The sequence below is a fragment of the Castor canadensis genome, chromosome 6 (genome assembly GCF_047511655.1).
Source record: "Castor canadensis chromosome 6, mCasCan1.hap1v2, whole genome shotgun sequence".
Taxonomy (NCBI): Eukaryota; Metazoa; Chordata; class Mammalia; order Rodentia; family Castoridae; genus Castor; species Castor canadensis.
Window position 1 is genome coordinate 91,633,710 of NC_133391.1, and position 144,179 is coordinate 91,777,888.

General features: G+C 35.0%; 1 long non-coding RNA gene and 1 pseudogene across 1 annotated transcript; one reads left to right on the forward strand and one right to left on the reverse strand.

Annotated features, from left to right (window-relative positions):
- Window positions 1–71,301: 71,301 nt before the first annotated feature.
- Window positions 71,302–71,651, reverse strand: LOC109678118 (large ribosomal subunit protein P1 pseudogene; annotated as a pseudogene).
- A 70-nt stretch (window positions 71,652–71,721) lies between these two features.
- On the forward strand, window positions 71,722–107,186 carry LOC141423902 (uncharacterized). Its single transcript, XR_012448665.1, has 3 exons — window positions 71,722–71,838; window positions 103,028–103,096; window positions 106,727–107,186. It is a non-coding gene; the product is annotated as an uncharacterized lncRNA (long non-coding RNA).
- Window positions 107,187–144,179: the final 36,993 nt, after the last annotated feature.

Consider the following 144,179-nt stretch of genomic DNA (forward strand, 5'->3'; position numbering starts at 1 on the left):
GGCTGGCCTCAAACTTGTGATTCTCTTACCTCCACCTCCAGAGTAGTTGGGATTACAGATATGTACTACTACACTCAGTGATTTATATATATTTTAAATTAGTAAAAGTAAAATTGAAAAATGTTAATTAGAGGATATTAGTGTGAAGTGAACTTTATAAAACAATAAAAATGGTGTGGTGTAGATATAAGTTGCCAGCTTTTAATTTTTTTTCTAAGAACTAATTTTTTTTAAACTATTTCCTCCTGCTACATTTCAGTATTTTCTAAAATAACTGGCACTTAAAATAATTAATACATTGCAGTGATATAAACAAAATAATTTTTAATAAATTTGTACAATATCTTCCTTTTCTCCTCTTTTTCTGCTGAGTCAATAACAACTTTATGGGGACTTGCATTAGTCTGAGGACAGATGCTGAGGATGACTGAGACATACATATGGTCTAAAATATAAACGTTTTACAGCCCAGGAGTTCCTAATCAGAGACCATTATGAGAAAGGAACAGTCAAGTTATTGAAAGTGGGACTAATACTCTCACTTCGTGACTAGCTGTACATTTATTTTCTGTACTTAAGTGTCTGGTTTATAGAATGTCCTGGTTTTACCATAACCTATTGTGGAAATAGCTTTGGTTTTCCACCCACAATGTTTCTTTCATAGTCTACTTTCTCTTATATCCTCCAATTCCTCTTGCCAATGTCTCAAGAATCATTATCTCATGCACTTCAATGAGGTAATGATTTTTTAGCAGTTAGAACAGTCATGAACTATCAGAACGGATTCATCATTAAAATATTCTTCAACCAATTCATATCTCCTTTTGTTCAGTTCCTAACATATTTAGAAATTAATGGTGTGTAGTTTCTTTGTTCTCTGTCTCCTCACTGTCTTACTCTTGCTGTTTTTGACTTCTCCATGTGTAGGGAACAAGAAAGTATATTAGAGAGGATGGGTAAAATATTTCTTCTGTAGGGTTTATTGAACCTGATTACCACTGAGTCTTATATGAAAGATAGTCAAAATATGAAGCTTTTAGGTAGGTTCTTAAGAACCTTCCTTTGGAGGTTTGTAGTATGCCATTCTTTTTTACAAATGGTGTTTTAGATAACCTCTTACTTTTCCACCTAAGCTCTTGCCCTCTTTGCCTCCATTCTTGATACTAAAGTACTTACTTAGATATGGACGGCAACTATCCTGGGCAGAATCTGTGGCCCACTACTCCACCCAAACTTGGAAGTACAGGTCCCTCTCATTGCTCTCCGCTTTCATCATGCTATGATATGACACGCTCCAGTCAGCTATTTTCCTTCAGAGTTCAACAGAGAGTTCAGCTGTAGTCTCTATTTTCTTCAGAATTACAGCTGATGTTGATAAGTTTTCCCAGCTTTTTCTGGTGATCAACTCTGGTGTCAGAGTTAGGCCTCTTATTCTGGCTCCGTAAGCATTCAAGTTGGAGGACAATACCCATCTGTTCTTTAGAAAAGCTGCTTTGCCCCGTCACTCTGAGGTCTCTGAATGCCCACCCTATTTGGTCACAGTATTCTCTACTACAAAATAACCCTTCGGAGCACAGTCTGTCCTAGTCCTAATAGACTCTCTTATTTAGTGTAGATGGGGTGAAAATCACCGAATCATTTTGAACACCTTTAATTAAAACTTGCAGAATGTGTGGAACTTAGTATACAATACACAAAGTTTCAGGGCTAAAATCTCTGAAAGACAGATAAAGACTTTTAAAAACCCATTTTATTCATTTATATTCTTAGAAGTTTTTGTTTGAATGGTGATAACATAGGACTTAAGCAGATATAATATTGTCACTGGTTCTAGAGAATTATTGGAAAGTTGTCAATAAATTGTCAAATTTACACAATCAAAAGAAAATTTAGTAAATAGTGCAGTTATGCTTATTTTAAAAAGGTATTATATAACAGCAATTTTCTCTGTCAACAGTTTGAAAATTTTAATGTTTAAAGTCCCTGGTTAGTGTTTCTCTGTGGTACTTTAAGATAGAAATCTTTATGCGACTATGGTTCCTAATAAAGACGTATAAGATCTTTTTACCAAATTCAGAATGGCAAACCATTTTAAGCCCTTCTTAACACTGCCTTTGTGTAAGCTCTTCAACACATATCTCTGATTAGCTGAAAGATTTATAACCTCCTTGTAGAATTTAAATTAACATTCTAATACTATGTGAGATTGATGTGTATTTGTGTTTGTGTGTTTTCCCAGCTTTGGGGACAAACTAACATATGTTTATTGCCACATTGAATACTACTCTGGAACCAAACTCAATGTAAACATAAGTATAAGGAAAAGTAGACCATCATAAAACAAAATAATGGCTACAACCTTCACCTCAGGTTCCACTTTTCAGATTCACCTGGCTGGCTCATCATCCCCACCTAAGGCATGTTGTTGGTGATGTCAGTGATTATGATATATCAACATCTGTCCTCTGGATATTACACAGAGACCAGAAAACTAATGCTACATGGCTTTAGATGTTTCTGTTTTAAGCTGATATGTCTGCAATAGTCTTTCAGATAAGGAGACATAAAAGAAAATAATGAGCTTCAGTTTTATAGTGCCGGTTTAATGTCTGAGAATGTTCAAATGAAAAACAATGCAAGAATAGAAGCCACCATATTTTTTCTACAACCATAAAAATTTCTTGTAACCTTAGGATAGCAATGTTTTCTATAACTATAGATAATTTGGAGTGATTGGAAATAAATTACTGTTAAACTAGATAGAGCTATAGTGTATTATTAGTTTCAAATGTGGATAAAGTAAAAAACCAGAAAAAAGAAACATTCTTTAATGTTCAGAACATCAGTGTAAACAACTGTAGAGTTATTTCTCATATTGTTATAAGAACATAACTTTTAATCAAGATTTGACATGATATAATGCAAAAATAATGGATTCATGCTAATAACGCGCCAAATTTTCAGCACAACTCCTTTTCCTATAATTTGTAAACTAATGGTATACAATGGAGAAATAAAATATTCAAACATTGAAAGGCAATGCTATTGTTGTGATTATTACTTTAGATTTTGACTCTCAACCAGTTCAAAAATGGTCTTGACTGATGAGTAGGCCAATATTTCTTAAGAGATTAATTTTTCTCAATACAATCTTTGGAAACAAATTTCCTGTGAGAAGCATCATAGAAATGACATTGCCTAATGAAAAACAATAGGGACTTACATGAGTTTATAAGAAATGTAAAAATAATTCTCTGATTATTTTTTGCAATTAATATTAATAGAAGCCTATATCATCAGATTCAAAGTTTTCTTACAGTTGTAATTATCTTCTTGAGGGTTAGTTTTTTCACTGATGTAGAGAAGTGTTAGGTTAGCAGCAAAATGGACAATGCAAAGAGTTTCCATATAACCCCTGCCCTCAGACATGCATAACTTCCTTCATTATCAATATCCTGCGCCAGAGTGGCATGCTTGTTGCAATTGATGAGAGGACTTAGCATTGAATGTTCCTCATTTCGTTAAGGTTCAATCTTGGAGTTGTACATTTTATGAATTTAGATAGACATAATGACATATATTCAGTACGGTGATATCATAGAGAATTAAGTTGCTGCCCTAAGAATTCTCTGCACTCTGCCTATTCACTTTTTCCTCCTTATGTTCCTAGTCCCTGATCTTTTTAATATCTTATAGTCTTGCCTTTTGCAAATGCAAGATAGTAGGAATTACCATCATGCATTAAACATATACATTAACTTGGAAAGAACTGACATCTTGACAACACTAAGATGGAATTTTCCACTAACATGGAATTTTTTCCGTTTATTTAGTTTTTAAATTTTTTATCAGAGTTTTGTATCTGTTCTCATATGAATCTTGTACATATTTTGTATCCATTTTGAAGGGTATTTATGTAAATAGTATATATAATTTAAAATTATACTTGTTCATTGAAGGCATAAAAAAGAGATCTTTGTATGTTAATCTTGTATAATGAAAATTTGATATCACTTTGTAGTTTTAGAGGGTTTTTGTAGATTATTTGAGATTTTCTGTACAATCAATTTATCTAGAAAGATGTATTCTTTCTTCCTTTCTAATCTGTACTTTTTACTTTCATTATATTAGCTAGAAATGCTAATACAATGTTGAAATGAGTGGTGAGAGAGAATATTGTTGCTTTGTTCCTGAGATAGACAGGTTCTTTTCAAAGCAGGTTTGTAGTATCTTCATAGACACTTAGATTAAGGACTTACTTTTTACAGTGATTATGTAGAAATGGTATTCATAACTTTTTTCACTGAAGTCTGTGTTTGAGGTTAGTGCTTAAGGAGCAGTAGTCACTTACTCCAAATAACTGTTGATCTGATTGTAGAGATTATATTTATTCAGGTGTTTAACTCTCAAGAAATTCTAGAAAATAGAATATTAAGTGTTTTTATGTATAGTGATAATAATTGGTTTAAAGAGTGCTGGTGTTTTGATCTTCTAACTTAATGCAAAGTCAAGGCTTGGCTGAAGATTTGTGAATAAAATCTGCTACAATGAATAAAACATAGAGATAATTTCATTTTATCTCCATAAGGTTTAGTTTAAATAAATGTACTATGGACTGGTTCATAATACCTTTCATGTGTTAAAGAACTGAACAAAATATAGAGTGGAATCATTAGAATTACTCTATCCAGATTCTAAAGAGAGTATACTCTTTATATGAGTCTTTAAAAGTAGATTAGTTGGGATTTTAGAGTTACAGATGATATAATGTTAATCAAATTGCTTAGCTGATTTGAAAGAAAATATTTTGGCTCATGAAATGAAGTTCAAAGGAGTCAATCTCATTAACTTATGGTATGACTGTACTCCAAATTTCAAATGACAGCATCTTCTAAAATGCTACAAACATTTTTCTCCATTACTTTCCTCTGTCCTCCTTTGTTGTTATTTTTATGTTCATGTAGAATCTTGGTATGGATATTTGATTAGGTCACCCAAAGTCTCATGAATATATTCTACTAGCTAACTATGCCATAATTGAAGTAAAAAACTAAGTTTTACTGTTATCAGGCCAATTTGTGTTCCAGGCTCATCAAGAGAATTGAAGACAGTGATTGGTCAAATCTGTGTTGTGAACTCTGTGCTGGATAAGGTGGGAGTATGTGCATTCTACTCCTAACTTAACCAAATGAAATAAGAATGAAAGGTGTGATTCCCTCTTCATAGAGTGGGAAAGATGCATTGTCAGAAAAAAGAAGGACTTGTTCTTTGAACCATATAGAATAAAACAAATAAAATACAAAAAGAAAAAAATCACAAACCCAAAATAAAACAAACACAGCAAACAGCTGATCAATGTCAAAATATCAGTTTATCTTTCTAACTTGTTGTGTAGATGAAGTGACTAAGATTAAAGTAGCCAAAGATTTTTAGGTAAGGTGTAGTCTACTATAATAATGATAGATCTTAGATGTCATTATGTTTCATCTCTGGGTGAACTTTGCATTCTGAGAATTTAAAAACATTCATTCATACATACCCACATGATCAGTAGTGGCAAGGAATATGTATGACTCCCTCATACGAGGAGACCAGAATCATCTGGTGACTGTAGATTTGTACAAGTGAAAGTGTACACATTGATTTTAGCCCCAGGTGAACGGCAGCCATAATTTTCATGTTTTATCACATCCCAAGTAGATAGAATTATTATCTCATCTTATAATTTTTCAATTTGTAGCTTATGGCACTTTAAAATATGTTTAGTAATTATGTAAAATAGTATTCTTCTTTTCCTTTGTTGGTATCAGTACAGAAAATTGTACATAAATAACTCATAAATTTGTAGCCACTATTATACTAAAAATAGTAGAATTTCCTGCACACATTCTATTTTCTTAATTATTTTGGGAACTGGATGAGATCATCATATTTATCAGTGATTCAGAGGGTGACTATATTTCTTATTGCTTAGTGGAAAATGCAATCATACACTAGGAACAAAGTTCTCAAGTAGGAAGTTTGTTCACATTGCAATTAGTTAAAGTTATAATGATATTTGGGTGATGTAGCCCAATGCAGGGTTAACAGCACCTATAGCCTTCTTGCAGTTTCTCATACATATTCTTAGCAACAGCAGACACTAATATTCCAGTCTATGTAGCATATAAATTCTGAAAGTGATCGTGTTTAATGTTACAGTTGCTGCTTTTCCTTCCTTCAAAGTTATCCCTATTTGTACTCAAAGAGGGGAGTTTTGATATCTTCTTTTTCCTTATTATATTTTAGATATGTTTGTTTTATGAAACAAGTTTTTTTGGGAACTGAATTCCAAAAGTTGTTTATCCTGCAGCCTTCTGAACATCCTCAATGTCTTATTGTTGTTTTTCATGCCATATCCAGGCACAATTAGAAGCCTTTCTAATTATCATAGACACCCTTGCAGTAACCCCTAAAAACTCTTCATTTTAATGTTAACTCAAGACACCACTAGGAAGTAGCATCCATATTCTTTTCATTTTGATTGTGAAATGTTCTAAGTGTTTTTGTCAACTAAGTGTTCCTTCACTTTGTTCTAGTTTACTTCTTTATGATCTGGAATTCCTTTGCACTGACTCTGTAAGATTGTTGAAGGATGGAAGTCAGCTGTGTTAGGTTAAAGCATAATTAAACAGCAAACTATTCTACAGTTCAATTTAATCATTTATTTACCCTTTTTCTGAATTTTTCTGCCTCAGATTACCACACATGCTTGGTTGGAATTTCTAAATGGTATCTTCCTATTTGTCTTCAACCATAATACACTGAGCATTTCCTGAAACACAGTGTGAGATGATAGGAAGCAGATGCAATTCCTATCCTTGGGATTTATGATGGGCAATGCTGTTCAAGAGAGGGAGAGCCTGGTTCCATTCTCTCATGTCTGATTTGTCAATGCAAAATAAATTTTAGCCACTGTTTGCTGCCTATGGACTTTTCGCCAGGGACAAGTGCCATAACTATCCAAGGCTTCTGATAACTGTCAAAAGTAACAGTAAATAAGGACTTACTAACTATAAGACAGAAAACCATGCAGTAGTAATATATAGCTTAGGTATAGCACAATTATTTTTATTATCCTAATTCTTCAGATACAGAATGGAGAATAAGCCTTTTATTACTACCCTATAGTACTACAATTTATTTACATCAATATTTCCTATTGCTACAAATTAATCTTTGCCATCTCCATAAAATTGTTTTTTTTTTTTTTTGATAGGTGAATGTTCTATTTTAATAGAATGGCCACAGAAAATGACCCTTCTCTCTACATTTTATTGTGGAAATTTCCAAACACACAGAAAAGTTTAAAGAACTTTACAATGAATACCCCTTTCCCTACCTATGATACTTATGAGAGATTCTATCATTAAAATTTTATTGAGTGGCCAGGCATGGTGGCTCAAGCTGGATGTGATAGTGCATGCCTGTCATCTCAGCTAGGTAGGGAAGCACAAATAGGATCACAATTCAGGTTGGCTTGGGCGTAAAGTGAGACCCTACCTCAAAAATAACCAAGGAACGTTTGCTGCTGGCTCACACCTATAATCCTAATGACTGGGGAGGCTGAGATCAGAAGTTTTAAAGTTCAAGGCCAACTTAAGCAAATAGTTCATAAGACCCTGTCTCCAAAATAACCAGAGTAAAAAATGGACTGGAAATGTATATGTGCTCATGATGTGAACACATAATTATTATGTTTTCTTTATAAAATTTCATAACAAAATCCAATTATCTCACACCTAGTATTGTGTCATATTTTTACTGGCCTGCTTCCATTTTTCTTAAGAAAAAAAAAAAGCCTTTTTTTGGTGATACTGGGGTCTGGACTGAGGTACTCTACTACTAGAGCCATGCCCCAGCCTCCCCAATTTTTTTTTAGACCATGTCTTGCTATGTTGTTCAAAATGATACTAGCTTGTGATCCTTCTGCCTCAGCCTTATGAACCCAAGTAGCTAGGATTGTAGGCATTGTGTTACTGTGCCTGGTAATTTAAAATTTTTCTTTTTTTTTTTTTTTCATTTTTCTTTTATTAGTCATATGTGCATACAAGGCTTGGTTCATTTCTCCCCCCTGCCCCCACCCCCTCCCTTACCACCCACTCCACCCCCTCCCGCTCCCCCCCTCAATACCCAGCAGAAACTATTTTGCCCTTATCTCTAATTTTGTTGTAGAGAGAGTATAAGCAATAATAGGAAGGAACAAGGGGTTTTGCTGGTTGAGATAAGGATAGCTATACAGGGCATTGACTCACATTGATTTCCTGTGCGTGGGTGTTACCTTCTAGGTTAATTCTTTTTGATCTAACCTTTTCTCTAGTTCCTGGTCCCCTTCTCCTATTGGCCTCAGTTGAGATAATTTCAACCTATTTTTCTGGAGTAATGGATAGAGACTATTTTTTATTTGAGAAACAGTGGCCACAGTTGTTATTATATTATAAATAAATACACTTAACAGAGGTTGTCTGTGAAACTGGAAAGGAGAAATAAGTTTTCAACTTAGGGAACTTGATACTTTCATGCCCTCAGAAGAGATATAACATCACAGAACCTCTAAGGAGGGAAGCCATCTTCAAAGATTGATGCAATCACTCAAGGAATGTGATGGTAAAGCAATGCCTCTCCCTCTGAGTGGAGAGAGGCTCTAAAGGGGAGGAATGATCTGGTTTCCAACAGAAATAAATTAAGACTATTATTTCAGATAAGTTGCTATTAAAGAATAAGCCTTTGATTTTGTGTGATGACTAACACCTATAATACTAGCTCATTGGGAGGTAGAGATCAGCCTGGGTAAAATGTTCATGAGACCCCATCTCAATCAATAAAAATTTGGGCATGGTGCAACATATCTATAATCCCAGCTTAAATAGAAGGATCACAGTCCATGCTGGCCAGTACATAAATGCAAAACTAACCATACCAAAAAGTGACTGATGGTGTGGCTCAAGTGGTACAGTGCCTGCCTAGCAAATGAAAGGCCTCAAGTTCAACCCCAGCACTGCCTAAAATAAATAATAAAGAAACAAATAAGTCTCTAATATTTGTCTTGGTTATTAAGCAGTCATTTTAGGGATAGCCTTGAAATGATCTTTACCAGGGAGATAGACTTTATTTTCTTACTAACTGAAAATTCCAAGCTCTACTTCCTTCCAGAGCTTAAGAGAAACTACTCTAAACTGGTACAGATAACCGTGAGGTTTTCTTTAAATTGTCTTCAGGCTGTGTGTGTGTGTGTGTGTGTGTGTGTGTGTGTGGTAATAATAACAAAATCATTGGAAACACTGAATACATGAATGTAAGTGGCTAAAACCAGAAAAACAGAAAGCCTGGCTGGGTATGGTGACTCAAGCCTGTAATCCCAGCACTTAGGAAGCTGAGGTTGGAGGATCACAAGTTTAAGGCCAGCCCAGTGTAAATTGCAAGATCCTGGCTCAAAACAAAGGGGGAGCTCTATTTTTCAGGAACTAAACAAATAGAATCGATAAAATTAGAGACTGAGGTTGGAGAACCCTATATTCTGTATTCATTTTACTATTTCATTAGTACATAACCAACTTCTCCCTCCGAGCTTATTGAAGATGTGTGTTGAAATGTGAAGACTAAATAACAGCAAATAATCTGTCCCAAATTTAAAGTAAAATTAATGTGTCAGTCATCTTCTTAGGTGGGGTTTACAGACAAAGCTTCCTAGGTGCCAGGTCTGGAAATTATCTTAGCACTCTCACATATCATTTTCTTTTTTTTTTTAAATTGTTTTATTATTCATATGTGCATACAAGGCTTGGGTCATTTCTCCCCCCTTGCCCCCACCCCCTCCCTTACCACCCACTCCGCCCCCTCCTCTTCCCCCCACCCCCTCAATACCTGGCAGAAACTATTTTGCCTTTATCTCTAATTTTGTTGAAGAGAGAATATAAGCAATAATAGGAAGGAACAAGTGTTTTTGCTGGTTGAGATAAGGATAGCTATACAGGGAGTTGAATCACATTAATTTCCTGTGCGTCACACATCATTTTCTAAGTATTCATTTAAATATAATTAAACACCTATCTTAGTAAAACTATATTGTATGCATGAAGGCAGTTGAGATTTTTTGCCAGCTTTTTTTTTTCAAACAAGAGAAATGAATAAGCTAATTTGTGTGTGTGTGTGTGTGTGTGTGTGTGTGTGTGTGTGTGTAAAATGAGGTATGGAGTAGAGTAAGTAAAGGGGACTGACCAGGCATATCAGGACAACTTGCAAAGTTCCAATGCTATCTTATGTCTGGATTGAACACAGAGGTTCCTCACAGAGCAGGGACCAACAACAACATCTAAAACAAATAATGTTTATTCATTTATGTTTTTGAGATAGGGTCTCCTTATGTAGCCTAGGCTGGCCTCAAACTAACCATCCTCTTGTCTCTGTCCAAGTGCTGGTATTACAGGCATGTATCACCACTCTTGGCTATGAATAAGTTCTATTTAGATACTAATTTAAAAATCATTTTTGAGGCTATAAATGAATCTAATTCTTGATATCAGTTGGATAGTAGCTATTGTATGAAACCAGATTCTTTCAGCTGCATTTAAAATGTAATTGTGTGCACTAGGCATTGGCTCACACCTGTGGCTCCCTAACTACTTTGGAGGCTGAGATAGGGAGGATTACAGTGTGAGACCAGCCTGAGGGATAGCTTGCAAGGATCCCATCTCCAAAAAATACCAGATCAAAAATGGACTGAAGGTGTGGCTCAAGTGGTGGAGTGTCTGCTTTGCAAGCATAAAGCCCTGGTTCAAACCCCAGTCCACTCCCCCAAAACAATTATACGCATATTTAAAGAAAAAAATGACAACTTTTCTAACCCATAATAGAGAAGTCTTGGTTAGGTGCTAACACAATAAACAGAACACATGAACAAGCAGGAAAATAAAATGTCTAAGATGTTATTTAGTCTGTCTTTTAGTTTAGCTTTGAGACAAAAGTCTCATGTAATGTAAGAAAATGTGAAAGCCCTAAAGCATGGAAAATATATCTTTGAATAAAAAAATACAGTGAAGCCATAAATGCTGCTTTATTTCTACAAAAATATGAAAGAATGCATTTTTTGCTGAGAAAGTAACCTTAAAAATCTAGTTAAAAATCCAAGGTCAATCCAGATAGTTTCTATGTTCTATTTTCTTGTATAAAAGAACAAATATTAAGAAAACAGTCGAATTATCTTTTTGTAGCCTTACTAACTACAATGTCTATGGATACTTTTTAATTTTCAAAGTATGCCATGATAAATTTCCTGAGAAAATAAATGTATGTTTGTATATAGGTCCACATTGGTTGGGAAAAAAGTATAAACAGCCAGGATACCTGGCTTACCTCAAGGTCATTAGGCACCTCAATGAGTTCCCTAGTTCCAAATACTTATCAGCACTATGAACCAAAGAGTTTCAACTTGATTTTTTGAATTTTTTTTAAACAGCGATTGTAGTTTTATTGTGTCCAACACATCAATAAATGAATTTTGAACCTGACCTGTGGTTGCCTGGACTCTCCTTGCTCAACCCTGGGCACCAGTCCCTGCTCACCTGATCTGGGGAGAAGAGATGGGTGTTGGGAGGTTGCCATAATGTCCTACCCATGCCATGTGTGCACATTAGAGCGTAGAATAGGCACCAGAAGTTGTGGGTTGTAAGCTCACTTGATAGTAAGTCTGCATGTGTAGCCATTCTTCTGAGCACCAAAAGGCATATTGGATCCTCATAGGCTGCTCCTGGTTTGCCTAATTCTGTTCAGGCATCTGAGATATGAAGGAAGAAACACCTTGGACAGTCTTCACCATGGCACCAGGCATATAAATACAGGTAACATAAAACAAGTCTAGCTTACTAGCTGAAAACCAGAGGGAGGGATGGGATCCTCAGACCTACATGGGTAGGTCTGAAGACTGGGCACCAGGCGGCCACTGGCCACTGGAAGTAGAGTGCATCCCTGGCCCCTGATGGTTAGAGGACAGATATCTAGCATCTGGGCTGTTAGGCATATAATTTTAAGAGGGAAAAGCAGAGAAGACAGCCACAGGTGGCCCAAGCCACTGCCTTTAGAAAATCAGAGTTAGAAAGGATTCAGGAGATCACCTAATGAACTCCTGTCAGCTTACAATGAGAAAACTGATATCCAGAGGGGAAGGACATTTCTGGGTCACAAAGTCACTTGGTGACTAACATCCTACTTGTCACTCCATGTAGATGTCCTCCTGGGTCTCCATCATTTCAAAATCTACTACATGGTTCCTGCACAGGAGCTACTCCATAATTAAGTTTTCTCCATAAAGGCCTAGCCACACATGACCACCTGGCAGCTATTCCTCAGGCTTAGCAACTTAAAGCTACCCAGGGGCAGAGCTGATCCTGCATCCTGATGCTGGATGGGCCTGCCTTCCAGCTCCTGCTTCTGAGAGCACAGGAACCAGGGAAGGGTAGCATGATGGTCAAGACTCCTCTCTTTCTCCTGGAGGAAAACCATTTTTTTGAATTCTTATGAGTAGTAAAATGTTATGTTAAATTTTGAAATGTTATTTTTTATAGACTATTAAGGAAACAATAGGTGTTTTTGTATGCTTGTTTTATTAAATAGGTATATTTGGGCATAGATTGGATAATTGCTTTTCACAATTTTATTAGTTGAATAAAAGTTGTTTTTTCTTTTTAAATATACATCAACATAGAATGATTCTATGACAAACTGAGAAGTTTATAGTGGTACGTGAGGTCCTAAATTCTCTTACTGATAAAGAATGACCATGAAATGACTTAATAATCAGGTGTATTCTCAAGGCTGAACACACTCAAGAATCAACTCTAAAGAAAGGCTGAATGGTTTATTGTCTCACTACAAGATTTCTTTATAGAAATAAAACCTAAGGATTATATAAAGGAGTGAAGATTTATGAATATATCTTTTGAGATATTTAGATCATTCACATTATGAAAATCATACTCTTTTAAAAATGGAAACCAATTTCAGATAGCTGTTTCATAAAATTCTTCAAGATTCATATAAAACTGATATGCAGATCAACATCAGTCCCCATGTGACATGAAATACATTGATCTCTCAACATAAATATACACAATTCAAAATTCCCACAAATGGTAATATGGGAATTCTGTATTAAAAATTCCTTTGATGGTGTTTTCTGGCCTTCCTTTCAGTGTTTACTTAGAAATAGCTCATGCATAAAGATGAGTATGTAGAGAATCATGGTACAGGTACATTTGCTCTCTGTGTTCACAATTCTGTGTGAGGCCGTTTGTGAATACATGTGTCACCAAGGAATAATGATATATTGACCCAAGCAAATATGTTTGTGGCCCTTCAATTCAGCACAGATTTTAGAAACTGAGACACCAATATAATATATAACGAACATTATATGATCACAAATAACATTGCATTTTAGAATACAATGTAAAATTCCATAGAATTTTAAAAACAAATACTAGGTACTAAAAAAAATTGAACCTCAGAAAAGACACTTGGGATAACGTATTCAGGTGGAAAGGTGTGCATGTGATCTTTCTTCTGTTGCTAAGTTTCCTAGGAAGTCAGAGAAAGACATTTAAGAGTCAAGTGATCTATGTCTTTAGCAGCTCATTCTTAATTTTTTTCTAGCCTTATGGAGATATGTTGAACAAATAATCATATATATTTAAGATACACAAGGAAATGATTTACAAATATGGTGAAATAATTGGTACAGTCAAGCTAATTTGGAAATCCATCACCCTACTTATTTTTTATGCATGTGTTGAGAACATTTAAGATTTACTTTCTTTGAAAATTTCCAGTACACCATACAGCATTATTAACTGCATTCCCCACACCATATATTAGAGCTATAGAAATTACTCATCCTATATAACTGGAAGTTTGGCCTATAATTCCTAATTTCCTCCTTCCTCAAGCCCTGGTAATCACCACTTACTATGTCTTTTGCTGTCTGGCTTATTTGACTTAGTGTAATGTCTCCCAGATCCCTTCATGCTATTGTACAAAAAAGGCAGCTCTTCCTTCATTCTTCCTCCCTCCCTTTCTTCCTTTTTCTCACTTTCTCTTTTTTCTCTCCTTCTTTCCTTCCCTCCCTCCCTTCTTTTCTTTCTCTCACTCTCACTTTCTCTTCTTTATTTCCTTTTTTTCTCTTTCTCTCTCTTTTTTCAAATTGACAGTACTGGGGTTTGAACTCAGAGCCTCATACTTGGTAAGAAAATGCTTGAACAATACTCCCAGTCCTTTTTCTCTTTTGGTTTGTTTTTTAGGTAGGGTCTTACACTTTTGCCCAGGCTGACCTCAGGCTGGGATCCTCCTACCTCTGCCTCCTAAATTGCTAGGATTATGGACATGTACCACTGTGCCTGACTCTCTTTCTTTTTTTAAGGATGAAAAATAGACTAATTCAACACTGTGCATATATATGGAATATAATAGTCCTCATTTTCTTTGTCCATTCATTTGTTGATGGGTTCTTTGTTTTTATATCTTAGCTGTTTTGAATAATGTTGCAAAGTTCAGTATATCACATCAGATATCTCCTCAACCGACTATTCTTATTTCCTTTGGATATGTATCAAGAAATGGGTAACCTCCATCTACTTACTTTTCTATATGGCCTTACCAATTTACATTCCCATCAACAATGTCCTTGTTCAACACATCCTGGCCAATACTTGTACCTTGTCTTTTTAATAACATCCATCCTAACACATGGAGGTGAGATCTCATTGTGGTTTTAAAACATTTTGCTGATAATTAGCTATTCAGTAGGTAGAAATAGGATGATTGTGGCTGAGGCCTGTCAGGCAAAAGTACGAGATCCCATCTGAAAAGAAAACTAATGGGAGCATGTTTCAAGTGGTAGAGCAGTTTTCTAGCAAGTATAAGACCTTAAATTCAAACTACAGTGCCAAAAAGAAAAGAAATTATACAGAGAAATAGGGAGCTCATTTTCAGTTCAATCTAATGAAATTAAAGTTTCTTTTCAACTTCTATATTTCATAAAACTAGTGGTCTTTTGTTACTCCTTTAAAGAAATGAAAATTTACATGCATTTTAGTACTTTGATTCTGTTTTTAAAATTCATTTCCTACATGACACCTAAAGTTTTCAAAACTTTAGTTCTTTTCCCACATTGCTATAATCAAAATCTAGTACAAAAATGTAATCCTTGTTTTTATCAAGAGATTATTAAACTACATTAGTACTGGCATTTATTTCTTTGTACAATATATTTTGAAAAATGCTAATAGTTTTCATAAGACATTAACTTGTAGCTATAATTTCTGCCATATTACACACTATTTTGTCTCTAACACAAAATGTATCAAATTAATTTTTTGCCTTCTAATGTATCTAACAGATATAGTAGATTTTTCCTTTTCCTCTTCATAGATTCAGTAAAGAAGGACTTTGACACCTAAGTATGGTATAAACTACTGAACTGTTAATAGTATATGGATGTTCATATATATTCCCATGTAACACCTGGGATGTGCTATTAAGTGTTTATGTTTAAAGTTTCCTTTAAAATACTTTGCATGGGTTGAGAATGTAGCTCAGTGGTAGACTGCTTTCCTAGCATACCTAAGGCTCAGAGTTCAATCCCTAGCACTGCAGAAAGATAAATACTTTGTGCTTTTTGATGGACTAGAAATTAATTACTAATAGCTCACTTGTCTTTTAACAAAGGTTTTCAAAAGCTGAGAATAAACAGAAACAGAAACAGAAATGATGATTTCTGTCTTTGGGTGCTGGACAATCATGAATCATTTAGAATCTTTTTGTCTCATTCTCCTGCTGTGCAGAACATTTTTACTATGAAAGCAGGAACTTGTATGACTCAGTGTGAAACCAAGCATAACAGGATTCTAGAGTCCAAAGCATTATAAAATTTCCCCATATGCTAATTTAAGAATGCTAACGCTTTCACTTTATATCATTGTGTGTGTGTGTGTGTGTGTGTGTGTGTGCGTGTATGTGGCTTCTGATGACGAATATTGCTTTAAATGTTTGAGGAATCTGATTCATAATAATTATACTCATAATAATGACTATGACCATGTAGACTATGATGATGATGCCAGAAATTATATAACTTTTGCTCTATAGACTTTGAAGTGCAGTGGTTTTCAACTCATTGATTAGAGTTGAAGGAATGCTAACTACTTCATAACAACTTCATGTTAATAAAGTTTTTTTCTACAAAATATAATTTATACAATGAGATCAGACTGAGCCCTGTATCTTAAATTTTTTAAATTTAGAAATCATTGTGAAGTTCATTTCGACTCTAGTATTTTCTGACCTTAAATAGAAAATATTTTCACATTATCTTATGTGAAACATTCACATTGAGTTCTTGTTTCATTAATACTTGTTTTCCTATATAGAATTAAATAGTAAATGTAGGCACATTCGTTGTTTTGGATGTTTCAGACAATGACTGTGCCTATATGTGCTAACATACATGCAATTAAATGACAAATGAGATAGAAAAATGAACAAAAGCATAAACTCTGCATCATTAAAACATTTCTGATAAATATAAAACAAAGTACCTGAGTACTTTAAACAGCATCAAATAGCATATTATTGCTGCTAGAATAACAATTTATCTAATATTCCCTAGAATCCAGTTTGTGTTAAGCATTCCATTTTAAACATTTTACATTTATGAACATATTTGTTTTCTATGGAACACATGAGAAAGAACATTTTATCCCCATTGTATAGGAAAAGAAACAAACACAAGCAGTTAAGTAATTTGTACATTGTTTCACAGTCAGAATATGACAGAACCATCAGTGATGTATGAATGAAAAACAATAAGAAAAGGAGAATCATCCAGAATGATTTTTCCTTTCTTTCTTGATTAACCTGTTGCTCCACTGAATTTATAAGTCAGTGTTTGCTCCATCTAACTAGTCACAATAGTCACACTGAACATTCATTGGTTTTACTGTTGACTTAGCAAGAAAAAAGAGATAAATAATGAAAACCGATATAGAAACATGGAAATAATTGATAATCTTAATAAAAAAAGAGTTTTAGAGGCTGGGGATCAAGTTCAGTGTTAGAACACTTGCTGAGTATACACAAGGCTCTGTGTTCAATGCCCAGTACCTTAAAAAATAGAAATAAAGGAAAAATATTTGAATGGTGGAATGGTAGAGGCAAAAGACTGGATGCAACCTGGAGACCCTAAATGTCTAACAACAAGGGGTATGGGTAGAAAAATTGCTGTATGACTATATGATAGAATTGCTCAGTAATAAAAGCAATGAACTCTTCATATACATAGTAATATGAATGCATTTCAAAATAATATACTAAGTAAAAGAAGCCTGACACAAAAGAATATTAAATCAGAATAAATGTACTGTATGATTCCATTTGTATAAAATTCTAGCAAATGTAAAATCTATACCTGGTGACAGAAAGCAAATGGATGTTTTTTTCTGGGCGTGATAGGGCAGAAGAAAATCTTTGGTAATGATTGATATATTCACTATATTGATGTGATAATGGCTTCATGGGTGCATACAAATGTAAAAACCCATCAAAATGTATATTTCCTGGGAAGTTCTTTGTACATCAATTTTTCCTTAATAAAGCTATACAAATAGACAAATAGATTATAATAAAAATGAAGGTATGGGGGAAGGGGAGACATAGAGATGTGGTTAATGGATATACAAGAACAGTTGGATGGGAAGAATGACTTCTAATATTCTAAACAGCAAGATAACTGTGGTTGACAATAAATAATTAATTGTATACTCAAAATAGCAAGTAAAGAGGATTTTTTTCTTTTTTGCCATTCCAGAACTCAAACCCAGGGCTTTGCACATGCTAGGCAAGTGCTCTTCCACTGAGCTATATCCTCAACCCTAACAGAGAAGATTTTGAGTGTTCACAACACAAAGAAATGATAAATGTCTGAGCAGATGGTTGTGTCAATTACCTTGATCTCATTATTACGTATTATATATATTGAAATGTCACACTGTGATCTAATCCTGCTCTAATCATTACACACTGTACCCCATAAATATGTGCAATTACTATATGTTGCCTAAAAATGAAGAAAAAATTTACTTCTGACAAGGAAAAATTACCTTTGATTTTTTTTTATTCATTTATTCACATGTGCATACATTGTTTGGGTCATTTCTCCACCCTGCCCCCCTCCCCTCCCCTTGCCCTCCTCCCCCAGTTCCAGGCAGGTCCTGTTCTGCTCTTATCACTAATTTTGCGAAGAAAAGACATAAGCATAATAAGGAAGACAAAGTGTTTTTGCTACTTGAGTAAGGATAGCTATACAGAGAAATTACTAACATTGCTTTTGTGCACCCATGTGTTATAACCCATGTTCATTCATCTCTAACTGATCTTTACACTGGTTTCTGATCCCCTTCTCATGTTAACCTCTGTTGCTTTAAGGTTTCTGTATTAGTTCCTCTGGAGTGCGGACATCAAATGCTTTCATGTTTTGGGTTTTCTACTTATTCCTATATCTCCCATATGTGCTCTCCCCTTGTCAAAATCTCCAAGTCCAACCACATTGCTGCATTTGCCCTAGATCTAAAGTCTGCATATGAGGGAGAACATATGATTTTTGGTCTTCTGAGCCTGGCTGATCTCCCTCAGAATGATGCTTTCCAGTTCCATCCATTTACCTGCAAATGATAAGATTTCATTCTTCTTCAAGGCTAAGTAAAATTCCATTGTGTAAAAGTACCACATTTTCTTGATCCATTCATCAATAATGGGGCACTTGGTTGTCTCCATAACTTGGCTATTGTGAATACACTGAAATAAACATGGGTGTGCAGGTGCCTCTGGAGTAACCTGTGTTGCATTACTTTGGGTATATCCCCTGGAGTGGGATTGCTGGATCATATGGCAGGTCTATGTTTAGATTTTTAAAAATCCTCTAAATTTTATTCCAGTAAGTGGTTGCGCCAGCTTGCATTACTACCAGCAGTGGACTAGGGTCCGTTTTCCCCACATTGTCACCAACACATGTTGTTGGTGGTGTTTTTGACAATGGTTATTCTAACAGGAGTGAGGTGGAATCTTTGGGATGTTTTGATTTGCATTTCCTGTATAGCTAGAGATGGTGAGCATTTTTCATGTATTTTTTGGCCATTTGAATTTCTTCTTTTGAGAAAGCTCCATCTAACCAGTCACAATAGTCACACTGAACATTCATTGGTTTTACTGTTGACTTAGCAAGAAAAAAGAGATAAATAATGAAAACCGATATAGAAACATGGAAATAATTGATAATCTTAATAAAAAAAGAGTTTTAGAGGCTGGGGATCAAGTTGGTTTGAATAGAAATAAAAATCTTTCTACCAATGAATAAATGCTAGAGTTAGGATCTTGTGTCCCCAAAAGCTATAGGTTAAAAACTTTGTCTACCTTTGCTTTAATTTAAAACATAGATTCTATAGCTTTCCTGTGAAGCCAAGGAAAATAAAAGCATTTGATTTTACTTTGATGTTGTTGCAGGAGGGCTCAGATAGAGACTAAGAGGGCACCAAAGCTTTCAGGGACAACAATTCAAAGGACTCCTGTCCAAAGGCTGAGCACTGAAAACATTATATACCATTTAAAGCAGTTTACAGAAATGGAGGGGGGGTCAGCTTGTCCCATACATAATCACATGTTATTTCTTTGGCTGTTTTAATCTCTTGGGCAAGGTGAGCCTCCTCTGGTTTCCAGGAAATATTCCCCAACTCTGGTTTTCCTTTGTTTTATTGTAGCACTCATTAATCTCTCTTCCCCCTCCCTGACTTCCTATCATGTTATGATTATAACCATGACACATTAACTTTTGAGGAAATATATCAGTTTTACTAAGTAAGTTTTTTTTGTAGGCTGAACAATTATGAATTTAAGAGGTTATGAGGCTTCATTATGATCTCCTGTCTGTATTGCTTTCTATCTTTCCACACCTCATATGTACTTTCTCTCCCTTTTTCTCTCTCTCTCCTGTCTGTCTCTGCCTTTCTTATGTTTTTTTCAGATACTGAGCTTGTGTTATTTTTATACAATGGTTTGCTATTTTAAGTCCAATTACCTAATATTTAGGTAATTATTTTATTTGTATGATCACAAATAAAAGGTTCTATTTTCTCCACATGATTTGCTTTTATTATTTTCAAACTACCTGTGATGAGGAATCACTCTACTTTTCTTATTTCCAATTTATTCCACATTCTTGTTTTATAAAATATATCAAAATATACATGGTATAATAAGAAGTGATTTCAACAGAAGTTTTTCATTTTAAAATACTCCATTATGTTGATTCAAGTATTTACTCTGACGAATGAAAAGACATTTCTAACATTTGTTATTTAAATTAGCAAAGCAACCAGTTAAAGGAGGTGGAGCTGATTACGTGTAGCAGCCTGTAAACAACTGTTTCTGCTGAAGTGAAAATAAGGAAAGCTAACTTTTGCTTCTAATTACTAATTGATCCTCAGACCAATAGCATCAAAATGCTGCTTTAGTTTAGTGTCTGGTATCCAGTTGAAGGTACATACCTATATTTATTACACTATTAATATTGAATAGTATTATTATACTATTCAGTATAGCCAAGTTGTGGAATTAGCCTAGGTACCTATTAACAGATGCATGGATAAAGAAAATGTATTTATGCACTATGCAGTATTATTTAACCATAAAGAAGAATGAAATTATGTCATTTGCAGGAAAATGGATGAAACTCGAGATCATAATGTTAAGTGAAATAAGCTAGACTCAGAAAGACAAATGCCACATATTTTCTTTCATGTGGAAAGCTAGATCTAAAGAAAAACTGGGCATGAACATAAATCAAGTACAATACAGGGGGAACCAGGAAAGATGGGAGGGACAAAAGAGAGGCTGTGTGTGGAGGGAGGGAAATAAGATTGAAAAACATCATATGCTTGCATGAAAAGATTGCAATGAAACCCATTTAAGTTACAAGAGAAAGATAGAGGGAGATCCAACATGGCAGTTAGGGTAGGGAATCAAAAATACTAACCCCATAACTACAGAAACCTTGGGATGTCAGAGCTACACTTGAGTAATTCTGATTGCTTCTAACCAAAATAATAACCCCACCAACACATTAGATGCACATAAAATACAAGTACTGATCCTTAAAACAGCTTTTAATTATACCTAATAGCCAGGAAACTCCCACGTGGCACAGCCAGCAAGGCAAGTCCTGCCCTGGGAAAAAAAGCCTGATGGACATCTCTTTTTTTTTTTTTTTCTCAACAATCAAAAGATAGAGCATCAATCAGAATCAAACTCTGTGACATCCTGGACCCCTAACCCATAGAAAGCCTCCCTAAGCTGTGCTGTGCTTGGAGAAGCAGCACACCATTTCTCCCTGCCAGCTGGCTCCAAAACTGCTTGCATGAATCTGCAGAGTGAACAGGTGAGCATTGTGCACCAAGCATGACTCCCCTACCCACCCCCAGGGAACATAATCCCTGGTAAGATTGAATCTCCCCCAACAAAACTGAAAAGCATAAACAACAAATTGTAATTTAACATCAACAGCAGAGGTTGGGATAGAATGCTGAACAAGAGTGGGGCAAGGAGACAAACTCTCAGTGCCTAACTCTCAGTGAATGAATGTGGGAAAGGCAACAAAGGCTGAGAGTGGGGGGTGGAGCAACAAGCCAACATCCCAGAAGAGCTAGCACTGAGCAGATGTTGGGTGAGGCACAAAAGCTGAGAACAAGGGTGGGGTGATAAGCCAACCTCCCAAAGTGGGGCTGATAGTGTATCCCAGAGGTAGTCTCCTGGGACAGAGGGGAGTACTCAAAACTGAATTGCCCCACCTTGCTGGGAGAAGGGATGACCAAACAGAGTTGCAGCTGTAGGGCAACACAGCTGCTGTCTGGCAAAAACAACAACAGCTCTGACCACCTTGCATGAACAGGCAGTGAGTTACCTCAGTTTGTAAATGCAACTTGTCCTGTGGACAGAAGGAGCCAAATACTACTCACAAACCAGTCACATGGTGAGACCATATCAGAGCTCCCACTTGAATAACAACACCAGGATTGGATGCCAAAGGAATAACTCCAGAAACTTTTACCAAACAGACAGAACTTTTAGTTGTTGGCTGTATTTTTTTTCTCTTCTGTATTAACTTTATTATCACTATTTTCTTATCTCGACTGTTACCCACTTTACTTTCTTTCCTTTACTGTGCTACAATACATTGTTCTCCCTCCTAACTACTCTTTCTGCCCCTTCTTATCCCTAACTACTCTTTCTCCCCCTTTCTTCACCTCCCCCACTTATCCTTCCTCAACCTGTTACCACACTATCCCTCCCTCCCACACACTCAACCACCTGCTGACTAGCCTACTGTACCAACTATACACACCCCTAGCTCCCTGCAATCCCTGACATAAGCACCCGGCATGACAACAAAAATATACCCAAACACACACAAGGGCCACAAAACCCAGAAGCTGCCCTCCCTTTTCTCCCACCCTCCATTTTGTACACCTTACTAGTGCTTTTTACCAATTAACCAAGTTTCTATATCTAGCCTAATAATCATTACTCTCCCCAACTCCCAATGTTTATAGATATTATCACCAAGGGGTTTTCTATATAATATGTAAACACTGGTCTGGCATTGAACCTGTGAATTTGTTATTGCTAAATTACACCTCCAGGCCAGGGACAGAATGAGCACATTAAGCAAGGTAACAACCAAGCTAGTCACAACACAAAATTTAAATAATGGGAAAGAAAACAGGCAATTAAAACCAACAACTAGCCTATCAAGAACATAGTTGCACAGGACCAAGTAGAGTGATGGGAAGAGAAGAAGGGATGGAAACTACACTCCTCAAGCAAATAATTCATACACTGCTGGTAGGAAAGTAAGATAGTACAACTACTTTGGAAAGCAATATCAAGGCTTCTTAAAAAACTAAAAATAGATCTGCCAAATGATCCAGCAATACCACTCCTAGGGATATACTCAAAAGAATGTGACTCAAGTTATTACAAAGATACCTGCACACCCATGTTTATTGCAGTTCTATTTACAATACTCAAGCTATGGAAACATCCAAGATGCCTCACTTTCACTGAATAGATTAAGAAAATGTGATATTTATAAACAATGAAATTTTACTCAGCCATAAAGAAGAATGAAGTTTTGTCAATTGCAAGTAAATGTATGGAACTGGAGAACATCATCTTAAGTGAAGTTAGCCATGCTCAGAGGCCAAAAATCACATGTTCTCCCTCATATGTGGATTATAGACTTACACACACTAAGGGGAGAGCATGCATGCAAGGAATGGGGCAAGGGAAGGAAACCAAAAACTTGAATGTGGTTGATGTACTTACTGTAGAGGAGTAAATAAAGTAATCTGAAACTGGAAGAGGTCACTATGGGAAGGGGACCAGGAAGTAGTGAAGAGGTCTATCAGAGATGAACCAATGTGGGTTGCAATACACAAATGCATGGAAGCAACACTAGGAATCTCTCTGTAGAGTTATCTTTATCTCAAATTAGCAAAACCACTCTGTTTTCTCTTTAACAAAATTGGAGAAGAAGAGGGTAGAAGAGTTTCTGCCCAAAAGTGGGAGGGTACGGAGGAGGGGGAGCAGGAGCATGAGGCAGGGGGGAGGTGGCCCAAACAATGTATACACATGTAAGTAAATATAAAAAATGATAAAATAAAAGAAAGAAAAAAAAAGAAGAAAAAATTATACAGAAAGGGGGGATAAGAAAGGGATATATGGGGTGAATTTGATCAGTGTTCATTAATATACACTAATAATGAGAAAAATAATTAAATAGAGGATTCAGTGGGAAGTGACAAAAAAGGATATCTAGTTCTTGACCCCAAAGAGGAAATCTTGAAAGAAATCACAGAGAATCTCATGGAGAAGATACTAGACATGGTTAACCAGCATGTACAAGATGCACTTGAGAAATTTCAAGATACCAAAAGTAAAGAACATGAGAAGACACAGAAACAAATTAACTCAGAGAGGACTTCAACAAACACTAAAGTGAAACAAAGGACACTATAAAAAAAGATATATATGAATTAAAAGAGATAACACAAAATATAAAAAAAAGAGTTGAACAAAGATATGGAAGACCTCAGAAAAAAACCATCAAACAGAAATCCTGGAAATAAAAAGCCTTTTTAGTCAAACAAAAAAAAACACAGTGGAAGGCTACTCCAGCAGAGTAAAACAAGTGGAAGACAGATCTCAGAGCTCAAAGATAAAATAGAAATTAAAGAAAAAAAAAAAACCCAGAAGAAATCTTAGTTAAACAACTCAAGAGCTGAGAAAGGAATATGCAAGAACTCAGTGATTCCATCAAATGACCATACCTGAGAATCATGGGCATTGAAAAAGGAGTAAAGGTGCAAGCCAAAGAAATGCTTAATATAGTCAATAAAATAATACAGAAAAATCTCCCAAATCTCAAGAAAAATTTGCCCATTCAGGGACAGGAAGCCTCCAGGATACCAATCAGACCTGACCAAAATAGAGCCTTTCCATGGCATATTATCATTAAAACAGCAAGCACAGAAAACAGAGAAAGAATACTGTAGGCTGCAAGAGAGAAAAAAATCCCAAATAATGTATAAAGGTAAACCCACCAAATAAGAGCAGATTTATCAACAGAAACCTTTAAAGCAAGAAGGGCATGGAGTGAGGTATTTCAGGGACTGAAAGAATGAAAATAATTTCAGCCCTAGGATACTCTACCCAGGAAAACTATCATTCAAAATTGACAGAAGAATAAAAGTCTTCCACAATAAGCAGAAAGGAAAACAATATGTGACCACCAAGTCACTGCAGAAAATTCTGCAAGGAATTCTATACACAGAAGATAATAACAAAACCACAAGAGGATATTAAGAGTTAGACTGCAGGAGAAGAAAAGAGAAATAATAAGAGAGTAGCAGTGATTTGCTTGCCCACAAATCCTTAAACAATCAAATAGCAGGTATCACTACATACCTATCAATATTAATGCTGAATGTCAAGGGACTCAACACCCCCATCAGAAGACACAGTTTGGCAAACTGGATTAAAAAGGAAGATCCAATAATCTGTTATTTACAGGAAACCCTCCTTATTGACAGAAAGAAACACTATCTTAGGGTGAAAGGTTGGAAGAGGATTTTCCAAGCTAATAGCCCCTGAAAACAGGCAGGAGGGTAGCAATACTTCTAACAGACAAAGTAGATTTCAAACTTACCTTGGTCAAACAAGACAAAGGTATTTCATGCTAATAAAAGAGGCCATTCATCAAAAGGAAATAACAATTATCAACCTATATTTACCAAAAGTCAGTGCACCCAATTTTATCAAATATACACTAAAGACTTAAAAGCACATGTAAACTCCAACACTGTGGTAGTGGGAGGTTTTATTACCCTTATATCACCAATAGATAGGTCATCCAAACAAGAAAATTGACAAAGAAATCTTAGAACTAAGTGACACCATGGATCAAATGGACCTAACTGATTTCTATAGAATATTTCATCCAAAAACAGCACAAGATACATTCTTCTCAGCAGTCCATGGCACTGTCTCCAAAATAGATCATATCTTCAGCAGAAAAGAAGCCTCAGCAAATATAAGAAAATAGAAATAATTACCATGCATTCTATCTGATCACAATGCATTAAAACTAGAACTCAACAACAAAAACAACAGCAGAAAACATGGAAATAATTGGAAGCTAAATAACACATTTTTCAACAATCAATGGGTGATAGAAAAAATAAGAAAGGAAATCAAAAGGTTCCTGGAAGTTAACGAAAATGAAAGCATGACCTACCAGAACCTATGGGACACAGCAAAGGCAGTCCTAAGAGAAAGTTTATAGCCATGAATGCATACACTAAAAACACAGAAAGATATCAAAAATACAACCTAATGATACATCTCAAACTCCTAGAAAACAAGAATCAGCAATACCCAAAACAAGCAGAAGGAGACAAGTAATAAAAATAAGGGCTACAATTAATGAAATAGAGGCCAAACAAACAATACAAAAGATCAACAAAACAAAAAGCTGGTTCTTTGAAAAAAAAAATAAACAAGATCAAAAAGCCCCTGGCAAATCTGACTAAAATGAGGAGGGAAAAGATCCAAATTAGTAAAATCAGAAAAAAAAAGGGGAGATAACAAACACCAGGGAAATACAGGGAATCATCAGAGACTATTTTTAGAACATATATTCTAATAAATTAGAAACTCTTGAAGAAATGGACAAATTTGTAGATACATATGACCATCCAAAACTGAACCAAGTGGATGGTAACCACTTAAAGAGATCAGTAATATGTAATGAAATTGAAGCAGCAAGAGTCTCTTATAAAAGAAAAGTCCAGGACCTGACAGATTCGCCACTGAATTCTACCAGGCCCTTAAAGAAGAACTAATACCAACAGTCCTTAAACTTTTCCACAAAATAGAAAGGGAAGGAACACTACCTAACTCATTTGATGAATCCACTATTACACTCATCCCAAAACGAGACAAGGACATATCCAGAAAGTGGAACTACAAGGACACATCCACAAATAAACATTGATGCAAAAATCCTCAATAAAATAATCGCAAACAGAATCCAAAAACTTATCAGAAAATATCATTCCCCATAACCACGTTGGCTCCATCCCAGGGATGCTTCAATACACACTAAAATAAGGCAAAAAGCATTTGATCATTTCAATATATGCAGAACCCTTACACACTGCTGATGTAAATGTAAGCTCATATAAACACTCTGGAAAACAATATGGAGGTTTCTTAAGATGCTAATAATGGACCTACCATATGACCCAGGAAATCCCACTCCTAGGAATATACCTGAAGGAATGTGACTCATGTTACTCCAGAGGCACCTGCACACCCATGTTTATTGCAGCGTTATTCACAATAGCCAAGCTATGAAAACAGCCAAGATGTCCCACTACCAACAAATGGATTAAGAAATTGTGGTATTTATATACCTTGGAATTTTACTCAGCCACAAAGAAGAATGAAATTTTTCCATTCACAGGTAAATGGATAGAACTGGATAACATCATCTTAATTGAAGGTAAGCCAGGCTCAGAAGGCCAAAAATCATGTTCTCTCTCATTTGTGGAATATAGACCTAACACAAATGCAGTAATATTATGAAACACTGGTAGCACTAAGGGGAAGTCATGCATGGTAGGGGTAGGGAAACTAAGAAGTTGAATAGAGTTGATATAGGGTTGATATACTCTCTATATAAGGATGAATATAGAAATCATAAACTGACTGAAACTACCATAAGAAAGGGAATAAGATAGAATGAAGAAAATTAGAGAAGATAAACCAATTGGGGTCTTAAGACATATAAACATAGAACTATCACAGGGAAACTCCCTGTGTAAATGTAGATACCTTTATCTCAAACAAGCTAAAATGTCATATTTGTCATTTTGTTCTTTCTCTTTTTTCTTTTACAAAATCAGAGAACAGAAGGATGGAACCATTCCTTACCAGGGGGGAGGTCTGGCATCAGTGTGGGGAGGAGGTGGCGGGAAAGGGGGTAAGAGGGTGAATATGGTACAAAAAATGTGTATGAATGTATGTGAATGCAAAGATGACATCTGTTGTAACTATTCCATAAGTTGGGGGTGGGGATAAAGGAAAGTGGTGGAAGAGGTGGATTCATGTATTATTTGATGCATTGCAAGGAACCTGTATAAATGTCACAATGTATCCCTACCCATCACAACAACAAAGGAAAAAAAAAAGAAATCTTTCAAGTGAAATTTAAAAATATTGGAAAACTTGAATCTACCACCCTAAACTAAATAGGTTCATGTGACTTAAGAGACTTTTCTGATGATATTAGTGGTGACATTGAAAAACTCTTTTTTGTGATACTGGGGTTTGAATTCTGGGCCTCATGCTTGCTAGTCAAGGGCTCTACCACTTGTTACTTTAAGATTACTATTTTTCCAATAGGGTTTCAAGTTTTTTCTGGACTGGTCTTGAATGTTTATCCTCCTAATCTTTGCCTCCTGAGTACCTGAGATTATAGGCGTATGCCGCTATGAGTGGCCCCATATGTGAGTTTTTCACATTACCAAGATCATTAACAATTCACTATCATTATAAATATTAATTATGGAATACTTTACATTAATTGTTAGAAGACAATATTCTCTTTGGTTTATAAAAAATATGTATGCAAATATGTACTTATTTAGATATATTAAAAAAAATTGAGAATGTTATAAAAAGTATTACTGAACATAAAAGTATTATTGTCACAAAGTATTTATTTATTTATTTAATATTTTGGGTGGTAGTGGTAGATGAACTCTGGGCTTCATGCTTGCTTGGCTGATGCTTTACAATTTGTACCTTTCTACCACCCTTTTTTTGTTGTTTTACTTTTTAGATAGAGTCTTGCTTTGTGCACAGGCCATTCGGGACCACAATCCTCCTATTTGTGCTTTCTTACATGGCTGCCATGTCAGGCACACATCACTGCTCTCAGCTATTGGTTGAGATGGGATCTTGTAAAGTTTGCAATCCTCCCTACCTCTGCCTTCTATGTAGCTAGGACTACAGGTTTGAGCCACAGTTCCTAGCACAGAGTATTCTTTAAATAACATATTTTCATATGAGAAATATATTTCCAAATAAATCTATAACAACAACCATTTTTTAAAGCAATATACAATTCAGTTAGTTCTTTTGTCTTCTTTTGGGGAAAACAGAATAGAGGTTATTGATGAGAAATGAAAGAGTCAGTCTATCAAGGATGACATTATAATTACAGCAAATGTCTGAGTTGTAAACGCAATTGATTCTTATGCTTGAGACCTATTTTCCCTTTAGTCTCATTCATCAATTTGGTGACTGAAAAATCTTCATGGTTTTCTATTCTTGTTACCACTTTAAGAACAAATTTTATATTTTGATTTTCCATGTAAGACATTTTAATGGTCTATTGCAAGCAGGCAAAGAAGAAGGCAGCAAATGGAAGGTAAATTTGATGCATTTAAGCTATCTTTCTAAAGAATGTCACACTTATTAGCTAAATTTCCCTAGTAACAGGATGACTGTACAATCAAATCTTTTCATGCTCATACTTGTCTCTTAATAGTTTCAGGTGAAATATATAGCTAGATAAACTAATGTTTTATTTGAATTTCACACCTACTTTCTGCTAGATGTATAGATGTTTTCAAAATAGGCAATTTTGTTCATTTGACATGTGTAAACATGTAATTAAGTCTAGGATTCTCAAGTTTCAAACTCAGGTAACTGTGGGCGATCCAGGCATGAAAGGAATATGCTGCTTCATTCCTAGGGGAAAAATTCTAAATATTTTCTAAAATAATTTTTTTTCAGAATGCCCAATAGGTAGGATAGTATATAACACAAATTGAATGCATATATACACAGCTGTACAAGAGAAAGCAAAATCAATATGACCTAGCATTCAATATTCATTATAGAAAGTTGTTAATGGGAAGCTGTGAAAGATACGAAACACATGTTTGACATGGTTCATGGCCTCTAATTCTGTAGCCCTCTGATAAAAGAAGACACTACTCCTAAGACCTATGTATAGTTATGATATGTCAATCCAAGCATTACAAGGAAAGAATCCAGTGGGCATTTGAAGAAAATGCTAAAAGGTTCTTCTCAAAAGAAATATTACTCTTAAATGAGTTGTACTCTGAATAAAAGACTTTACCAAATACTGCTGTGTATTTTCATAAAGGGAATATGAGAGATCTTTTTGTATAATTATTATCATAAGTCTTTACTAAAGCCATCCTTTTCCATTTGTCTTCTTCATAAGACAAAAATAGTCTGAATAATAATGTGTTATAGGTTTCCTTCTACTAGCCACCAGAAGGTATATTGCATATGCTAAATTTATTGACAGCTGATAGGATCCTAACATCTACTCTCATGGTAAAAACATACTATAATTGCTTGTTCAGTGAAAATAGCTATGTTGTTTATTTTATACAATGATGTATAAATGGTAAAACATCCCCCCAAAGTATTTGTATGCATGATGGTTGTGACAGGCAGAAAAATTATGCCCACTCTCTTTTCCCACAAGCTATCCCTGTCCTAATCTCCAGAATTCATGAGTATGTTACCTTACACAGAAAAGGAGATTCTGCAGTGTGATTAAGGGTGTGGATCTTGAGATGGGGAGAGTATCCTGGATTATCCAGATGGGTTTGGTGTATTTATGTGAGTCCTTAAAGCAGAGAAGCTTTTCTGACTGGGCAAAGATTATATGAAAGAAGAAAGAGAAGAAATTCAAGCCATTACAGAGACTTTACCTGGTAAAGAGAATCATGAGCTGAGGAATACCAGAAGATTCTGGAATCTAGGAAGATCATCAGCTGATAACTATCAAGGAAACAGGGACTGAGTTCTGTTAACCCAAGTGAGCAGGAAATGACCCCGGCATTGTGGACTGTACAGAAAAGAACATCATCCTGCCAACACTCTTATTTCAGCTCCCTAAGACACATGTTAGATTTCTGACCTACAGAAATGGTCCACTTGAGGGTTTGAGATTCTTGCATCAGTCATCTTTTGACAAAGAAATTCTGTATTCAGTTGTATATATTGAAGCTTTCAATTTTTCCAGCTAAGCAGATATATATGTGAATTTCTGATGCATACAATATACCACTTTAATTAATCATGATATTTAATATGGATATTCATTTAACTAGATTTGTTATTCCTATGATGACAATCATGTTTAATGGCTCAACCAAGGTCACAATGCTGCTTGCATTCATGCCATTAAGTGACACCGTGTAGCTTATGACTATGGTCATTGCTTTTGGTCCCTCTTCTAACACCAGAAAAAAATGAGTTCTTGAGGATTTGGTATTTAGTTTTTCTCCCAAGAGATTTCATATAATGTGCTGAACTTTATATTAAAAGATTTGTTTGTCTTGTCAAGAAGAAATGTCCTTATTGCATTAAGGACTATGGAAGCTTGAACAGTTTCCCTTTTACATAAAATATGAATTCACATTTCAGACATATCAAAATTCCAAACATAACACTTTAAAAGAACACTTTGTGATAATAAATCTTTGAAGTCTTTCTTAACCCATAATTTTGAATAGCATAATAATCAGAACTATTGTAAAGAATAATTCATTGTTATTCATATGAATAAGGGATATAGAGAATAGATTTTTTAATTCATCTAGTATTCTAGCAATATATTTGTTATTATAATAAGTTGAAATAAAGACACAAAATAGATGAACTTACTTGAGAAATATGAAATCTTGTATTTTAAATTAAATACTGATTTTAAAACTACAGTCTTCTTTTCCCATTGGGAAGATCATGAAGGTCTATCTTTAGTATTAGACAGTACATTGTTACAGATAATACGAACTTTTTAATTTAACAGGAACTCATTTGTAAGGAGTATTTTCAATGACCCAGCATGAATTCTAAATATTAATTTGTCATTTCAATGTTTTGTTAAGAGTACATGACAAGTCGATGTGCTAAGGTACACAGATTACTTTTTACTCTGTAGTTTATTGGCCTCAAGAATTTACACAGTAAAACATCTGTGGTCAACGGTTTGGATCTTTGGTTTACTTACCATCAAGATTGTGCAAGTCTTCTTGTTCCTTGTGAATGATAGCACTGGTATGCTTTAGTTAGAGCTTAGTACGATGTATTGAAGTCATACGATAATTGTTTACTAACATTGTGTGACGAGCAGAGTGCTGTGCAGGCAGGGTGTGGGTCAGTGTGAACTTTGAAGATGAGTAAGGCTCTAACCTTCACACTATGTGTTAAGAAGTGTCCTATGTAATACCTAGCATTGGTGGTGGGGGCAGTGAATATTTTGGGTATTTTTTTTTTCTTGAAGAAAGGTTATTGTAAAAATTTCATTGTATTAAATACATTGTTTTGATGGTTTTTTTGGGGGGGAAACTTGCTTTATTTAAACACAATATTAAGTATTATTAAATTATGAAAAATTTCAAAATGAAGTATTAGTGATTCTTCTTTTAAAAATTTTTTATTTTATTGCTTTTACACTTACTTACATGTGTATACATTATTTGGGCCACCTCCCTCCACACCCCTGCCTCTGGGCAGAACCTGCTTCACCCTCTTATTCTCCAATTTTGTTGAAGAAAAAACACACATAAAACAAAAAGAAAAACAGCGTTTTTGCTAGTTCGAGATGAACATAACTATATAGGGAGATTCTTTGTGTTCTTTCCATGCATATGTGTATTACAAACCAAATTTGTTCATCTCTACCAGACCTCTTCACTGTTTCCTAGTCTCCTTCCCACAGTGGCCTCTGCCAGTTCAAGATTACTATATTCTCTCTTATACAATGAGAACATCAACCACATTCAAGTTTTTGGTTTTCTTCCCTTTCCCTATCCATCCTGTGTATAGTCTCCCCTTAGTGTGCCACCCTTGTCCAATAATATTCCTGCATTTGTTTTAGGTCTATAATCCTCATATGAGGCTGAACATGTTATTTTTGGCCTTCTGACCCTGACTAACTTTGCTTAAGATGATGTCTTCCAGTTCCATCCATTTTCCTGTGAATGACAAAATTTCATTCTTCTTTGTAGCTGAATAAAATATCATTATGTATAAATACCACATTTTCTTAATCCATTCATTTGTAGTGGGGCATTTTGGCTGTTTCCATAGCTTTGTTATCATGAATAGTGCTGAAATAAATAATGATTTGTAAATTTTGAACCATCCCTGCATTCCCGGGATAAAGCCAACTTGGTCTAGCTGAATGATATTTCTGATATGTTATTGGATTCAGTTTGCAATTATTTTACTGGGGATTTTGCACCAATGTTCATTAAGATGACTGGCATACAGTTCTCCTTTTTGGATGTGTACTTGTCTGGTTTTGGGATGAGTACAATACTGGCTTCATAGAATGAGTTAAGAGTGTTTTTTCACTTTCTGTTTTTTGGAAAAGTTTAAGGATTGTTGATATTCTTTCTTTTTTAATGATCTGGAGAATTCAGCAGAGAATCTGTCAGGTCCTAGTCCTTTCTCTTTGGGACACTCTTTATTACTGTTCCAATTTCATTATATATTATAGATCTCGTTAAGTGCTATTCTCTTGGTTCAGTTTTGGATGGTCATAAGTATCTACAAATTTGTCCATTTCTTCAAGAGTTTCCAATTTATTGGAATATAGGTCTCAAAGTAGTCTCTGATGAGTCCCTGCATTTCCCTGGTGTTTGTTGTTATCTCCACTTTTTTGTTTCTGATTTTACTAATTCGGGTTTTTTCCCTTCTCATTTTAGTCAGATTTGCCAGGGGCTTGTCAATCTTATATTTATTTTTTTGAAAGAATCAGCTTTTTGTTTTGTTGATCCTTTGTATAGTTTTTTTTTTTTTTTTGGTCTCTGTTTCATTAATTGCAGCCTTATTTTTATTACTTTTCTGCTTCTGCTTGTTTTGGGTTTTGCTTGTTCTTGTTTTTCTAGGAGTTTGAGATGTAGCATTAGGTTGTTTACTTGAGATCTTTCTGTCCTTTTAGTATTTCATGGCTATAAACTTTCTCTTAGGGCTGCCTTTGCTGTGACTCATATGTTCTTATAGATTGTGTTTCATTTTTATAAAATTCAAAAAACTTTTTGATTTCCTTTCTTATTTCTTCTATAACTCACTGATCTCTGAGCAATGTGTTGTGCAGCCTATAATTATTTGTGTATTTTCTGCTCCTGCTTTTGTTATTGAGTTCTAGTTTGTTGAATTGTGATTAGATAGAATGAAAAGGGTTATTTCAATTGTCTTAAGTTTGTTTGCTTTGTTTGCTTTGTGCCCTAAGATATGATCTATTTTGGAGAAAGTTTAATGGGCTGCTGAGAAGAATGTATGGATTAAATATTATTGGATGAAATATTCTGCATATATTACTTAGGTCCATTTGATCTGTGATGTCATTTAGGTCTAGGATTTCTTTGTTGATTTTTTGTCTGGATGACCTATATATTGGTGATAGAGGTTTACTAAAGTCTCTCACTACCACGTGTTGGAGTCTATATGTGCTTTTAAGTACTTTAGTGTATGTTTGATGAAGTTGAGTACACTAACATTGGGTACATATAAATTGATAATTTTTATTTCCTTTTAATATGTTGCTCCTTTTATTAGTATGAAGTGATCTTCTTTGTCTCATTTGAACAATGTAAGTTTGAAGTCTACTTTTTCTGACATAAATATTGCTACTCCTGTCTGTTTTCAGGGGCCATTAGCTTGTTAAATCTTCCAGCCTTTCATTTGTAAACAACAGACTGTCAGATCTTCCTTTTTAATCCAGTTTACCACAGGTGTCTTTTGATGGGGGAGTTGAGTTCTTTGATATTCAGTGTTAATATTGACAGGTATGTGGTAAATCCTGCAATTTAGTTGAGTGTGTGTTGAAAGTATGTTTGTAACCTTTCAGAACTAAGACAGTTGCAGAAATAACAATCTGTAAGAGGAGGATATAGTTACATTTTTTTACATGTTTTTCAATCTATTCATTGGAGCTCTGCTGCCTCTTTTTCGTCAGTAACTCAAATACTTTATAAGGCACAACCTTCACAAAAATCAACAAACATACTACATTTTTGCTGGGGTTGTCCTTGAACCATGATCTTCCATAGCTCCCCATCTCAAGTAGTTTGAATTATAGGCTTGACCCACCAGGCCTAACCTCTTTTGAATTATAGAAAAATGACTAATTGACTAGGTTTTATCTATGGGTTAAAATATAGCTTGATGTAATCTTTTGATTAACTGTTCATTCTTAACTGTACTTTTAGTACAAGTCTGGAATATTACACTGTGCTTTCACTCCACTGGGCTTTGTGGCAGAATGCTCAGTATAGTGTTGGGCAACCATCGTTGTGCAGAACCCATGTTTGGGTAGCAACTCCTAAAAATGTCTGGCTAGAGGGATTCTTCTTCAAGTCATATTGAGTAGTTGATTTTTTTCCAAATTGTAATATGAACAAGGGAATTCAATATACATTTTTTTAAAAGAAGGATATTGGTAGAGTAAAAGAAAGTTTGTAGCAGACGGAGATTCCAAGATGGTGGCTAGAGGTAGGAAGCAGAAAGTGACCCTCCTATAGTGAAATCTTGGAGAGACGCTGGAGACACACTTTGCAGGCATAATCACCGAGAAAAGGCATAACTTTGACCCCTCCACATCTCCAGCCGGTGCAGAGAATCTCCACTTCACGTTAAACGGAGAAACGAGGAGGGCCCCTGGGGCCGCCAGTGGCTGGCACCCATATGGTTTGGGAAGACGCGGACCAGGTGAGCTTCACGGTACTGCGGTAGCCCCACAGACAAGCCTGGGCCAGAGCAGCATAGCCCCCTGGACAGACTGACCTCCACCTGGGAAAAAAAAAAAGAGAAACTGAGTAATAAGCAATAAGAACAGTTAAGACACGCTGGAAAGAGGGTGGGGCGCCCTGAGCGCTGAAGATTGGGGGAAGGGAATCCTTCCCGGGACTGTAAATAAACAAGCCGGGCGGGCCGGAGAGGCTCTGGCGGGAGCGGGGCGCGGGCCCAGCAACCAGGAGCGGGGAAGCTTGTGAGAGGAGGAAAGACCCACTTCCCACGTGAACTGTAAACAAACATGGCAGCCGGCAGGAGCAGCAGCACCGCCCAGTAAGCAGGAGCAGGAAAGCTGCTGAAAGTGGCAGTGGGAGGAAAACTTCAGAGGAGAGGGGCTCCCACATGAACTGTAAATAAACATGCAGGCCTGACAACGAGGGGCAGTGTCACCTTTCCCAGTGCTTGGAAAGGGGAAAGCCTGTAGCAGAGGCTCCCGCACAGGAGAACTCTGAGCAAACAAAGCCTGTGGGACCAGGTGAGTGCTAGCTCACCCCAGAGATCTGCATAAATAATGCCGCCAGCTACAGGCTGAGAGCAGCAGGCAGGCAAGCCACAGTTGCAGATACCACTCTCAGAACTGTCTCCAGATGCTTTTTTTTTCTTTTTCTCCCTACCTTTGATGAGAGAACAACTGAATTACACCTGCAAGCCGAAAAACTTACTGAAACTGTATTGCATTTGAACTGGGGACACTTGGTGGGGCTTTTTTTTTTTTTTGTGTGTGTGTGTGTGTGTGAGTGTGTAGTTTTGTTCTACTTTATGCATACCCTTTGATGAGACAACTACAGAACAACATCTGAGGCACCAACTCCAGGACTGGAGATTGAGACAGACACCCAAATTATTAAGACTGAAACTGCATTGCATATAAACTTGGAAGTTTTTTTTTTTTTTTAAATTTTCTATTTTCCATTTTATTTTAATTCATTTTTATATATAGATATTACTTTCATTTACTTATTTTTTTTTTATCTTTGATTTTCAATCCTCTCTCTGTCTCTCTAATGTCTGTTCAGCTTACTGTCGATTAGTACACTAACACTCCCTGTTTATACCTTTGAAACTCTCTTGTCTGATACCTTGTTCTGCTTTCTCCCTCTTGTCTGTATATTTGTTTTCCCCTTTTCTTTAACTTCTTGCTTTCCATCTCAGCTCACTCTTCCATTCTAAATATTACCATTGTTATTATTACAAGCTAGAAAATACTTAATTACACACAGTACAGGGACAGTAACAACACCAACGACAATGACGGAAGACAGAAAAAACAGGGAAACCAGTTTCCCCACAGCAAAAAATTAGTACAGGAACCAGAGGGGAATGAAGAGAACAGAAACTCAGATCCAGACTCCAACAAAATGAAGATAAACTATGCCAAAGGACCCAATAAAGCCCACAAGGATAAATTAAAAGAAGACATACTACAAGAACTCAATGAGAATTTTATAGAGATGATACTGGATAGGGTCAACCAAAATGTACAGGAGACACTCAAGAAATTCCAAGACAATAAAAATAGAAAATTTGAAAAAGCAAAAGAAGAAATAAAGGAAACCATAGAAGCACTGTATAAACACCAAAGTGAAAGAGAGAACACAATGAATAAATGGATAAGTGAACTCAGGACAAAAATAGACAACAATAAAGAAGAAAACTGCCAGGATATGGAAAACCACAGAAAAAAGAACGAAACAGAACTGCAAAACAAAATGGAAGGCCAATCCAGCAGAATAGAACAAACAGAAGACAGAATCTCAGAACTTGAAGATGAAATGGTAATTAAAGGAAAAACCGAAGAACTATTAATTAAACAACTCAAGACATGTGAAAAGAAAATGCAAGAACTCACTGACTCCATCAAAAGACCAAACAAGATCTAAAATATGCAATAGATCAAGTGGACCTAGTAGATGTCTACAGAACATTTCATCCAACCTCTACACAATATACATTCTTCTCAGCAGCCCATGGAACCTTCTCCAAAATAGATCATATCCTAGGGCACAAAGCAAGCCTCAGCAAATATAAGAAAATAGAAATAATACCGTGCATACTATCTGACCACAATGCAGTAAAAGTAGAACTGAACAACAAAAGTAAAGACAAAAAACATGCAAACAGCTGGAAACTAAATAACTCATTACTTAATGAAGAGTGGATCATCCATGCAATAAAAGAGGAAATTAAAAAGTTCCTGGAAGTCAATGAAAATGAAAACACAACCTACCGGAACCTATGGGACACAGCTAAGGCAGTCTTGAGAGGAAAGTTTATAGCCATGAGTGCATATATTAAAAAGATTGAAAGATCCCAAATCAATGACCTAATGATACATCTCAAACTCCTAGAAAAACAAGAACAAGCAAATCCCAAAACAAATAGAAGGAGAGAAATAATAAAAATAAGAGCTGAAATCAATGAAATAGAAACCAAAAAAACCATACCAAGAATTAATGAAACAAAAAGTTGGTTCTTTGAAAAAATAAACAATATTGATAGACCCCTGGCAAACCTGACTAAAATGAGGAGAGAAAAAACCCAAATTAGTAGAATTAGGAATGCAAAAGGGGAGATAACAACAAACACCATGGAAGTCCAGGAAATCATCAGAGACTGCTTTGAGAACCTATATTCAAATAAATTTGAAAATCTTAAAGAAATGGACAGATTTCTAGATACATATGATCATCCAAAACTGAACCAAGAGGAAATTAATCACCTGAATAGCCCTATAACACAAAATGAAATTGAAGCAGCAATCAAGAGTCTCCCCAAAAAGAAAAGTCCAGGACCTGATGGATTCTCTGCTGAATTGTATCAGACCTTTAAAGAAGAACTGATACCAACCCTCCTTAAACTGTTCCACGAAATAGAAAGGGAAGGAAAACTGCCAAACACATTTTATGAAGCCAGTATTACACTTATCCCAAAACCAGGCAAAGACACTTCCAAAAAGGAGAGCTATAGGCCAATCTCCTTAATGAACATTGATGCAAAAATCCTCAACAAAATAATGGCAAACCAAATTCAGCAACACATCAAAAAGATTATTCACCACGACCAAGTAGGCTTCATCCCAGGGATGCAGGGGTGGTTCAACATATGAAAATCAATAAACGTAATAAACCACATTAACAGAAGCAAAGACAAAAACCACTTGATCATCTCAATAGATGCAGAAAAAGCCTTTGATAAGATCCAACATCATTTCATGATAAAAGCTCTAAGAAAACTAGGAATAGAAGGAAAGTTCCTCAACATTATAAAAGCTATATATGACAAACCTACAGCCAGCATTATACTTAATGGAGAAAAATTAAAACCATTCCCTCTAAAATCAGGAACCAGACAAGGATGCGCACTACTATCTCCACTCCTATTCAACATAGTACTGGAATTCCTAGCCAGAGCAATTAGGCAAGAAGAAGGAATAAAAGGAATACAAATAGGTAAAGAAACTGTCAAAATATCCCTATTTGCAGACGACATGATCCTATACCTTAAAGACCCAAAAAACTCTACTCAGAAGCTTCTAGACATCATCAATAGCTATAGCAAGGTAGCAGGATATAAAATCAACATAGAAAAATCATTAGCATTTCTATACACTAACAATGAGCAAACGGAAAAAGAATATATGAAAACAATTCCATTTACAATAGCCTCAAAAAAAATCAAATATCTAGGTGTAAACCTAACAAAAGATGTGAAAGACCTCTACAAGGAAAACTATACACTTCTGAAGAAAGAGATTGAGGAAGACTATAGAAAGTGGAGAGATCTCCCATGCTCATGGATTGGTAGAATCAACATAGTAAAAATGTCTATACTCCCAAAAGTAATCTACATGTTTAATGCAATTCCCATCAAAATCCCAATGACATTCATTAAAGAGATTGAAAAATCTACTGTTAAATTTATATGGAAACACAAGAGGCCACGAATAGCCAAGGCAATACTCAGTCAAAAGAACTATGCAGGAGGTATCACAATACCTGACTTCAAACTATATTACAAAGCAATAACGATAAGAACAGAATGGTACTGGCACAAAAACAGACATGAAGACCAGTGGAACAGAATAGAGGATCCAGATATGAAGCCACACAACTATAAGCAACTTATCTTTGACAAAGGAGCTAAAAATATACGATGGAGAAATAGCAGCCTCTTCAACAAAAACTGCTGGGAAAACTGGTTAGCAGTCTGCAAAAAACTGAAACTAGATCCATGTATATCACCCTATACCAAGATTAACTCAAAATGGATCAAGGATCTTAATATCAGACCCCAAACTCTTAAGTTGATACAAGAAAGAGTAGGAAATACTCTGGAGTTAGTAGGTATAGGTAAGAACTTTCTCAATGAAACCCCAGCAGCACAGCAACTAAGAGATAGCATAGATAAATGGGACCTCATAAAACTAAAAAGCTTCTGTTCATCAAAAGAAATGGTCTCTATACTGAAGAGAACACCCACAGAGTGGGAGAAAATATTTGCCAACTATACAGAATACTGTATATTCTGATAACCAGAATATACAGGCAACTTAAAAAACTAAATTCTCCCAAAACTAATGAACCAATAAAGAAATGGGCATGTGAACTAAACAGAACTTTCTCAAAAGAAGAAATTCAAATGGCCAGAAAACACATGAAAAAAAGCTCACCATCTCTAGCAATAAAGGAAATGCAAATTAAAACCACGCTAAGATTCCACCTCACCCCTGTTAGAATAGTCATCATCAGCAACACCACCAACAACAGGTGTTGGCGAGGATGCGGGGAAAAAGGAACCCTCTTACACTGTTGGTGGGAATGTAGACTAGTACAACCACTCTGGAAAATATTTGGAGGCTACTTAAAAAGCTGGACATCGATCTACCATTTGATCCAGCAATACCACTCTTGGGGATATACCCAAAAGACTGTTACTCAAGAGGCACCTGCACATCCATGTTTATTGCGGCACTATTCACAATATCCAAGTTATGGAACAGCCAAGATGCCCCAGCACTGACGAGTGGATTAAGAAAATGTGGTATTTATACACAATGGAATTTTATGCAGACATGAAGAAGAACGAAATGTTATCATTCGCTGGTAAATGGATGGAATTGGAGAACATCGTTCTGAGTGAGGTTAGTCTGGCTCAAAAAACTAAAAATCGTATGTTCTCCCTCATATGTGGACATTAGATCAAGGGCAAACACAACAAGGGGATTGGACTATGAGCACATGATAAAAGCGAGAGCACACAAGGGAGGGATGAGGATAGGTAAGACACCTAAAAAACTAGCTAGCATTTGTTGCCCTTAAGGCAGAGAAACTAAAGCAGATACCTTAAAGCAACTGAGGCCAATAGGAAAAGGGGAACAGGTACTAGAGAAAAGGTTAGATCAAAAAGAATTAACCTAGAAGGTAACACCCACGCACAGGAAATCAATGTGAGTCAATGCCCTGTATAGCTATCCTTATCTCAACCAGCAAAAACTCTTGTTCCTTCCTATTATTGCTTATACTCTCTCTACAACAAAATTAGAAATAAGGGCAAAATAGTTTCTGCTGGGTATTGGGGGGGTGAGGGAGGGGGCAGAGTGGGTGGTAAGGGAGGGGGTGGGGGCAGTGGGGAGAAATGAACCAATCCTTGTATGCACATATGAATAATAAAAGAAAAATGAAAAAAAAAAAACAAAATAAAGTTCACAAAAAAAAAAAAAGAAAGTTTGTAGCAAATGGAAGCATGATGAATTTGAAGTTACTCATGCATTTATGGCCATATAACTTGGTTCAAGCATTTAGGGAACAGGGTGAAGTGTAATAACAAGCTAGATATTAAAGAACCAAGGACTAATGTACACTGTTTCAGTTCCTCTATCAGCATTGATTCAGATTAGAAAAGAGAGGAAGAAAGACTGGAAAGAAAGAAAGAAGGAAAGAGAAAGAAAAGAAAAAGGAATTGAGCAAGAGAATGTTTTAACAAATCACTGAAATTAATTATTTTAACTAATGATGCTATTGAAAATAGCATCACTATGCTAATCACTGAGAAAAGATGGGTGATTCAGTTAGGGATATGATAGAATCCATTGTCATACAACTAGACTCAGTATTATTTCAGGTTTATCTTTTTTGCCCAGTAACAGGAATAGTGGCAGGTAGAACACTGAAAATCATGTAGATCTTAAGAAAACATATTCTGTCCAAATTTTTGGTTAGTTTAAATATAACATTTAATGAGTTAATTACAATAAATGTAAGTGACCCACCAGACCTAAAAGCTAATTCACTGAGACAAAGTTTTATTGTATGGAAGAATCAGTCTGCAAAACTTTCACAAAAATTATTGTATTTTAGTAAATGCATTGATAATATTTATTTAATACCAAAAAAATGCTAAGATACTATACTAGGTAGATAATAGTAGATGTAGATTCTACCAGTCAAAAATTTGTATTCAAATGAGAATTATAGGCAGTACATATACAAATGACATACAAAGGAATCAAATAATTTGTAATATTTTATATTAAGTAGGAAAAGCTGGTGACATATTAGAAGCAAATCTATACATTTTATGTGTGTGTGTGTTTGTGTGTGTGCATGTACTGCTCTTTTAGTCAGTGAGATTAATACCAAACTGTTTTAGACAGATATCTTTTACTCTCTGGTATGTAGATTATCTGATCAAAACAGATTGATGAATTGATCTTAAAAAAAGTTTGCTGAGGATGACATGGTATTTATAGTTCAATAATAAATTGTTATAATATATTGTTGTAGTAATTTATAACCAGATGAAACAAAGAAGTTATAACTCTTTTATGAGTTATCATAAAAGACACAACCTAATTATAATGATAATACTAAATTATTGTATGTTGGATTTATCTAATGGTTTGAAATTGCATATATTTCAAGTAGGAAATCATCACTTTTATTCAGTGCATGATTAGAATATTATGTGAAATATTTAATTTCCACCATGGATACAAATCTTTACTTTTAAATGACTTGACCAAATTATGTTTTTTGAAAATTGCTTTTCATAGTGACAACTTCATTTTAAAATGGCAATATGTAATTTTCTTAGTTGGATTTAGATCTTTCCTCAGGAAATACTGTGAAATAGTTCCATCAATTTTAAGCTTTGCATTTGCTTCATGAGCTTTCAGATCCACATCAGTAATAACCTTGTTTCCACCTTATATGAAAGAATGAAAGAGCTACTAAAAACTCACTTATGTCCCAGAATTGCTGTGAATGCAAGAAAGCCTTTTATTTATGTACAGCAGGTTTTGTATCAACAACAGGGGATATTGTTGCAATCTTAATACAATTATTGATAACAACATGGTTTTGAGTTACATGAAAATATAAGGAGTGATTCTTGGGTTCATAAAATATATTGGTAGCTTTTTCAATTAAGGAGAATATTATCTTTTAAAACATCTACAAAACTAAAATTAACACTACTAAAAAGTAGGAAAGTTGGCATCAAAAGCATATACTATTATTTCTCTTATGCTTCTGCCTGAAAGTACATATATATTCATGGAAAAAGTATCAGCCTCAATGTGACAAAGTCACAGTCAAGATTAAAACACAAAAAGTACGCTAAAGGAAAAGTGAATACATTTTTTGTTTATTCATTTATTCTATGTGCATACATTGTTTGGTCCATTTCACCCTCCTGCTCCCTCCCCCTTCAAAAGTGTATTTTTTTTTTATATTTTCACAATTTTATTTTATTTTTCAGTTTTATCACAATATGGCATGTAGTCTCTATGACCTACAGTCTCTACATAGAAATATTAACTTCTACTTAGTCTAAAAATAAGGGTTAATGAGTCCACTTAAAAATAATATCCCCCTTTTTAATGTCTTCTTTTTTTTATTGTTTTATTATTCATATGTTCATACAAAGCTTGGGCCATTTCTCACCCTGCACCCACCCCCTCGCTTGCCACCCACTCTGCCCCCTCCCTCTTCCCCCCACCCCCTCAATACCTGGCAGAAACTATTTTGCCCTTATCTCTAATTTTGTTGAAGAGAGAGTATAAGCAATAATAGGAAGGAACAAGGGTTTTTGCTGGTTGAGATAAGGATAGCTATACAAGGAATTGACTCACATTAATTTCCTGTGCGTGTGTGTTACCTTCTAGGTTAATTCTTTTTGATCTAACCTTTTCTCTAGTTCCTGGTCCCCTTTTCCTATTGGCCTCAGTTGCTTTAAGGTATCTGCTTTAGTTTCTCTGCGTTAAGGGCAACAAATGCTAGCTAATTTTTTAGGTGTCTTACCTATCCTCACCCCTCCCTTGTGTGCTCTCGCTTTTATCATGTGCTCAAAGTCCAATCCCCTTGTTGTGTTTGCCCTTGATCTAATGTCCACATATGAGGGAGAACATATGATTTTTGGTCTTTTGGGCCAGGCTAACCTCACTCAGAACGATGTTCTCCAATTCCATCCATTTACCAGCGAATGATAACATTTCGTTCTTCTTCATGTCTGCATAAAATTCCATTGTATATAGATACCACATTTTCTTAATCCATTCATCAGTAGTGGGGCATCTTGGCTGTTTCCATAACTTGGCTATTGTGAATAGTGCCGCAATAAACCTGGGTGTGCAGGTGCCTCTGGAGTAACCTGTGTCACAGTCTTTTGGGTATATCCCTAAGAGTGGTATTGCTGGATCACAAAAGTATATTTTTAATGTCCGAAAAGTCTGGTCTTTCCATTTGAGAGGAACATAAGTGACTTACATGAAATATATCAAAAGTTCACATCAGTAATTTTTGATTAAATATAACTAAATCAGAGTTGAAAGACTGATGGAAGGAAGGTTTCCCTCATCATGTGGCAATACCAGCCTTTGCAATGTGCTAGTTATTCACAGTTAATAAGATTACTTTGTACTCTCCAATGTTAAACTGTACTCCAAGTTGATTTTTATTTTTTCTGTAAGTATTTTTAAACAGTGTTTGAATATGCTACTCAGGTGCAAATATTAGTGGTACATGGTCTCCTCCTGCATGTTATTAAGTTATTAATATAATTTTATTTAAATAATTTGAATACTGTGCTTTCAATATCAATCACAGTGAAACTTACAGTGGCCCAAACAATGTATACACATGGGAGTAAATGTAAAAAAGATAAAATAAAATAAAAACAAGACAGAAACTTAAAGGAATTAAGTTGAAGAGAAATGGAGGAGGTAATTCTTGGAAAGTGGGTACTACTCCACAAACTGTATTTTCCTCTATAACATAATTTAAATACTTATACTTAAAAGTATCTTTAATCAAAATCATAAATAGAGGAGTCAGCAAAATCATCAGGGTCTTCATGAGATATTGAAATGATGGAAATATGCTAAATCTTGATTGTGATGATGATTAATGACTGCATACTAGTCATAACTTTCTATTTTATGGAACAGCTTGAGGGGCTATGTGGTTAGATTTGCTTTAAAGGTTTGGTAGAATTCAGTAGTGGATCCACCCAGTTCTGGACTTTTCTCATTCTTTATTACTGCTCCAATCACATTGCTTCTTATAGATCTCTTTAAGTTGTTTATATCCTATTGGTACAAATCTGGTAAATAATATGCATCTTCAAATTTATCAATTACTTGCAGGTTTTACAGTTTGTTGGAATATAAATTTTTAAAATATTATGTATTGATCCATTGAATTTTATAAATTTGAAGAACTTTAATTTATACCTCAGTGAAGCTTTAAAACATTTTTTAGAAAATTATAAATTAGTAGGTTGGAAATACTTCCCCAAATTTTTGGCATGAAAAATAATATAAGAACATAGCATATTTAGTTAAAAATTAGAATAAAATTACATTCAGAAAAGCTGGACTATAAAACCAAGAGCAATATTGATTCTTATGGTGGCATTTCTTCCTTTAAATTTTGTTGTGAAAGATGCTGCTATTAGTAACAGAATTTTTAGATGCTCTATAGGCTTTAATAACAATAGCATTTTCTTAGCAGGCACTAACAACATGATAAATGCATCTTACTATTTTACATACATCTTACAGGTGACACAACCAACCCCTAGACAGTTTAGGTAAACTCTAGTCAGTAAATGTCTAGAACTTCTGGTTTACATGATTTTTCTAAAATGTGTTTGGCTTTTGCTATAGAATAACAGAAATTCACAATCTTTCCTCCTACAGACAGACTTATTTAAAATAGCTTTTTAGTAATTTTTCTTGTCATCGTGACAAAATACCTGACATAATAATTTAAGGAAAGAAACATTTATTTTGACTCTTGGTTTCACAGGGTTCAGTTTATGGTCACTTTGCCCCATGCGCTCAGGCAGAACATAATGGCAGTGGGACCCTGTGGTGGAGGAGAGCTCTTTGCTTCTTGGCAGACAGGGAGAAGAGAGAGCAGGAGTGGGCCAGAAGTAACAAACCCTCAAGAACCCATTGACAGTGACCTAATTACTCCAACTAAGTCCACCTCCTGAAGTTTCTAGAACCATTAACAGGGGACCAACTGTTCAAAACATAACTCTGTGGGGGGCATTTCACATTCAAACCATGACAGATAAGTGAGATTCTACTCCCTAGAATTTGGCTCTCTTGTTTCTCTCCTTATGTTAAGAACCATTGATGAATCTTCCTCAAAATTCATTCGTTATGCTTTCTACCTGTCAGGAATTATGCTAGTGTTAAATATTCATATATAATGTGACATATATATAATCACACAAAATCCTGCAGAATGAACATGATTTCTGTTTGAAATGAAGAAATTGAGCCCAGGCCCAGTGGCTCATGCTTGTAATGCTATCTACTTGAGATATCAGGAAGATCATGATTTGAGGCAGTCCAGGCAAACACTTCACAAGATCCCATCTCAAAATAACCAGAGAAAAATGGACTAGAGGCATACCTGAAGCAATAGAGTACCTGCTTTGCAAGTATGAAGCCCTGAGTTCAAACCTCAGTCACACACACAAAAAAATGAAGAAATTGAATCTTAGAGAATAAGTTACCTACTAAAGTTACAGAGAAATTAAATGGTAGAGGTTAAAATAATAAGAATCACCCGTTACATACCAAAAGTTTATTTTGTGTGGTGACATCATAGTTATGATGATATTTCTGGTTTGAGGGTCTGTCTCCTGGTAGTGCCTGGGAAAAACAGGAAAAATGCAAACCATATGTAATAATAACTGTTGTCTGGAGCAAAGCTATGCTTTGTTAACATACAAAATTCTTAACTTGGCAAAAGTCATTGTAATAATTAATTCAAGCAACAATCATTTTGATGCTGTAACCAGTGAGTTAATATTTAATGATGAACAATTTAACCAAGTGATCAAAGTTAGTATCATTATTCTTGGGACAAACCAAATGCCTGTATGTCTCTTGACATTATATACTGAAATATACACAACTTTACTTTTCTGGTATTCCTATCAAAATGCATAAAATGAGTCAAAACAAGATAAAATATCACTGATGATATGACTGAAGGATGCTTAATTAAATTATTAGTCTTTAATTTTTAAAAAATTCTAAGGTCGTTAATTACAAAAATGTGAAGAAAATACTCCAGATAAAGCAGACTAATGGAAAATTCCAACTATACTTCATGCACAATCTTGGGTGGGATTTTTAGATTGAGGAAAATAGTTATATTTTTGTAGTAGCATATGAAAATTGTTTATGGTTTATGCAGTAGATAATGGTACTGTATTAGTATTGAATTTTCTTATTTTGATAATTGTACTATGATTATTTAAGAAGATTCCATCATTAAGGCACACAACTATTTATGAGCAAAGTGATATATTTGCAGCCTATTTTATTTTATTTTTTTGAGACAGTATTGCTAGATATCCCAGGATGTCTTTAAACTCGAAGTTCTCCTGCTCAGCTAGAATTTCAGGAGTATAACACAATGCCTGGCTTGCAACCTATTCTTATTCTTAAATGGTTAAAAAAGTATCTATCATCTATCTATCTATCTATCTATCTATCATCTATCTATTTAATCTATCTATCATCTACAGTACTTTTTGGCCTACCAAAATTAACAATATTATTACTTAGTTAAAATATACTTACATAGTTATCTGTGCAAAATATTATGTTTCTGCTTTCAGAGCCAATAGGATACACACACACACACACACATGCACACATGCACATGCGTGCGCACACACACACACACACCAGGGTGGGGGTGGAGAAAGAGACAGAGCTCCCAAGGTGATGCAGTTGCTGAGAACCACACTGTGAGATGAGGTTGACCTTATCTTTCTTGACCTCTAACTTTCTTGAAGCCATTTCCTTCCTATGAAATATACCTCTAAACCCCCTTAACAATGATTTTTCAGGAGGAAAACAACATGGGTACTTTTTAGAAAGAGAAACAAAAAGACATTGGATTGATTTGAGTGATCATGAGAACCAAGGAGTCCCATAACCTGCAGTCTGGAAGCTGGAGTGCTAAGAAAGCTGGTACTGTATTTCAGTCTGAGTCTCCAGGCCTGAGCAACACCAGACCTGATGGTGTACCTGTCAGAGAGAGTCTGAGTCCCTGAGAAAAAGGGGGCTGTTGATGTCAGTCTCAGAGACTAAAGACCTGAGAACCTGAAGCTTCAGTGTCCAAGGGTAGGAGAAGATGAATATGACAACTCAAAGGAGAAAGAGCAAGTTTTTTTCCTCAGCCTTTTTGTTTTTGTTGGACCTTAATAAGTTGGATCATCTTTGTTCACTGTTCCAATTCAAATGCTAATCTCCCCTGGAAAAATCCTCACAGACATAACCAGAAAAAAATGTTTTACCAATATTTAGGCATCCCTTATCTCAGTCAAGTTGACACATAAAATTAACCATCATGTAGTCATTTCTCTTTGAGAAAGTTTGAAGAAAGAGATTAGATTAAGCATTGATTAAGAGCTAGAGAGTGGAATGAAGTCTTCTGAATAGAATTGGGCAAAATTTGGATAGTGACTGCTACTATGAAATATGAGCAAACATTCCCAGTGTATGTAACACAGATTTGTGCACTTCAATAGTCAGAATCTCAAACCCCTTGATCAAGAGAGGTTTCGAAGGGCTCCACACTTTAAAGAGAAGTATTAACTGTGCAGCAGTCCTTCATATTCACCTATATTGAATAGCCACATAGAAGACCTTTGAACAAAAATCTGTCCTTGTTTAATGTAATTTCCTTAGAATTTACCAGGTGCATTAGCAACACAGTATTATTACTAATTAAGCACATGATGGGTCTTTTGTGTCTTTTTTTTTCTTTTTAATTGATATTAAAGTAGGTTATCTGTAGTTTGTTGAGTTGGAAACATAATAGCAGGTTATGATTTCCAGCCTATAGAGTCCAGAAGATAAAAACTGAAAAGACACAAAATATACATCCTAGCTACTATATAAATATGTCTAGCAAAAATTGTTTTGAATTATGAATGTTAGTGTCAGTTAGCTTGTGTTAGTTCTGGTGAGGTAGAGCCTTGTCTCCTGTGTAATATCACTGGTGACAGTCTACTCTTTAGAACAGAAAGTAATTGAATTTTACACTGTACTTCAGGTTTTCTTTTCTTCCCTTGGACATTTATAGGTGTGTTATTTACAGCATAATTTCATCTATTAGTTATTTATGTGCCACTTCAAATTTCCATCAGACACAAGTAATACCATGAGGGTATCTATATTATATTATATTACATATTATCTGATATATTAAAGTGTTAAATCTTTTTTTTCTTGACAAGGCACAGATATCTTATCCTGCATTCCTTTTAATAGTGAAAGCCTCTGAATTATTATTTTCCTAATATGCTTTCATAATATTAAATTTTGCCTCACTGATTTATTTATATATGTACAACTTAATTAAATAATAAGAATATGATTCTAGTTCAGAAATTATGACTTGATGTATTACTTAGTAAAACAAATTTTAAAATATGACATATTCTAATCTCAGCTTTTGTAAAATGTATATCTTGAAAAGAGCAAAAGTTGTTGGGTGTGCTTTTAGGAGTACTATGAATTAAAGAGAGGAACTGTCAAATGTCAAAAGGATTTGAGACATAATAAATATACCCTGATGACAGAATAAAAGATAAAAAAACAACAACAGGAGATATATTGAACCATGAGTTAGGCATCAAATGAAAGGTAACTATCAGTCTAAAACTTCACTACAAGGGTTTAATATTTTGCCAGTTGATTTTTTAGAACTCTGGAGAAAACTCAGTCCTGACCATGTTCCATTATTTAATATCACTACTTGGTGTGAACTCTGAGGAACATACATTTCACCATCTCCTCAGAGATATTTTTCTAATAATCTCTGACAAGCTAAAAATGGGTCTGTTGTCAGGATGTCATTTTTAGTAAAAAATTCCCAGTAAAGTTGGTAACATGGTGCAATTTCAGGGAGGAAGGGAAGAAAAAAATAGCAATGAAAACTTGAAAGAGTAATGGGAAGAAGAGATAAAAACTAGCATGTAGCAAATACAATACAATAGTTTTAATAATTGAGAATAAATAATTGTTTGGGGAAGGAGTTTATTGACTTTAGTAGATAAATGATTTGAAAGAAAAAGTGTTTTTTTTATTTGAAAAAGAAAATAAACCTTTGATACCCCATCACCCTGCAACTACTATCCAATTTCTCTTCTCTCCTTTAAAGAACAACTTTTCAAAGCACTATGCCATATTGTATCCTAGTATTTGAAATTTTTCATGGTTGAAAATTGTTATTCAAATATCAAAATAATATAGCAAACTTCATTTTCTATGAACAGTTCTTCCTTTCCTTTTCTTTTCTCTCTCTGATTTAATTTTACCAAAGGAAGGTTGAAGAGACTAGAAGGAAATAAACTCATTTATCATTTTAAAGAATTCCATTTGGATTAATCAAACCAACATCATGGTTTAATTCAGAATGATATTTTATATATATATATATATTTATATATATATATACTTTTTTTCCATGTATACTTATATAGAAATGTCATAATGAAACTCCCTGTGTAGTTATCTTAAGCGAACAGAAATGTCTATTTTCAAAGCGAAGGACAGAACGGTAAAACAGTTCCTGTCTGGTGGTTGATACCAGTGGGAGGGGGGAGGATATAGGGTTAAGGAGGTGAATATTGTGGAAATGTTATATATGAAATTGGAAAACTAAGAAGGGGAAAGGGGCTAAAGGAGAATGATGGAGGAGGTGAATTTGACTAAGATTTATTGAAAATACTTTTGTAAATGTCACAATGTATCCCCAGCACAATATTATGATAACAAAAATAAAAAATAGGGCTTGCTTTTGTATGAAGAAAGGGAATATTTTTATTTTCTTTAAGTAAATAACCAAAGTTTAAGAAAATGGTCTCCTGAGGGCCAACTCTACTCACATGTATTTTCATAGAAAAAAAATAGCAGAATTTTCAATAGCTGTTTTGACACAATGATTTTCACTCCCACAGGAGAATGACAAACTCTGAAGAGATGCTCAAGTTCAACAAATCTCAACTTCCTATACAAAACAATAACATCAACATCTTCTATCTAACATTAGATTGAAATAGACATTTTATTTTTATATAATCCAACAGTCAAGTTTCTTTTTCCTGAAAATTTAACTCCCCAAAATTGATATAATGCAACATAAAATCTTGTTTCTAATTCATTTCTGTATGATTTTTCCTTGTTTTGACATTTATGGTCCTTCAAATTTTACTTTTGGTTAGTGTATTTGATAACTTAGTGATCAATACATTATTTCTGAGGCACATAATGTTTTAAATCATTTTGTTATTTTAAAAAAGTTTTTTCTTTTATCCAGATGTGCATACAATGTTTGGGTCATTTCTCCTCCTTTCCCCCACCCCCTCCCTTATGTACCCCACCTCTCCCCTCTCCCCCCACCCCGCCCTCGCTACCAGGCAGAAACTATTTTACCCTTATCTGTAATTTTGTTGAAGAGAGAATATAAGCAATAATAGGAAAGACTGAGGGTTTTTGCTAGTTGAGATAAGTATAGCTATATAGAGAGTTGACTTGCATTGGTTTCCTGTACATGTGTGTTACCTTCTAAATAAATTCTTCTTGAAATAACTTTTTCTCTAGTTCCTGGTCCCCTTCTCCTATTGGCCTCTGTAACTTTAAAGTATCTTCATTAGTTTTTCTGCATTGAGGGCAACAAATGCTATCTAGTTTTTTGGGTGTCTTACCTATCCTCATACCTCCCTTGTGTGCTCTCGCTAAAAGAATGTGACTCAGGTTACTCCAGAGGCACCTGCACACCCATGTTTATTGCAGCACTATTCACAGTAGCCAAGTTAAGGAAACAGCCAAGATGCCCCACTACTGATGAATGGATTAAGAAAATGTGGTATTTATACATAATGGAATTTTATGCAGCCATGAAGAAGAAAGGAATCTTATCATTTGCAAGTGAATGGATGGAACTGGAGAACATCATTCTGAGTGAGATTAGCCTGGCCCAAAAGACCAAAACTCATATGTTTTCCCTCATATGCAGACATTAGATCAAGGGCAAACACAACAAGGGGATTGGACTTTGATCACATGATAAATCATTTTGTTATTAAACAGCTATCTTAAGTTAAAATTTAGACACCATAAATTCCGTCATGTGAGTACACAATTCAATGATTTTAGTAAATTTCTATAAGTGTGACCCATTATCCCAATCTAATTTTAGAACATTTTATAACACAAACAACTTCACCACATTTTGAGAGTTTATAGATCATAACACTGAAAGTTCAACATCCCAGGAGACATGTTAGTCTCAGGCAAACATAAATGATTTGTCAATCTGTTTATGCTCAGGCATAGAATTCCACTCATTTGTTGTTTCAATGATTTTGCCTTTTCTAATCATTTCATGTAAAAACCATGTCTTTCTAATCATTTCATGTTCTTTCTTCTAGTTTCTTTTATGTCATATGTTTTTGAGCTTCAACCATATGTGGTATGGGCTTAATTATTAAATACTATTTTATTTTTTAGCAATTTCCTCCAATTGTCCCTTACAGACACTAGGATTTTCTATAGTCTGGGCTCTTATGAGTAATTGTACCTTGAAATTTAGATGCATGTCTTTGTGTGAGCATTTAAATTTTTTCTCTTGGATAGATTACTAGAAGTAGAATTGCTGGGTTTATGATCCTTGCTGAGTTAAATTTTGTGTGCAGTGTTAGGTAATTCTTATTGTCCTCTTCTTCTTCCTTTTCTACCTTCTTTATGCCATTGGAATATCTAATGATCCCACAAAAATTACTATTTTGATATCTGTGTTGCAAATAACTATAAAGTAAGGGTTTATTTCTGAATTCCCAATTCTGTTCCTCTAGTCCACATCCTTAACAGTACTTGAGCCCCCACTTTCTTCATTACTATTGGTTTGAAGTAAGTTGAAATTAGCAGTATAGCCCCAAATATGCTGTTCTTATGAAAGTGTTTTGGGATTTGATTCTTTGATTTTCCCACACAAATTTTAAGATAAACTTTTCAATTTCTACAAATAAGAGTATTGATATTTTGGTAGAGATTACATTGGATTTATAGATAAATTTGTGGTAATGACCTTTGTGATAATCTTCAATATTTTAATCAGTGAGTATAAAATGTCTCTCCATTTATATAAATCTTTAATTTTCTTCACAGTTTTTTCCACCTGTGGTACAAGGATTTGAAATGGCCTTGTGCTTATTAGACAAATGCTTTACTATTTGAGTGACACTCCTAGCCTTCAACAATTTCTTATTTAAAGCCAGAAGTCATTCATTTGTCATATTGTTATCCATGAATTGGTTCATTAAATGTAAATTTTGGGAATGGGAATATTTTCATATTTACAGGATGGAAAGGTTTTATGATAGAAGCAGCAGCTAGTCTGGTATTGAAAATAAATGAGTTTAGCTTAAGATATATGACTTTAAATTCCAAGGGAAAATATAGGAGAGAGAGGGAGGGGTTAATGGAAAAGTATGAAAGTCAGAACATTGCAGTTATCCAAACATCAGGGAATCTGCTCAGAAGACTGTTCAAGAGAACAAAATTTATATCTAAAGGTGGCAATTTCAATGGTAAAAGAGACATAGACAGGAAAAAGACTGTGACTTTGACACATTGAAAAAGAAAATGTTATGATCGCTGAAATTTTATGCTTCATAATTTCATAGGGAGTAAAGTAATTGGGGGGACTACACAAAATAAATATAGGACAAATACATTTTGTTGGTCAAGAACATAAGTTATTGTTAGAAAATGCATCAAAGTAGAGATAAAGTTCTTTAATTTCATTGCATTTTAATTACTAAGGAATTATAATATCATTTTTATTTTTAGTCTTCTTACATTTTTATTAGTGTGAATGTATCTTTGAATGAGAATCCAATAGCGAAAGAGAGATGGAATATTTTAAAGAGGAAATGGATGTGGTGGCACTATCTTTCAGGAGCAAGATATTGATAGGATTTTTATGAAAATATAAATGGAAAACAACTGATTCCTTCTATGAGGGAGGAAAGTAAAAGTGGAGACAGACAGTGTCATCTTTATTTTATCAGAAGAATAATGCATGTTATGAGGGCAAAAAAATCATGAGGGTTTGAAATCTCATTATTTCTTCTATCAGAGGTGAAAAGTTTGAGGTATGGAAATTTTAGAGTTGTAAGTAACTAGATCAAGGTAAAATGAAAGAAAGATTTTGACTTAGGACAATAAAAGCCTACTTAACAATACTGCCCAGTTAGGATTTAAATAGTATAGATAATTATTAGGAACTAAATTTAGTAAACTGAAAGAAAATGGTTAAACAGAGACTCTTCATAGGAAAAAGAGTTTATTTCTAAAACCAAAAATTAGTTTTACTGAAAAAATTATGGCTTTATTTTAGAGAATGGCCTCACTGCCTACTTATCCCATTGAGAATTTCATATATTCTAGAACCAACTAACCAAAAATACAGCTGAGGACCAGAAGCCTAAGCTCTTGCTTAAAAGGCAGAAAGTCATATGCAACCTTCATTTTTAAAAATATTCTTCCTTATGGATAAATGTGCACTTAAAGGTTGAGAAGTCCTGACTTGGAATATTTACTTTTATCCATGAACAAAGTCTTCCTGGGTATATACCACTATGCTAGAAACTATGCATATTAGGATAAATTATTGCTCCACAGAACAGTCTCATAAGAAAGTAGGAAAGAGAATCAGGTGTGTATGAGGATACTTACATGAATAGAATGCTATGAAAAATAGAAGTGCACATAACTCTACACTCTGGTGCTGACAAGAGAATAGAGAGATTGGCATTTAAAGTGGGCCAAAAGAGATGCTGAATCTTTCTCAAGCTTTCAACCCTTACCAGATATGATGGAATATGATTTATTGAAATAATTTTGAGTAATATTATACAATAGAAATGAAAACATCAGAGGTGTATATATTGGATGAAACTGATTTTAAACTCTGAAGTTAGTACAGGAAGAGCAGGGAATACTCTGGAAGTAATAGGTATAGGCAAGGACTTCCTCAATAGAACACCAACAGCTTAGCAACTAAGAGAAAGAATGGACAAACGGGACTACATAAAATTAAAAAGCTTCAACACAGCAAAAGAAATGGTCTCTAAACTGAAGAGACCACCTACAGAGTGGGAGAAAATATTTGTCAGCTATACATAAAGGACTGATAACCAGCATATACAAGGAACTTAAAAAACTAAACTCTCCCAAAATCAATCATCCAATAAAGAAATGGGCAACTGAACTAAATAAAATTTTCTCAGAAGAAATTCAAATGGCCAAAAACACATGAAAAAATGCTCACAATCTCTAGTCATAAAGGAAATGCAAATCAAAACCACACTTCACCCCTCTTAGACTAGCTATCATCAAAAACACCACCACCAACAGGTATTAATGAGGATGTGGGGAAAAAGGAACTCTTTTACACTGCTGGTGGGAATGCAAGCTAGTGCAACCACTCTGGAAAACAATATGGAGGCTTCTTAAAAATCTAAACATAGATCTGCCATATGATTCAGCAATCCCACTCCTGGAGATATACCCAAAGGAATGGGACTCAGGTTACTCCAGAGGCACCTGCACACTCATGTTTATTGCAGAGCTGTTCACAATAACCACAAATAGCCAAGTTGCTCCACTACTGATGAATGGATTAAGAAAATGTGGTATTTATACACAATGGAGTTTTACTCAGCCATGAAGAAGAATGAAATCTTATCATGCTCAAGTAAATGGATAGAACTGGAGAACATCACCTTGAGTGAGGTTAACCGGACTCAGAAGACCAAAATTCTCCCTCATATGTGGACTTTAGATCTAGGGCAAATGAAGCAATGTTGTTGGACTTGGGTCATACGCTAAGGGGAGAGCACATACAGGAGGTATGGCGATAGGTAGGAGACCCAAAACTTGAAAGTGTTTGATGTCCCCACTGCAGAGGAGCTAATACAGTAACCTCTGTTATCGGTGTCTCTGACTAGTAAGCACATGACCATATACATTTTAACTATAAAATATAACAGATAAAAAACATGTGAAAAACATATTAAATGTTCACAAATATACTAATTCTTGACTATCATGAAAATCAAAAACTATTGGGATGGAAGAAATTGAATTTTTGTGTGCTTTCAGGGAAGAGCTTAGAAAATATATGATATTTTAAATTACACAATTTTATTCAATGTAAAAATATTTCTGTGATGATAATCAATGTCTCATCCTGTGATAAAAAGAGATGAATGTGAGAAAATTGGTAAGCCTTTACCATTAGATCTAGTCTCATGTTTTCTCATGCTGGTTAAAAATCATTATGCTTAATACCAATCTGAACAGATCTTTTTTTTTAAATTGACTTAATGGTATGCCTAATGTAGAACTTTTTGCATATGCATGTATTTGTATGTAAATATCACTAGGATGATTCTTATTGTAAAATTAATGTGAAACTTTCTGCTTCTGTTCTTTTCTTGCTCCCCTACTTTTTTGCTGCCACTTAAAAGAAAACCAGTTTTTAAAAGTTCCTATTTTTAACCAGATCTAACTAAATGCAGGCATTCAAGAATTATCTTCTGCCTTATGAGTAATGAAGAGGACTATATGGACAGTAACCTAAATCTATTTGATTTCATCATAACTATAATTTATAATCAATTCTTTTATAATTAGATCTATTGACAAATGTATCTTTAAGTTACTTATTGATAGACAAATAGTTTTAAATTGCTTTTTTCCATGGGTCTATCTAGTAAAAATATAAGGCTAATTAAAATAAAATTTATTTAAATTTAAAATTCTTACAAAAGTTATTTTAAAATACAAGTTGCAAGTCAGTTAATACCACAAGTAGAAAGGATACAAAAAAGTATTAAGTATGTATTAGAAAAAAGTTAAAGGGAAGAAGAGAGTGCTTTTGGATGAGAGAAGATTTTGTAAGGAAAGGTTTGTCCTAAAGATTGTTCCAAATATGGAAAAAAGAAAAGAGGAATAAGGACAAACTATCAAAATGTTCAGAATGTCATATGAAGGTCCTGAGTAAGTTTTAAAAGTATATAATAGAAGTTTTGGTGTGTGATTAAGTTGACTATAATCTAAGCATCACCCAAAAGATTTTCTAGGGTAATATTAAACTAGAACCTGGTTCTCTATGTCCATAAAATAACAAGGCTATCTTAATATTGTTCTGCTCTGAGAACACCTATAAAAAGGTGTTGTAGAAAAAGTTTTTATCGAAGTAATTTTTGTTAATCTTGTCAAGCTTTTAAACACTAAATCAGAGTTCATTTAAGTATTTGCTCATGGAAATTTCTCTTAAATGACTTATAACTGTAGTCTCTGCTTAGACTTTATCTAAATATTGTGTAAACATTTGCAAAAGTAAAAATGTGTGAGTTTAGTACATGTAAAATGACCAAGTAATGCTCTCTTTTATTCAAAATGCATAAACCTGGTCAATAAAACTTTTAGTATTTCTGTTATTTGTAATCCATAATATTTAGGGGAAAAAAACCCTTGCCATTTGGGCAATCCTGCCATTTAAGATGTAGTCTACAATTATTTGTCTTAGTTAAATAAGTGTTGCTATATATATGAGACACCCTTATACATTTATAAATGAGGCTATTTGGGATCACAGGCACTGTCTCCCTATCTTATAAGAGATCTAAAATTTTGACTTTTATTAGTGCTTTGCATCTATTTTCTTACCTAGCTAAAAGTTCTAAGTTTTACTATAAGAAAGAGAAAGACCTAATTAATATATATATCTTACATCTTTGTAGCTGTGATGCTAATTGTTGCCAGTTTCTTTATAACATATTTATACTTCCCAAATGTATGATCCTTCAAAAATGCAAAGCTTAGAAAAAAACATTTCCAACCACTTGTATAGTGTCCACGTGTTCCTAATTGCAACAAGGAGCACTTATTGTTGTTGTTGCAATGCTGTCAGTCCTAATTATTTGCCTAAAATGTTGTCTGCAGAAAAAATAACTAGATGTTCTAACAATTGCTAAACTGCTTTTTGGTATTTTTTTTTTTTTTGGTTTTTAAAATAATCTTTATTAAGTTAACATGTGCATTACAGGAAACAAACACATGAAGCAAAGAACAAAATCATCCATAGCCACAAGCAGTACAGTTGGACTGTACTAAATCCTGTGTACGCATAACGATCCATTTTAGGTAACTGAGATCGCATGGTTTGTGTCATGCTTTTCCACACATTGTGAATACTCACCAACTCAATCCCAAAACTACATGAATATTGTGATAGCCAAGAATACACTACACCAACTCAATCTGTTATGAAAAAATTATAATCCTGCCTTCCTTGGGGACAAAAATTTCACTGAAGACAGAAATGGCAATAGGCCTCTCTCTAGACAGAATTATTGGCAGAGTTACAATACTGCATTCTCTTAATGCTCCATTTACAATGAGACATAAAGCAAGAGTACACTAAGCATAGTTTCTGAGAGTTCGTTATCATATCTACACTATTAAAATATTAGCAAGCAGGCATGTTCCCACTGAATTAATGTATCTCTATAGTACAGCCAGAAGATACATACACATCAGTGGCTCTCATCAAACTGTAAATCTGCACATAACTCTCCCTATAGGCTTTCTTCGGCCCCTCTGCTACCAGCCTAATGAACAAGCACTACTCACAATGCTAGAGCGTGACAATTTCACATCCAAAATACATCTTTTCTGCTGATTATAACCTATTTACAAGTTGGCTAATTCACTAGCTCTACTTTTTACCATACACTGTTACCTCAGGATTTCTATAAAACTTAGATGTTGCACAACAATGAACTTTGTGCATAATAAACACAAGTACTTTACCAAAAATGCACATACGGGGTTTTGGTTATAATTAAGATCTGTCTTCTAGATGTGGAGATATTAGCAAAGAGACCTCCCTCACCCGTCCAGTGACTAACTTCAGGAAGACACTGGCTCTAAGCGGTGGTTAATAAGTCACTCTTCCTAAAAACAAAAGGACATTTATGTAGGGATTATTCCCTACTTCTAACATACTTTGGGCATTAGGACTTATCCTTTAATACCCATCAGTACTAACTGAAATGCATATAGAACAATGGCTAGACAACCTGTACCAACCTAACAGGCACAAAGCATACTCACTGCATACTCCCTTCCCCCACCCCACCCCTGCCACCTCCCAGTGAACAGTCAGCATACTCTCCAAGACATCAAGTTTAACAATTCCATTCCCAAAATGCAGCCATTCCTACGAAGTCACAAAAAATACTTCAATGGCACTAAGCCCTCTATTTTTACATTATGCACTTTTAAACGTCTAGAAAGACTAGGAGTTTCCCCAAGGGATTCAGTTTCCCACTATACACACAGTAGCATTGAATAAACTGCACACACCTAACAAAGGCTGTAATTGGAAAGGAACAATACCCTTCCCATCTCTATCAACCCAGTGGTCAGCTTTATGTATCTGTAATGTTTCCTGGGGACTTAATTTCACTTCCTAAGTGGTTTTAAGAATAGTTTTTCTTACTAATTTTAACATAAAATATACTAACTCTACTTTTGTCATCACTGGCAACTTCTTTAACATCTAGAAGCCAGACTAGATGTTGTATATTAGGACTTGTCTGTCCTCTATATACACTATATACATAGAAAAATAAAACACAACACATAAACATAAGGGACAATCAATCTTGCTTCACCAAACACACATTGGTATAAAGCCCTTTGTACTTTTCTCCTTCCCTTCCTGAGCCAGCACAAATTAATGTGTAGTGCTCGGAGAAGTAGTTTTATCATTCTAGTTCCAAAAGATAATATTAGGAATTTAATAAAAGGATATCTACAAAATGTGTTATTTACTACCTCTACTTTTAACATACTTTGTGCACTTCTAAACATCTAGAGAGACTAGATGTTTCAAATAAGGACTTAAGTTTATCCACTATATACACAATAGTGCTGAATAACTACACATATATAACAGTTATACATCTGAAAGTGTCTTCTAAGTAGGAGCATTCTGGTCTATACCCTTCATTTCTTCCACTTCCTCCTCTCCTACATTACATATGGTACAAATCTGTGCCACTCACAGATGTTACAGTTTCACTTACAAAAAGTTCTTTCTAGAAGACAGCCTTTCTATGAACTTTAACACAAAGTACATGTGTTAGTTTACCAGCTCTACTTTTGTCATACATTGGCAACCTCTTTAATATCTAGAGACTAGATATTATAAAATTAGGACTCATTTGTCCAGTATATACACAATATATACAGTACAGCAGAGTTAAATGAAATACACAACATATAGGGTAATGGATATTCTGAAATTCTCTAACACACACTAACAAAATACTTTTTTGTGGTTTCTTCCTTCCCACCTCCCTCAACCCAAAAAACAATTCCAGACAGTACACTGTTCAGAGGTGGTTTTACAACTCCATTTCCAAACACAGTATTTCCCAAGTTTTTAAAAGCTATTTACATATATTACTACTTTTAAATACATCAAGCAATTCTAAATATCTAGGACTAGGTATTTCTTATATGAACTTGTCTGTTATGCACACAGCACTGGTAAATAAAATTGCACACACAGCAATGATTATAATCTGAGGTATCTTCTAAATGTGACCATTTTGGCTTTGAACCATTCCCTCCTCACTTCCTTCTCTCTGCCTTCAAACCAGTGGACAAGTACAAGCATAATATGTAATGCTTAGAGATAGCTGAAAATTCATATCTAAAAGTCATTTATAGAGGACAAGCCTTCCTATGAATTTCAACACAAAGTGTACAAAATGTGCTAATTTTACTACTTTGTCATACACTGGCAACCTCTTTAACATCTAGAGACTAGAGGTTGCAAAATTTGGACTTATTTGACCATTATATACACTATATACACAGCAAAACAAAATACATAAAACAGAAAAAAATGGCATCTGAAAATGTCCAAGTATGAGCACGCTAGCATACTCCCTTTTGCAAATGCTTCCTTCCCACCTCTTCCAGACCCACTGAACAAGACAGCACCTACAGAACTGCTCGAGGTGGTTTCACAATTCTATTCCCTAAAGACAGTATTTTCATATGAACTTTTGCAAAAAAGCTATTTACAAAGTGTTATTTTACTACCTCTACATTTAACATACGTTGGGCACTTCTACACATCTAGATAGACTAGATGCTTCAAGTAAGGACTCAATTTGTCCACTAGATACACGACAGTCCTCAATGACTGCATACACCTAACAATTAATCATTTCAAAGTGTATTCAAAATACGAGCATTGTGGCCGAGAACCTTTCTCCACCAACCCAGTGGGCTGCAATGCTCAGATTTTCGAAAGACCTTTTTAGCACAAAACGTACAAAATCTGTTAGTTTACTAACTCTACTTTTGTCATACACTGGCAACCTCTCTAACATCTAGAAAGACTAGATGGACATTAGGACTCCTTTGTTCTTTATACTATCTGCACAGCAAAGTGGAACAGATGGGGCCATGTGTACTCTTCCTCACTATACACACTAGCTTTGCTCTTGGCATTTCCTCCTCCTGGGAGCCAGGGCCCCAACAATGCGGAGGACCCCAAAATAACAGATGAATTTTAACAGAGATATTTACAAAATATGTGATTTTACTACTCCTACTTGAAAAATACATCAGGCACTTCAGAACATCTAGAAAGGCTAGATATTTCAAAAAACCACATAGCACGGTCAACTACATGTACACTCGTGAGGACGAAGATCCACACACAAAACAGTGGTTGTCATTGGAAAAACGTCGTCTGCAGCTGACCAGTCGGGCACAGGACCTCTTCTCTTCTTTCTCACGGTCTTCTGCTCCACATCCGCTGATGCACTGGACACACAGGGACGTGTCGCTCCGGCTGTCACTCCTAAAAGTTGTCTCACGACTCCAAAGAGTCACTTCCAGAAGACATTTTTTTTTTAATGGCCTTTCCCAACACGTGTGGTTTTCTGTCTCTACTCTTATCATACGCCGGCAACCTCTTCCCATCCAGAACGTCCAGATGTTGCAAGTTTCTTTTACAAGGTTGGGTGTCGGGGGGAGTTGAGAGCAGCTTTTTCATATTATTTACACGGGCCTTCCCTATAGGCCGCTAAATCTCGGGTGGGCGCTTCCAGATGACAAACGTGGCCTGACACGCCTTTCTCTGCGGTGGAACCAACACCAACCGTCCATGGCCGCCAACCGGTGTACCCGCCGTCGTCCCGGGCTCCGCTCACCTTCCAGGACCTTGCCGGGCTGGGGTGAGGTCTCGTCCAACTGGACCAGAGTGGCCATACCAGGACCCAGATCTGCGCGGCTCCATGGTCTAAAGGGACAGCGAGCCTTAGTGCAGCGCAGATCGCTTTCTCCCGGCCTCCGCGGCGCCACACCAGCCGCCACCCAAAGGCGCCACCAGAGCTTCGCCAAGGCCCAGCAGGGTTGGGCTGGGAGACCCGGCAGCCCGCAGGGTCCAGGCTCCGAGAGGTCGCCGCCGCCATCAGGTCATCGCGGTGGGGCGGAGGGGTTCGTGGATGCTTCGAAGCTGGGCTCGGACACTGGGCCGCGCAGCGAGGGCTCCGGTGTCAGCAGAGCAGAAGCCGCGGCCTGTCCCGGGGACCCCCAGCTCATCCTGCGGCCTGAGGGGGGGGGGGAGGGGGGGAGATGGGGGAGTGCGGGGGGGGGAGATGGGGGGAGTGGGGGGGGGTGCGGAGGGTCCGGGGGGAGCAGGCCGCGCTCCGCTCCTTACTGCGCTCTCTGCCAGAACTCTGCTTTTCAGTATTTTAACCACACCTATTCTAAGTCTTGTCATTAACAGTCTGGGTCCTTCTCTGGAGTATTTATAATCAAACCCATGAAAATGACTCTAGCAAGTATTTATTTGTCAGTCTTTTCAACATTTTCTTTTGTTGGCTTTTTGTATTTTTCTTGTAAAACTTTCAACTGTTGTCTATTGACGTTCTACAGCATTTTAAAGATGTCAGGACATCATCTACAGGACAAAAAAATTAAAAATGGAGGCCAAACTGTGAGAGCCACTCCTTCTAAAACTTTTAGTTGCTTATAATTTGGCCAAATGGGTCTTACTGGCACTGACTCTCATCTAATCTGACTATTGCTTCCCCTCCAGCATGGGACCTGATCAACAAATCTGGGAAAAGCTGATATTCCTGGCAATGGCGTTCATTAACCATAATGGTTAATTGGAGAAATCTTCAGAGGAGACTTTTCAGCGACAAACAGTTTGGAGACAAGGGGAGAAAGCTGTCACAATTTATATGGAGTCACCTATGCCAGACCTTACAAAATTTACTAAAGCCAAGTACACTTACACATGGCTGCCCAACATTCAGGCCCTTGCAGGCACCTCTAACAGAAGGCAAACTCATATTTTTGGCCAAGGCCTTCCATTTAAAGTAGGGACAAAAATGATTGCTTTATATTGGCATTTCTAGTTTCAGACTTAAACAAGTACTTTTGACTTAGCTGTGAGCTAATACAGTTATATTAATTTTTCTAGCCAAGAATCTCTAATTCCCTCAAGATTGAGGAATGTTCAAAGATAAGGGGGCAATTGTAAGAGGCACTCAAGTTGCTTTTGCTTAAAAGCATTGACTGCTTATTTCAACCCACAAATTAACTAAAATCAGGAAAAGTTTGACATCTTTGTCTCCATTTTGTATCTTTCTTTGCTGTAAGCCATTCTGTTTACAGTCACTTTACAATCACCTTGGAGTCCAAATAGGACAAAACTGATGATATCTTTATGACAATATACTAGAGCCACTTGGAGCTGCCACCCTCCAAGTAAGGACAATTATCCTCAAAATCCTCTCAAACAGGAACCAGATTACTCCCTCTAGGTGATAACTTTCCAAAACTGGACCAGACCACCTGCCTGACCAAGATTACAAGCTCTACCAGTCATGAACCCACTACACCACCTGCCTGACCAAGACTGCTCTACCAGTCACAACTACACATGTGACTGTGACTGTTTAACTATGCATACCTTTGTCCCCTGCTCCCAGTTCTTTTGTCTATTTAAACTTATTGCTCATGTCTGTACCCCAAAGATGTGCTATTCTCACTCTTCCCATGGCATAGTCTGAGCTGTGTAATGAGCTCCTTTCTCTGTCTTCAAAAAAGAAATCATTATGCCTAATACCAATCTGAACAAATTGTCATTCTTCATAATAATGCATGGATGTGAATAATCACTCCTAATAAGTGGAGAACTCAATAAAAATTCCTTGGATGTGTGGTCAAGGTGGTGTGCTCTGTATCACTGACAGTCAGATCTGCCTATGTTTGTCCTTACACTAATCATGCAGTCTCATTTCTAAGAACAGAGTTATATAATCAAATTTCAATTTTTATCTAGCTCCTCTCAAGACATGTGTTCAGATGTTATTAACTCCCTGGTACCTCTAGCAAAATAGTTTATGATTATCTTGGTGTAAAGGGGTACCTTTAAATATTAATTTATTTGTTTATTAAATGTGCATCACTTTCTATTATGAACCACTTTGTTCCTCTATTGTTGTTATAATCTTCAAAATATTATTTCAGTAAATGCTATGTAGGTCATTAAATAAAATAATTTTGTTTCCATAAAGTTAAAATGATACCAGTCTTTGAAAACAGGCAGAATTAATCATATACTGTAAGTAATATATCACCGATTTTATAAAAGAATATTATGAACATCTTTATGCAAAAATTTGGCAGCTTAGGTGAGATATGCAAATTCTTTGACAGACATAAATTATAAAACTGTCTGTCTTCCATCAGGAAGTAGATCTTAATTCATCAGCCCTTGAATATGGGTTGTCCATATAATTTTAGTAAATGATACAAGGACAGATGCTCTGAAAATATTGACATGCTGATGATATTTTGTCATTGTTTTTGAAAGTGAAAACCTTTGACCAATAGGTAAAGAATCTAGGGCATAGGAGAACATGCAGAGAAAAATAAATACACCTAGGACAAGTACCAGGTACATAAGTGATGACACCATAAATTATCCAGTCCCTGGGAAGGCTCAACAAAGCCCATCTGAGGTGATTTAGGTTATGAAACCACTCAACAGAACCCAGAATTATGAGATAATTTAAATTCTTGTTGTTCTAAACAACTAAGTTTTGACGTGATTTGTCATGAAGAAATAGCCGATTGATGCAGTAATATGTTTTTCTTGCTAATATTTGCTCTATTATAAAAACAAACAAGATAAAATTTGGTGTTTGATTATAAATTATCACACATCACAGCCTGATTAAACCAATAAGCTGGATAAAATCTGCTTTCCCTATTTCTAGCCAGTAGGTGAGAGAGTTGAAAGAGTCCAGGTTAGGGATAATGATGAAAAGAGGAAAACAGCCAACTCACATTTTGACTTACTTCAGCAAAAAAATTAAAAGACCACCAGGCATTTTAGTGTACAAAATGACCCATTTGGACTTGTTTTTTAGAAAGACTTATTTACAATGTTTTTGAGAGAAGAGAGAAACAGAAAATTATATACATATGGAGAGAGAGGGAGAGAGAGAGAGAGAGAGAGAGAGAGAAGAAAAATTCATTGCTCTTGCAATGAATTTTGAAGTAACAAGGAGAATTAGAAATCTAAGAATGGTTCAAAAAGATTGTATGAATGATAAGATTATCAAAAAGTTGTTGTAAAAGATTGATGTTACTAGGACTAAGTTACATTAGGTAAAGTTTCTTTCAAATAATATCAAAGCTTAAATAAACTATATCTTCTAGAAAAAGAAAATTTAGTACATAGCAAATAATCTAACATTTCGTTTTATATTGGCATTAAATTCCATTAAAATTACTCAATGTCATACTTTTAATATTATTGTTTCTTTTTTCTTTACTCATTGATTCTTGTGATCTTCTTTCTCCTTAGCTCCCTCTGCCTCTCACCTTTCCTCTTCCTCACCCCTACCCCACTTTGGTTGTTGCATGGATGCCTATCACCTTGTTTCCAGTAAGCTATGGGAAGTAGTACATGATACTGGTGAAGAGAACTATTATGAAGAGAATCCATTGTTACCTTTGGAGGAATTCCAGTTTCATGAACACATGGGTATGGTCCAGAGCTGGTACCTGCTGACTTGGTAAACTTGGGCATGTTACTCAAATTCTCTGTAGGTCAGTTTTCTCATCCTTATAGGGAATAATATTGGAATTATTGTGTCTGTGTTACAGTAGTTATCAAATAAGCTGATAATTAATGTGTGATATTTTAAATGCTCAATAGATGAGTCAGTAATCACTTTTAATTGTGCCTTTCTAAAGAATCAAATACTTTCATTTTTTCTGAATCCTTTTAAAATATTTCCCACAGCTGAATTTCAATTCAACACATACTCTAAATAAATTCTTCACTTCCTTTAAATTTTCACTAAATCACAAATTTCAATGGCTGAGTAGTGTTTTTCCATTAGAGTCGTAATTTACTTAACTTCTTCCTTGTTTTCATGTTTTTAATGTGTAAATGAAGATCTTTATGTTTGAGTTTTATCTTTTTATTACATTATTTTGTTAGTATACTAAGATTATAAACAACTTTTGACAAATGTTAAGAAAATCTAGCCAGTCACTGGTGGCTCACTCCTATAATCCTAGCTACTTGGGAGGCTGAGATCAAGAGGATCAGGGTTCAAGACCAGCTTAGGAAAACAGTGTGTGAGACCCATCTCCAAAATAATCAGAGAAAAATGGACTGGGGGTGTGGCTCAAGCAGTAGGAGTGCCTGCCTAGCAAGCATGAGACCCTGAGTTCAAAAGCCAGTACTGCAAAAAGAAAAATAAAATTTCAAAGTGTACAAGGGAGGGGTGAGGATAGGTAAGACACCTAAAAAACTAGCTAGCATTTGTTGCCCTTAATGCAGAGAAACTAAAGCAGATACCTTAAAGCAACTGAGGCCAATAGGAAAAGGGGACCAGGAACTAGAGAAAAGGTTAGATCAAAAAAAAAAAAAAAAAAAAGAATTAACCTAGAAGGTAACACCCACGCACAGGAAATCAATGTGAGTCAATGCCCTGTATAGCTATCCTTATCTCAACCAGCAAAACCCCTTGTTCCTTCCTATTATTGCTTATACTCTCTCTACAACAAAATTAGAGATAAGGGCAAAATAGTTTCTGCGGGGTATTGAGGGGGGAAGCGGGAGGGGGTGGAGTGGGTGGTAAGGGAGGGGGTGGGGGCAGGGGGGAGAAATGAACCAAGCCTTGTATGCACATATGAATAATAAAAGAAAAATGAAAAAAAAAATTTCAAAGTGTATAATACAAATGTATTTGACCACTGACATTGTATTTGATTTATAAGTTCCATAATTTTCACATTACATATTTTTTACTGTTTGTTAAAATATTAAATCAATTTGAAACTTTGTCTTAGTGTATATTAATTGTACAAAGGAGTTTCATTGTAATATTTTGATGTATGCATATAATATACTTTGATCATTGTCACACCATTACTCTTTCTTTCCCTCCCTTTCCCCCATTTAAAAAAGTTTAATTAGTTTCATTCTATTTTCATACATGTATATAATGTGCTCCCATCATATTCACCCCCATCACCTTCACCTTTTGCCATCCTCCCTTCTGTCATCCGCCTGGCAAACAGTCTCACTTTCACATTTGTGCCATTTTCTTAAGGTCTAGAAACCACATAAGAGATAGAAATGTGATATTTGTCTTTGCAAGTCTGGCTTGCATCTCTTAACATGATGATTTCCAGTTCCACTAATTTTCCTGCAAACAACACAATTTTATTCTTCTTTATGACTCAATAATACTATTTTTAATATATATACCACAATTTCATTATATGTTCATCAGTTGATGGGCACCTAAGCTGATTCTATAGCTTGATTTTGTGAATAGTTCTGAAATAGACATAGGCGTGCAGGTATCGCCACTGTATGCTGAGTCACATTCCTTCAGATATATGCTCAGAGGTGGTATAGCAGGATAATACGGTAGTTTTAGTTTTAGTTTTTTGAGAATACTCCATACTGATTTCCATAGTAGCTGCACTAATTCAAATTCCTACAAATATTCCATAAGGATACCTTTTTTCAGGTATTCTCAAAAGCATTCATTATGTTATTCCTGTTTTCTTTATTTTTTTAAATAAAGAAAAAATAAATTTATATTTTACTAATACTTATCCATAATGACTAACAGAAATTGATATTCAGTGTAGCTCAACATAGCTCATTGCTGCATTGGTATACTTGAAACTGTAACATTTGGGGGTTTTTTTTTGTCAGGATAAGCATTTAGTTTTTGTTAGTTATAACTTGTTTCTATTGTTTGTTCTTTGATGAAAGCCATTCTGATTGGGGTGAGATGGAATCATTGCCTTTTTGGTTTGCATTTTGATTACAGCTAAGGATGTTGAATATTTCTTCATGCATTTATTGACCATTTGTACCTCTTTTGAGAACTGTCTGTTCAACTCAGGTGCCCATTTATTAATTGTATTATTTACTCTTTTTATGGTGTTAATTTTTTGAGCACTTTATATATTCTAGATATTATTCTTTTCTGTCATAAATTGCTGGCAAAGATTTATACTAGCTCTTGATTCTGGTAATTGTTTCTTTTGATGTACAGAAGATTTTTAATTGATATGATCCCATTTGTCTATTCTTACTTTTATTTCCTGAGCCATCAGAACTCTATTCAGAAAGTCATTGCCTATGCCTATATCTCCAAAAAGTTCCTGTAGTAGCTTCAAAGTTTCTGCTCTTTCATTAAGGTATTTGATTTATTTTGAATTGAATTTTGTACAGGGTAAGAGAAAAGGATCTAGTTCAGTCTTCTACCTGTGCATGTCCAGGTTTGAAGATGCTGTGTTTTCTCGAATGTATGTTTTTGGCATCTGTCCTAAAAATCAGAAGACTGTTGCTGTGTGGGTATATTTTTGGGCTCTTTATTATAGTTTCTTGATCTACATGTCTGTTTTTGTGCCAGTTCCATGCTTTTTTTTTTTTTTTTTTTTTACTATGGTTCTGTAGTACAATTTAAAGTCAGATACTATGGTATTTCTTTCTTAAAGCTCCGAATTGCTTTGGCTATTTGGGGTCTTTTGTGTTCCATCTGAATTTTAGGATTGATTTTTCTATTTCTATAAAGAATGACATTGAAATTTTGATGACGATTGCATTGAAACTTTTGGTAGTATAGCCATTTTCATGATATTAATTCTGTTGATCGATGAATGAGGAGATCTTTCTATCTTCTAGTGTCTTTTTCAAGTTCTTTTTATGTTTTATTTTTGTATTATAAGGGTCTTCCACTTCCATAGTTAAGATTGCTCCTATATTTTGGGGGACTATTTTCAATGGGTTTGTTTTCCTGATTTCTTCCTCAGTATGCTCATTGGTATATCGTAAACCAATTGATGTTGTATATTGCTACTTTGTCAAAAGTGTTTATCAAGTCTAAGCTTTTTTTTTTGTTGGTGGAGTCTTTAGTGATTTTAAGTATAGCATCGTATCATGTCCAAATAGGGATAATTTATCTTCTTCTTTTCCTATTTTTATCCCTTTTATTTCTTTCTCTTGCCTTATTGCTCTGGCTAAGAATACAAGCACTATAAAGAATAAAAATGTAGGAGAATAAACACTTTAGTCTCATCACTGTCTTCCGAAGAAATTCTTTCAATTTTCCCCATTTAGGTTGATGTTGTCTATCAGTTTGTCATATATAGACTTTAATAAGTTGAAGTTCATTCCTTCTATTCCTAGTTTCTTCAGAGTGTTTCTCATAAAGGGATGTTGAATTTTGTCAAAGGCTTTTTCTTTATCTAACAAGATGATCTTGCCAGTTTGGTCCTTGATTCTGTTCTTGTGAACCATCTTGAATGTCTGGAATGAAATCACCTTGATCATGAAGAATGTTTTTTTTTTTTTTATTTTGGTGTTACTGGGGTTCAAACTCAGGGCTTCACACTTGCTAGACAAGCACTGTACCATTTCAGCCATGCTCCAAACTCCCCACGCCATTCCTTTTTGCTTTAGCTTGTTTTTCTATAATGTCTCACACTTTTGCTTGAGGCTGCCCTCAGACAGCAGTCTTCCTACCTTCACTTCCAGAGTAGATGTGATTACAAGCATGTGCCACCACACCCAGCCTGGTGTATAATCTTTTTCAGTGGGTTATTGAATTCAGATTGCAAGCATTTTATTGAAAAATTTTACATCTATGTTCCTCAAGGAAATTGACCAATAATTGTCATGTCCTTATCCAGTTGTAGTATCAGGATAACAGCAACTTTATATAATGAATTTGATGGCTTTCCTTCCCTTTCTATTTTATGGAACAACTTGAGGAACTTTGTAATTATGCTTTCTTTAAAGGTTTGGTAGAATTCAGCAGTGAGCCATCCAGTTCTGGACTTTCCTTTGCTGTGAGACTCTTTATTACTGCTTCAATCACACTGCTTCTTATAGGTATATTTAAATTGTTTACATCCTATTAGTTCAATTCTGATAGATCACATGCATCTTCAAATTTATCAATTACCTACAGGTTTCCCAGTTTGTTGGAATATAGGTTTTTAAATATTACTTACTGATCCTATGAATTTCATTGGTATTTGTTTTTAATATTCCCCTTTTCAGCTCTAGCTTTATTAATTTGTTCATCTTATCTTTTTTGGTTAGTTTGTATAAGGGTTTGTCAATTTTGTTTGTATTTTCAAAGAATCAACTATAATTCACTGATTGTGTTATGCCTTCAGTGTCCATTTCATAAATTTTGGCTCTGATCTTTATTATTTTTTTTCATATACTGCTTTTGGGTTTGGTTTGTTATTGTGTTTCTAAGAGCTTGTGATGCATGATTAAGGCCAATTTTTTGGGATATAAGTGGAATTTGAACTAATGGCTTTCAACTTGCTAAGCAGGTACTCTGCATTTGAGCCATTCCCCATTCCAGGTATGCAATTTTACTTTTATAGTTCTGGGAATTCAATTCAGGGCCTTCCATTTGTCAGGCAAATGTTTTACCACTTGAGTCACACCCATAAGCCAAGGTATATTATTAAGTTATTTGAGATTTTTCTCTTCAGGGTTCTGTTTTTTATTGAACATGTTGCAATTAGGTTTAATCAAAAAGAACAAATCCCATGTCATCATCAGACTCCTGCAACTCTTCCTTCTTTGCTTCCATGTTATTCTCAGCTAGGACAGTAGTGGTGGTGTGGGGATAAGACCTCCTGCTGAGGTGGTATTGACTGTTGAGGATAGTTCACCAGCTTTTACATTACAGGTGAGGTTTCCAAGGCTGACATTGGCCAGGGCCTTTGAAAACAAACCAGGCAAAAAAGTTTCAACATTTATATCAGATACTTTAATAAAGGTGTTGATCTTATCCTTTATAATGGTCACCTCATTATCATTCATGATGAGGGCAGAATAGATGGAGGCAAGCTCAGACACAGAGGCTGTGGCGTGTACTGCCTGGCATAGTGTTAGTCACTGGATGAAGTGAGGGCCTCACCCAAACGTGGCGTTAGTTTCCTCAGAAGAATTGAACACCTTGGAGGCAGCTGAGAAAAGGGACTCTCTGAATTTTAAATATAGACACTCTTCGTTGTAAACTTTTGTCTTGTCACTTACTTTGCTGTGTACAAATGTTCTGGTAAGCTGTGTTTTCATTTCCACTTGATTCTAGGAATTTTCTGATTTCCTTCCTTATTTCTTTGATAACCAACTGGTCATCCAAAAGTGTATTGAACAGTCTCCATGTGCTTGTATCTTTCCTGCAGTTTCTCTTACTATTGATTTCTAGTTTTATTCCATTGTGATCTGATAAAACATAAGAAGTTATTTTTATTTTCTTGTATTTGTTAATACTTGCATTATATCTTAAAGTCTGATCTATTTTGGAGAAAATTCTTTAGAATTTTCCTTAGGACAATGTATTCTGTGACTTTTGAGTGGAATACTATGTAGATGATTAAATCCATTTAATCTATAATATTCAATTCTGAAGTTTCTTTGTTGATTCTTTTTACTGATGGCCTAGCTATTGATGAAAGTAGGATATTGTAGGCATGTACTACTATTTTGTTGGGATCTGTCTGTGCTTTTATATCCTGTCATGTTTATTTTATGAAATTAGGTGCAATGACATTTAGTGCATTTATGTTTGCAGTTGTTATATCCTTTTGATGAATTGTTCCCATTATCAATGAGACCCTCTTTGTCTCTTCTAACTATTTTTGATTGAAAATTTGCTTCTTCTAATATGAGCATAGCTACTCGGTGTTTGCTTTCGAGTACCATTTACTTGGAATATCTACCATCATTTAACTTTAAGCTTGTGTTTTTCTTTGAGTGAGGAGCTTTTCATTTAGCAACAAATGATTGGGTCTTGTCTTTGAATCCAATCCACCAGTCTTATATTTTGATTGGAGAATTGAGATAATTAATATCCAGAGTTATTATTGAAAGGTATGTAGTAATTCCTGTCATTTTGTTATTTAAATGTTCAATTTTTTTTTTAATTCTCATTTCCTTATCTATTCATCTAGAGAGATTTATTCTTTCATAGTTGTGTCTATCTTCCTTTTCTGTGTGTGAGATTCCTTTAAATATCTTCTGTAATTCTAGTTTAGTGGTTGTGATTCTTTTAGTTTTATCATGGAAGGTTTGCTTCTCCTTCATTTATGAAGGAAGCTTTGATGGATACAGTAATCTAAATTGGGAAATATTTTCTTTCAGGGCTTGAAGTATATTATTTCATGCCATCCTTACTTTTCAAGTTTCTGCTGAGAAATCTGCTGTTACTGATGGATTTGCTTTTTTAGTTAACTTGGTATTTTTCTCTTGCAGCTTTCAATATTCTTTCCTTATTCTGTATATTCAATTTTTAACTATAATACTACATTGAGAAGTTCTTTTCTGGTCTTGTCTTTTTGGTGTTCTAAAGACTCCTATACCTGGATGATCATCTCTTTCCTAAGATTTGGGAAAATTTCTGCTGTTATTTCACTAAATATGTTCTCTGTGCCTTAACTTTAACCTCTTATCCATTTTCTATGCACATGACTCATAGGTTTGGTTTTTTTAATGTTATCCCAGAGTTCTTGTGTGTTCTACTCATACATTCTAATTCTTGAATAGTATTGAATGTTTTAATTAACTACTTTATCTTCAAACCCTGACATTCTATTTTCAACTTGATCCATAGTATTGATGAGGATTTCAACTGAGTTTTTTGACTTATTAAGCTTTTCATTTCCATAATTTACATTTAACTTTTTTGAGGATTGTTATATCTTCACTAAAATTCTCTTTCATAACCTGCATTATCTTACTTATTTCATTCAGCTGTTTATTTATATTATGTTATAATTCATTTAGGTATTTGTTCATGTCCTCCTTCATTTCTTTGATCATTCTTTTGGATTCTTTTACATTTCATCCAATTCACTATCATTGGAGTCCATTATTTGTTTTGGTAATTTTGAAGGAGAGATATTCTCATATATGATATATATATATATATATATATATATATATATATATATATATTATATATATATATATATATATATATATATGATGTTTCTGTTTGGGTTTATCTATCTTAGGCCAAGCTATTTGTTGGAAGTCTTTCAATTGAATTATTCTTAAAGTTTAGTCAAGAGAGGCAAGTAGCAGTGTTGATGTGTAGTTTCTCACCACCAGTCTGGTTGTATAGCTCATTAGCCAAACATTTGTTTGCCCACATGCTCACAGTTCTGGGCTTGATCCTCACCATCACTCAGACAGACAAAAACTAACTAGAGTCTCCTGTAGTTCCTAGTGTACAGGTTAGTGTTGCATGTGGCAAAGGGCGGAACCAGTCATGGTTCAGTTGTCTACTTCAGGGCTGCTTTGAATTTAAAACTTCCCTTCTTTGTATACTGATAGCCTTTGCTGATGCTAAGGAGTTTTGAGGCTTGTGGGCTGGGCAGCTTCCCACTTGCTTCCAAGTTCCCTTGGTTTGTGTCCCCAGGGGCAGCAACATCCTACCCTAGGGATATTCCCTGAATGCATCAGAGAATGTCAGGAGCAATCAGAAAACTGAGTTTTTGGTCTAAGGGGGAGAACTGGGAGAATTATACACTCTGTCTACTTATCTCAGTGATTCTAGGCACTGCCCAGAAGTTAACCATCCTGGGAAGAAAGAGGATGGGAAAATTGTATGGTCCATCAGAATTGGACTCAGAGCTCTCAGAGCCCCTGCAATTGGTAGGAAGTGACCAAACACTTCTGCAATTATGGGTTCAGATCTTTGTATCCACTATGATGCTCAGGCAATGGGATTCCCTCCTTGCTAGAAAGGGTGGGACCACTGATCACCATACTTATCACTGCCTGAGCTCCCTGCCCCTTGAAATTCTCAGTGGGTACATGGTAGACTTTTCTCCTCCCCATAATTCCTCTTATGGCTCTCTCTTAACCAGACACTGACTGGGTATCTCCAGGGTTCCTTAGCCTTGTTTTTAAGATTCAGTGTAGCTCAGTATAAGACAATAGGCCCTCTCTCAATATGGTACCAGATAGCATGCTGACATATGGGGACACGGGAAATGTCTTTCTTTTCCAGTGGTAGAATGACACAAATGAGTAATCATACCAATCTTTGCACTGGGTTTAAGTCTTGCTGGAAGTGAGGACTTATCCTGTGTCTAGGTCTGCCAGTCTGTCTCTATGGCTACCTGTCTTATCCTTTGGTGGTAGCTTCAGCCTCACCTTTCCTCTGGGGAAACAGGGTTGAAGTTGCAGACTATTTTTACTTTTCTCTATTACCTTCCTGTTTCTCCATGCTTTTCAATGGTCTTGTCACATGTTGTGATTCTCGATGCTCTTCCTGTCTTTCTCTCTTCAGAATAGTGTTTCATTTGTTACCCTGATACTTTGCATCCACAGATTCAAATAGAGGAAGTTTCTAATCTTCTGTCTTGTGCTTTCTCTTCAACTTTTATTATTTGACATAATGGACTAGCTTAAAAATACATATTATCATTCTACAGATGTAGTTGAGAGAGGATCTTGTCATATAGCAAGAATTTAAAGTTGGGTTCTTTTACTTAGTCTTACAGCAAAAATTGCCACTTCTACATGAAAAGGCACAATTTTAGGTGAATAACCTATGTTTGATATAACTAATTGTAATGAAAAAAATGCCACAAATACCACTTTATCATAACTTGTTTCATAAAAGGAATGTTACTTAAACTACTAAAGAATGAACGTGTCACTAAAATGAATGAATCTTAATTAAAATGTGAATACTTGAAACTGATTAAGTATTGTCCTTCATTGCATAAGAATGATTGGCATGCATGACAGTTGTCCCATAAGATCATACACCTAGTGATGTCTTAGCTCTCTTATTTTATAAAGAACACACTGTGGTGTTCACACAATGATATAATTTCTAATGAAATATTTCTTACAATGTATCAATTCCTTTGGCAATACCTGACTATATTCTTGTGAAAGAGTGCTAAATAATCAGATAAAAATAAAATTGAAATATCTCTCTTTTAATGTATTTGGAGAACTCTAGTGCTCACTGGTATTGATAATTCTTCCTTTCCTGGAGTTAATATAGAAGATATTTTTTGAGCTTCTTAAATGACAAGGTAGGCAGAGATAGGTAAATCTCTATAAAGGGCTGTGAGAAGCAGTGATGTCCTTTATTTCTGGGATAAGGTTTTGCTTTTTTTTCTGTTTTTTTTGGTGGTACTGGGATCTGAACTCAGGAACTTATGCTTGCTGAGCAGGCGCTCTACTGCTTAAGTCACACCCCTAACCCTTTTTTCTTTAGTTATTTTTCAAATAGGTTCTTGCATTTATGCCTGGGCTGGCATGGTCCATGATCTCTCTATTTATACTTCTCTCTAGTGAGATGACAGGTATACCCCACCCACCATGCTTTTTACTGCTTGAGATGGGGGTCTTTCAAACTGTTTGTCAGGACTGGCTTTAAGCTGTGATCTTTCTGAATTCCTCCTCCCAAATAGCTAGTGTTAAGGCATGAACCACTGTGCCAGGTGGGAAAAATTTAAATTACCTGATTCTGTCTTCTCTGTCCCTGTTGCAATGAACAAGGTGGCTTCATGTCATAGAGCATGGGGTTTTGTGACTGTGGGAGCAGGTATACACAGTACATTCACTGGATGATAGGGTCAATGCAAAATAAATGCTCAAGAGGAGCGAGCTTTCTCATGCTCCTGGTCCACTGACCTAACTGGGGATGACAGGAAATGCAGAAAGGACACACAGCAGCCTTGTTGCTTCTTTTCTTTATTATTCTCTTTATTTACTTTGCTTCTCTATTCTTTAAAACTTTCCTTCTACAGTTTTTCTTTAAAACCTTACTTCTTTTCTATTCTTTAAAGTCTCTTTCCTTAGACTCTCTCTGTCCCATGTTTACTTCAATCTCTCTTAAAGTCTTGGCCCTCAGACTTGCACTGTTCCATGTTTCCTTTAATCTCTCTTAAACTCTTGGTCCTTAGACTTGCACTGTCCTATGTTCTTTTTAGTTTTTCTTTTTTTTTTCTTTTATTATTCATATGTGCATACAATGCCCCCTCCCTCTCCCCCTACCCCCTTGATACTCAGCAGAAACTATTTTGCCCTTATCTCTAATTTTGTTGTAGAGAGAGTATAAGCAATAATAGGAAGGAACAGGGTTTTTGCTGGTTGAGATAAGGATAGCTATACAGGGCATTGACTCACATTGATTTCCTGTGCATGTGTGTTACCTTCTAGGTTAATTGTTTTTGATCTAACCTTTTCTCTAGTTCCTGGTCCCCTTTTCCTATTGGCCTCAGTTGCTTTTAAGGTATCTGCTTTAGTTTCTCTGCATTAAGGGCAACAAATGCTAGCTAATTTTTTAGGTGTCTTACCTATCCTAACCCCTCCCTTGTGTGCTCTCGCTTTCATCATGTGCTCAAAGTCCAATCCCATTGTTGTGTTTGCCCTTGATCTAATGTCCACATATGAGGGAGAACATACGATTTTTGGTCTTTTGGGCCAGGCTAACCTCACTCAGAATGATGTTTAGTTTTTCTTTAGCTTAGCTTTTCTAAAGCCCACGTATAAACTTCTTGGTGCAGAAAGCTGCTCTGTTGGAGACACACAGCAGCTGGCTGCGTCATTCAGTGGCAGTCTCACAGCAGCCCATAGGCAGCCAATCAAAGCCCATCAAAAAACCTTGTGTCCACCTTCAGCGAGTCTTTTATATTCAGTGGTAAGCAAGCAAGTGGAGCAACAGTTCTTGGGGAGGGGTGTGACATTATAACAAGAGAAACCTGCGTTCCTACTTCTCTGAATGTAAATAATTTAGGAAAAGCATCTGTGTTGCATCTTGTACTCTTCTGTGTGGCTGGGGCCATGCCAAACTTAGCCTGCCAATTATTGGGCACAGCTGTGCTTCTGTCAAGTTCTCATAGGCTTCTCATAATCCCTTCCCACATTCAAATATCTTTCTGTGATTTGGAAGGTTATCTTGTTATCTAAACTGGCTAATATTTTAAAGGTTTTACTCACTCATTAGTTAAAGAATACAATGCTTAATAATGTTTCATTTAGTTGACAACTTAACCATATCTTTCTTCCTCTGTTGATTTTCCCTATTTTCTTTTACATATGTTACTTAATTTGATCATATATGAATTTGTAATATGCTATAATAATATATTCTATCTTTTCTGATTCTTTTTGAGGAAGTTACCTCTTGCATCTTAGTTTTCTAACATTTTTATGCTTGCAAATGTCAAATATAATATAAAATTACATACACAGCTATGTAAAGATTCATACAAATATTTCAATAACAGAATATCTGCAGTACTTTCATTTTAGGTTAGAAATCAGGATTCCCCTGCCCTATCTAATTCAGATATTTTGGCAAGATTTATATTGACTTCATAATAAAAAAGGGTATTGCTATCTATATGAAAAAGTGATAGAATATTTTATTAGTTTATTCATAAACCTATTCAATTTTAATAAAAACATTTCCTTGCAAGTCAATAGTGAGTTAAAACTAACATTATGAAGTCTTTAAAATGAAGTTGTTGGAATATTTCAAAGAAGTAATGTATTCCAATAACTCTGTAAAAGTTGCAAGTAAATTACCTGTAAAACTAAAAACAATTATGTTTGATAATTTAGGAATATAAATTTCAGGAAATATGCAACTGTTTTCAATTTTTATCTCATAACCATATAGAGTCAATTATCTGTGTGCCATTATGGAAGACTAATTAGCTTCAGAAAAACTGACACATTTGCAATGCAAGCTATTGTAGTTAGGATTTTAACTTTTAATTTCTAAGTGTCTACCATTTGATTTACTATCTTATGCTGGATTAGTTTGTGCATACCTTTTGAAAAAATATTTCTGAGACAATTATTTTAATTTTCTCTTTGAACTTATGTTCACTGAGGAGGTAAAACAGAGACAGTATTTCATGAAATATTAGAAAACAAAGAAAAACAGAAAAAAGCATCTTTTAGGATCTAGAATGTTTAAATTCCATTCTACATGTTTGCAATCATCTCTGGTGTTTTCTTATCCTACTAATTTATTGCTACTAATTCTTCATACAGATTTCCTAGTAAATTGCAATTTCATCTTCCTTTTGAACAAAGATAATAATATAATAAAACATTAACAAAATAAGTAAATGAAAACATATGGCAGATTGGAAACAAGTGAAGAGGAAGGTGATATGTTGTTGAAGTATCATTAGTTATTAATCTTACCTCCAAAATTTCTTCACTGCTAAATTGGTCATTGTTAATGTAAGTAAAATGTGTCTGATGGGATATTAAAGTAAAAAGACATTCTTCAATTCACATAGGCTTATAATAAGAGAATAAGGAGATAAGAAGAAAGAGAATTCATATAAGTAGTGTCTGATAAGGTCCCATTAAAGGTATAAGGAAGAATTAGATTAGGTTAGTTCATTTATGCCTTTTTCCTATAGCTGATGATAAAGTCAAACTTTTCATAAATAATCTAAATAATAAATTTAGGAGGCAGCTATATATAACCTCTTTTATGAGCTAAAATATTTGAAGTTCATGTTTGCATGGATGCTTCTGTGTAAGAGCCAATATTTAGTCATGGTAAATGGGTGGTATTTGGTATAAAATAGGTTCACCTTTTCTGACACAGTATAAATCTGATAATACTCAGTTTTACCCTATAATCAAGTCTCCAAGAGTGTTCTTTGGAATAAATAAAGTAATCAATTCAACTAATTAGAGCACTTATATGTTAAAATTTGGTATGGCAAATGTCATTTGAATTTGCTTATCTTTTGATAATTAAACTGAATTTAGTGTTATATTTTTCATATAATTTCAGAACTACAGGTTCAATTCACATCTAGATATCAAAACCTCACACAGTGAAGGTTAACCATTAAAAACTATAATCTTAAGGATAAGAAAAAAGCTATGAGTTCAAAAAGAGATAATATTAAATCCTTGAGCAACTGTACTTCCTAATATACTAGAAAATGCATCTTGGATTTTAAATAATAATTTGACAAATTGACACAGAAACAGTGATTATTATATTTTATTCCTATTTTTAATATAAAACTAAAAATGGAACTAGTAGGTGTGTGGCTCTGAGTTCAAACCCCAGTACTGTAATAAATAACTAAATAACTAACAAATAAGCCAAAAATGGCAAAATATTTCATCATTGAGAAGGTCTTCCAATGTATGTTTTTGGGGAAATAAATAAGATTAATGTCACTAAAAATAGTTTCTATAATTTTTCTAATGTTAGAAACTTAGCCACTGAACAGAACTGTGACTTTATGCCAGTCCCACAGTGTTTTGCTTACTGTAGCATTTTAATATATTCTAGTCAGGAAGTGTGATGTCTCCAGTTTTTGTTCTTTTTCAGGACCTATTTGGGCATTCATGGTCATTTGTGGTTTCATATGTATTGTAGAATTGCTTTCTCTGCTCTTGTAAACTACTCTCTGGGTTTTTGATAGAGATTGTGTTGCATCTGTAGATTGCTTTGAGTAGTGTATGTGTGTTTACAATATTAGTTCTTCCAATCCATGAACACAGAATAGCTTTCATTTGTTTACTCAATTTCCTACACCAATGTTTTACAGTTTATAGTATACAAGTCTTTCACTTATTTAGTTATGTTTATCCCTGAGTAATTTGTTCTTTTGGGTGTTATTGTAAATGGGACAGTTTTCCTTTTTCTCTGTTTCAGATGGTTTGTTGTCAGTGTATAGAGTACAAATCAATTTAGCATATTGATTTTTATCTTGCCACCTTACTGAATTAATGTACTAGTTCTAGCAGCTATTTTTATGGAATCTTAAAGTTTTTCTTTACATAGTCATGTCGTCTGAAAACAGATAATTTTAGTTCTTCCTTTCCAATTTGAATGCCTGTAAATATTTTCCTTTTCAAATTCTCTGGCTAGTACTATGTTTAATAGAGAGCTCACAAATAAATCAATGAATATATGGTCAACTTTTGTTCCAAAAATATTTTATGTCAGGCAAAAAAGTCAACTCAAAATGGATTAAGTTTCAAACCTAAGACTAGAAATACAAAATCCTGGAAGAACACATAGTGCAAATGCTTAATGACATTGATCTTGGCAGTGATTTCATAAGTATGACACCAAATGCACAGGCAATAAATAAAAAAACAAGACTACATCAAACTAAAAAGCTGCACAACAAAGGAAACCATCAACATAGTGAAAAGCATCCAATGGAATGGGAAAAAATATTTGCAAACTATATATCTGAAAAAAAGGCTAAATCTAAAATATACAAGGAATTCATAACTCTACAGTGAAAAACCTAAATAAACCAATTAAAAAACACGGTTAAATACTTGAACAGACATTTCTCCAAAGAAGACACACAAATAACCAACAGATATATGAAAAAATGTTCACTGACCCCAATCTTAAAGAATGAAAATCAAAACCACAATTGAGATGTCATGTCACCTGTGAGAATGGCAATTATGACAAGTGCAAAGAATAAAAAGATAATTGTTGGCAAGGAGGTAGAGAAGTTGGAACCCTTCAGACTTTTTCTCCGTATGGAAAATGATGCAGCCATTATGGAAAAAAAGAGTATGAGGACTCCTTAAAAGTTAAAAATAGATATAGAACATACACATAGTCACAAATACAAGTACCCTCAACTTTTGCCCTTCCATTCCCATTGACGCCTTCTAGAGAATCCTCCTTTTGCGCTCATATCTTATTATTACTATCATCACCATTACCATTTTAGGGCTAATTACCATTTCATTGCATGCATGAGCAAAACCTTGTAATATTTGGCTTTTTGAGCTTGGATTATCTTGCTCAACATGATGATCTCCAATTCCATCCATTTTCCTGCAGACAACATAATATTGTTCTTTATAGCTAAATAATGCTCCAGTGTTTATCTATACCACATTTTCTTTATTGATCATTTGTTGGTCACCTAGACTGATCCCACAGCTTGGCTATTATGAATAGTGCTGTGATAACATGACTATGTAAGTATCTTTTTTATATGTTGACTTAGACTCATTTGGACACATATCCAAGAGTGGTATAGCAGAATCATAAGGTAGGTCTATTTTTAGCTTTATTTATGGTAATATGGTTTGAACTCAGGGCTTCACACCTTCTAGGCAGGTGCTCTACTGCTTGAGCCATGTCTCAAGTCTTTATTATTATTATTATTATTTTTTTTAATTTATTTTTTATTTATTGATAACACTGGAGTTTGAATTCAACTCTTTTGAGGCAGATGCTCCTTTTGTTATTTTGGAGTTGGGTCTTGCTTTTTTGCCCATGCCAGCCTGGACTATGATCCTCCAATTTTAGGTTTCCCACTGTAACTGGGATGTAGACCTGGACCACTGCACCTAGCTAATGGTTGAGATGGGGCCTGTGAACTTTTTGCCTGAGCAGGCCTCAAACCGTGATCTTCCTAATATCTGTGTGTCGAGTAGCTAAGACTATAGGTATTAGCCACCAGCACCTGGCTTACTTTTACCTTTTTGATGAACCTCCATACTAATTTCCAGTGATTACACTAGTTTATATTCTCACAGTGTATGAGGGTTCCTTTTTCCCACATTCTCCCTGGCATTTGTTGCTTGCTTTCTTGATGACTGACAACTTGACTTTGGTCAAGTTTAATGTAGTTTTGATTTGCATTTTCTTTATAGCTAAGAATTTTGAACATTTCTTCTTGTGTTTGTTATTTGTACTTCTTCTAAGAACTGTCTGTTCAATAAATTTGCCTATTTATAAGTTGGATTATTTGTTATTTTGATGAATAATTTTTTAGTTTTTTGCATATTCTAGATATTAATCTCATGTCTAATGAATTGCTGACAAAGATGGTCTAACATTTTGCAAATTTTATCTTGATTCTGGCAATTGTTTTCTCTGATATGTAGAAGCTTTCTAATTTAATGTAATAATCCTATTTGTCAATTCTTGCTGAGCAGGTGCTCTACCACTGAGCTATGCCCCTTCAATTCTTGCTCTTATTTCCTGGGCAATTGGATTCCTATTCAGAAAACAATTGCCTATGCCTATGCCTATGCCTATGTCTTTCTGTGTTTTCCCATAGTAGTTCCAAAGTTTCAGATCTTGCATTAAGATATTTGATCAAGCTGGGTGCCAGTGACCTCATGCCTGTAATTCTTTTGACTTGGGAGGCTGACACTTATAGGATTACAGTTCTAGGCCAGTCTGGGAAAATCCTATTTCTAAAATAACCTAAGCAAAATGAGCTGGAGGTGTGACTCAACAGAGTACATACCTCGTACTGCCAATACTCCAAACCCAAAACCAAAACAACAACAAGAAACAAATGAACAAATAAATACCCCAAAATTCTTTGATCCATTCTAAATTAATTTTTGTAATTAATTCTAAATTAATTTCAGTCATCTCCATTTAGATAACCAGTTTCCCAGAACTATGTATTGAAGATCATTATTTCTTTTATGATGATAGAGCCGTAGTGTTTTGAGCTGGATGCATTTACCTTTTATGTTAAGTGACTTTGGAAAATTAGTCTTTCCTTATCTTTCTCAATGACTCATGACTTTGAGAGAATATTATTTTCTCTTCCTTGAAAATTTTTGGAAAATGGATTTTTTTCTCTAAAATTCAACATATCAAGAAATGTGGCTTAACAGTGAAATTTATAGTATGCAGTCCTTCCATTTTGCTTAGAATATCTGTGTACATAAAGTTGACATTGTGCTATTTTCTTATATGTCAAGAAAAGTGATTGGAAATGAGTACTGATTTTGACATTTTAATTTTAATACAATATATTCTTGTAAAAACATTTGGTTCTGTTTTGTTTCCATGATCTGGAGTCACTTCTGCCAACTGAAGGAATATAGGTCAAAGTGTTGGAGCACCAATGGAATCAGTAAACTCCAAGTACTTGCCAGTTATAGAAATCTGTGATAATTTTAACTCAGAATGAGAAAATGTATAGTACATTTTCAATTTATTACCCTTTTTCTTTTTTTGAATGTCCTCTAGCATGCCAGTATACTTGGAAGTTTTTCCATTACCCACGAATTCAGTGACTGAAATAGACACTGAATAAACTCATTGACAATTATTTTCATAAATGGGCTTATTTGGTGAAATTAATGCTGCTATTGAACATGTATAGATGTTTTTGTTTGTTGCTATTGCCAAAACAGTATAACAATATGATAATTAATATAGCATTTATATTGTATCAAGTAATTTATAGATGATTTAAAATATACAAGAAGATGTGCATAGTTATAGGCAAACACAATACAATTTTATATAAAAGACTTAAGAAACTGAACATTTTGTTATCTGCAAGGGATTCTGAAACCTATCTCCCACAGATATTGCAGAATGATTATACAAGATTTTAGTGTTTCATTAGTGAATGGCTTACCAAATTATATTTTTAACATTGATAGCAGAAGAAAAATGGAGTCTAAAAGTTCTTCTTTACTTATTGAATGAAAATCATGATTACCTCTACTCTTTTCTTTATGAGACTCATCCAAATTTCCTTTCAAATTCCATCCAAACTCCCTTTATTTCCACTGAGTTTCATTGCTGTTCTGAACTCCTTTCAGACCTAATGAACTAACGTGTTCAAATAATAATATAAAACACCTTAATTGTATTCAGAATGGAACACCCTTCACTATGCTATCTAGAGAAGCCATGACAACTACGTTCTTCACAGGCAATGTTTCCAGTGTGTTTCAAACATGTCTCATTAGGATTTGCACTAAACACATGGAAATACCATTTAAGGATTATGCAAAGTGGTGCAATATCGCCTTGCTATCCAGGGATATGTGGTTTCAAGGACACCACCATTGAGGAAAAAACAAAAATGCCAGGAATCAGGGATTTCAGTACTGTATTGCAAAGGCTTGAAACTTTTTTTCTTATAATGCTGCCCAACTTCCAGTAAGATGTGCTTAGTAGGACTTTATCACTTAAATTCAGCACATCAACTTTTACCTTGTTTTGAGGCAACATTTGATTTTCCAGAAGGCAGATTTTCACAAAATTAAAGGCAGATACACAATGATTTAAATGCAACTGACAATAACATTGGGCTTAGTGAAAGCTTCTTCACATCAACTGAGCTGCATAACGTGTGAATGGGAATTGAAATTTTTGTTTTTGAAATTTCTTTTCTTATTTTTGTGTGTGGTCAAAACTATATTTAATAAATATGCAAATAAGGTGGGTGGGCTGTATAACTAATATAGCAATGAGTTAAAAATACTGGAATATTTCTTCAATGTTAAAAGGGTATCAATTCAGAAATAAATAATCTCAAAGTAAGTATCAGTGGGTGTGATGTTTGACCTTGATTAAGTGATGTATGAGCCCAGAGTCAAACCTTCTGATCCTTATTGTCAGTTTTATACTGGAAGTTACAGGCTCCCCATCATTTTTGAGAATTTGTCTGACAAATACCCTGGTATAAATAATTACAGTTTGTCTTTTGATCATGAAGTAAACATGCTGTTGTGTGGAAAAAACAAGCAATGGAAACTCAGTCACACAAAGTTTTCTTCCAGACTACTATCATACTTGAATACACAACAGATATGTGTTATATGTGCCTCCCATTTTTCTCACAAAGTTTTTTTTATTGAAAAGGTATACTCAGTGTCAAGGTTTGATTAAATTACTTTTTACTGTTTCGTCATGGAGATTTTTAAGTGAAACTGTTATTTTCTTTTTCTGGGAATGTGTGGAATTGAAGAATAATCTAACTACTGATGTATGCTAGTGACACTGATTTGATAGTGTCTAAGTAGCCAGTGGTTTTACCTACCATTGCTTTTGCATTATTAGTACAAATACCACTGATAGAAAAGGTAAATGAGGGGAAACCGAATGGTGGATAGCCAACACACCCTGGAATCTTGAGCTCTCACAATTCTGAAAGAATTTTCAGATTCATGGTATCAAGTATATGGTAACCTGGCCTTTTTCCTAACTAAGATACTGTCAATACATAGGGTGCACATAATGTACAACAACTGAACTTTAAATTAGCTTTGCATAGTACATAACTGGTGTGTGCTGTGGACCAGTAGCTGCCAGTCCATCCAAAACACATTTCTCCCCTTCTTTTCTCCTCTCTTGGAAAGCAAAAACACAATGCAGAGAACTGCAGAATGAATTCAGCAAGAATTTTGGATGTCCTGGACCTGCATAATTCATGGACACAGAATCTTGGACTGCTGCCAGCCTGTGTCTTCCTAGACCACTGATATTACTGAGTGAAACTGCAAACCTACTTGTTGAGCAGGCCATGTCATCTGCTCTGAAGGGAACAACATAGTTCAGTGCAGCTGGTGGGCATATTTCACCCCTCCTGGACAAAACTGCTAGCCAGAAAACCAGATGGAAAATTTCACCCCCACCTGGTTGGGGTGAGTTGGGGTGGAGTCCTGAGCTGATCCAGCTTGTATGGGGGTGGTGCAGCCCAGTCACAGTCTGGGGAAAATAACTCATTCTATGACCTTGGAAAAACTGGTAGTGAGAGGAAACTGTCAGACTCCTAAGAGAAAAGCAGTTGGTGAAAAAGCTCAATTCTAGCTTCCATGCTTGCCATGCAGGCAGAAAGGGCTGGCAACCGCTCACTTACCAGCTTCTCACATGACTACTTCAGAAAACCAATCTAGAAAAATAAGCTAACCCAGGTGGCTCATCCCACCAAAAAGAGCCTGGGTTCAAACTCCTGAGTAGATTCAACCCAAAGTTGTCCAAAAGAGAGGGACACCATCCATTCCCACACAGCCCAGCATATCAAGCTTAAGAAGAGGCAAGGACACAGAGTGAGCCCCTGTCAAAATGTCAGAACCTAGATTAGAAATCAAAGGAAAGAGCCCAGAGCATTCATTCACTGAACTGAGAGGAAACACATTTCTTTCCATAACAAGGAATAAGTTTGGTCTATATATAAATAAAATAAAATAAATATATATGTTTAATTTTTTTCTTTTAAAAATATTTTTCTTTTTAAAAATGTATTGTTATCTATCTCCCTCTTCCATTCTGTCCAAATTTCATTTTCCTTAGCCCTCTCTTTTTTCACTTTCTTTTTCACCTCCAATTTTTCTTCTCTTTTCTCTTCCTTTCATCTCCTCCCCCTTTCCCCCCCACTGTTCCTACTTCCTCCACACTAACCACCCACTTTTATATTTTATATTTGTATAAAACATATTTATATTTTATATTTGTATAAAGAGTCCTTTATACAAATTTTACATGTTACTCCCATCCTTCCTATCCCTCTGTAATCCCTGACAGTAGCAGTCTCCACTACAATGATTGAATTACACCTTTTTAAAAATTGTTTTATTATTCATATGTGCATACAAGGCTTGGGTCATTTCTCCCCCCTTGCCCCCACCCCTCCCTTACCACTCACTCCACCCCCTCCCTCTTCTCCTCACCCCCTCAATACCTGGCAGAAGCTATTTTGCCCTTATCTCTAATTTTGTTGAAGAGAGAGTATAAGCAGTAATAGGAAGGAACAAGTGTTTTTGCTGGTTGAGATAAGGATAGCTATACAGGGAGTTGACTCACATTAATTTCCTGTGCATGTGTGTTACCTTCTAGGTTAATTCTTTTTAATCCAACATTTTCTCTAGTTCCTGGTCCCTTTTTCCTATTGGCCTCATGAACTACACCTTTATACATATTAGGGCCTTATTACCCTGTAGCCCCCACACCTCATACATCTTCCCCTTGCCCCATTCCCCTACCCTTCTTTTAGCACATTTTAATTACCTAAGTGTCAATCTCTACTCAAACAAACTGTTTAAAGGTAATACTGCCAAGGGTTTTTTTTTCATGTTGTATAAATAACTGATTTGACATTGAATTTGTGAATTTATTATTGCTAAGTTATATATCCAGGTCAGTGAAGAGAAAAATTACAACAACCTAGCTCACAATTCAGATAGTCATAGCATAGAAATTAAGTCATGGGAAAGATAACCGGTGATTAAAACCCCCAACTAAATAATCAACAACACATGAGCAAAGCATAAAAATAGAAGCATGGAGAAAAAAGAAGGTAAGGAAATAAGACTTCTCAAAAGGCTAACAATAACACAATAAAGAATTTGGTGGAAAGTGAATGGGATGAATCCCCAGTTACTGATGTCAGAAAATGATAAGAGTGTTCAATAGACTTAAAGAGGAATTGAATGAAAACAACTTCAGTCCTAGGATACTCCACCCAGCAAAACTATCATTCAAAATTGAAGGATGAATAAAAACCTTCCATGATAAACAGAAATTAAAACAATACATGACCAGTAAACCAGCACTTCAAAAGATTCCCAAAAGAATCCTACAAACAGAAGATGAAAATAAACATAGCTATGAAAGGATTGGAATTAGTGAATCTCAAGAAAAGAGTAGACAAGTAATTAGAAAGTAGCACAGAATTAATTGCACACATACATACCCTTACACAACAAAAACAACTAAATGGCAAGAATTACTACATACCTCTCAATATTAACATGGAATGTTAATGGACTCAACTCCTTCATCAAAAGACACTGTTTGGCAAACTTGATTAAAAAGGAAGTCCCTACAATTTGTTGTTTACAAGAAATTCATCTTACAGATAGAAACAAACATTGCCTTAGGGTGCAAGGGTGGAAGAAGATTTACCAAGCGAATGGTTCCCCAAACAGGCAGGAATAGCAATACTTATATCACATAAAGTAGAATTTAAACCTAAATTAGTTAGAAGAGACAGAGAAGGTCACTTCATACTAATAAAAGGAGCAATACATCAAGGGAAATAATAATTGTAAACTTATATATGCCCAATATTGGTGCACCCAACTTCACTAAACAAATATTACTGAACTTAAAAATACAGATAGACATCAACACAGTGGTGGTGGGAGACTTCAATACCCCTCTATCACCATTAGATAGGTCATCCAGACAAAAAATCAAAAAAGAAACTCTAGAATTGTATAACACCATAGATCAAATGGACCTGGTCAATGTCTACAGAGTATTCCATCCTACAATGGCACAGTATACATTCTTCTCAGCAGCCCATGGAGTTTTCTTCAGAATAGGCCATATTTTATGTCAAAAAGCAAGTCATAACATATTTAAGAAAATTGAAATAACCCCCTGAATACTGTCTGACCACAATACACACACACACAAAAATAGAACTCAACAACAAAAGAAGCAGAAAAAAATACTCAAACAACTGGAAGGTTGAATAGCACATTCCTTGGCTATTCGTGGCCTCTTGTGTTTCCATATAAATTTAACAGTAGATTTTTCAATCTCTTTGATGAATGTCATTGGAATTTTGATGGGAATTGCATTAAACATGTAGATTACTTTTGGGAGTATAGACATTTTTACTATGTTGATTCTACCAATCCATGAGCATGGGAGATCTCTCCACTTTCTATAGTCTTCCTCAATCTCTTTCTTCAGAAGTGTATAGTTTTCCTTGTAGAGGTCTTTCACATCTTTTGTTAGGTTTACACCTAGGTATTTGATTTTTTTTGAGGCTATTGTAAATGGAATTGTTTTCATACATTCTTTTTCCGTTTGCTCATTGTTAGTGTATAGAAATGCTAATGATTTTTCTATGTTGATTTTATATCCTGCTACCTTGCTATAGCTATTGATGATGTCTAGAAGCTTCTGAGTAGAGTTTTTTGGGTCTTTAAGGTATAGGATCATGTCGTCTGCAAATAGGGATATTTTGACAGTTTCTTTACCTATTTGTATTCCTTTTATTCCTTCTTCTTGCCTAATTGCTCTGGCTAGGAATTCCAGTACTATGTTGAATAGGAGTGGAGATAGTGGGCATCCTTGTCTGGTTCCTGATTTTAGAGGGAATGGTTTTAATTTTTCTCCGTTAAGTATAATGCTGGCTGTAGGTTTGTCATATATAGCTTTTATAATGTTGAGGAACTTTCCTTCTATTCCTAGTTTTCTTAGAGCTTTTATCATGAAATGATGTTGGATCTTATCAAAGGCTTTTTCTGCATCTATTGAGATGATCAAGTGGTTTTTGTCTTTGCTTCTGTTAATGTGGTTTATTACGTTTATTGATTTTCGTATGTTGAACCACCCCTGCATCCCTGGGATGAAGCCTACCTGGTCGTGGTGAATAATCTTTTTGATGTGTTGCTGAATTCGATTTGCCATTATTTAGTTGAGGATTTTTGCATCAATGTTCATTAAGGAGATTGGCCTATAGTTCTCCTTTTTGGAGGTGTCTTTGCCTGGTTTTGGGATAAGTGTAATAGTGGCTTCATAAAATGTGTTTGGCAGTTTTCCTTCCCTTTCTATTTCATGGAACAGTTTAAGGAGGGTTGGTCAAAAGAACAATGCAGGAGGTATCACAATACCTGACTTCAAACTATATTACAAAGCAATAATAATAAAAACAGCATGGTACTGGCACAAAAACAGACATGAAGACCAGTGGAACAGAATAGAGGATCCAGATATGAAGCCACACAACTATAAGCAACTTATCTTTGACAAAGGAGCTAAAAATATACGATGGAGAAATAGCAGCCTCTTCAACAAAAACTGCTGGGAAAACTGGTTAGCAGTCTGCAAAAAACTGAAACTAGATCCATGTATATCACCCTATACCAAGATTAACTCAAAATGGATCAAGGATCTTAATATCAGACCCCAAACTCTTAAGTTGATACAAGAAAGAGTAGGAAATACTCTGGAGTTAGTAGGTATAGGTAAGAACTTTCTCAATGAAACCCCAGCAGCACAGCAACTAAGAGATAGCATAGATAAATGGGACCTCATAAAACTAAAAAGCTTCTGTTCATCAAAAGAAATGGTCTCTAAACTGAAGAGAACACCCACAGAGTGGGAGAAAATATTTGCCAATTATACATCAGACAAAGGACTGATAACCAGAATATACAGGGAACTTAAAAAACTAAATTCTCCCAAAACTAATGAACCAATAAAGAAATGGGCATGTGAACTAAACAGAACTTTCTCAAAAGAAGAAATTCAAATGGCCAGAAAACACATGAAAAAATGCTCACCATCTCTAGCAATAAAGGAAATGCAAATTAAAACCACACTAAGATTCCACCTCACCCCTGTTAGAATAGCCATCATCAGCAACACCACCAACAACAGGTGTTGGCGAGGATGCGGGGAAAAAGGAACCCTCTTACACTGTTGGTGGGAATGTAGACTAGTACAACCACTCTGGAAAAAAATTTGGAGGCTACTTAAAAAGCTGGACATCGATCTACCATTTGATCCAGCAATACCACTCTTGGGGATATACCCAAAAGACTGTTACTCCAGAGGCACCTGCACATCCATGTTTACTGCAGCACTATTCACAATAGCCTAGTTATGGAAACAGCCAAGATGCCCCAGCACTGACGAATGGATTAAGAAAATGTGGTATCTATACACAATGGAATTTTATGCAGCCATGAAGAAGAACGAAATGTTATCATTCGCTGGTAAATGGATGGAATTGGAGAACATCATTCTGAGTGAGGTTAGCCTGGCTCAAAAGACCAAAAATCGTATGTTCTCCCTCATATGTGGACATTAGATCAAGGGCAAACACAACAAGGGGATTGGACTATGAGCACATGATAAAAGTGAGAGCACACAAGGGAGGGGTGAGGATAGGTAAGACACCTAAAAAACTAGCTAGCATTTGTTGCCCTTAATGCAGAGAAACTAAAGCAGATACCTTAAAGCAACTGAGGCCAATAGGAAAAGGGGACCAGGAACTAGAGAAAAGGTTAGATTAAAAAGAATTAACCTAGAAGGTAACACCCATGCACAGGAAATCAATGTGAGTCAATGCCCTGTATAGCTATCCTTATCTCAACCAGCAAAACCCCTTGTTCCTTCCTATTATTGCTTATACTCTCTCTACAACAAAATTAGAGATAAGGGCAAAATAGTTTCTGCTGGGTATTGAGTGGGGGAGCGGGAGGGGGTGGAGTGGGTGGTAAGGGAGGGGGTGGGGGCAGGGGGGAGAAATAAACCAAGCCTTGTATCCACATATGAATAATAAAAGAAAAATGAAAAAAAAAAAAAAGAATTTGACTGTAATAAGAAACACACAGGAAAAAACTATGTCTGAAAGCTATTTCAATTTGTCTGACATACAGATGAAATCATTTTGTAACACATGATGTTGATAAGGTTATGAAGAGAGCCATATATTCAAATATGCTGCCCAGAGATCAACATGGCCATGTCTGTCAATGTTATAAATAAACACACTCTGACCCAGAAAAAAAAAAAAAAAAAAAAAAGAATAGCACATTCCTCCAGGTCAGTGTATCACAGAAGAAATAAGGGAAGAAATCAAAAAGTTCCTGGAATTTACCAGACACTATGGGATACAGCAAAGGCAGTCCTAAGGGACAAGTTCATGGCCATGAATGCCTATATTAAAAACACACAAAGATCTCAAATAAATGACCAAATACTGCATCTCAAACTCCCAGAAAAAGAAGCTAAACAGAAAATAAGTTGGAGAAACATAATAAAAATAAGGGCAAAAATCAACAAAATAGAGACAAAAAAAACCATATAAAAAATCAATGAAACAAAATTCTGGTTCTTTTAAAAAATAAAGATTAAAAATCTCTACCAATTCTGACTAAAATGAAGAGGAAAAAAAGACCCAAATTAATAAAATTGAAGCAAAAATGGGGAGATCACAACAAACATGAAGGCAATTCAGAGATCATTAGGGACTACTTTGAAACCTATATTCAAATAAATTGGAAAATCTAAAAGAAATCTAGACACATCCATATGAACCAAGAAGATATTAATCACCAATAAATCTATAATGCACAGTGAAATTGGAGCAGCAATCAAGAGTCTCCCAAAAAAGAAAAGTCCAGGACCTGACAGATTGACTGCTGAATTCTACCAGAAGTTTAAAGTATAACTTATACCACACACTTCTCAAAGTTTTCCCTGAAATAGAAAGGGAAGGAATACTGCTAAAATCATTCTATGAAGCCAGTATTACACTCATCCCCAAAACAGACAAGGACACAACAAAAAAAGAGAATTACAGGCCAATCTCCTTAATGAACTTAGATGCAAAAGTCCTCAATGCAGTATTGGCAAACTGAATTCAACACCATATCAAAAAGTTCATACACTGTAAGCAAGTTGGTTTCATCCCAGGGATGCAAGGATGGTTCAACATATGAAAATCATTAAATGTAATATAGCATATTAACAGAAGAAAAGACAAAACCATATGATCATCTCAATTGATTCAGAAACAGCCTTTGACAAAATTCAGTATCTTTCATTATAATAGTGCCGAGTAAATTAGGAATAGAAGGAATGAACCTCAAAATAACAAAGGCTATATATGACAAGCCTATAACCAACATCATAATAAATTGGGAAAAACTGACCATTTCCTCTAAAGTCAAGAATGAGACAAGTGTATCCACACGTTCCACTCTTATTCAACCTAGTCTTAGAATTCCTAGCCAGAGCAATAAGACAAGAAGAAAAAATAAAATGCATGCAAATAGTAAAGGAAGAACTCAAAACTATCCCTACTATGCCTAAGGGACCTGAAAACATCAAAAAACTCCTAGACATCAGCAAAGAGGCAGGATACAAAATTAATTTACAAAATGAGTCACCTTTCTATACATCAACAATGAACAGACTGAGGAAGAATATAGCAAAACATTTCCATTTACAATAGCTTCAAAAATATAATATACTTAGGAGTAAACTTATCAAAGTATGTAAAAGAGTATCTATAAACTATTGAAGAAAAGAGTCTTAAAACACTACAGAAGTTAGAAAGATCTCCCATACTCATGTATTGGTAGAATCAACAATGTGAAAATGGCTATATTACCAAAAGAAGTCCACATGTTCAATACAATCCCCATCAAAATTCCAATGACATTTCTTATAGAGATTACAAAATCATTCATAAAATACATTTGGAAGCAGAAAAGATTGTGAATAGTCAAGGCAACACTGAACAAAAAGAATAACCATGGAGGTAGCACAATACTCAGCTTCAAACTAGAACACAGAGCCTTAGCAATAGAAACAGCATGGTACTGGCACAAAAACAGATAGGAAAACCAGTGAAACAGAATAGAAGACTCAGATATGAATCCACACATCTGTGCACACCTGAGTTTTGATAAAGGCACCAAAAACATATCCTGAAGAATACATAGTCTCTTCAAAAAAAGTTGTAGGAATAACTGGATATCTGCATGCAGAAAACTGATATTAGATCCATATCTTTTACTCTGTACAAGTATCAAGTTAAAGTGGATTAAGAACTTAATGTAAGACTTGAAACTTTGAAAGCCAATGTAGAAAACAGCAAGGTATACACTGGAATTAATAGGCATAGGCAATGACTTCCTAAATAGAACTCAAATGGCTTAGCAACTAAGAGAACAGGTTGTGAAATATGACTACATGAAATTGAAAAGCTTCTTCATAACAAAACAAATGGTCACTAAATTGAAGAGGCTGCCCACAGGATGAGAGAAAATCTGTACCAGCTATATATCTGACAAGTGTTTGATAAACAGAATATACAGAGTGTTCAATATCTGAATCCTCAAAAAAAATCAATGACCCAATGAAGAAATGGGCAAATGAACTGAAGAGAGCCTTTACAAAGGAAGAAGTTCAAATGTCTAAAAAACACTTGAAAAAATGCTCACCATCCCTGGCCATGAAGGAAATGTATATCAAAACTACATTAAGATTTCACCTTACTTCTGTTAGAATGGCTACCATCAAGAACACAAAGAACAATAAATGTTGGTGAGGATGTGGGGAAAAAAGGAACCCTCATACACTGATGGTGGGAATGTAAATTAAACAACCACATGGAAAACAGTATGGACTTTCCTCAAAAAACTAAAAATAGAAATGCCATATGATCCAGCAATTCTACTTCTAGGGATATAACTGAAGGAATTTAAGTCAGGTTACAATAAAAGCACCCATGTTTATTGCAGCACTATTCACAATATCTAAGCTATGGAAACAGCCAATGCCCCACTACTGATGAATAGATTAAGAAAATGTATTTATATGCAGTGGAATTTTATTCAGCCACAAAGAAGAATGAAATTTTGTCATTCGCAGGTAAATGGATAGAACTGGAGAACATCATCTTAAGTGAAGGTAGCCGGGCTCAGAAGGCCAAAAGTTGCAATGTTTTCTCTCATATGTGAAATATGGACCTAATACAAATACATCAACATAATGGAAAACAGGTCATCTAAAGGAGGGATCACACGAGAGGGACCTTGTAAAACAATGAAATTAAGAAAGTGAATATGGTTGATGTACTTTTTATATAAGAATAAAATACAGAATTTTTATTCCTGAATATAGAATTTTTAAATGTGTTGATATCACCATAAGAAAGGGACTAAGGTAGAGAGCGGAAAAACAGAGGAGATGAACCAATTTAGTTTATAATACATATATACATGGAAATGTTAGAAGGAAGCTCCCTGCATTGCTATCTTAAACAAACTAAAATGCATTTTTTTCTTCTTTTACAAAGTCCGAGAACAGGAAAGACAGAACAAGTGCTCTCTGGGGTTTTGGTAACTGTGTGTTGGGATTGTGGGGAAATATCATACAAATACTATGTACATATGAATGCAAATAGATAAATGAAACTTGTTGAAACTATTCCGGAAATGCAGGTGGGAATTTAGGAGAATGACGGTGAGAGTGAATTCAAGTATTTGATATGTTTTAGTAACTTTTGTAAATGCCACAATGTACCCCCAGCACAACAATAAAAAAGGCAAAAAAAGAAAAAAAAAAGGAAGAAAGGCAGCAAGTGACTTCTTTGTATTATAAAGAAAATTATTGTGACCTCCAAATTCCTTGGAAGGGTATAAGAGATTATCAGAATATCAGAGGCCACAATTTAAGAACCACTGACTTAGGGAAGTACAAAAGAGAAACAAAAGAGTCTTGCATAGGTAACACTTACAAGAAATGTCATATTCTTTATCTTTTCAAATGTCTTTATTCATGTGTCTGAAAACAGCATAGCTTTTTATTATATGCTACTTTGTTCTCCTTGAATGGCTTCTCTATACTTAACTGACCTGAAACTTTATGAAACAGCCTTTTTCTATAACTGTTCTGACCCTCCATAAATGTTGACCATGCAATAAGTAAGTCTTAGTTGGTTTGTGCTGAATCCTTTTGTGCAGTAGATTTGTATTTTGTGCTCTAATGTCATTATACTAAAAGCAAATCATATTTTAAATTACTTTGAAATTAAGGAGAGTCTTCATTTTCAAATGCTAACATTGTACTTATTGGCATATTCCATGCTTAATTATAATGAAACCACACAGAACAAATAGCGGGACTTACACATAAACAAAACTCTGAAAGGATAGTTAGTATCTTCCTGACCATTTTACACATCACTTCAAACATTTACCCCATGTTTATGACTTACTTAGGGTTATAAAGTTTTCATATTATTCTGTTTTCAGCCAGGTTTGACACAATGAGAAGAAGGCAGAAGACTCACTTATCAATGGGTCTTGTATTCTACTTCAAATTATTTAAAAGAAGAAAAGTCCACTTATTTTTGTTCAAGGTATGGTTTTGATATCATTGAGTTTAAGTAATAGCTGCATGACCTCATATACATCAGTTAGTTGTTATATATTGTAACTGACTATACATAAAACAAGGGGTTAAGCTATGTGAGTTGCCAAGTTCCTTCTTGTTTTTCTAACAACATATAACCTATGATCATTGTTATGAAAATGAGTATTGTATATTAAATAACATTCTATATTCTATCAAAAGAGGAGAAATGAGTCATTTTGGTCAACATTGTAGTAGTATGCTACTTTAATCACACAGGATGATTAGCTTATTAGATTATAGGTTACAGTGAGATAGCAGATATCTCTTCCCATGAAGTGTATCAGCCTGAGATGGAAGAAAATACACAGAATTCAGTCATAACTGAATTTCTCACAATGAAAATTAAAATTTTCTTTGAGCCATTTCAAGAAGGGAATCTTATTTTGCAGTTGAAAATTCTACTACAATATATTTATAACACTTTAACATTTTATTTACATATTACCTTATTGGAATTAATTGTTATTCACTATTGCTAAAAATTACAAATTACAGGACTGCAGGTATAGCTCAAATAGTAAAGTACTTGTTTTGCGAGTGGAAACCCCAGAGTTCAAACCTCAGTCTCACTACAGAACAGCAACAAAATAAATCTTGCTATATCCCGATGAAATGAAAATACAAAATATTTTTACATAGATCATAAATACATCACTGACCCTCTCTAACATAACTTGTAGTTAAGAATACAACTAAATGAAACACAGCACTTTTAGTCCATGGTAAAGTGATTTGTTACAAGATCTTAATTGTATGTTGCCTAACTCAAAACTTAACATTTAATTTCATTTCAAGGTGTATTCTTTCTACCTTGGAAGATAATTTTTCATGATAATAATTATAGCTTATGCAGAGTTATAGCTAATTATGTCAGAGCTCCTAGCAACATAGAACCTGTACTTAACATTGACCTTGAAATAGTTCTTTCTACCAAGAGAAGATTTATCCATACTTTAAATGCTATAGCTTTTTCAGCCTCAAAGAAAATGTATCCTGTGACCCTCCTATTATGGTATTTTCCTTGGACAGAGCAATGTTTTCTGATAGAGTAATTGAAGTAGTAGTTATATGTTGGTATTGGACAGCCTAAGGCTTAAAGGAGAGAGCTAGGTGAATTCTTATTATCTACCTTCTCCAAAAGTGGGCATGGTGGCAAAAAAAAATTAATCACATACTCATTTTAAGAAGATGAAGGAGGCCAAATGAGAATGTGCTGCTCCTTGAATGCAGTTTCTGTTCAATTATGAGCCACAACTTAAAGTCTTATCATGTCAATGAGCTCAAAAATCCCAAAAATAGGTGGTAAAATAATATGCTATAAAAATGTATACCCCTACCCAGAACAATAATAAAGCCAAAAGAAAAAAGAAAATGTGTATATTCCTAAAACCAAGAAAATCATCTATACTCATTTAAAGTATATGTCTATCCTTTTGCTCACTTAGACAAGCATTTCTTAAAGTATGTTCTTTAGAACAACTACACTGGAATTCATGAGGTGCTTGTTAAAATACCATTTCTCAGGCTATTTTCAAACTAGAGGATGAGATTATCTGGGTTCAGGAAGAAGAGCCTGAATTTATAATGAGAGGCCCCAGGGGACTCAATAACTCTTGAAGTTTGAGAACTGCTGACTTAGAGCTTCCAGATGACTCGGGCTACATTTACTTTCCATGATGATATGGACTAAATTTTGCCTAGGTTTGCACCTCCTTTATGCAACTCACACTTTTTTATATTGACTCCACAGAATTTCATTTGTAACACAAAACTTGGATTTTCATAATCAGCTAATGCAATATATGCAAAGCTATATGATTTAGTTGCTTTCCAGCCAATAGTTTTGTCTCAACAGAGCCAAATTCTTTATCTTCATGTATTTCTGGTGCAATTACAAGAATATTATTTCCTTTATCCAACATGTAGCAAAAGAAAAAAGAATGTACAGAAAAAGCAATGATTCTCAATGAGAATTAATATTATGAGAAAAAAGATTATTATAGAAGTATTAGTCAATTTTAATGTCATTCTGATATCAATTATATTATTAACTTTGCAGAAAAATAAATAAAATGAAGAATGTATATAACATTAGAAATACATTTTTCAAACAAATGTCTAAAAAACAATGTGTAATTAGAGATTTAAAAAATCTTTTTCAACTCTTGGTTTGGAGTTTATCTATATATCAATATCTATACACATTATTATAATTTTATATCTCTTTCAGGAATTTTATGCATTAATTATGTACAAACATAGGTAGAAATACACTGGTTTTAAATTAAAAGATTGACTCAACATTTAATATTGGGATATTCACCCATTCAACAAATTTTAATTGAATGCCTACTACACAATTAGCAGTGTTCTAGAAACAGTATATTAACATTTCTGGCAAAAATCAGAAGTAAAAAAGCTAAAACTCATAGAACTTCCTCTGTGAAGGGAAAAAGGATACAATAAACAAAAACAAGTATGTATCAGGCTGTAATAGATGTTATGAAGAAAAATAAATAGACTAGTGGGGTTCCATGTTATATGGTCAGGGAAAGCCTCTTTGACAAGGTGACATTGGAACAGAGATCTAACAGAAAAGAGTAATCCCTGTGGTGATTAGACAAAGATCAACCCAGGAAGTTAAAGCAGCATGAGTGAAAGCTGTGAAGAGAGGTGTGTGCAGCTTACTTGAGGGACAGTTAGAGAGGGCAGGGTGGCTGTAACAGGTGAAGGGAGATTTCCAGAAGGAGAAGAGCTCAGAAAAGTACAGGGAATTAGGTCATGGAAAGGTGTGTAGATTTAGGATTTACTCTGTATAAAGAGAGAAGCTATTGACAGGTTTGAAGTAAAATGACATATCTATAAGGGACTATTCAGATTTCTCTGTGAAGGTTAGGCTGGAGAAGATCAAGAGTGGAAATGGGAAATGGTTTTGCAAATATTTTTAAATAGTTCAAGTTAAAGGTAGTGGTGTCTTGCACTAGGGTGGCTGCAAAATAAATAGCAGGGATGGCTCAAACTGTAGAGTGACTACATAGCAAGCACAAGGTGTGAGTTCAAACTCTAATACCACCACCAAGTCAATGCACACACACACACACAAATGCACACACATACACAGAAATAGCAGGCAATGATGAGATTCTGCATAGATTTTTATGCTGCTAAAATCAAAATGACCCAGATTTATTGTTCTGACTATCTAGAAGGCAGGTGTTGCCATTCCCTGAGGGGCAGATAGTACAATGAGCCTTTGAGGTAAGAAGAGACTGTGGAATAAACTGCTTCTCATTGGACACAGCAACATTAAGTGTCTATTGGTCTAATACATGGACAAATCAAGCCGGCAAAGTGTATGGAGCTGGAGTTCAGAGAGACAAATTCTGAGTCATGAGAAATAAATTATATTTAATGCTCAAGAACCAGATGTGATCACCTAAGTAGTGCAGGTAGAATGAGAAGATGTTCAAGAATTAATCCTCATGATAGCCCAGCATTTGGAGATGAAGGAGATAAAGAAATCAGTAAGGAAATCCTAGAAAAAGAAAAATCATGTTGAGTGAGGTGTTTCAGCAGAAACTTGCACTCTTTTTTTTTCTTTTTTTTTATTATATTCATATGTGCATACAATGTTTGGGTCATTTCTCTCCCCTTTCCCTTGCCCCCTCCCTTACCAGCCCTGTTCCCTCCCTTACGCCCCCTAACCCCTCGCTACCAGGCAGAAACTATTTTGCCCTTATCTCTAGTTTTGTTGAAGAGAGAGTATAAGCAATAATAGGAAGGACCAAGGGTTTTTGCTAGTTGAGATAAGGATAGCTATACAAAGAGTTGACTTACATTGCTCTCCTATGCATGTGTGTTGCCTTCTAAATGGATTCTTATCAAACTAAACTTTTCTCTAGTTCCTGGTCCCCTTCTCCTATTGGCCTCTGTCACTTTAAAGTATCTGCATTAGTTTCTCTGCATTGAGGGCAACAAATGCTATCTAGTTTTGTAGGTGTCTTACCTATCCTCATACCTCCCTTGTGTGCTCTCGCTTCATCATGTGCTCAAAGTCCAATCCCCTTGCAGTCCAGGCAAAATGTTCATGAGAAACAGAAAGTTCTGTTTAGTTCACTTGCCCATTTCTTTATTGGTTCATTAATTTGGGGAGAATTTAGTTTTTTGAGTTCCCTATATTTTCTGGTTATTAGTCTTTTGTCTGATGTGTAGCTGGCAAATATTTTCTCCCACTCTGTGGGTGGTCTCTTCAGTTTAGAGACCATTTCTTTTGTTGAGCAGAAGCTTTTTAGTTTTATGAAGTCCCATTTATCTATGCTGTCTCTTAGTTGCTGAGCTGCTGGGGTTCCATTGAGAAAGTTCTTGTCTATACCCATTAATTCCAGAGTATTTCCTACTCTTTCCTGTATCAACTTTAGAGTTTGGGGTCTGATATTAAGATCTTTGATCCATTTTGAGTTAATATTGGTATAGGGTGATAAACATGGATCTGGTTTCAGTTTTTTGCAGACTGCTAACCAGTTTTCCCAGCAGTTTTTGTTGAAGAGGCTGCTATTTCTCCATCGTATATTTTTAGTTCCTTTGTCAAAGATAAGTTTGGTTATAGTTGTGTGGCTTCATATCCGGGTTCTCTATTCTGTTCCACTTGTCTTCATGTCTGTTTTTGTGCCAGCACCATGCTATTTTTATTCCTATTGCTTTGTAATGTAGTTTGAAGTTGGGTATTGTGATACCTCCAGTGTTGTTCTTTTTACTGAGTATTGTCTTGGCTATTCGTGGCCTCTTGTGTGTCCATATAAATTTAACAGTAGATTTTTCAATCTCTTTGATGAATGTCATTGGGATTTTGATGGGAATTGCATTAAGCATGTAGATTACTTTTGGGAGTATAGACATTTTTACTATGTTGACTCTACCAATCTATGAGCATGGGAGATCTCTCCACTTTCTCTAGTCTTCCTCAATCTCTTTCTTCAGAAGTTTATAGGTTTCCTTGTAGAGGCCGTTCACATCCTTTGTTAAGTTTACACCTAGGTATTTGATTTTTTGGGAGGCTATTGTAAATGGAATTGTTTTCATATATTCTTTCTCAGTTTGTTCATTATTAGTGTATAGAAATGCTAATGATTTTTCTATGTTGATTTTATATCCTGCTACCTTGCTATAGCTATTGATGGTGTCTAGGAGCTTTTGAGTAGAGTTTTTTGGTTCTTTAAGGTATAGAATCATATCGTCTGCAAATAGGGATATCTTGACAGTTTCTTTACCTATTTGTATTCCTAGAAACTTGCACTCTTAATAAGGACAAGGCTGAGGTTTGTCAGTAATATGAATGTGGCTTGTGCATTACTTAAACTTGATTAGCAGAGGATGATTTTATAGTATTTTTTTTCCATTTTAAATTGCTTTTTGTATAAGGTGTTGCAAATAAAAGAAGCTAAAGTGAAGTAAATATTAATACTTAAAATGTTGGTCATTTGTAGGACCAAATCAATAGTATATAAATTCTTGATACGTGTTTTGAAATTTTAATATTTTCTTACAGTATTAGTAAATGAAGCTAAAGAATTATATTAATAATAAACTGACATGTTTTACCCCCCTCTATTAACCTATCAATGTTCTCTGGAAGTTGTAAATATATTTGCTTATATCACAATAATAATGTTACCATTAAGAGGATGGTAAAGTTGGTTTAGAAAATCTCAGTATAGAGTAGGGCATGTCCCCTGAATTTTCTACTGAGATTACATATAGCAGTAGTGATTTTTAATTTTTTCACTTAACAAATATGAAAAAGCATTAATATGCCTTCATCAAAGAATTTTGCTTAGGATGGTCATAGTTCTATGTTTTCTACAGAAAATAAGCATTCTCATTAACAACTCCAGAATTCAGATGCTTAAATCTTTTTTTCAAGACATAGTATCTTTGTAAACACATAACCAATAAGGAAGATCATCTGGTGAATTCAGCCTCAGTGCCTTAATTGAATCTTAGGGAAAGATATAGTTAATAAATTCTTTATGTTGTTTTTTTCCTCATTTATTCATGTGTTCTTAGTCACAGTACATAGTAAATCCTCAGTAAACTCAGTTGAATTGCATATACTTTTATTACACAGAGTATGAATGTGATTGTGTATAATGTTTTCTGTAAGTCTTAGAACATGAAAATGTATATTGGTCTCACTGTGGTAGTGTATGTCACACATTATGTTTTATATAGTAATAATTACTCATGTACTTTTGTATATTTGGATATTTTCTTTTCTGACATAAACATATTATACTACAATAAAATTAATATATCTTTTCATGGATAGTAAATGCTGTTGTTAGTTTCTTATTTCTACATCAATCTTTGAGATTTGTATTTAAAGTTAAACCGGCAATTTCAGCAAAAGAAATAAAAAATTATTATGTAATATTAGGTGCATTAACCTGGGCATAAACATATCATAACTTTTAATATGACTTTTGGTACAATAATTTTCCCATTATTTTTCTCTCTAATAATCTAGCTTTGCCATGTGGATGAAATCAATGACATTATAATTGAAGAAATTGTTGGACATTTCCTGATTACACAGGTAATGTAAAAATATTTGTGACTGCTAGTTATTATTAATTTTTAAAGCAGTATTGGGTTTAAACCAGGGCTTCATGCTTGGTAGGAAGGCACTGTACCACTTGAGCCAGGCCTCCAGCTATAATTCATGCTATTTCACTCAGAAAATAAATTCTGAATAGGTATCTCACTGTTGAATTTGCTTTTAAAGTACAAATAGAAGCATGTAGTGTTTTGTTTTTTATATTCACATATTTTCCTTCCCCAGTAACTTCCCCATAAGTCAGAAAAATAAATTAAGGAAACACACCCCTATACAGGAGAACATTATTTATCCTCCTTCCAGATGTAAATTTATATTGCCAAGGAATGAATGGGAGTGTACTTGTTCTTATTAAGGAGAAGAAAGGGAACAGTATAGACATTATGATTGACTAACATAAGGAATCACGGTAAGTTTTCAGTCTCTGAGATGTAATGTTGACAAGGGATTGGGTCTTAGCAGCAACATGGCATATCTTTTATTGTTGGAAAATTACTTAGCTCCAAATATGCTTGAGAGGAAAAGAACTCCTAAATCATTTCTGTATCCATTTCTCATACAGTCACATGCATTATTTAAAACAAATATTCTGTCTAGGTGATTTCTAAAGATAAAGCACTAAAGCCACTAAAATATACAGAAATATTAAAAGTAATAAACTCCAGTAAATAATCACAATAATTGCTGAATTAAGAGTGTAAGTTTTCCTACTCATCTTAAATTATAACAATAAGGAGACCAGGTAGCAAATCTGGAGCAGAAAGCATTCTTTTAAAAAGTAAAGTTATCATCTGTGCTTAGAGAAAACCAGTAAGTAAAAGCTATTTACTCAATTGCCAGACCAAACTTTCCAGTACAATCCCTAATTACTCATCTTCCCTGTCCCTCCATGTATTCTTTCACATTCCTGATGATTCTAACTGCAAAGCAAAACTTCAGTCCATGTCTACTCACATCCACGTCTGTGGTCTAAGATGTTATTCTCACATCCCATTTGCCTACTCCACAGGATATATAAACTGCTTTCTGTACTTACTCGCTTGCTCCCATACAATCTGCTTTCTGTACTGTAATTAAAAAAAATATATATATATATATCTATTCCATAACACCTCTTTTAATCTTTACAATTACATTAAAATTCTATACTAACCAGAAGTTAACAAAGTTGTGAATGACTATCTGTCTTTTTCTCTGTCCCCATCTTACTCCCTTTTCCCTCCAAATGTGTTGTTTTCCTACAAATGCCACATACCGTTCTTTGTCACTTCCTTCTCACACCTTCTGTTTTCTACCTATGGGAAAAATACATCTTCTTAATATATTTTTAAGACAGCTTGATTAAGATATAGTCCACATATCACACAATTCACCCATTTAAGATGTATAATAAAATGGTTTTTAATTTCTTCACAGCATTGTGCAACCATCACCATAATCAATTTTAGAATATTTTTATTATTTCTAAATCATTAGTATTTATTATTCATTTTTCTTCTTTCCCATCTTCTGGCCCCAATAAATCACTTAGCTACTTTTGGTTTCTATTTATGTGCCTATTCTGGACATTTAAATAGTATTTTTGTATTCTGTCAACTTTCCTCTGTGGGTCTTATTTTGTGTAGGCATTCATGTCAGTCTCACTTTAAAAGCCACTTTCTCAAAGAGGTTTTCCTCTTCAGTCAACAGTTCTGTGTTATTAATTGGATACTTTGGTTCTCTTGTATAGTACTTGTCTCTTATTCTTTTCTTGGCTTGCATATTTGCTTATTTATGTTACTTGCCTCCTCTCCTGGAAAATAAGTTCTATGAAAAGAAGTAGTTCCCTTTAGCAAAATCTCTAGCCTTCAAAAGTTCTGGTACAGAGCAGTGTCCAAGAAATTATTTACTATGGCAAAAATGAAATTCCTCATGTATAAAAGGACACCATAATGCACTTAAGCTTTTAAGAAGTTTATCAGTATTATATTATGACCACATAGAACTTAGCACAATTTGGAAGATATTAAGTGCTCAAATAATGTTAGCATTGTTACCACAATATTATTTTATTAAAAATATATATGTTATTCAATTCTGAATTATAATTAAAATTAGCCAGGTGTGGTGGTTCATGCCTTTATTTCAGCACTTGGGAGACTGAGGCAGGAGGATCACGAATTCAAGGATAGACTGAGCTATATAGTGAGACCTTAACTCAAAAAACAAAATAAAATTATTCAGATTACTATGCACTATGAAATCCACCAAAAACTGTTATAAAGGAGAAGTGGGGAGAAAGGGTGCCTAGAAGGAGCAATATAGAGGGGTAAAGTTGATCAAATTACTTGATCTACACTTTGTAAATATCACAACAAAACATCCTTTTACAATTAATTTATGCTAAATAAATTTTTTTTAAAGTTTGCTATAATTTGCTGGCTAACGATGGGAGTATGCAAGTTCTTTCTAAAATGACTTGATGGACACATAGAACTAATATTTATCATTCTAATGCTCTATGAAATCATGGCTTTGTTTGGGTTTTTGTTTTTGTTTTGGTTTAGTTATGATTTTTTGAGACAACGCCATGTTATGCAGCCCAGGCTATATAAAACTGGTCTTAAACTTTCAGTCCTCTTGCCTCCTGTCTCCTTAGTGCTGGAATTACAGGAAGGAGCCACCATATCCAGCCTAAACTATATTAGATAAATAATTCATGCAGAGAAAATATATTTAATATAGTTTAGAAAGGTTTTACTTAAAATGAAATACAGAAAAGTGTTTTTAACCTGATTGCACTGAGCTTCCATAACTCAAACATGCCTGAGCAAATATCAAGTGGCCTGATAACTTAGTAATAAGAAGCACTTCTTCATCTCATGTTCATTTCCTTATAATAACATGTCATTATGATGCCCAATGTGCTAGCATTAGATAGAAAAGGATGGCTTTGGAACTATAGTCCTTATTCATTTAATTATCTTTTCTGTCCCTTTGACTTGTGATGAAAAAGCCTAGAAAACAGGTGCATGGTCAGGTATCAGGCATTCATTGCACAATTAGTGTGAGGCAGGGCAAGATGACAGCAAATACCTTAACATTTGCTACACTACTACATCTGCGTTTCTGTTTAAAAGTGTATTAAAGCACATCCAAATTTCTACTTTCTCTTCAGTGCTCACAAATACTTTTTGCCCTTATCTCAAATCTTCAGTATCGTGTTCAGGATTCTCTAGTTCACGGTTTCATTTGCATTTCTCCAGTAACACCCAATACTAGACTACTTCAGTGTCCAGATTCATGACTTCAGACTCTTCACCTATTACACAAACTTAAGGCTCTGTCATGATTGTTAGTTCAGTATAACTGATTGGATGTGTGATATATCCCAAATATTCTACTAAAAACTGTAAGTAAAAACACCAGCTATGATAACATTTCATCCCTGAAAGAGAAGATAGAAACAGAGACAGATACTTATAAAATGTATTATTTTAGTGTAATCTGGATGGGATCATATAGAGAAGATTTTTTGATTTTGTAAACACTTTGGAATCTCTGAAGAAAATTTTAATTATTCAAGTTCTATCCTGACCAATCAAATACAAATCTTTCATATTTTTCAAGGTTTCCCAGGACATTCCAAAATGCAGCTAAGATTGAGGATCATTGAGAGACAGAGGCTTTCCCAATTGTAAACTTTTTTTCTTCAACAAATCTTGGTGGATGAATGATAGTCAAAGAGCTACATGAAAGGTGAAATGGACAATCCAAGGAAGAAGAATAGCATGGGAACTGGCAAAAGTCTACACCTTATTGAAATCTCGGCGTTTGTGCAAATTGGCTGTGCAACAGTTTTCTCCTAGCTCTTGTCAATACTTCTCCAGCCTGGGTTTCTGTATACATGGCACATGCCATAGATTTTTAAATATATTTTTTGCATAAAATTAATACTTTTTTGAGAATAAAACTACACAATTGTAAATGAATTAATAATTTTGAAATAATTATGCCTTTTAGTAACTTCATTAAAGCCTCAAATAATAGTACCTTCCTTACCTAATTATCTTTTGATTGGTTATATTACTCATGCTGTTTACCTATAAAGATTAAAGTAAAATGGCAAAACTTTAATTGTAAACTTTATTATTTTCATTTAATGTAAAAGAATTCTTGTTTAATTGAAGGTATACATGATTTCACATTGAAAATAAGTTATTGATTGTTTAAATATATTTCTTAAAATATAAAAACTTAAAATATTAAAATCTGAAAATTGTTAGCTCAGAGATTTAAGAGAGTTTTACTCTATTGGAAATATACATAATTTATGTATTATTATACTTCAATGCACATTGTGCAATGAATAATCTTGGCCAAGTTTTCAGATAATGTGAATATAGCTTTGGAATACAATAATTTTTACTTTGACTATAATTTTACTTTTGTACATATGTCTGGGTAACTGACAAAAAATGAGGTACTATTGGCACAAAAAAGTATTCATAGATTCGAGCCTGTTTTCTTGAAAATGTACTCAAATTTCTACAGGTTAAATATTCTTTACCTCTTTCCCCTCTCTCCCTCCTTCCCTTCCCCTCTTCTCTCTATATAATTCATGTAAATAATCCAAAAATGGGCACTTTTTATGACTGCAATGCTACGTGTGATACTTATAATTTTACATACAAAACTGTAATTTTGTATATGATGCATGTATCCTTCAAAAGTTCTTAACAAATCTCCTGTGTCCTTTGTGACAAGTTTTTTTTTAAGTCCTTAAATAGCATATTATAATCACAAATCTTCCAAGTCTACATTTTGTTCATGTAGATAAAACAATATCTGATTCTAAATATCTACCATGTGTATTTCCAAACTAGAATGCTGTATCCTATCAAAACAAACAAACTAAATGGACAAACACATAAATAAAACTTAAGAGTTTTAATTACTTGAATTTGAAGTAAATCCACTAGATGGTGCTATGAATACTGAATTATACAGAAATGTCAAACTTTGTAAGAACAAAAGTCTTGAACCTAGTGTTAACAAGGCAATCAGCTTGGCTTAGTCTGTTTGCTTTTTCTTGTGTCCATTTCTCTGTCTGTCTCTGTCCTTGTCTGTCTGTCTCTCTCTTCTTCCCTCTCTCCCTCCCTCTTTTCCAAATAATTAATTTTCTTGTTTTATACTTTTACATTGTGTCTATTGTGGAAAAAAATTGAAAGCAATTGTGCTGCATAACATTTTTTGAGTAACTACTATATACCAGACAATTCTGAGGAAAAAGCCAAGAAAGTTTTATGGATGGCCTGATGCAATTTACATACTTAAGATATAAGGTATAAAACAATAATGTAAAACACACAATATAGTTTTTTGTACTAAGTATGAACTATTCTTAGTAAATATGGCTTGTTCAAGAGGGCACCACATCATGAATTAGAAGATAACCTAGATGAGCTGCTAATTAATTAATTAATCCATTAATTAAATGGATTACATGCTGTAATTTATTTAATCTCCCTGATCTCCACTGTTGAAATATTTAGGTTAGGCTAAATAAGCCAATTAGAATTAGATGGAGCCAAAAAAGGCTGCATTCAGTTCTAATATGTGACTTTTCTGAGCTCCAGAATTATAAGAATTGTGACAGTTTATTTTAGGCCACAGTGCTCAGAAAAGTTTCATTAATGACTAAGCAATTATAACACACATTTGAAAATCCACAGTCTAAAGAAACAAGGAAGGAATCTGATACTGTTGGGTCTGGAGACCTAAGGCAGGTGAGTGAGTATCCCTTCCCCTATGGTGGGCAATATTGTTCCTACATCCTAAGGAGATGGAGGCCTGCATTCCTGCATCCTAAAAGAGAGATACAGATCTGCCACAGAGCTGATGAGCAAAATGCTGTCAAGATTGTTTCCCCTCCCCCAATAGAGGTGCAAACCAAACCAGTTCACCTGAGAAAGCCCATGAATCCATGGCCAATGAGAAAAACCCACCTAACCCAGAGTTAGAACGTCCATAAAAACCCCAGCCTTCACCTGAGCAGCAAGCTACCTGGCATTAGGGCTCCACTGTGCTTCTCTAGCTGTAGCCTTTCCTTTCTCTCTAATAAATCTTACTTTATATACTGGCTTTGGCTCATCATTCAGCTGCCTCAGGAGCCAGTTCTCTGGACTGTGAAGGCAAGGACCTTTGATACTGGCACATAACATTTTGGCGATGCTCGAAGGGACTTCCTTTCTCCTGGACCAAGGTCGGTATGTCTTGAGCACCACACCAACAGAGGCATTCCTAAGGTGCAACCATTGGGTATCCTGCTGGATGCTCCTGCTGGGGAAACCCCCTGCTGAGGACTACCCAAAAGCAGACTTCCTTCCACTGCCCTACCTGTCTCTTCCTATCTTCCCGAGGGACTTTCCTGTCATGGTGTGAAGCCAGCTGCTCTTTGCTAACTCTGGCCTCTGGTGATACTGGCTCTGGGGGAGCTCATGCTCCCTCCCTGTGGGCTGAAACCAAGCCCAGGATTTATTTAGGTACAACTCCTGCTATGTTAGAGAGTCCTGATTGGTTATGGCACCTGATGACTAATTCTCTTTTTCCCCCAGTCTAATGCCCTTTCTGCCTGAGACAGTGACCCAAGAATGGAGGTTTCATGTTGCTGAAAGTGTTCCAGTACCACTCAGTGGGAGTGACCTGGAAGCACACGTGGTCACTAATCACACCGGCGTGTGTCATGCCTCCAAGCTCTGCCTTCCCCTCCCTTACCTAAGATGTCAGGACACTTTTTCTACTCCCTCCTTGTTCTCACCACATGCCCTTTATCTCTGTCTACCTTCCCCTCCCTGGGCTTACTGGGACCCTGGCCTCCCATGAAAAACTTGTACCATGGTACCTTATGACCTAAGTTATTCCTACTAGTTTGTCAGCCCCCTCGGTCCCAAGCAACTTTAAATCAGTTGCTAGGCACCAGCAGAGGCAGAGGGGTTTGGAAAAGAAAAAAAAAAACTGCAACCACCATACTCAAGCCCTAACTCTGCCCCTAAAAGGGGTGGAGGGAAAGCAAATAGGCATGATCATGCACAGGGATGCTGGCCCCTGGGCACAGCGGGAATGCCTGCCATAACTAAGAGAATCTGTAGAGAGGATCCAGCACACATCCTAAGCCACCAGCCACACATGGCGATGGGCCACAGCCACTCTCCCTAAAAGGGATGAGAAGAAAAATAAACGCGCACAGGCCACAGGCATGTATACACAGGAAGGGGAAGGGGCGACAGGCCACAGGATCAGGCCTAGGCAGACAGGTTCTCTTGTCCCAGGTGTGTGTGGGGGAGGGGGGGTGGCGCCTTGTGGAAACCCTGCTCCCACACTCCCAGCCCTACCTCACACCTCTGGCCACCAACCCAGTCCTTGTAAGCCAAGGTTATGGTCTCAGAAAGCACTAATATAACCTCCTGGGAACAGCAAAATGGGCATTACTGTGCTCTCTAAACTTCTCATTTAAAATCTCTTATATGTTTGGCCTCAGCATAAACTTTCCCTCCAAATGTTAGCACTAGTCATCACTTATGGTGCTGTTGTTGCCTGGGGATGCCCTCTAAATGCCCTTCTTTAACTTTACAGATGATATATTCCTTTGTTAAAAAGGTAGCCTTTATTAAAGAGGCTGCCTGCTGTTAGCTAGAAGGCAGGATCCTAGAGTTTTGTTTTTTTTCTCTTCTCACTGCATCAGTCAGGTGGTCTAATATGACCAGGTCACTTTCCTCAGTCCTGACCACAGATGGGGGGAAAGTCATGAGACAAGAATGCCTGGACTTGTTAGTAAGGTCATTCCCAGCCAGGACGCTGACAAGATGGGAAACTGACCTAATTTATTGTTGTTGTTATCTTTCTAGATGGGACCTGCCCCTTCCAGTCTTCTGGTCTGTCTATTGAAATGTTAAAAGGAAATGTTGGAAGCTTTGTACAGAGACCTGGCTTCAGTATACCTTGGGTGACCAAGAAAAGTGGCCTTCACAGGGTTCCTTAAATCACAATACCATACTCCAATTAGACCTTTTCTGTAAAAGGGAGAAAAGTGAACTGAGGTCCCTTATACAAATTTTCTTTCATCTGAGACCACCCAGATTGGCTCCATAATTGCTATCTATGTACTCAAAGACAAATTTCTAACACACTCAGCTTCAGATATTTGTAAAGAACTCAAAGTCTGTGGCTGATGGGAAAAAAAATCATTGGAAAACTAATGCAGCCATGTCTGTATATTATAACCAGGACATTACTAACAAGAGAGAAAAAGATAAGAGACATCATGACCTCATTGCTGCTCTCAGAGAAGGCCCCACTGACTGGGGTCTGCATCCCGAACTTGCTACCATGGTGGACAGGAAGGACATTTCTAGAGAATGCTTAAGGAGTACAGTCTGGGAGACAGCCCCGCCCCCAACCAGGACCCTGCCCTCTCTGCAAAGGTAACCACTGGAGGTCTAAGTGCCCCTGTCTCCAGATGGAAGGTGAGGTGCCACCTCCTATGGATTGATGGGTCCCAGCCCACTCTCCACACTCCACTTCTTTGTATCAATGTTGAGGAGCCTCGGAGAAGCCATAATGGCAGAAAAGCAAAAGGTCATTTTCCTACCAGACAGTGGAACCCATTTCTCTTTCTTACCATTCTCTCCTGGTCCCCAGTCCATGACAAAATTATCCTTTGGGGCATATTTGGCCAGCCCCTAGAGCAATATTTTACCCAGCCTCTGGCCTGCTCTTGGGGAGACCTCCTCTTCCATCATTCTTTCCTCATAGTTCCTGAAACTCCAATGCCCTGCTGGGATGGGATTTACTATCTCAATTAAAATCTCAAATTCTCCTCCCCCCAGGCAGCTATCTCTGCTGTCCCCTCCTTCATGAGCAAATAGATCCCATGGTGTGGACTGATGGGATCAATTGTAGGGCGAGCTCAAAGATCCCTCACACTTTCTACACAACAAGTATCCCCTCAAGCCTGAGGGACATGAGGCCTTATGCCTATCATAAATTCCTTAAAAAAAAAAAAGGCTACTAATTAGTTACTCCAACCCCTATAGTATAAAAGTTGATTTTAAAATACAAGTTACAAAGTAAACAAATGGAAAGAATATAACTCAATATAGGTATTGAGTGTAGTTTTTGAGAAGTTAAAGGAAAAAAGGAACTTTTTTTGGATGAGAAAGGATTTTCTAAAGAAGGGTTTGTCTTAAAAATTTTTCAAATATGGAGAGGAGGGATAAGGACAAACCATCAAAGTGTTTAGAATATTATATAAAGGTCTGAGTAAGTTTTAAAAGTGTATAGAATAAAAGCTGTGGTGTGTGATAAAGTTAAAGTTGATTATAATCTAAGAGTTGCTTAAAAGATTTTAGGGTCATGGCAAAGTAAAATCAAATTCTCTATGTCTATAAAATAACAAGGCTATCTTAATATTCTGCTCTGAGTAACATCTACAAAAGACTGTTATAGGGAAAGATTTTTATCAAAGAAATTACTTGTGTTTTCTGTTGATCTTGTCAAGCTTTTATGTACTTGTTCATGTGTCTTAAATGACCACCTTATAACTATTGTGTCTATACTTTGTCTAAATATGGTACAAACTTTTACAAAGTTAAAAGTGTAAATTTATATAAAATAATGAGCTGAAGCTCTTTTTTTTTCCAAAAGTTACATTTAACCTAAATCCTGACAGTCAGCCCCATTTGCCTTTGAAGATCCCACAAACCCTTAAAGCAACTAACTTGGACAGTTTTGCCACAAGGGTTTAGAGACAGCCCTCATCTTTTTGGATAGGCCTTAACTAAAGACTTATTAGGATGGCACTACCCAGAAGCCACCCTTCTTCAATATGTTGATAACATACTTCTGTGCAGAGCCATAGAGTCCCTCATCTTCAGGGCTGCTGAATCCTTTTTAAAAACTTTCTGGCCTCCCAGAGATGCAGAGTCTCTAAAGACAAGGCTCAATCATGCCTCCAACAGGTCACCTGCCTAGGTGTGGTCTTAAAGGGACAAACTTTCTCCCTGAGTCATGAGGGAACCAACCCAATTCTTCGTTTCCCACTCCCCCATACCATAAAGCAGCTTAGAGCTTTCTTGGGATTGCAGGATTTTGCAGAATCTGGATCCCTAGATATGCAGCCCTTACCAGACACCTTTTTATGCTCCTTCTAATATTCCTATTTGGGTCTTGTATAATAAATGATCTCTCCAGATTTATATTTCAGCAGGTCTAACAGATCAAACTCCAGCTTTTTAGTCAAGGAATACTCACCTCTGCCTAGGCATGAGCCCTCCATCCCATTCTATGGGGGGCCCCTAGAGACAAGTACCCTCTCCCCTATCCTCCTGTTGCCCCATTGTCAGCACAAAGCAGCTAGATGAGTCATCACCCTTTTTGCCAACAGCAGTTGGGTGCTTGTCTCAGAGGGGGGATTTGTTGGGTCTGATAACCTAAGGCAGATGAGTGAGTATCCCATCCCCCATGGAGGACAATATCATTCCTATGTCCTGAGGAGATGGAGGCCTGCATTCCTGAATCCTAAAGGAGAGGTACATATCTGCCACAGAGCTGATGAGCAAAATGCTGTCAAGATTGTTTCCCCTCCCCCAATAGATGTGCAAACCAAACCAGTTCACCTGAGAAAGCCCGTGAATCCATGGCCAATGAGAAAAACCCACCTAACCCAGAGTTAGAACATCCATAAAAGCCCCAGCCTTCACCTGAGCAGTGAGCTACCTATTTCCAGGCTCTGCTGTGCTTCTCTAGCTGTAGCCTTTCCTTTCTCTCTAATAAATCCTACTTTATATACTGGCTTTGGCTCATAATTCAGCTGCCTCATGAACCAGTTCTCTGGCCTGTGAAGGCAAGGACCCTCAACACATGTTACCGGCATGTAACAATACTAATACCCACACACACCAAGACCTGAAGACAGTATTCAGTTAAGAGGATTCCAGGTACTCCCAGAGAAAACACCCTCTCTACACTTAGAGGTTGTGCTTCTTCCAAGTTCTTGAGATGAGGCATGTCCTTCAGAGATATGATAATAAAATAAAATCTTAAAGGTTTAGAGTGGCTTCCTACAGAACTCTACTATTATTATTATTTTAAAATTTTTATTGTATTCATATGTGCATACAATGTTTGGGTCATTTCTCCCCCCTTAGGCCCCCTTCCTCCCTTACCCCTCATACCTCCTCGATACCCAGCAGAAACTATTCTGCCCTTATCTCTAATTTTGTTGAAGCGAGAGTATAAGCAATAATAGGAAGGAACAAGGGTTTTTGCTGGTTGAGATAAAGATAGCTATACAGGGAGTTGACTCGCATGATTTCCTGTACATGTGTGTTGCCTTCTAAGTTAATTCTTCTTGAACTAACTTTTTCTCTAGTTCTATTAAATTCTCAGTTTCCTCTACCCCAAACAACAAGAGAATAATTGTGGCACATATTCATGTGAAAAATGATAATATTCATTTTTATCAATGTCATGTCTGAGAACACCCTATGTCAGAATCTCCTTTGATTGTCTGGTCACTGAAACAACATCTTCTTGGGTATCACTCAAAAACTGCTAAACCAGAATCTGTACAGGTTGGGTTCTGAAAATTTGTTTTTATGAAAATCCTTATAAGAAGCTGGGGGCATGTAAATAGAGAACATCTACCATTGTCTACAAAAAAGACATTGAAAATTGGAAGAAATAAAGCAACAATGGACTGAAGAAAAATCTAAATAGAGTACTAATAGATAGGAAATTGGCTAAATATTTTGCTCAATACTCAGGGCATCCTGCCCATTGTTTGTTTCTATGAAAGACAGATCACATTCATTGAGACAATGAAACAAAGAACACATGGCTTACATGTTTCTCAATTTCAATAGATTTTTTAAAAGCAACATTTGGTTAAATTTACACCTTCTGTTATGTTGATCAAACTGCTGTTGATCTTCTTTGGAGTACTATTTAACAGATATTTACATAAATGAATGAGGAAGAGAAATTTAGCAGCCATAATTTATAAGTGAATAATAGGAAGGAACTTCTGGAAAGCCATTGGAAAAACTAACTTCTCGAATATCATGTTCTCATGATATATCATGATTTATCAGCTCAAATATTTATGTTCTCAGATATTAACTTCTTTGAGTAGTCCATCTTAAATTAGAGACACTCCAGCTTTCTAATTCCTCTACAGTTTGTTTACTTAATTATAACACTGATCATGTTATAAATGTATTGTATTTTATGTGTTATTTTATGGGCTTTCTCTACCCAATAGTTTTAAGATCCTGATGGAAGCCCTTTTCATGTTTTTTTTTTTTTTTTTTTGCTTTATCATTGTGTCACCAGAGCTTACACAGTGGTATTTAATTGTTGGATTATAGGCATTCAGTTCTTACAAAAAAATCATTCAACTGTTGAATAAAGGGGAAAGTTAGTAAAATAATTGGTTTATAATAGTTCACATAAATACATTTCAAGGACATAAACACTTAAAATTTGTGTTTTCTATCTACTGCTGATGTAACAATATCCACTTCTAGAAATTCATTTCATGTTTTGGGGTGCAAAGAGCTTACCTAATAACAACTGTTAATAACGATGTGAAATTTGAGTTCTTTTAAAAAAAATGGCATGTAGTGGAAGGTCAATAGAGGGGATAATGTGAGGAAGAGCAGAGTGCAAAGCACTTTATGTGAGGAGTAATCAGAATAGGAGGCATGTCCCTGGCACATAGATTGGGAAGAGGGCCACAGAATAGACAGAGATGTTGCTGTATGCTGTATTTTCAAGTTCATTCCTCATACAAGGTGTTTAACAAATGTTTCCAGCAGGGCATCAGCCACAGTTCTAACAAACATGTATTCAGCAAAAACTTTTTTTTATACTTCATTTTTATTATTGTTGTATTAATATTTTTAATATTGTTTGTATATTATGATAATTACAGAATTTCTTACAAATATCATAGTTGAATGCACCCCCATCATTCTTATTTATATCCTCTCCCACCATTACCAGAATTGTTTCAACAGGTCTTATTTTGCCATTTACATATACATGTACAAAACATTTCCATCATAGTCATTCTCCAAGCTCCTTTCCTTATATACTCCCCCCTCCACTGGCACCCCTCCCCTGAACCTGTTTTGCCTTCCTGTCCTTATTTTTTAAATTATTGTGCTAGGTTGGGGTACCCTGGAGTATTTACAAAGGTTCTTACAATATATCAAATAACACAAACTTCTTTCAAGAAAATTTGCATGATACTTTTAGGAAATTCCTCTAGGGGAAGTTTTCTCTTTCCTACTGGCATTTAAGACATTTAAGTTCAATAAATTGAATGAAAATTTATGGAAGACAAATTAAGTAGCTTCAAAGTTTTTCCTTGGCTCAATTATGGGCTTTTTTTTTTTTGTAACCCTCAAGGAATTCCCTCTGTATTCACTAGTCATGGGGCCCTGTACTACAAATATCCCCAATTAAAACAAAAATTCAAAAGAATTTCTAGTCTATCTATACATGCTGTATAATACCATGATGTTATACTTACACTTTGTATGTAATTGGCTGATGAAAACAAAGCATGATTATTGGATAAAATGTTAAATTTTAACATTTTAAATTTAATAAAACAGATTTCAGGAAGAAATGTTATATGAAGTAATAAAATTTGAGTAAGAGATGAAGCTGACAAAATGCTTCTTTGGAAAACTGAAATTTTAATCTTTGAAGATAATTGTAAATGTTTATTTTCTTGAATAGATGAATTTGTGATTATATGTTTCTCTCTTTTTTTAACATGTGGGAAAACATTTTATTTGTTTATTTTTAAAATAAATTTTATTAGGATATATTTATAATACAGGAGGAGTTTCATAGTGACAATTCTGATTAGACTTATATTGTACATTAGTTACATTGCCCCATAGTCTCTCCCTCTCAGCTCCCTCCTCACCCCACTTAAAGCAATTGCAAGAGGTTTTCTAGTTCTGTTTCATATAGGTATATGAAGTCCATCTACTATATACTGTCAGCTTTATCTCCTTAGTTCACACTCCCTCTCCCTCTAGTACCTTCTTGCCTGCACACACTGCCTATTTTACAGTCCTGGTTGTCATAATTAATATTTGAGTTGATGTTCAGAGGGGTGTTTCAATATATGCCCTCTGTGGGCATGCTTTACTTTGGTTTGTTCAGTCACTTAGAATACTCTCCCTTACCCCTTTAACTCCCACTCACCCCTCATTTTTCAACATCTTTCAGTACACATTCTTATATCCTTTATCTTCACATCTTATGGTATGTGATATTACTGTTGTCCTATCATTCTCTTTTCCTTTCTTACTTTCCAGAGTTCCATAGAGTAGTTACACTGTTACAAACATGCTCTACAACTGAGTTTGTAAATGATCATGCTTGCTTTTGTTTCTCTTTGGATCTATCTTCCACATATGAGAAAAAGCATGTATCTTTTTTGTTTCTGATCCTGGATAACTTCACTTAACATGATGTCCTCCAATTGCATCCATTTACCTTGAAACCCCATGTCATTTTCCCCTGTGGCTGAGTAATACTCCATTGTGTATATATGCCATAATTTCATGATCTACATATCACTCGTAGGGCATCTGGCTGTTTCCAGAGCTTAGTTACTGTGAATAGTGCTGTGCTAACATTGGTGTACAAATGTCTCTACTGTATACTGCTTTACATCCTTTTGGATAGATGCCCAGGAGCAGTATCACCAGATTGTGTACCAGTTCTAGCTCTAGTTTTTTGAGGAATCTCCATACTGTTTTCCATAACAGTTGTGCTAATTTGTGTTCCCACAAGCAGTGTATAAGAGTTCCTGTTTTGCCATGTCCTTGCCAGCATTTGTTGTTATTACCTTTGATTCTGGCAATTCTAACTGGGGTGAGATGAAATCTAAGTGTTGCTTTGATTTGCATCTCTTTTATAGCCAGGGAATTTGAACACTTCTTCATGTATTTATTGGCTATTTGTACCTCTTCCTTTGAGAATTTCCCTGTTTAATTCATGTGCTCAATTCTTCATTGGAGTATTGATTCTTTGGGGGCTGAGTTTTTTCAGTTCCCTGTAGATTCTGGATATTAGACCCTTGTCAGATGAGTAGCTAGCAAGGATTTTCTCCCATGCTGTGGTGTGTCTCTTGAGTCTGGTGACTGTTTCCTTTGCTGTGCAAAAGCTCTTTAGTTTAATGCAGTCACATTTGTTAATTGTTTCTTTTAGATGCTCAGCCTTTGAAGTTCTGTTTAAGAAGTCATTCTTTGTGCCTAACTATTCTAGTGTATTTCCCCCTGCTTCTTGGAGTTGTTTCAAAGTTTCAGGCCTCATATTAAGGTCTTTGATCCACTTTGAATTGATTTTGGTACAGGGTGAAAGACAGGGATTTAGTTTCAGTCTTCGACATGTGGATATCCGTTTTCCCAGCAGCATTTGTTGAAGAGGCTGTCTTTTCTCCACCATGTGTTTTGGGCTCTTTTGTTGAAGATCAGCTGGCTATAGATGCACGGGCTTATGTCTGGATCTTCTATTCTGATCATTGGTCTTCCTGTCTGTTTTTGTACCAATACCATGCTGTTTTTATTGTTATGGCTCTGTAGTATAGTTTGAGGTTGTGTATTGTGATGTCTCCAGAATTAGACATTTTTCTCAGAATTGCTTTGGCTATTCAAGGTCTTTTGTGTTTCCATATGTACTTCATGATTGCTTTTTCTATTTCTGTACAGAATGTCATTGGAATTTTGATAAGGATTGCATTGAATATGTAGATTGCTTTTGGTAGTATGGCCATTTTTACAATGTTGATTCATGATCTATGAGCATGGAAGATCTTTCCATCTCCTGAAATATTCTTTGATTTCTCTCTTCAGTGGTGTAAAATTTTCATTAAAAACTTCTTTAGTACAAAGGACTGATAACTAGAACATACAGGAAACTTAACTAAACTAAAATCCATGAACATGAACCAATAAAGAAATGGGCAACTGAACTAAACAGAACTTTCTCAAAAGAAGAAATTCAAATGGCCAAAAAACACATGAAAAAATGCTCACCATCTCTAGCCATAAAGGAAATGCAAATCAAAACCACACTAAGATTCCACCTCACCCCTGTCAGAATAGCCATCATCAAAACACCACCAACAACATGTGTTGGCAAGGATGTGGGGGAAAAAAGGAACCCTTGTATACTGCTGGTGGGAATGCAAGTTGGTGAAACCACTCTGGAAAAAAATTTGGAGACTTCTTAAAAATCTAAACATAGACCTGCCGTATGATTCAGTAATCCCACTCCTGGTGATATACCCAAAGGAATGCAACACAGGTTACTCCAAAGGCATCTGCACATGCATGTTTGTTACAGCTCTATTCACAATATCCAAGTTATGTGAGCAACCAAGATGCTCCATTACTGATGAATGGATGAAGAAAATGTGGTATTTATATGCAATGGAATTTTACTCAGCCATGAAGAAGAATGAAATTTTATCATTTGTAAGTAAATGGATGGAACTGGAGAACATCATTCTGAGTGAGGTCAGCCAGGCTCAGAAGACCAAAATTCATATGGTCTCCCTCATATGTGGACTTTATGTCTAGGGCAAATGCAGCAATGTGGTTGGACTTGGATCACATGACAAGGGGAGAGCACATATGGAAGATATATGAAAAGGTAGAAAACCCAAAACATGAAAGTGTTTGATGTCCCCACTCTGGAGGAACTAATACAGAAACCTTAAAGTGACAGAGGTCAACATGAGAAGGGATCAGGAACCAATGTACAGATCAGTTAGAGATGAATCAACTTGGGTTGTAACACATTTGTACATGAAAGCATGCTGGGAATCTCTCTGTATAGCTATCCTTATCTCAACTAGTAAAAATGCTTTGTCTTCCTTATTATGCTTATGTCTTCTCTTCAACAAAATTAGAGATAAGGGCAGAACAGATTCTTCCTGGAAGTGAGGGGGGAGGGGGGAGAAAGTAGGGGAAGGGGGGCACTGGGGAGAAATGACTCAAAAATTGTATGTACCTGTGAATAAATGAATAGTAATAACAATAAACTTTAGTTTCCTTTGTTAAATTTATTCTGAGGTACTTTATTATTTTTTGAGACTTTTGTAAATGGGACTGTTTCCCTGATTTCTTTCTCATTCTGTGCATTGTTGGTATATAGAAAAGCTACTGGTTTCTCTATATTAATTTTATATCCTGTAACTTTGCTGAAAGAGTTTATAATTTCTAGTAGTTTATTGGTAGAGTTTTTGGGGTCTCTTAAGTATAGGATCATGTCATCTGGAAATAGGGATAATTTAACTTCTTCCTTTCCTATTCCTTTTATTTCTTGCTCTTGTCTTAATGCACTGGGTAGGAATTCCAAAGCCATATTGAATAGGAGTGTAAAAAGTGGACAGCTCTGTCTCATTGCCAACTTTAAGGGGAATGGATTTAGTTATTCTTCATTTAGTATGCAGTTGACTCTAGGTTTGTCATACACAGCTTTTACTATGTTGAGGAATCTTCCTTCTATTCCTAGTTTCTTCAGAGTTTTTATCATGATAGGGTGGTGGATTTTGTCAAATGCTTTTTCTGTGTCCATTGAGAGGATCATGTGATTTTTGCCCTTGCATCTGTTTATGTACTGTATTAAGTTTATGGATTTACATACATTGAACCATCCTTGCATTCCTGGAGTGGAACCAACTTGATCATGATTTATGATCTTCTTGATGTGTTATTGAATTCTGTTTGGCAGTATTTTGTTGAGAATCTTTGCATCTATATTCATTAAAGATATTGGTCTATAATTCTCTTTTCTGGTTACAACTTTACTGGGCTTCAAAATGAGTGCAATGCTGGGTTCAGAGAATAAGTTTGGTAGTGTTCCTTCCCTGTCTGTTTCCGGGAAAAGTTTGAGGAGTACTGGTGTTAGTGCTTCTTTAAAGGTTTGGTAAAATTTGGCCATGAATCCTTTAGGTCCTGGGCTCTTCTTTGTAGAAAGAGTATTACTGTTTCAATTTCATTGCATATAATAGGACTATTTAGGTGGCTAATATCTTCTGGGTTCTACTTTGGTTGGATGCATGCATTTAGGAATTTATCCATCTTGTCTAAATTTTCCAGTTTACTCGAATATAAGTTTTCAAAGTATTCTCTAATAATTTTCTGGATTTTGTTAGTATTTGTCTCCTTTTTCATCTTTGATTTTATTAATATGGGTCTTCTCCTTTCTCTATTTTTTTTATGTTGTCTAAAGGTTTGCTGATCCCATTAATCTTTCCAAAGAACCAACTTTTTGTTTCATTGATTCTTTGTACAGTTTGTTTGGTTTGGATTTCATTAATTTCATCCCTGATCTTTGTTATTTCTCTCTGACTGCTGGTTTTGGGTTTGGTTTGTTCTTGTTTTTCTAAGGGTCAAGGTGGATTATTAGATTGTTTATTTGAGAGATATCTGTTTTTTTAATGTAGGTACTTATAGCTATAAACTTTCCTCTTACCATGGCCCTTCCACAGATTCTGGTATGTCTTATTTCCATTTTCATTGGAGTCTAGGAATTTTTTGAATTCCTCCCTTATGACTTAGGTCATCCATTGGTTTTTTAGCAGTGCGTTGTTCAGTTCCCATATATTTGAGTATTTTCTGATAAGATGCAAGGGGCTATTTTGATTTTCTTGAATTTGTGGAAACTTGCTTTGTGTCCCAAAATATGATCTATTTTGGAAAAAGTTCCATGAGCTGCAAAAAGATTGTGTATTATCTAGTTGTTGGGTGAAATACTCTGTAGATGTCAACTATGTCTATTTGGTCTAATGTTTGTAGTAGCACTGATGATCTTTTGTTTGGGTGATGGTGGCAGTGGGGTGTTCAGGTTTCCCACTGTCAATGTGTTGGTGTCTATCTGTGCTCTTAAGGCCATTAGAGTTTTTTTTTTTTTTTTAAATATAGATGGGTGTCTCTATGCTTGGTACATATATGTTAAGGATTGATAGTTCCTCTTGATGAATTGTTCTTTTCATTAATGTGAAGTGACCTTTGTTGTCTCTTCTGATTGATTTTAGTTTGAAGTTTACTTTGTCAAATGAATATAACTACTCCTGCTTGTTTATGGGGTCACTTGGAAAACGTTTTTCCACCCTTTGACTCTGAGCCAGTGTTTACTTTTTTTCTGTTATATGAGTCTCTTGTAAGCAATGTATGGTTGGGTCTTCTTTTTTAATCCAATTTGCTATTCTATATCTCTTTATTGGGGCATTGAGGCCATTTACATTTAGTGTTGGTATCGAGAGGTGACTGCTGTTTCTAGTCACTTTTGTTTCCCTGTTGTTTAGTTTTACCTATTTCTTGTTTAATGGTCTGCTTGCTCAAAAGGGTTTATTCTTTCTTGAGTCTACCTGTCTCACTCAAGTTTTTTCTGCTGTATGTAAAAGTCCTTTAAGTATCCTCTGTAGTGCTGGCTTGGTGGTCACAAATTCCTTTATTTTTTTCTTATTGTGGAAGGTTTTTTTTCTCCTTCAATTAGGAAGGATAGTTTTGCATGTAGAGTGGTCCAGGTTGACAGTTGTTTTCTTTCAGGGCCTGGATTCTGCCTTTCCCGTGATCTTCTTGCATTTAGAGTGTGAGTTGAGAAATTTGCTGTTATTCTAATTGGTTTGCCTTTATATGTGACCTGATTTTGTCTTTTGGAGCTTTCAGTATTCTTTCTTTGTTCTTGTCCTGAGTGTTTTGATTATGATATAAATCTTGATGGGATTTGTTTTTATCCCTTCATAAACTCTTTTTTTTCCTCTCAAATGTCAACAAGAGTTTATTGGAAAAATAATTGTATTCTTTTTTTATTGTACTGGGGGTACATTGTGATATTTATTACAGGTGAATTCACCCCCTCCATCATCTCCTTTATGCCACCTTTATACCCACTCCTTAAATAGTTTCAGCAGGTTTCATTTTTTCATTTTCATACCTCAGTGAATAATATTTCCACTACATTCACCATCCTACACTCTTTCCTTATATCTTCCCCCCTTCACTGGTAAAACTTCCCAGATAAGACCTATTTTACCTTCCTGTTCTCCATTTTTGAAAAAAGGCATTTTCGTTTCTTTAAGATTGCTATATAAGGAGTTTCACTGTAACATTTCCATGTAAATAAGTATTATACCTGAATTGGTTCATCCTCTCTATTTTTCTTCTTTCTACCTTAGTTCTCTTTTTATGGTGATTTCAACAGGTTTTTAAATTCTGTATTTATTCTTGTGTAGAAAGTATGAGATACTTTCAAATCATTCCATAAGGTCAGCATTTCTCTAATACCAAAACCTGATAAAGACATAAGAAAATAAATCTATAGACTTATATCTCCCATGAACATATATGTAAAAATTCTAACAAAATTTTAGCAAATAAAATCTAACAAAATATTACAAAAATAATGCATGATGGCCAATGAGATCTACCTTGGGAAATTACTGTGTTAACTAACAAAAAATCATATGATTAACTAAGTAGAAGCAGAAAAATACATTTGAGAAAATACAACATATGCTCTTGAAAAAAAAATTATCAGAAACTGAGTACTGATAGCTCACATCTACAATCTTAGCTGCTTGGGAAGCTAAGATTGGGAAGCTTGTGGTTCCAGGCCAGCCTGAATAAAAAAAGTTTGAAAGACCCCATCTAACTGGGAAAAAAAGCTGTCATGGTGGTGCATTCCTGTCATCCCAGTTACTATAGAAAGCTTAAAATAGGAAGAAATGTGGGACTCTATCTCCAAAACAACCAGAGCAAGCAGTTGAGTAATGGCAAGTTAGAGTCCTGAGTTCAAATACCAAACAAAAACACAAAGAAAAGAGAACAAATCATAATACTTGGAACTTAAAGGAGATAGTCCATCTCTTTTTTTTTTTTGGAGTGGAATTTTTTTTTGTTGTTTTTTAGCATATATTAATTGTACAGGGGGAATTCATTGGGACATTTGCATATGTGTTTGTGATATATCTTAATTAGATTCACAACCTCCAGCATTCTCCCACATCTCTTCTCCCCCCTTCTTAGAACAATTTTAACAGGTTTCATTGTTCTTTTTTCATATACTTATACAAAGAACGTCTACAATACTTGCCCTCCTTTACTTTCTCTCTTTAAACTCCTCTTTCCCACTGGTATCCACCCATGTACTGGACTTATTTGCCCTTTCTGTCCTTCATTTCTTTTTAAGTGTATATTGATTGTTCAAGGGAGTTTCACCTTGGAATTTTACACATGGACATATTGTAATTTAATCACATTAACCCCTTCTAGTACTTACTGTTTCTATATTGCCCTGTTCCCCTATATTCAGCAGCTTTTAGTGCATTATGTTATACCAGCTTCATATACAGGTGTAATATATATCCACTTTTACAGTCATATTACAGTCATGTTCATTCTCTCTCTCTCTGTCTATATATATGTCTATACATACCATATTTCCTTAAACCTTCATTAGTTGTAGAGCATCTGTTCCCAAAGCTTGCCTATTGTGAATAGTGCTCCAATAAATGTGGGTGTGGAAAGGGCTGGTTTTTATCCTGGCTTACACTTCTTTGGGTATATCCTAAGTAGTGGTATCTCTGAATCTATGGTAGTTCTAATTTTAGTTTTTGGAGGGACTCCAGACTACTTTCCATATCAGTTGCACTAATTTACATTCTCACTAACAGTGGATAAGGGTTCCTTTTCCACCCACATCCTCACCAGCATTTATTGTTGTTTGTGTTATTTGATGATAGCTGATAGCCATTCTGATGGAAGTGAGATGAAATCTCAATGTCATTTTGATTTTCATTTTCTTATGACCAAGGATAGTAAGCTTTTCTTCATGTGTTTATTGGCCATTTGTGCTTCTTGGATGGAGAATTGTCTATTCAGCTCATTTGCCCATTCATTCAATGGGTTGTTGATTATTTGCTGGATTAGTTTGTTGAGTTCCTGTGTATTATGGCTATTAATCTCTTGTCAAAAGTATAGCTGGGCAAAGATTTTCTCCCATTCTGTAGGCTGTCTCTTCACTCTAGTGACTGTTTCCTTTACTGTGCAGGAGCTTTTAAGTTTGATGTGGTCCCATTTGTTGATCATTTCTCTTAATTGCTGAGCTATTGGAGTTCTATCCATGAAGATATTACTTATGTCTGTATGTTCCATTGTGTTTTTTGTAGTAGTTTCACATCTTACACTATGAACAATTTAAACTGATACAGTACAAGTCAAGAGACTGGGGTCTAGTTTCAGTCTTCCATGGGTGGATATCCAGTTCTTCCAACACCATTTGTGGAAGAGGTTATTCTTTCTCCAATGTATATTTTAGGTTCTTTGTCAGAAATCAAATGGCTGTTGCTGTATGAGCATGTGTCTGGATCTTCTATTTTGTTCTATTTGTCTTCTTATCTGCTCTTTTTGTTGTTGATACTGTTGTTGTTTGGTTGGTTGGTTTTTTGCCAGTACCATGTTATTTTTATTACTATTGTTCTGTAGTGTAGTTTGAAATCAGATATTGTGAAACCTCCAGCATTGCTTTTTTTGCTCAAAATTGCCCTATTGGGGCCTTTTATGCTTCCATATGAACTTCAGGATTGATTTTTTTTAATCTCTGTAAAGAATGTCATTGAAATTTTAATGGGGATTTCATTGAACCTATATATTACTTTTGGTAGAGTAGCCATTTTCACAATATTGATTATGTCAATCCATGAGCATGGGATAGCTTTTCATCTTCTGATATCTGTCTTCTTCAATTTTGTTCCTCAGCAATTTATTATTTTCATTGTAGAGGTCTTTCACTTCCTTCTTTTGTTAAACTTTTTCCTAGAATTTTTTTTTGAGGCTCTTGCGAGTGGGATTATTGTTTTGATTTTTTTTCTCAGTTGGTTCATTGTTGGCAAATAGAAAAGCTACTGATATTGATATATTGACTTTGCATCCTGTTACTTTGCTGAAAGTGTTTATGATGTCTAAGAGTTTTTTGGTAGACTTTAGGATATTTTGGGTATAAAACAATATCATCTACAAATGGAGAAATTTGACTACTTCCTTCCTATTTGAATCATTTTTATTTCTTCCAACTGTCTTATTGCTCTGGGTAGGAATTCCAAAACTATATTGAAGAAGAGTGGAGAGAACAGACACCCTTGTCTCATTCCTGATTTAAGGGGAAATGACTTCAGTTTTTTCCCCTTTTAATATGCAAGTTACTATAGTTTTGTAGTATATAGCCTTTATTATGTTGAGATATGTGCCTTCTACTTCTAGTTTCTTCAGAGCTTTTATCATGAAGGGATGGTAAATTTTGTAAATGCTCTTTCCTTTGTTTATTGAGATGATCATGTGATTCTGTTTATAAGCTATAGTACATTTATTGATTTATGTATGTTGAGCTACCCCTAAATTCTTGGAATGAAACCAACTTGATCATGGCATGAAACATTTTTGAAGTGTTGCTAAATATGTTTGCAAGTATTTTATTGAGAATTTTTGTGTCTATATTCATTAAAGAGATTGACTTATAATTCTCTATTTTTTTTTTTGTTATTGTGTTTTTGTCTAATTTAATGCTTGCTTCATCAAATGAGCTTGGTACTGTTCCTTCCCTTTCTATTTTGTGGAAAATTTGAAGACAATTGGTATTAATTCTTCTTTAAATGTGCCAAAGAACTCAGCAGTAAACCTATTGGGTCCTTGGCTTTTCTTTTTTGGGGAGACATTTTATCACTGCTTCAATCTCACTGACAAACCATCTATTTAGGTGGTTTATCTTTCCTTGGTTCAGTTTTGGTTATTAAAATGTACCTACAAGTTTATATGCTTCTTCAAACTTTTCAGTTTATTTGAGAATAGGTTTTCTAAGTATTCCCTAATGATCCTCTGGATTTCATTGGTATTCTTTGTGATATCCCTCTTTTCAACTCTAATTTTATTAATTTAGTTTTTTCCCTTTCTTCTTCTAGTCAGATTGGTTAAGGATTTATAAATATTATTTATCTTTTCAAAGAACCAACTTTTTGTTTTATTGATTTTTTTTTCTGGGACTGGGGTTTGAACTCAGGGCCTTCACCTTGAGCCACTTCACCAGCCCTATTTTTGTGATGGGTCTTTTCAAGATAGAATTTCCTGAACTATTTGTTGGGACTGGCTTTGAACCACAACCCTCCTGATCTCTGCCTCCTGAGTAGCTAGGATTGCAGGCATGAGCCACTGGCTCCCGGCTTTATTGATTCTTTGCATATATTTTTTTGTTTCAATTTCACTGATGCTGAATCTGATTTTTATTATTTTTTCCCACCTGTTAATTTTGGGTTTAGGTTGTTCCTGTTTTTCTAAAAACTTGAGGTGCATTACTAACTTATTTTTAATTTCTTTTTGTTTTAGGCACTGAAAACTATAAACATTCCTTTTAGTACTTCTTTTGCTATATCCCAAAGGTTCTGGTAGGTTATGCTTTTATTTTCATTTTATTCTAGGAACTTTCCATCCTTAGTTTTTTTGATTCAACAATGACCAGTCCATTTGATAAGGAACATCTACGAAATCCTGCAACTAGCATCTCACTTGTTGGGGAAAGAATGAATGCTTCCTCCTTAAGTTGAGAAAAGATAGGATGTGTGATCACATCATTTATTTTAACCACTGCACTGACAGTTTTAACGATCATCATAAGATCATCCAGATTAGAAAAGAAGATACAAGGTCATCTTTCTTTTCTGTTTGTTATTTTCATACTGTCATTTATACAGAAAATTTATTGCTGTACATATAAAGATTGATTAAATGTATGCATAATTACTTATTTAATGACTCCTTTCTGCATGAAGGTACATAAGGGCACAATTTGTGCTTGTTTGGTTTACCTTTGAATCCTTAGTGCTTAAAAGTTACTGTACAAAATAGGCTCTCAACAAATATTTATCAAAAATTGTTCTGAAAAGAGAAATTATGGTTTTGGTTTAACTAAAAGAACTTAGAAGCATCAAACAAAATAAAGGTGTGGAAACTAAAAATCAATGACTTTGTGAAACTATCAAAAAACAGGTCACAGGTTAAATTGCCAAACAAATCCATAGAGACACGCATCCACAAAAATATCTACCATCATTCATCACAGAGAAATGAAATAAAATGGGCACCTATTAGAATGATACAATTAAACATACTGACCATACCAAGTACTGGAGAAAATATGGATCAACTGAAAGCCTCAAACAATGTTGATGGGAAAATCCTACAAACAATTTGGAAAACAGTTTGATTGTTTCTTAAGAAGTTAAACATACACTTAACATAGAGCTTAGCAATTATATTTTAAATATTTAACCAAGCAAAAAGAAATCAACTTGTTCGTTGTCATGGATAAACAAAAGAGATAAACAATTGGTCAAGGCAAAAACCAGAATTCCCAGAGCCAATTCAAGAAGGATTAGACATTCAAGGAGCAATGCTAACATTATACTATATAATCACTGGAAAACAGCAGAGGACAAGGTAAAATTTCTGGAAAATAATAACAATAATTACACATTAGATTTCAATATGTTGCCTGATAGAAAATGTAATTGATATTTGTCCCTGGGGATTCCAATGAGTCATATTCAAGTACAAAATAACTTAGTGTGCATATTTTCTCTAGCTTTTTAAGGAAATTTCAACTTCTTTTGTTAAATAATCTATTTTAGAATTGTTGTAGAATTACATAAAAGCTCAAAGAGTACAGATTTTCCATATATCCAACACCCAGATTTTCCTTTTGTTTGCATGCTATATCAGTATGTGTTTGACATAACTAACCAACTTATTGTTGTGCAAAATCCATGCTTTATTCAGATTTCCTACCCAGGATGACACATTATCTCCAGAAGTGAAGTCCCATAGACTCTTTTAGGTTGTGTTAACATTTTTAGACTTTTCTTATTTTTGATGACTTTGATAGTTTTGAGCAGAAGTGTCAGGTATTGTAGAATTTCTTTTACTTGGGACTTGTCAATAGTTTTCTATGCTTAGATTGGGACTATGTCTTTTTTAATAAGGAAGACCACATGTAAAGTAGCATTCTCATAGCATCATAGCAAGATATGTATTATCAATGTGAATTATTACTACTGATGCCTCAATCACCTGGTTGAGATAATGTGTATTAGTTTTAACCAATTATAAATTTACTTACCCTCAGATCCTTTACTGTATAGTCCTTGTAAGGAAGTCAGTATGTGTAACCATTGTCATGGAATGAATATGATGAATTCTTATTTATGACTGCATTGAGGGCTATTTATAAATATACCCCTCTACAAAAGATATGTATCTATTTTCCTGCCTTATTTATTTATTTAGTCAGTTATATTATTGTGGACTTGTGGATATTTTGCCCATTTTTGGTTTATAATCTAATATTTGCTTTGCCTTTCCTTTTTTCTTATCTGTAACTTCTCAGGACTGTGAGAAATGTGGCTCTCATCTATAATGTCTTTGTTTTTATGTTCCTCTTAGCTTTGAGACTGTTGTGTGCTACAGAGAGATATGTGTCTCACAACTTTTTCAGCTGTAATACAGCATTATATTGGAGGCTTGTTGGTGTGATGGTAGGATGTGAGTGACATTGAACATTCTGTAACATTCTGATTTTATGGGTTTGTGTGTTCCCATTACTCCAGCCTCTCCTTAATGCATTGTTCAAAATTATTTCATTGAAGTCATATTTTTTGTTTACTATGCATTTTCTTTGGCTTTTAAAAAACAAACAAAAACACCCCCCCCCCCAAAAAAAAAACCTGTTAGATAGGAAGACAGGAGGAGGTTGGAATGGAAAGGAATTTTTTTCCCCTAGATGAAATTAGTTTGTATAATTATGGTATAGTTAATTCTTTTTTTGCTATAGACAAGTTTCTTCACATACAAAGAGAGTTCTTTTTCCATCTCTCTCTGGGACAAAGGAAGAGCTTTGTTAGATCCTTACTGTGAATACTTGATGGATTCCTGGAAGGAAAGCACAAGTACACATGAGCACCAGTCCCTACCTTTGCCACCAGAACGCAGCCCCTGTCAGTTTTCATTCGTATGAAAGTCCTTGATCTTTCGGTAACTTGTCAAAATTATTATTTAAGTGTCTGTATTAGTTATGACTTCAACAGCTTCTCTCAGCAGATCTTTATGGGATTTAGGGCTTTCTGGACCTGCATGTCTGTCCAGATTGGGCTGTGATCTCACTTTTTTGACTGGTTCACAAAGTCATTGATTTTCAGGGCTGGTGGAATGACACAAATGGTAAAGCACCTGCCTAGCAAGTGTAAGGACCTGAGTTCAACCCCCACCCCAAATAAAAAGCAAAAAACCCCCCCCCAAAACCCCAAAGTCATTGATTTTCAGTCTCCACACCTTAATCTTATGGTAAAGGTAGTACTGATGTTTCCAAACTCTTTACACTTTGAGCTGAAACCAGAATTTCTATTTTCAGAGCATTTTCTGACAAATATTTGTTGAGAACTATTTTATGCAGTAAATTTTAAGCATTAAGAATGCAAAGGCAAGCCAAACCAACATGAATTGTGCCCTTAATGGATCTTAACATGGAAAGGAGTCATTAAATAAGCAAATATACTACATTTAATCAATCTTTACATGTATAAAAATAAATATAAGACAAATTCAACAAAAAGCAAGGGCTGCTATGGGAGTGTATATTAAAGTGACCCACAGAGTCAATAAGTAAAAGAACTAAGAAGTTTATTCAAATCAGTTATTGAACTGCCATAATTTTATTAGAGGCGTGTATGTATCTATAGATTTTTTTTAACTGCAATCACATAATTTAGAGAACTGAGAAAATAATTTCTGCACTTCTTTGATAAAAAATTTTGATTGAATGTTGGGCTCATTTTAATCTTTGGAATATGAAATAGTGGTATATAAGCAGAATATCAAATACTCAGCTAAAATTGTGATTTACTGTATAGTATGACACCAGCTTAATTCTTTCCAAGGAATCAAATGAACTTACTTGAATTAAGAGCTTCTGATAAAGACCATGTAGGAAATATTTGTATCCACTTGAACACCAATTTACCTTATTAAGAAGCAATATTATATATCTAATTTTTGGCAGTGTCTTTTAAAAAGCCTGTTATACATCAGAAAAGTGATTTGCATTATTACAAAATGTTATACCTCTCCCAGAACAACTGTGCACAAAGATATTTGTCTGCAACCTTATTTATAACTATCCACAAAAATAACATTTAACATTTAGTATGGTTCTGGAGTAGGATTCTATTTAATAATTAATGTAGCTTTAAAATTTTTATATTATTAACATTTTTGATTTATAAGTAATAATTGTACATATTTATGGGTATAATGTGCTGTTTTGATATATACATGAAATGTTTATGATGAATATATTCTTCATCTCATTTACTTGTTTTTTTCATGGATGGGAAGAATTAATATTTTTGGTGGGACTGGAATTTGAACTCAGGACTTCATTCTTGCCAAGCAGGTGCTCTACTACTTGAGCTACCTCTCAAGTTCAAATTAATATATTTATTAACATAAAATAGCATAATATAAGGGTTTTCATTGTTATGATTCCATAGATGTGTACAGTGTACCGTTAAAACTTCTTCCCTCTACTATATATTACTTTATCCTCTTCAGCCCCCAGAATCCTTTCCTTTCTGTCTACTCACTCTTTCTGATTCCCCCTTTGAAAGTCCTCCTTTTACACTCATGTATCATTACTATGATTACTAACATCATCATCATTTTAGATATAGATTTTGCACATGAGCATAAACATGCAACATTTGCTTATTTGAGTTTGGTTTGCTTTATTAAACATGGTCTCCACTTCCATATATTTTCCTGTAAATGATATAATAATGTTCTTTATGGATGAATTATACTCCAATGTGTATCTATACCACATTTTCTTTTTCATTAATTACTTGTTGAGCACATACCACAGTGTGCTATTGTAAAAAGTGCTGCAATAAACATGGGTGTGCAGATAACTCTCTTGTATGTTGATTTAATTCCTTCGAATTTATGCCCAAGCATGGCATAGCAAGGTCGTAATATAGGTCTAGTTTTTAGCTTGTTAATGGACCTTCATACTGATTTTCATCATGGTTGAAATAGCTTACATTTCCACCCAAAATGTTTGAAGTTTCCTTTGTCCCTGCATCTTCACCAGAATTTGTTGTTTGTTGATTATTGCCATTCTGACTAGGTGATATGAAATCTCAATGTAGTTTTGATTTAGATTTCTCTTATGGCTATGGATTTCTAGGAACTGTCTGTTCAATTCATATGCCCACTTTTTAATTGGATTATTTGTTCTTTTAGTGTTTAATTTTTTTAACACTTTGTACATTCTGGATATTAATAATTTGTTTAATGAATAGTTGGCAAAGATTTTCTTCCATTTTGTGGATTGTCTCTTCATTCTGGTAATTGTTTCTTTTCATGTGCAGAAGCATTTAAAATTGATGCAACCCCTTTAGTCAATTCTTGTTCTTATTTCCCATGCAATTATAATCCAATTCAGAAAATAATTGTCTGTGTTTGTATCTTTCACGGTTATCACTATGTTTTCTTATGGCAGTTTCAAAGTTTTTGGTTTTGCATTAAGATCTTTGATTCATTTTGAATTTATTTTCATACAGGATGAGGGATTACAGTACAGTTCTTGTTATGCATAATTTTGGCTCCTTTCCCAAAAACCAGATGCTGGAGTTGTATGGATTTATTTCTGGATCTTTTGTTCTGTTTCATTGGTCTTAATGTCTGTTTTTGAGCCAGTACTATGTTATTTTTGTTACTACAATTCTGAAGTATAATTTGAAGTCTAGTTTGGTATGGTGATACCTCCAGCATTGCTCCTTTTGCTCAGGATTATTTTTGCTACTCAGAGTCTTTTATGCTTTCATATGAATTTTTCTCTATCTGTGAAAAATGACATTGTGATTTTGATGGAAATTACAGGGAATCTGTAGATTGCTTTCAGTTAATAATAATTCTACCAATCCATGAACATGGGAGGTCAATCCATATTCTGGTGTTTTGCATTGATCTGCAAGGTTTTGTAGTTTTCACCTCCTTAGTGAAGCTTATTTCTAGATATTTTATTAATTTTGAGGCTATTGTGAATGGAATTGTTTTCCTGAATTTTATCTCAGCCTGTTCATTGTTGGAATATAGATAATCTACTGGTTTTTGTATGTTAATTTTTATGTCCTGCTATGTTGTTGAAAGTGTTCACCAGTTCTAGAAGTTTTTTAGTGTAGTCTTTCGGGTCTTTAAATTATAGGATCATATCATTTGAAAACAGAGATAATTTGACTTCTACTAACCCTGTTTGAATGCATTTTATTTCTCTCTCTTGTCTTATTTCACTGGTTAGGTATTCCAATAGTAAATATATTGAATAGGAATTGGGATAGTAGACACTCTTGTCTTACTCCTGATTTTAGAGGAAATGATTTTAGTTTTTTCCCCACTTGGTATGATGTTGGCTATAGGTTTTCTTTCAGAGCCTTTATTATGCTGAAGTATCTGTCTTCTATTCCCAGTTTCTTTGGAGCTTTTATTATGAAAGGATGTTGAATTTTTTTAAGCCTTTTTGTGCATCTATTGAAGTGATCATGTGAGTTTTCTCCTTGATTCTGTTTATGCATTCCATTACATATATAAGTTGCACATTTTTAACCATTCTTGCATTGTTGGAATAAAACTAATTTGGTCACAATATATGAAATTTTTACTGTGTTATTGAGTTTGGTTTACAAGTATTTATTGAGAATTTTTGTCTGTGTTTCTTAAGGAAATTGGTCCATCCAGTCCCAGGTTCTTTGCTGGGGTACACTTTATTATTGCTTTAATTATTAGATTCTAGGAAGTTTTGGATTTCCCTACTTATTTGTCAGTGTCATGGAACAGAGATTTGTTTTAAAATTTAATTTTACTTCCTAGGCTGGAAACTACTCACAGGATATATTCAATCACATGAATCATTTTTGACAAATAACAGATCGGTCTAATGAAAATATTACCAAAAACAATGACGTTGTTTTTATTTGGAGGTGGCTTAGGTTCATATGTTCAAGTAAAAATATGACATTGCGATAAACAAAATTTTTAATCCCAAAGGCACAGAATGTTTATCTTATCTTTCTTATGTCAAATGGCTCTAAACACTTTTCAGTGGTCCTTAAAAAAGTGGGTCATCAAAACAAGTTGTCAACCATAGTTACTTATTTTCATGTAGTACAGGGCAGCATACTAGTTTTCATAAACCCTATAGACAAACTATTGGTGAATAACTTGTAAGACATTTAGCATAACCTTTATGAGAGAATTGAATTATTTTAGTGGATCAGGTGACATAAGAAGAGCTTATTTCTTTTCCTCTGCAGAGCAATAAATATTGAACTGTAGGTATTTGAGGGTACACTATACACTAATCACATATAACAAATACACCTACAGAAATACATTTTACGTTTGAAATGTGAATGCAAATATCTGGTTTAGGCTCTCAAATTGATTTTTTCTTTCTTTTTTTGCTATTGAGTCTCTGTCTACAGAATAAAACAGAAAGCCATGCTGAGAAAAGAAAGAGATCAACTTGCTAGTAGAAAAATATGCTTGGTTACTTCATGGAAGAGAGAAGATAAAAAAAAATAGTCCAACTTTCTTGTGGATGACAAGGAGTGAAAACTGCTGCATCTCCCACTGCTCAGTGCTGTTTGGAAGCTGATAACAAGGAAGAATAAAGTCAGTGTGGAGCGTCTTCTCTGTGTGGTTCACAGCCATGCATGACTAAACAGCACAGTAAGCTGGTAACAGAGCTGTTCCACTCAGAGCTTGTTTCTTTTTGTTAGTTTTCTTTAAATCTGGGTTGTCAGTTAAGCAAACCTTTGTGCAAAGCAGTACATTGATCACACAAGGATCAGGATGGACAAGTGGGTTTCTTTTAGCCATAATTTGTACATTTAAACCAGAGGAGAAATAAAAGTACCCTTTAGTCTTTTCTTGAGACCTCATAGAAATTAGTGGAATTGTTATAAAACATTAATGACTTTTGCAGTATTATAACTAGGTTTCTGGTGAGATCAAGTGTGGAACCTAATTTTAACACTAGAATTCATATGTAAAAATCCATGTAACTGCTGTATTTTGCAGGCTTGCAAATGAGGTAACTCAATATTAACAGGTAATATTTTGAGATATATTAAGTAATAAAAGGTACACAGCAGTGTTCATAGTAAGGAATATCTGTGTAGCAAAGTCATATATACATACATGTTATCCATCTGCAATATGCATATATTCTATATGTCTGTGGGAAGATAATAAAAATGCTTACCCTTCACCATGTCCCTGGGAGGCAGACAGGGAACTGAAGTGTAGTGTGGAAACCTTTGACTGATAGTGCTATATGAGTTTCTAGTTTGAACAATGGTTTAAAGAATCTTTACAAATAAATTTCTTAAATAATCACAATTATTTCCATATATATGGAAAAATTTCAAAGAATGTCAAAAGGAATAAAGTATTATAAATATATTCTTTAACTGTTTATTATTGAAGTTGGAATCAGAAACTCAGAGGCTGATATTTCTTCTGTTTATGGTTTTTTAAATTGTTGTGCTGGGTGGAAGTACCTTGTGGCATTTACAAAAGTTCTTATAACAAATATATCATACTTGAATTTACCCCAACCCAAACAAACAAGCACACCGTTTTCCCTCATCCCCCTCTTCCCCATTCCTGGAATAGTTTCAACAGGTACCATTTTTCCATCTACATACATGTGTATAAAGTTCTTTCACCATATTCACTCCACCAGGCCCTTTCTCCACCCCCAACTGGTACCAACCCTCCTCCCACACAGGACCTGTTCTTCCCTCCTGTTCTCCGATTTTTGTAAATGAAAAAAATGACATTTTTGCTTAAGATAGCTTCACAGGGAGTTTCCTTGTGGAATTCCCTGTATATATGCATCATAGTGCAAATTGGCTCATCTCTATACTTCTTCATTCTAAATTAATTCCCTTTTTATGGTGGCTTCAACAGGCTTAACAATTCTACATTCATTCTTGTATAGAGAGTACATCAATGATATTCACCTTCTTAACTTCCTTCTTTTACCCTCCCCCACTTGTATGTGACCTCCTCTTAGTGTGACCTGTTTTGCATACTGTTGTGTTAGTATTAAGTCTTTATTCCACATATGAGAGAAAACATGTTGCTCTTGGTCTTCTGAACCTGGCTAACTTCACTTAAGATTATGTTCTCCAGTTTCATTCTTTTACCTACAGACAACAAAATTTCATTCTTGTTTGTGGCTGAATAAAATTTCATTTTATATAAATACCAATATTTCTTAATCAGTTCATCAGTTGCAATAAACATGGGTGTGCAGGTGCCTTTATTGTAACCTGACTTACATTCCTTCAGTTATATCCCTAGGAGTGGAACTGCTGGATCATATGATAATTCTATTATCAAATTTTTGAGGCGCCTCCATACTATTTTCCATAATGGTTATACTAATTTATGTTTATTAGTAGCAGCAGTGTATGAGGGTTCCTTTCCCCTGGAATCCTCACCAACATTTACTGTTGTTTGGATTCTTTATCATAGCCATTCAATCTAACAGGAGTGAGGTAGAATCTTAATTTGGTTTTGATTTGCATTTCATTTATGGCCAGGGATGTTGAGCATTTCTTCATGTATTTTTTAGGTATTTGTTCTTCATCCTTTGAAAAAGTTCTGTTCATTTTATTTGCTTAGTTCTTCATTGGGTTGTTGATTTTGGGGAAGTTTAGTCTTTTGAGTTCCCTGTATATTCTGGCTATTAACCCCTTGTCAGATGTATAGTTGGCAAAGATTTTCCCATTCTATGGGCAGCCTCTTTAATTTAGAGGCCATTTCTTTTGTTGTGCAGCTTTTTAATTTCATATAGTCCCATTTGTCAATCCTTTCTCTTAGTTGCCGAGCCATTTGATTTCTACTGAAGGAGTCAGTAGAAATAGTTGTTGCCTATGCTTATTGCTTCCAACGTATTCCCTGATCTTTCCCACATGGGCTTGAGAGTTTCAGGTCTTATATTAAGGCCCCTATTCTATATTGAGTTTATACTTGTCCAGGGTGAAAGAAATGGATCTTTTTTCAGTTTTCTGCAGGCAGATAACCACTTTTCCCAGCAACATTTGTTGAAGAGACTGTCCTTTCTCCATTATATGTTTTTGGCACCTTTGTCAAAAATCAGATGGACATAGTGTATGAATTCATATTTGGGTCTTCTGTTCCAGTGGTCTTCATATCTGTTTTTGTACAAGTATCATGCTGTTTTTTTGCTATAGCTCTATAACATAGTTTAAAGTCAGGTATTGTGATACTGCCAGTGTTGTTCTTTTGCTCAGTATTGCCTTGGCTATTTTCAGTCTTTTGTGCTTCTAAATGAACTTTAGAGTGGGTTTTTCAGTCTCTGTGATGAATGTCATTGCAATTTTGATGGGGATTGTGTTGAACTTATAGATTGCTTTTGGTAATACAGTCATCTTCACAATATTGATTCCATGAGCATGGGAGATCTTTCCATCTTCTGTACTCTTCTTTGATTTCTTTCTTCAGTGGTTGATGGTTTTCCTTGTAAAGGTGTTTCACATCTTTTGTTAAGTTTATTCCTAAGTATTTTATTTTTTTGAGGTTATTATAAATGGAATTATTTTCCTATTTTCTTTCTCATTCTGTTCATTATTAGTGTGTAGAAAGGCTACACATTTTGTGAGTGGATTTTGTACCTGCTACTTTGCTGAAGTTGTACTATGAGTTTTTTGGTGGAGTTTTTCAGGTCTTTTAGGTATAAGATCATGTCTTCTGCAAATAGGTATTGTTTGACTTCTTCCTTTCCAATTTGTACTCCTTTTATTTCTTCTTCCTGTACTATTTCTCTAGCTAGGAATTCTAAGGTTATGCTGAATAGGAGTAGAGATAATGGATACCTTTGTCTTGTTCCTGACTGTAGAGGAAATGGTTTTAGTTTTTTCCCTACTCTGTGTGATGTTGCCTATAGGCTTGACATATATAGCCTTTATTATGTTGAGGTACATTCCTTCTATTCCTATTTTCATCAGAGCTTTTATAATGAAAGGTTGTCCAATTTTGTGGAAGGCTTTTTCTGTATCTATTGAGATGATCCTGTGGTTTTTGTCTTTGTTTCTGTTAATATGCATATTACATTTAATGATTTGTATATATTGAACCATCCCTGCATTCCTGGTATATGATCTTTTTGATAAACTGTTAAATTTTGTTTGCCAATATTTTATTGAGGATTTTTGTACCTATGTTCATTGAAGAGACTGACCTGTAATTCTCTTTCATGTTGTTGTTGTGTCCTTCTCTGGTTTTGGGACAAGTGTAATACTGGCTTCATAGAATGAGTTTGATAGTGTTCTTTCCCTTTTTATTTCATGGAAAAGTTTGAGAATTGTTGGTATTAGTTCTTCTTTAAAGGACTGGCAGAAAATGGCCAAAACTACATGAAAAATTGCTTACCATCTCTGGCCATAAAGGAAATGCAAATCAAAACCACACTAAGATTCTACCTCACCCCTGTTAGAATAGCCATCATCAAAAACACCACCAAAAACATGTGTTGGTGAGGATGTGGGGAAAAAGGAACCCTAGTCCACTGCTGGTAGGAATGCAAGCTGGTGCAACCACTCTGGAAAAAAAATTTGGAGACTTCTTAAAAATCTAAACATACATCTGCCATATAATTTTACTCCTAGGGATATACCCAAAGGAACATGACTCAGGTTACTCCATAGACACCTGCACACCCATGTCTAGTGCAACACTATTCACAATAGCCAAGTTATGGAAACAGCCAAGATGCCCACTACTGAAAAATGGATAAAGAAAATGTGGTATTTATACACAATAAAATTTTACTTAGCCATGAAGAAGAATGAACTCTTGTCATTCACAAGTAAATGAATGAAACTGGAGAACATCATCTTAAGTGAAGTTATCCAGGCTCAGAAGGCCAAAAATCACATATTCTCCCTTTCATGTGGACTTTAGACCTAAAACAAATGCTGTAATATTATTGGACATGGGTCACATGATAAGGGGAGAATGCATACAGGAGAAATAGAGAAAGGTAGGAAACCCAAAACTTGAAAGTTTTTGATGTGCCCACTGCAGAGGAGCTAATATAGCAATCTTAAACTGACAGGGGCCACCATGGGAAGCTGACTGGGAAGTAGTGAAGAAGTCTGTTACAGATGAACCAACTCAGGTCATAATACACATGTGCATGGAAACAATGCTAGGAATCACACTGTATAGCTATCCTTATCTCAAACTAGGAAAAACACTATGTTTTTCTTATTATTGCTTATGTCATCTCTTCAACAAAATTGGAGAAGAGGTCAGAACAGGTTCTACTTGGAAGCAGGGGACAGGGGGAGAGATGGCCTAAACAATGTATGCACATATGAATTAATTAATAAATAAAAAGAAGAAAAAAAGGAGTATCTGTAATGATGTGGAAAAGTTAGAACTCTAAGAAAAAGAAAGGTCTGGTAGAATTCAGCAGTGAATCTTTCAAGTTCTGAACTATTTATTTATTTTTGGGGGAGGAGAATCTTCATTGCTGCTTCAATCTACTGTTTATATTTAAAATGATACTGCATTCTATTTTTTTTCTTAGAGATTTATAATCTTCATGAATTTTCAAAAAAGGATTTTGTTGTAGAAATTCTGTTTATGTTTGTAAGAATTGGCATTATTTGTGTAGGATTAGGACAGTGAGTCAAATATATGCAAAATATAAACATAAAAATACTTAACAAATCAGTATGTAATGTCATGTAGAGGATAATGGCTGTAGTTTTCATCTTTTTTTTTTTAAGTCTTTGGTCTTTGCAGTGCTAGTGTTTAAATCAGGGCTTCAGGCAGGCTGGGAAAGCACTTTATCACCTGACATACATTCCAGAACTGTTTGTTTTTGCCTTTATCATCTTTAATCCCTCTGTACTCTCTTCCTCACTTCATCCCCCTCTCTTTTATCTCCTACTAGGCATAAAAAAGGTGAGTGTGTTCATATTTAATTGTGTATACTATTTAGTTTGCTGTTAATGGTGAATATAAAAGTTATATTTAATAACAGATTAAATATTTCCTGATTGTCTACTACTGGTTTGTATCGGTAAATAACTTTTTCTTTGCATCTTTACTCAAATTTTCTGGTAAATAGAATATTCTGAGAACATTGTGTTTAAATGTATCCCCTACCATGACTCCTAACTATCACACATCTTTTATGTTCTCTCTCCCTATTTCAATACATGCATGTTGAACAAAAGGAGAATTTGAACTCTGGCCTAAGCCACTTTGGTATATTGAGAATTTATATTGTATGAAAGCAGTCCATGTTAACTTAATTCTTTTCTCCTTAGTCCTTTCTAAGTACTTCTGCAGAGTAACTTAAACTGGGGGTGGCTTATAAGCAACAGAAATGTATTTGTTATAGTTTGGGGGGCTGGTAAGTATAAGATCAAGGTGCCAGAGACACTCAAGTGTGTAAGTGTAGTGAGGACCTTCATCATGGTTCTTCCCACCCTTATATGGAAGGTGGGAAAGGGAGGTAGAGCTCTGAGGTCTCTTTTATAAAGGCAGCAATTTCATTAATTAGGGTTTATACTCATGACTTAATCATTGTTCAAAGGTTCCACCTCCTAATACCATCATGCTGAAAGTTTAGGTTTCAGCATTTAAATTTTGAGGAGACATAAGCAGTCTACCGCATTCCCCTTCATGGCTTAAAAATACATTTCCTTTGAGATGCCCAATTTCTATTTCTCTCAAAAAATCATCTTGCTTCTGTCCTTCAGTTATTATTACTTGTTGTCAATATTTTTTCCTTTTATTCATGCTAATTTATTATAAAAAATATATGAGGCTCTTTTCTCTTTCTCAAAAAGTGAATTCTAGACTTCAATTACCACTTTTGTTTGTTTACATATTTTGCTAATATTTTATTAGTAGAAATGAATATATGCTTTGGGCTAAATCCAGCAGTAGAACTGTCTGAGAATATAAGCCAAAAAAAGTGTTCTTTTTTCAACACCATTTTAAAGCCATGGATATTGTTTTAAAAATTTATATTTAATATTGAATCCCTACTATGTGACAGACACTATTTTAGGCTCACAGAGATACACATAACTCCATTTCAAAATTAAGAATTTATAATAAAAATTTTGTTCTATAATTTATTTTATTTCGTGAGCTTATAGTAGGTTACAATCAGAAGACTAATAGTTCTACCATTTCCTGCCACTGATCATAAGTATATAGACTAGAATGTTCTTATGTTTGGACTACTTAGATACATAGATAGGTAGACAAATAAAGGATATATAGATAGACTAAAAAAAGTACATTCTAAAAAATCCAATGTGTTTTTGCAAAAGTAAGGTTACGTTTTCAAAGATGGCATTTGCCACTCCTTTGGACTCTAAAACTAAAGGTATTAATGAAGACAGTTTTTTACATTAAAAACAGAACTGCTTTTTCTTTAAACAGTGATAGCATATACAAATTATCTTATGTAATAGATATTCAAAAGAATGAATAACCACAATTCAATAGATACTCTGATCAAGTGAAACAGCACAAATTTGCATATGTTTACTTATGGAATAGACCCCCTAATCAGAAGTGAATGTTGTGGATGCAAATGCATGCTGTTAAACATTTATCTACTTGAAAAATATGTACTCTGAGAAAGACTCTGACTACTTTTAAAAGAGTGATTAAGTATTTTTTTTAGGATTATCTATTTGTTGCTCCCTCCACAATTACTAAGTAAAACTGTTGTTTTTGTACTAATTATTACCACAGAGGCTTAATCATGATTGGAGTGACAAGAAAATATTAAAAGTATCAACATTATACAGGTTGTAATTTATTTCATTTTTAATCTTTTTGATGTGCACAAGAATAATGAGAATATAGATTTTGATTTGCATATATATACTTTATTAAAAGTTAAATTAATATAATATTTTAGAATATAATTAACATTTATTAGAAAGCCAACCACTAAGCAGAACATTACAATGATAACAGCAAAAAAAAAAAAAGGCCTTGATTTAATGGTAGGCAAATTATGTATTTTATTTTATTTTAATGGTAGGCAAATTATCTATTTTATTTGAGTGAAATTTCTTTTAATTGATACATAAAAGTGAATTGCATATATTAATGGGGTAATGTGATATTTTGATAAATGTGCACATTATGTAATGTTTAAGTCAAAACAGGCATATTTATTTCTTCAAACACTGGTGAAAACTTTCAGCACTGCTCCTTCAAGCTTTTTGAAATGTTATTATAGTTATGTGTAGTCAACATATTGTGCCATATCAGAACAAAACTTCTTGCTCCTACCTGACTATAACCTAGAACCCATTACTCAGCTTCTCCTCATCTCTCCTTGCCCCCTAAGCCTCATTTGGTTAAACCAATAGAAATAAATTGACCTTCATTATTATAGAATTATATAATCTTAATAACAACATTAGTTTGAATAAGCTAGTTGTTATAACATTGTATTTGAAGAAATTAATAGATTGCTTTAGATTTATCCTAAAGATCAGAATAAGAGGGATAGATCTAGGTGTTGTTATTAATCTTAGAAAACTATTTGTCCTTGATTTTGTCATTAATTTCATTATAATGAAATTAAGATACTAGAAACTATTGAGATCTTATTTTGTGTGCTTCTCCTTCTGCTTCTTGTTGCTGCTCCTCCTCCCTTTTGTGTTAGAGTGCCTCCCCATGCCTTTCTTCTACTCTCACACAATGGTCTGCATCCCTAGAATGGTGACATAATCTGGTATTGCTAAAATTGATGTAACAGTTTAAATCAAATTAAATCTGGAAAAATTTTTTCTTACCTCACTAAGATATTGGCATAACTGCTGAATGTGTATGGTTCATGATTTTAAGTAAGAATCTTAATTTCCCCCACTTTGGGATAGCGTTAGAGATTAATAAATGGGATTGTTAAAAAATCTACTTAGAAGTCAATGGAGAGTTGCATTGGAAGTCACAGTTAAATCCGGAAATAGCCTACCATTCTTTTAAGAATGAAATAGGAAATGAACAGCTTGGTATTTTAAATCTTTATCCACTTATTTGAAAACAAAGTATAAAATAAGAGATACATTAATCATAATTGCACTGATTTAAAGCTCAAAATAGAAGACTATGTGTAATTATTTTAGTTTTTCTTAGGAAACTTTTGGGAACTATCCCTTATTACTTACATTTGTCTTGGAAAATAAGTTCCTTTGTTTTATTAGAAAAATTCAACATATATTTGAAGATCAAATATAGAAAAAAGCATGATCCTTTTAGACAAGTCTAAAGAGAAAAAAAATGAGTGATAACTATTTTGCTTTGGAACAGGCAGAACCCTGATTTTCAACTCCTTGATTCACTGACTATGTTACATACTCCTTTTGGTAAATCATACTGGTGTTTGAAACATTGTCCTTTTCTCTCTGTGAGCTGAATATTCAAACCATTCATCCCTCTGGTGTGCTGTGATTACTTGGTCCTGTGATTCTTGGTTCAGAGTAGTTTTTAGTATGTCTCTCTGCTTGTGGACTGAGCTATTTCAGCTTCAAATTGCTTCATGGGTCTGTGAAAACTGAGTATTGGGAAACTGGTTGACTTACTCTAAGGACTTTATTTCTCATTCTATCTTAATTTGTCATGTTAATCACAGGTTATGGTGATAATTTCTGCCTGAAATGTTTTTCTCCTTATCTTCTAACTCTGCATATCTAAGCCACTTTTATCCTTTCACATCCAGATGGAACATTAACCCTCTGGTAAAGCCTCCCCTGATGCTCAGGTAAAATAATGGATCACTCATTTTTACAACGAATGAAGTCTCC